Source organism: Fringilla coelebs (genome assembly GCF_963513975.1).
Source record: "Fringilla coelebs genome assembly, chromosome: 15".
In the NCBI taxonomy this organism is placed as follows: Eukaryota; Metazoa; Chordata; class Aves; order Passeriformes; family Fringillidae; genus Fringilla; species Fringilla coelebs.
The window spans coordinates 13,699,624-13,808,705 of NC_140041.1; the positions used below are offsets into that span (position 1 = coordinate 13,699,624).

The 109,082-nt window shown below is 45.2% G+C and overlaps 1 protein-coding gene across 1 annotated transcript; it reads left to right on the plus strand.

Moving 5' to 3' along the window:
• Nucleotides 1-25,529: 25,529 nt before the first annotated feature.
• Nucleotides 25,530-101,181, plus strand: GALNT10 (polypeptide N-acetylgalactosaminyltransferase 10; the record flags this gene model as incomplete). The annotated part of the gene is made up of 12 exons (XM_084215783.1): nucleotides 25,530-25,703; nucleotides 63,062-63,164; nucleotides 64,026-64,164; nucleotides 67,207-67,373; nucleotides 83,532-83,717; nucleotides 85,183-85,366; nucleotides 86,252-86,369; nucleotides 94,145-94,252; nucleotides 96,040-96,261; nucleotides 97,503-97,619; nucleotides 99,354-99,503; nucleotides 100,203-101,181. 12 exons carry the CDS (start codon nucleotides 25,530-25,532, stop codon nucleotides 100,368-100,370), a joined length of 1,836 nt encoding a protein of 611 aa, XP_084071909.1. The 3' UTR covers nucleotides 100,371-101,181.
• Nucleotides 101,182-109,082: the final 7,901 nt, after the last annotated feature.

The following is a 109,082-nucleotide window of genomic DNA, read 5'->3' on the forward strand; positions in this document are numbered from 1 at the left end:
CCAGCATTTCTCTCCTGGGAAGCTGAGAAGCCTCAGAGAAAAAGGAAAACAATAGTTATCTGATTTGCTTCTCCTGTGTTTGGCTGCTTTGGAATGTGGTTGGAGACTGTTTATCCAACATGTGAATTGTTTTAACTTAGTGGCAAATCACAGACAGCTGTGTCAAGGCTCTGGAGAGAGTCACGAGTTTTTCATTGGTATTTTCTGTCTGCATCCTTTCTCTATTCTTCAGCATAGTTTAGTACAGTATTCTTTAATATAATATAAGATCATAAAACAATAAATTAGCCTTCTAAGAACATGGAGTCAGATTCATAATTTCCTCCCTTCGACAGGGGACCCCGAAAATACCACAGGGAAGCAAAGAGCATCCTTCAGCTGAGAGCATGGTGAGAATCTGGGGGGCAGATCTGCAGGCTGAGTCTGGATCCAGCCCCGTCTCAGGAGCCTCAAACAGCCTCGTCTGCATTTTACTGGAACTGGGCTAATGAGATTCACCAGCCAGCCACAGCAGGAGGAGGAAGACCCAGCAAAAATCTCTACCCCCAGGGTTCTGTGGAGTTATCTCTTGAGCTTTGTGCTTTTATTCAGCTGCGGTCCCAGACTGGGCAGCCAAGGACAAAGGGATGCTGCTGCTGCAGCCTTGCTCCTTCAGCACCTCTCAGGAAGGACAGGGGCCACAGCTCCCTCTCCACACCCTCATTTCTCACAGCCTGCAGAGATGAGCACATTTCAGTGCTTTTGATTACACTTTGCAAATATTGCTCCACGTCTTTGGCCAAATACTGGATTTTTTTTCCCCAAAAATCCCAGTTGCAATGTGCTCTGTGACAGCGCTGAGACAGATGCAGAGTCTGGTGGTGTCCCTTACAGGGCTGCATTTCCTAAAGCTATTTGCTATCTCAGTGAGAAGAGATCATTGTCTTGCAAGTCCCTCCCTGGAAAAGAGCAGGGAGGAGTTCCTGGGTGTTTTGCAGGAGTGGCAGGGAGCCTGCAGGCAGGGCTGACCCTGCATGGGATGGGGCAGCTTTGCTCAACCTCCTCGTGGGCTTCCCCAAGATCTGCTCCCTCCAGTGCCACTTCTCTCATCAACTACCCCCTCCTTACCGCTAAAGAAATAAAATAAAATATAAAATAAGTAAAATAAAATATAAAAATAAAATATAAAATAAGTAAAATTAAATTTTTTAACAGGGGAGGCAATATTGACCAGCACTGGCACTGGGAGAGCTGGCCCTGCCCCAGAGCTGGGGGATGATCTCTGAGTCCCTTCCTATGAAATCTGCCTGTGGAAAATAAAAATAGTGACACCCACCTGAGATTCATGGGCAACACATAACCTACACCAGCCAGGTGTGACCAGCACTCTGCAAAGTCTCCCTCCCCAGAACTGCAACCAGCCAGGCCAGCAAGACATTATTCCTTTATATTTGGGAGCAAGATGAGAAATCTTGTATGGTTTCCCTGCAAGGGACAAAGCAAGTAGGGCTGGGTTGTTTTTTTTTTGGTTTGGTTTTTTTTTGTTTGTTTGTTTGTTTGGGTTTTTTTGTTTTGGTGGAGGGGTTGGGGGGTGAGTTTTTTTGATTTGGTGGGGGTTTTTGGGGGGTTTTCTGGTTTTGGGGGTTTTTGGAGGGGGGTGTTAGGTTGTTTTTTTGGTTTGGTTTTTTTTTTGAGGGTTTTTTTTCAGGCAGAGCCACAATAAATGCCAGAGGAGGAGGGGGCCAGCCCTTGCAGGCACTGGGCAGAGAGGTGGAGCAAGGGATGCTGAGGGAGCAGGGCTGAGGCCATCTCCTCCCCAAGCCAGGTGTCTGCAGGACACAGCTGCTGCAGCAGCAAAGCCAAGCTGGGCTGGTGCAGTGCCACTCAAAAATCACATCAGGAAAATAACACCTCCAGCTTTAGCAGAGATTTGAAGGGAAATCTCAAAGGGGTGCTTGCTATCAGCAGTCAAAAAAAAAAAAAGAGGGCAAGGATGTGGGATAGAAGCAGAGCTGTAGGTGCCCTGTAACTTCCTCTTGGTATTCTTCTTTCCCAAACTGTTGGAGGACTCAGTCTGGGCTGGGCATCTCTGCCCTTCATCCCACAGGAGAGTCACAGCAGCCCCAGCAGGAGCAGTGCCTGTCCTCAGCAGCTTGTGGTCAAAATAATAATTAAAAAAAAGAGGCAGAAAGCAATCAAATCTCAGGTGAGTGAGGTGAATTTCATATCAGGTAGGAATTTCCCATGGTTACAGCTTGCTGGCTCTAATGCCACTCTCATAAAAATGAACATTTCTTCCTTGGGAATATTTCAAGATTGATGAAAAAATATGAGTTTCCTCTGGGAGAAAGGGTGGGAGAGCCAGAGCCATTCTCCTAGTCCTATTTCTGCCTTCAGGGAGAAAACAAAATTAATGGGCACCGGTTGAGCAGTCACATGTTGAGCTGAGAAACCCCACTGAGCTCTCCTAAAGCTGCGCTGAATATCTCCTCCCATGGAAAATAAAAATCTGATATTGCATTTCACCCCAATTCAGGTACAAAAATCGCTTCAAAATCACATTTTTGAGTATTGGGAGGGGTTTCATTTCCCAGCTGGCAGCAGATGCCTTCTGTCAGCAAGACTCTGCTCTCTGCAGCATGCCCTGCCCAGCCTGCCCCAGTGTCACCAGTTTAATTAGCTGCTGTTCCCAGTGCCTGTGGCTCAGCTTAACTTCATGTGAACAAACCCTGCTGTGCTCCACAGGCTGCACTCCTGCTGGCACCAGGGAGAAATCAGTGCCTTTGTCTCTGGTTTTTCCCCTAGCCTGGCAGAAATTAAACCCAGAAACTGGGCCCAGTTGGATTCATATGCTTGGTCACTCAATCCTGTCTTTTATCTAAAGAGGAAAATAGATAAAAAAGGGACCTCAGGGAAATGAATCCTCCACTGAACCTTGATGTGCAGCTTTCCAGGTTGGTGGTGTGGGTCTGGGAGTGGGATTAATCCATCAGAGGGACTCGTGGAGGGAAGAGCACCCTCAGCAGATGCAGGAGGGGACAGAGAGGGACCAGGAGGGGACAGAGAGGGACCAGGAGGGCCCCATGGAAGGCTGACTGGCAAAACTGGGCTTCAGGCTCAGAAAGAGCAGGTTGTAACAAGGAGATAATGGGAAAAGTGGTGGCAGGAAAGGGAACTGCCTGTTTGTCATCCTCTGCTGGACAAGGAGGGATGGACTGAAGCACAGCAGGAGCCCTGGGGCTGGAGAGCAGGGAAACCCTTCCAGGACAGCAGCCAAACCTGGGGCAGGCACTGCCACTGTGGGCAGCAGCCCAGCTGTACCCTGCCTCTGGGCAGAGCAGGGGGAGCTGCTCCTGGCTGGACACACAGCTCTGCACCACACAAACTGCTGAGGTTTCAGTGGCTCCATTTCCCCCTGGGCCAGCCCTGCCTGACTCTCTTGGGGATACATTTACAGCTGCTTTTTGTCACTTTGCCACCTGGTTTCCCAAGTACCAGCAGCACCCATCCATGGGGTACCCAGCTGGGTTGGGCACCCAGGCACCCCTCCTGTGAAGGGAGCTGGATTTACTGAGCTGCAAGACAAACCTGTGCATCCCTGCCTGAGCCAAGGGGCTGGCAGTGTGCATGGCAGGGGGACAAGGACAACTGCCTGCAAATTTGTCATGGGCTCAGACAGCTGAGGGGATGGGAGAAGTACCTGGGAAAGGTTTGCTGCAGTGGGATTTTTCTTTCTTGGCTCCATGATCAGGAATCTCAGAACACTTAAGTGATCTCTTTCCCTTTGGATGCATGACCAGAGACTTCTCCAAAAAGGTAGAAATCAGGTGATATTCTTTTTCCAAAGAAGAAGTGCTGCACAAATGGGCTAGAGTGCCTCTACCAGACTGACCAGCATCTCCCTGCCTGCCCCAGCCATGTCCTGCTCCCTCCCCAGGGCTCAGCCAGCAGCCAAACCTGCCCCGAGCAGAGCCACCCCCCTCCCCATGGCAATGAGCAGGGACAGAGCTCCATCTCACTCTCAGGGTAGAGGAGGGGAGTGGGAGGGATGTGCAGGAGGGGGTAACCCTGCTGCTCCGGAGTTTACCAGCTTTTTATGGTGTCTGATTTTTGTCATCTGCAAAGCTATCTGCTGCAAACGTCAAATTAGTGCTGTTAGTCCACTGCACAGCTCTTATCTGCGTCTCTCAGGATGGAAGACACTTCAAGATGATTATTGTTCCCCACTGCTCCTGAAATGAAATTGGCCCTCCCAGAGTGCTAAAAGGGAACCGAGAAATTGTTTGCCTGAATTTGCATGAAAAGCCCTGGAGACGTAATGAGAGCGGGTGACAAGCCCAGTGTCACCTTCTGCCAGCCAAGTGACACAGGGAAAATCTCCTTTGTGTTTCTGCTTCGCCTCAGGGCCCTGATTCCCCCTCCTGCCCTCTCCCCTGGCCCGTCCCTGAGCCCCTGAGCCCCGTGACTGACTTGGGGCTGCCTGTTCTGGAGCCTGGAGGAGGTTCTGCCCCCGAGGGAGGATGGTCTGTCCTGGTCTGTCCTGCACGGAGATCTGGACCCTATTCCCAGCACAACAGCTGGGAACACAACAGCAGTGTCTGTGTGCCCAGAGCACAGCTCTCCCACCCTCACCCCAGGCACAAAGAGGGTCCCCCCCTGTTCTGGAACATCCCATCCTGCTGGAGCTTTTCCCCACTTTAGGAAGTCCTTGCATTGCAAAGGGTGACACAGCCTCAGTCCCATCCATATTTTCTTTTGATTCACCTCTTGGGCAGTGAGTGAGCAAAGTGACATGGTCCTAGGACAGACTGTGCTTCCAGAGCTCCTCCTGATTGCCACGGGACCATCAACCCAAACCTGCTGCACCCTGGATGGGGCAGGAGTTTTGTGATGGGGCTTTCTGGTAAAAACCCCACAGCATCGAGGGAGGCAGGGCTGGGAGGGGCTCCTGGCTGGGCTCAGGGCAGCATTTCAGCTGCCAGCTCCTGCAGTGCCCAGATGGGGCTCCAGATCCAAGGCTGGCCCAAGCAAGCTCATCCTTTTGTGTGTGTGCTTGCCCAGGCTGGGCAGACAGCTGGCTCAGGGAGAGCTGCAGCCAGCTTCCAGCAGGGAATTTGCTCACAAGTCACAGTTTGTGAAATTGCTAATTCCCACCAGCCTTGTGGTGTCTGCTGCCTTCTCCCTCCAGGGCTGGCTGTTCCTTGCCTTGTGGCTTTCCTTTGTACCAGAAGCAACTTTTGAGATTTCATACTCCAGGAGGAGGCCTGGAAATAATGATGCAAACAGGCATGAAAGCTCAGAAACCCAAAGGAGAATACTGAGATCACAGAAAATGTGAATAAATGTGGAAATTCATGGTGTGCTCAGTTTGGGTTTGCTTGTCAGGGCAGTGCTGAGCCATCTCCACCCTGAGGACTGTGGAAGCTTTCTGAGTCCAGCTTCACTGGCTCCTCTGCCCCCAAAACTCCATCCCACATGGCTTTTCCCTCTTGTGCCTTCAGCCAAAGGGCTGCTTGGGCACCAGCACAAGCATCTGCATGTGGAAATGCCTGGAGGTCCAGGGAAGAACTGAGCTGCAGAGACCTTAATCCACTTTGTTTCTCTTCTAATCCATACCCAAGGAAATGTCCTGGAGGCAGGACCAGCTTAGCTGGGACCTCCTCCTGAGTTTTCTTCCCCTCCCATCAGCAGGGGAAGGCAGACATAAGCCCCCGCTCAGCAGATGTGTGGAAACAACTCTTCAGAGATGGAGAGTCCAGCAGTGAACCCCAAAACTGGTCCCAGGGCAATGCTGGGACAGTCCCAGAGGAGCTGATACAGGGCTGCCACCACGGGGAGTGAGTGGGACACCAGCACATCCCTCACTGTCACACACCTGACAGCACCAGCAGCACCATCCCCAGCAGTCCCACGGGGGGTTTCCTCCAGGGCTCAGTCTGCTTTGACTCCCTGCAGCAGGTTCTGTACCTGCCTCCCTGCCCTGGGGGCTGGGGGTGCCTCACACAGGGGAACGCAGCCAGAGCCACACAAGGGTCCTCCTGCTGCTGCCTGGGGAGGCTCTGCTGGCACATTTTCCTTCTCCCTATGCTCCCACCTCCAGCAGTGGGAGTTTTCTCACTGCCTCACCTCCCACAGCAGAGTGAAGGTGGGTGTTGTGTAACAGGAGCCCTCGGGAGGGGAAACTGAGTCACAGCAGGGCAGGCTGGGGGACAAGAGAGGGCTGTGAGTGAGTCCAGCTCACCTGAGGAGCCCTCTTGGAATGGGGGCTCAGGCACAGCAGGAGCATCCCTGCATCCCTGCAGCAGAACTCGTTGCCATGGCGGGGAATAAACGTGCCCGGGGCGAGGCGGGAGGATCTGCAAACAGCCAGCACAGCCCTGTGCTCTGGCTGGCTGCGAGGGGGAAAAAATCAGATGGAAAAATACACAGCTGGGAATTAGGAGAGATCTTTCAGAGTCAACAAGGATGGTTACAGGGTCAGAGAAGGAAGCTTGTGCGTCGGTGGTGAAACCAAAGCAGCGATTATAATGGGAAAATGTACATGTGTATATACATGGCCAAGGAAAACCAAATAGGGGTTCTTATTTTATGGAAGATATGAGATGTTAAGAATTCAAAAAACAATGAAAATATCAGGGAAAAAGCATACCCAGAAGGGCTAAGGGCAATAAGAACAGAGTTTTTCAAATTGTATTTGTATTGTTACAGACAAATGCTTAATAGAGATGGCAAAATTGCTAATGATACATAACAGGCAGAAACAGGCAGCAAATATTTCTGTTTGGTACTTGGAAATGAGCAGGCAGCTATATTTGTCTCACGTCAAGCTGCTGAAGCACTTTCTAGTTCATTAATTATGTGGCCTTATTAAATATCATCTGCCAGGAATAAACACTGCAGAAGTGGCAGGCCAGGGTGCTCAGCTCCATGCCCTGCCTGAGCCAGATCCTGGAGTGAAGCCCAGAGCCAGGGATGCTGCAGGAGGAAAGGTGAGTTGGCTCCTGGAGAGAAAACAGGGGATGACCCAGATCGGTGCTGCCTGCTCAGCCTGGCTTTAATCCTGCGCAAGTAAAAGACAAGCTGATGTAAGATTCAATTAATAAAGAATTAAAGGATAGAAATCTAATTAATGCCAGTCCACATGGTTTATGGAAAACAATGTCTTGTCAAACAAAGCTGGCTCATTCTGTGGTGGGGTGCTGTTGGGTGAGCAGAGGTGACTGCACCAACCCACGGCTCCTGGGCTCTGGCTCTGAACTGGAGGGTGCCCCCATTTTTCTTTCTTTCTTTTTTTTTTCTTTTGATGATTCCCTTGTTGCTTTTCTTCTGTTTTCTTTCTTCCCCTTTGTTTTAATCAGGGATAATATTTTGGAGGCAAAATAGACCCACAAACAAGGCACGAGGAAGGAGACAGGCATCTGTGCCATGTCCAGCTGTGCCCTGCACATCTGGCACGCCCAGCCCAGTGCCAAGGCACACGGGGCTCTGGTGGGCACTGGGCAGGCATCCCCCACATGCCAGGACAGGGGTTTATCACTCCTATTTCCCCCATGCTGCACATCATCCTGAGGAGGAATTATCCTTACAAGAAATGCAAAGATGTCCTACCAAGGCAGGCAGTACCTGTCACCTCACCTCGAGGTGCAGCACCAGAGGGGGACCGCGAGAGCTGCCCGCAGGGAGGGCTTGAAAAATCCCTTTATCAATGGGAAGGAAACGGAGAGAACAGCTTCTGTTCCAGGCAGGTGAGCAGAGGGAAGAGGGAAACATCGCGGGCATCCCAGCCACGAGCTTGGCTGGCCATGCTCCGCAGCGAGGCCAGGTCCCCGTGCAGGTGTCCCCTCCCCGGGCACTGTCCCCAGGTGGGGAGCCCGGGGCTGCCTCTGCTCGGTTCTATCAGCGCTCCGAGGCTCAGCCTCATTGCGATTCCGTGTCCTCGCGGCGTCTCCTGACACTGGATCATTTACAATGCCCAGGAGGCAAATACAATGACTCATTATTATTAGTTAATGAAGCATCCAAGCACTAAACCCACAGTCTGCCGAACGGATAAAGAGCTCCGGCTGAATCCGATTCAGCACGGCCGCATCTCGGCGGCTCCTCCGGCAGTGCCGCAGCCCCCGGCCCCTTCCCAGCCTGGATGGGGCAGGAGCAGGGAACAAGGAACAGGGAACAGGGAGCAGGGAACAGGGAACAGGGAACTGGGAACAGGGAACAGGGAGCAGGGAACAGGGAACAGGGAGCAGGGAACAGGGAACAGGGAGCAGGGAACAGGGAGCAGGGAACAGGGAACAGGGAACAGGGAACAGGGAACAGGGAGCAGGGAGCAGGGATCAGCGAGCAGGGAACAGGGAACTGGGAACAGGGAACAGGGAGCAGGGATCAGCGAGCAGGGAACAGGGAACTGGGAACAGGGAGCAGGGAACAGGGAGCAGGAGCATCCATCCCCCTGCCGGAGCCCTGCTGGCTGCTCCCGCTCAGCAGAGACTGTTGCCGTGTGATTTCAGGGTCCCTCCCCTAAAGATTCCCTCCCAGGTGTGTCAATAAACTCTCCTTTCCCCTCCCTGAGCCCTACTGAGCACTGTGTGTCAGTCCTGGCATTCCAGAAGGGCGGGAGACAGGGGACCCCAGGGGACCCCAGGGGACCCAGGGGACCCCAGGGGACACCAGGGGACACCAGGGGCCAAGGGATGGTGCTCTGCATTTCAACCCTTCACTGAAGGGTCAGGGTGGGTGAGGGGGGGAGGCATGAAGGACATGACACGTCCTTGGCTGGCAGCACGGATAATGCACAATTTCTCAGGCTGCATCTCCCTTCCCAGAAGAATAAATATTTGATAACAAATTACTTTGAAGATAATCCACTTAATCCTTTGCCATGTCTCCAGGTTTCAATATAATTAAAGTGTGATTAATGTCCTAAAGAAAAGCTAAAACCCCCCCCATGCCTCTTCTTGCCCCCTCTGCCCAGGCTGCAGGGGATGGGCTCAGCTCATGACAGGGATGATGGGGTCACTGCTGGTGGCCAAGTAAAGTCCAAAACTGGACCTACACACATCCTGCATGGCTCAAACCACCAGGCTTGGAGCAAGGACAGGCAAGCCAGATGTGCTTCTGGCCCTGGGAAGGGCTGACACAGGCATGCACTCTCACACAGACGGATCCCTGGACTGGGAAGGGGCTTTTGACTCCCTATCAGCTTCCTTCCAATTCTCCACCAGCCTCTCACTTTCATTAGCCCTTGTCCCTCACTCTGGGGGGACTGCTGATGTCCCTCTGGTATCCCAATTTCAGGCTGTGGTCTGCAGAGCTGGAGGATGCTCTTCTGCATCTCCCAAGGGCTGATGCAGCTCCAAATTAGGGCTTTCAGATCCTCAGCCTCTTAACCCCACCTCCATCGAGGCAAAAATAAATTATAGTGGTATCTTGGCAGGGATACACACGTGACAGAGCAGAACTGTGTGGGCTGGGGAGCAGCACAGAGGGGAGATGTGTGGGCTGTGCCCTGCTGATGGAGTGGGATCACCTTTCCAGTCCTCAAGCACTGAAACCAGGGTTGAGTCAGTTGATTAAAAATAGAGAGTGAGGGGAGGTGTGAAAGCCATGGGGAAAAAAAAAGAAAAAAGGAGAAAAATAAAGAAAAGCCAACCAACCTAAGACAATCTGCATTCTTCTTCCCAAAGGTCCTGAAGCTGGGAGGGTGGGGGTCTGGCACTTGGGGTATTTCAGAACTGAGAGACCTCCAGGGAGCCATGGGGACTCCTCCCTGGTGCTCCCAGGTGTGGCAGCACTGTCCCCGTGGGGATGGTGGCAGCTCTGACTGGTCACACCTCACAGCACACAGCAAAGGATCCGAGGGGGGGTGGGGGATACTGGCAGCAGGTGACACCACTGGAGCTGGAGGACAGGACCCTCCCTCTGCTCTTCTCTTCCCAGCACAGCTATCAGGGACTCAGATGTACAGAAACACCACCAGGTGCATCCTTCATTCCCAGCAGAGTCCCTTGTCCTGGAGCTGTTTGCAGCAAACCCAGGCTGGATTTTCTGGATTTTGCTGATCAGTGTTGAATGAAGCTCCCTACAAACCATCACCACAGTGTGTCTGGGGCAGCACAGGCAGAGCTTGTCCCAGCCACATGTGTGTCCCCTACCATCAGGGAGGAGCAGAGGAGAGGAAAGAGCTGCTGACACTCACATTCCACTTCCCTTGGGGCAAAGCAGCTCTCCCAGCCAGCACTGGCAGGATGGATGTTGCTGCATGCAGCTCTGCTCTTGGTCCTGCATCACTGGTGCCACCACCTTGTCATCCCCAGGGGATTCCCTAGTTCTGAGCCAGCTCCTTTCAAGGCTGGGTGCCCTGAGGAGTTCCCAGCTCCAGCACAGGCTGAGGGGAGGCAGAGGAGCAGCCACAGTGGTAGAGCTGAACTGGGCTTCTTGTAGGAAGTGATCCTTCCTGAGGACATTGCAGCATACCAAGGGCATGGAGCTTTGGTGCCAGGCAAGCTGAGCTGCCCGTGCCAGCCCAGGGAATGTCACACTTTGCCTGCACCTAACGAGGACGTGGATCCTGGCAGGGCTTTCCCCATTGTGTGCCCTAGGATAGTTGTGTCTTTAGGCCAAGCCTGTTAAGAGAAGCTTTGGAGCTCAGGCCCATTCATTATGAAGTTAAAAACCCCCTTAGCTGAGGGAGCGTGGGAGAGCGGCACGGAGCTGCGCTTATCAGACGGCTCAGCCCAATCAATGTTGGCTCTGAGGACACTGGTAAAGCTGCAGTATTCAGAATATGAGCTCTAGCTATTGAATGTCAATAGCTGGCCAGTGCTTTTAACCATCAAGCACAGCGGGCATCTCGCTGCAAGTCAGGATGCTGCCCTGGAGCTGCTTCTGCAGCCGGCACGCGGCAGGGACGTGGAAATCTGCTGAGGAGAAGGAGCCAGCTGTCGAAGCCTGCCAAACTGTCAATGGGAAAAGAGTTACACTGCTGAAGGATCAGTTACTCAGCAGAGATGGCAGTTTCATTGCTGGGATGAATCACAGAGCTGTGGCAGCCGCGGTGGGCGAACTCTGCCCAGCAGAGGCTGTGCAGCCATCGGGGTCTGTGCTGCTGGAAGCTCTCGGTGTGATGCTGGGCACCAAGGGCAGGGTGGGTTTCCAACAAAATACCTGCAGTTTTTGCATCACAAGCTGCAGGGTTGACATTAAATGATAATGATAATCAAAAGGAATAAAACACAGCGTGTTTCAAATTTTTCTCTCGCAGGTGCTCAGCAGAGTGCAGCCTGCAAGGCAAGAGAGCTCTGCTCCGTGTACTTTGCTTTTGCTGCACCCCAGGGTAGCCCTGAGGAAGGGAAGAAACAATTGCTTTCACAAGGCTTCCTCCCTGCCTCTTTCCTCCTTCTGTTTTGAATGCAGACTCCCAAACAAAACTAGGCAAACAAACTCTCCTGGTGCTGTCTGACCAAGCTCTCTGCAGCAAGGAGAGGGATCTTAGGAGCACCCTGCTGGCCATTCTCTCTGCCCTTACAGGACCTGGACAGCCATAGTGCTGAGGACCAGTGGTACAGGGGTTGAAATCAGCCTCCACCAGCACCTCCAAAACCCCCCTGGCAGGAGCCCCAAAGTCCCTTCCCTGGCTGTCCCTCCCCGCTGTCCCCTGAGCCCTGGGATGCCCCTGAGGGCTGTGCCCACACTGGGGCACGTAAAGGTTCACCTGGGGCAATGCCAGCAGGCAAGTTTTGTATTTATCTCCCTTGAAAATATGTCCTTAACAGACAGTTAACATTATGCTTAAGTGACAACGAATTACACATTTCATTTAAGAGCAGGCACAAGGAACAGTGTAATTCCCTATAGACTAATGGTGCATTTCTCCTCACAGACAGTCAATTAAATATTTAATCAGCACAATAGCCAGTTAAGTATTGTATATGGCCATAAATACAACCCAATACATTTCCATGCCACATTAAGCTGAAGCTTGTAGACACTTGTCTCCCCAGCATCAGGCACGACAGCTCGGTCAATGCATCCTCCAAAAGCAGATTCTATTTATTTTCTGTCATATTAAGCAGGCATCATTTCTGTCCTGTCCCAGCCTAGTGTATTAAGTCCTCAGCAGCACCATGTGAATAATCTGCATCAAATTGTGGGCTAGGGGAAGACTCCTGCCTTCCTGCTCAGCAGCTGTTTGTGGGGTGACTGCAAATTTATTTGAATAATTTCTCTTCGGGTCACATCCCGGAGCTGCAGCAGTGGCTGGAGGGCCACTGCTCCCTGTGCTCCTCAGATGCTTTAGAAGAGATGAAAGATTCAGCAATTAAAAACACAAGCTACAAAAAGAAAGGGAAAGAAAAGAATTCTGCTTCTCCTCATTTAATAGAGAGGGCTGAGGTTGGAAAAGCAGTAAAATTTGGGTTTGCAGACACAGAGCATTGCCAAAAGGAGGGAGGGAGGGAGGGATGGGGCTTATGGAACCCTCCAAGGGCACAGCAGAGCACTGGGTGTGGGTTCTTGGTGGCAGCACAGCACAGGCTGTGTGTCCCCTATGGGCAAGTGGAGCTGGCCCCAAAGGAGAGCAGTGCTGGATCTGGGCTTGCAGGGCCATTCCAGGGCAGTGTCCAGAGAGAAAAACATTAATTCCCTTTCTCACCATCTGGGAGATGTGTTCTTTCACCAGTGTCTTCTTTCAGGCTTGATTTCTGCTCTGCTTGCTTTCAGTCCCCACTTCCCAAGCTCTCATCGTCTCAATTATAACCGTAAGAATAAATCTATTTATGGTGCCTTGTTGCAAAAGGAATCAATAAACCTGAAGCAAGCACAAGGCCAAATCCTCAACATCCTGAAAGGTTTTGTGGCAGCTGCAGCAGGGGCTGCCTCCCACATCCCCCCTGAGTCTCTCAGGGGTGCTGTTTGAAAGCACAGGGGTCATTCCTGGGACAGAAAGGCGAGCATATGGATTATTGACAGTTGATTTTCTTTTCTGGCTTCTGAGCAACTTCAGATACAACTCAAAATCCTCTTTTTAGTTTTGGCAGCGACAGTGATCAGTGCTGGTAAAGCAATGAGAGAAACATGAACCCCCTCTTGTGCTTGGAAAAGGGGTCTTTGCTTGGTTTCCAGATTTCAAGCACATATCAGGGGCACAGCACCTGAGTATGGAAGAGCTCCCAAAAATTTGGGACCATGTAACTGGAGGGCTGTGCCAGAGTAAATCCTATGAAATGCCACTGTAAATGGCTTTTCAAGGGCTGTGAGCCACCCTTTGGAGGGCTGGACACTGTGAAAAGGTGATGTGTTTGGAAAGGTCAAACTATGGGAGGGACACCAGATTTTGGTTCATTTTGCCTGTTTTGGAATAGTTTGTGGAGAAATCTGTTACATTACATAAAGGTTTGGGAAAGTAAAGACTGTAACTCACTGGAGCCAATGCACAGACAAGGCACCCCAGGCACTTTCCCACTGAGCTGTGGTGGCCAGCCAGGACTGAGACAAGTGGCTCCAAGACCTCCCAGAGCTTCATTCTGACACACAATTCCATCCTCAGCCCAGCTACCAGCATCTATTGCTGACTGCATCCTCAGTCAGGCTTTAAGCCACATGAATGCCCTCAGTTCTGTGGCCCTTGCCTGAATTACAGCCTGAATTTCATCAGGAGTCAGTTTGATCCTGGGCACGGGGAGAAACGGAGCTGGGAACCTGCCCACAGGTGCCCCCAGCCACCACCACGGGCTTCCTTCTAATAAATCCCCTTCCATTAGGGAACAACAGGCAAGCACCAGGGGTGGTTTACACTTTTCTGTCTCTGTTGCTCTTTGTTCAACCTCTGCAACAGCTGCCAGGAGCCATAAATCACCAAGCACAGTCCTGGAGCTGGGGATCACTGTCTTGTAAAACAAACATCTTCCAGATTTTGTAGCACCTGATGCTGGTTACAAACTGTTGGTTGTCAAATTCTGCCTCTACCATTTATTTCCCAGCCCCTCATCTCTGCTGCTCCTTGTCTGCTATATATCTTCTGTTTATTGTTATTTCTTTTCCCCCTTTGTTTTAATAACTCTTTTACTGTGGGTTCTTGTAAAAACAGCTGCTCTAGCCAGTAAAAGAAAAAAAAAATAATAATATCTGGAAACAGATGCCCTGGCATTGCTTCAGCTGTAATCTGTTAGATTTATAATTCCTCTTCAGTTCAATATTGATTCAGAATAAAGCAACTCAAAACACACTGGCAGCTCACATCTTTTTGTAGTCTTCTCCAGTCTTTCTTCTTCCCTGACACAACACTTCTTTTCTCTTCATCCACACAACTAAAATATGCAGAGGAACAATCCACTCCAAGGTGATGAGATATCCCCAGGTGCCTGCAGAGCAGAGGGTTTATGCCTGTGGAAGCTCAGAGGAATGATGTCAGCTCATTTTTTACTGTTTTAATTTCTTTCCTCTGGTCCAGCATTATCTCCCTGCACCCCATCAAGCCACTGCCCTGTATTTCAGGGACTCTGGGGGTCCCCAGAGCTGCCAGGGAGGCAGTGGCAGCCCTGAGCAGAGCACAGCACCTGCCAGAGGGCACAGCTGGGGCCGCTGCCCTGGGCTGTGGGTGCAGGAGCCCAGCGATGGCACGGAGGCTCCTGGCAGCCTGTCTGCCTCTGAGCAGCTGCACAGGGGTTACTGAGTCCCCTGGCACCACACTGGGAAGGAAACTCTAGAATTTCCCTTCCAGAAAGTGCCTTGAGAGCCCCCAGAGGACAGGAGGAAGCTGCTAGCACACCCTTCAGGTCTGTGGGGAAAAAAGCCCATTTAGGATGTGTTAGGCAGAAGGCAGCAGATGTCCCTGGAGCCTGGCTGTGAGAGGCTGGAGGGCCACACCTCCACCCACCAGCACACAGATTCCTTTTGACTGACCCCACACCAATGAGACTCTACCTGAGTGCTGAGTGTCTGCAGCCTAAAAGAGGAATCTGCTCTTTTGAGCGTTTTCCCACATTTTATTCAATGCCACCTGCCTCTTATATCTCAGTTTCTCTCAGGACTATCTGCTTTGAATGGTTGGGACTATTTGTAACTGGCCGAGCCCAAGGTTCCTTCCTCATTCCTGAGAAAGCTCTGCCAGTCCCACAAGCTGTGTCTTCCCAGTGGAGCTCTCCTTTGGGTACTGTAAATGTATTAATTTATTCTTTAGGAGAGGTGGCCTGAGCCCTCATTAGATTTTAAAACCTCAGATGGTTTGCAGTGTCACATCTCACCCAGATATGGTGCCAACCACATCCTCCCCTTGGAATTCTCCTCAGATTCTCCCCTGTGTTCTCTTCTCCTCTGGCTTTTTTTGGTTTTTTTTCCTTTTCCCTCTGAGGAAGTGAGCCCAGCTCAAGGGCAACACACAAAGCTCAGCAGCCACGTGTGTCTGCACTTGACTAAAGCCAGGCTCTAAGAGGCACAAATTTAGGCAGTATCAGCCCTATGATAAGGTGGAAAATGCCACTTCTAGCAAAGCCAAACTGCTGCAGGGAATTCAATTTGGGGAAACAACTCCCAGCCCTCCCAGCCCACAGCCAGGCTGTCTCAGCTGGGACAGGAGTTCACGGATTCCCCTGGCTCTGTCACATGTCAGCCCAGAGCTGAGAAACCCTTCAGCAGTCATTTGCATCCCTGTGCCTGGAATGGCAGAAATGCTTCTGGAAACGTTCCCAGAGGCTCCACATCAGCAGGAGAGCTGCTCTCCACACTGGAGTGTCCTGTTCTCCCCAGCACGGAGCCTCTGTCAGCCTGGCGGATTTCTCCAGGAGGGATGGGCAGGCACTTGTTTTTAGCAAGCTCAAAATCCATCTTCACCGTGTTGGCCCAACCTTAATCATGTGCTAGCCATGGAAAATGCCAGGCAGGAGCAGCTTTCTGTGCTGAGTCCCTGTGGTCCCAGCTAGATGTCAGGTACAGACAATGTCCCCTGCACTCTGCCCAGCCTGCATCCCAGCAGAGCACACAGACAGCTCTGGGAAGGCACCAGGGAATGGCAGCAGTGAAGTAACTGCGTGCTTCCAGCACAACAGCTTGGAATGATTGTGGCTGGTTGTGGGCCTGGGGGTGCACCAGGGAGTCAGCACATCCTGAGCAGGCTGGCAGGGTGACAGGCACCAGGAATGCCTCCCTGCCTCTGTGTTCAGCTCTCAACAGCAGTGGGGGGTTTGCAGCTTCAGTGTGTCACATTTTCTGCGCTGTGCCCTCCTTCCCATGGGAACAGCACCAGGACTGAGCCCTTCTGTGAGCTCTCAGGTCTGTCAGCTGGAGAGCTGGGGCTTGTGACCTGTCTGAGGTTTGTCACAGCATCCTTGAAGTCTGCTGGTCCAAAACAACTGGGATTTAACAATTTGGCAATCTCTGAGGGGAAAAAAACCCAATTGTTCTGTTGAAGCATTTCCCACCAGCTCTGTGGTCACTGTATTTTTCTTTCAGGAACTGATGCTTTGGCAGAGATGCACAACCCACACACAGTCCCCAGGGTGGCCTCTCCCTGCCTTGCACCTCCTGCCTCTCCATTTCCAGCACATTCCACTGCTGCCCACCACCACTGGTAGTTACTGTGCCTCTCAGCATTTCCAGGGATGTGCAAGTGCACAGCCTTTCCCAGTGGTACCCAGGCAGGGACAGGTCCTGCCCGAGCCCAGGAGGGACAGCAGGAAGGTGTGGGGACAGCTCACTTGCCCCGTGCCAGGAGCTGGCAGAGCCATCACCAGCCAGTCTGGGATTGTCCTAATTTCATTATTTGTTGGCTGCCTTCAGGGTGCTGGAGGACAATGCACACAGCCAGGACACGCCTGTGGGCTGGGATGGAGATTCATTAGGCTCATTGCATACCCCATTACACAGTCATGAGAGACTCTGTGCCTCTGACGCAGCTCTCTAGAAGATTTGCAGTCACATTGCTCTTCCCTGCTCTGTCTGCATTTATTTCAGGGAAGAAAGGGGGAGCTAGGCATGATGGTGGCTGGAGAAACAGTCCATGTGGAACTATTCCCATAGGACAGTCCACACTTCTGCAATCTCTGTGCAAGGAGCAGGGAAATGTGATTTTCCAGATGAGAGCTTCTCTTCTCCAGTGCTGGACACATTTACTGTGTTTTCCTTCCCTTCTCCCTTCTCAGACAGCCCAGCAGCAAAGCAAGATGTTGCTCTCTCAACTCTGCTTCACCCAGTTCATCCCTTGCTTGCTTTCCTGGGCAAATCTATGCGTCAGCTCCAGGCTGAAATCCAAGAGTCCCAGAACTGACTTTCTTGCTCAGTTTCCAACAAATTAAGCAAGCAAACATCAGAACTGTACAGGAGAGTTCTGGGGCACAGAAGAGCATGAGCCCCTTCCCTTTGTCTTTGCCCTGGTAATAGGGGAATCCCCAACACCACCCCTCTGACCCTCTGACCCCACAGCTCAGGCCAAGGGACTTTTCTGCCTGCAATTTCCCCTCTGTGATATGAACAGGGTTCACCCTGAGGTCTTCCTTGGCTGGGTGAGTTTTCCTGCCACCTCTGAAACTTTTTGATGTGTTTCCCAGGAGGGAAAGTCTGGGGGAATCCCGTGGGAAGTGCTTTGTCTTACAGTGCTGTGTACTGCAAGATGATGGCTATTAGCACGCTCAAAGCAGCTGTCAGTCATCTTCCATCCTGCTGTATCCCCCGGGAATGAGGCAGAAAGCTCTGCACAGGACTTTGCTCACCAGGCTCGAGTCTTTAAGAGAGGGCTGCTGAATTAACAACCCTCAGCAACAGCCACGGCAATGGGATGTGACAGCCCCAGCCTGGGATGTCTCTGGTGCCTCGTGTGCGCCCTGCAGACTCACCTGCCAAGCCACACGGGTGTGGACACGCAGGGTTTTGCTTCCCAGGCTTCCTCCAAAGGCAGCAGCATCCCTCCTCTGCTCCTGCTCCCAGCCCAGCCCAGCACTGCTCCTCCCATGGGGCTGTCCCTGCAGAAGGAGCACTCAGAGCCTGTCACAGTGAGTGCTCCTGATGGTCCAGGTCAATCACTGCCTCTCACACACACAGACACTTCAGGCTGTTGTTTGCTGCCCCAGGAGACTCATTACTGGCTGCCTCACAGGGCAGGAGAGGGAGGAGGAGGATGGGAGAACTGCAGACTACAGGGGGAGGAGAAGAAAGGACATTTGGGATCTTCAGGATGAAGGCAGCACTGAACTTCAGCTCTCCAAGTGCAAACATCTGGTCCAAGTCACTGTAGCATCTTCCCAGCCAAAGAAGGGGAAAATTCCTCCAAAGGAGAGGCTGCCTGTCAGAAATGCCTGTTGGGACAGGGCCTTCCAGGGAGAAAACTGCCTCTTCATTGACCTCTAGATAATCTCCATGTACTTCTGAATATCAGAGTTAAAATGTAACAGAATTTCAGTTGAATTACAAGATTCAGCTGATGGGAGCTGTACAATTCCTTCCACAAGGTCTTTGTGTGTCTCAGAGGCCAGAAGCTTTATCAGGCTCTGAAGAAATAGAAAGAACAAGAGCAACCCTGGGGATGTGAATAAGAAAACATGAGGTATCCAAACCTCTGATGTTAAGATATGAATTCATCTCTAAAAGATAAAAAACTGGCAAAATACACTGAGCAGCTGAGCAGCCGCATCCCTGGCTGATGTCTACCTGCAGCCACAGGGCAGCCTGGAGGAGTGAGGCTCCCTGAAGATGCAGAGGGCAGTGACTTGGAGACACAGCTGAAGGTCTGAGCTGACCCAGGAGGGCTCCAGCACTGAGCTCCTGGTGCCACAGAGCTGCTGGCTCTCCCTGTTCATCACCAGGGATCAGCACCACCACTCCAGGCAGCACCTGCCCTCTCAGTCTCATCCTCTCATCCCATCCCACACCACGTCTGTAGCCACATTTCTCTTCACAGAGAAAAGCAAGGCACAATTCTTCCCAAGAATATTTTTGGCTTTCACATTTTCTCAACCTCAGAAAAAAGAAAAACAATTCTTATCTTATTTGCTGTGCCTGTGTTGTGCCAAAGTAGAATGCAATATGGAGATTGTCTACCCAGAGTGATGGTGTTTTGTTTCCTTGGCCTCTTAGGGCCAGGTGTGTGTGTGTGTGTCAGGATTGTTGGCTGACAGTCACCAGATGCTGTGCAGTTGAGTGCTTGGCAGATTCAGTTTAGATTTAATGTAATATAGTGGGATATAATATAGAATAGTATAGTAAAATAAAGTGAATAATTAGCCTTCTGCTATCAGTGGAGTCCTCCTCATCATTTCTCCCTGCCACGGGGGGCAGCCTGTTCCGATACACGTCTGCCTTCCTTCTCTGCTTCTCAAACACAGCTTTTTCTGCCTTCTTTGTAGAGACAGAATATAAAGGACAGAGGTCCTGGTTTCTTTCTAGCTCTTGAACACAAGAGCCCTTGGAGAGGATCTATTTTAAGAGAGGAGAGCCTTCCCACTGCTGGCAAAGCGGCCCAGCAAGGTCAGGCTCAGTGCCGTGCCCTCCAGTCGGGCACTTGAGACACCTGCTAACAGCCTCTCCAGCTGCCAAATGCTCCTCCAGCACTGGCACAAATCAGAGCCTCACCACAAGCCCTGGCAGGACCCGTGGGGAAGAGGGGGGAAGGTGAAGCCCCCACTGCACACCTTCTGCACTGGCTCATGGCACGGGTGGCAGCAATGCCACATTTCCCTGGAGTGGGCAAAAGCACCAGCTGGGGGGCTCAGGACCCCCCCAAGGCTGAACATGTTGTGTTTTCAATCCAGAGGGCTGGAGAAGCAGGAAGCTCCCACGGGAAGAGCTACCCAGGCTCCCCTTGCTGAGGGCAATCATTTTTTCCTCAGTGTGAAAAATCCTGAAGCTGATTTTATATCAGATGCAGAAGGCAGGGCAAGATCCCACAGAAGCCACTTGGCACATTTTATTCTGTGCTTAGAGTCACAGAAGCATTTAGGTTGGAGGAGACCTTTAAGATGATGGAGTCCAACTGTTAACCCAGCACTGCCAAGTCCACCACTAAAGCAGCCCCAGGCTTGTGCTCCAGGGTCACATCTCATTTTGGAAAGCCCCAGTGTGCCCACTCCAGCCTTGCCTGGTAGGTAATTCCCTGCTTTTTTGATTCTTCACTTGGTAGGGTTCTTCTTGACATCTGTTCTGAATTTGATTCTCCTCTATTTAGGTTTTATAGCCCTTTTTCCTCTCCCCTTGGTAATTCAGATGATATTATCCGTATCACTTAAGTTTTTAATCACTTCACCTAAATTTTCTTATAATCAGCTTTATTTTTCCCTTTCCATATTTTTTTTAGTGGTGGGTTAAGCACCTTTATCCTGATTTTCCCTTTCTACATGGTTATTTTTTAGTGGTGTAAACAGAGTTTATCACACTTAGCAAATAATCTGTTAAAAGAGAGTTTGAGCCTATAGGCATTCTGATCCACTGCAGATCCACCCTAAAGAAGACTTTGGACCCCAGTGATGTTCCTGTAACCCCAGAATGCATCCAGCAAGCTGGAAGAAGAGCAGACCTATCCTCCAGGTTCAGCTCAGGGATGTAGAAATGAATCCTGCTCACAGTAAAGCTGCAAACCTCCACTGAAACCAGCCCTTTGTTGCTCTCACACATGCATTGGAGAGTGTCTTTATACTCCTCCTTGTCAAAACCATGCAAGCCCTTGGCATGCCCATTTTAAGAGCTGGTACCTGTTCCAAGCACTAATGCTGCTTCAGGGAACAGAAAAGCAAGGCTGAAGGCTACGATGTTCAAAGCTGCCTTAATTATTAGAGCGTGAGCTTCCAAATCCCTTGAGAAGCACAGGGAGTGTTGGCCTCAAAATTCACACAGTGCTCAGAGAAGCCAGGGATCCAGGGAGGTTTGGGGACGTCTTGACTGCAGTCTGTCTGCCTGGCTCCACCAGCCTTGGATTGAGTCCTATTCATTGCAGCAGCTCTGAATTCAGAGCAGAGGGAGCAGACAAGGCTCATTGCCTATTCCAGCCAGAGAGACTGCAACAACATTTGTGGTTTTGTTTTTTTTTTTTCTTTAAAATAAGGTTACTTGAGTAGACAGCCAGGAATAGACACTCTGTCTCCTCGTTCCTATACTGAGCCCCGCTGATAATTATGCACAAACTGTCAGGGCTGCTTTGGAAAAGCAGTTCTAGAACTGAAGCAGCCTGACATGCAAAGCTTTGCCTGGACAAGTGGTGTCCTCAATGGCCACCAAAGTCCAGCAGGGAGAGCTGGGACCACTCAGACCCTGCACAGTGCAGCAAGAACTTTTTCTCTTGGCCACCAGTGTTCCTGAAGTTGGGCAGCCCGGCCAAGAGGAGCATGGATTCATGTTACTCCTGAGGAAAAATATATTCCTGTGCAAAGGAAATCTCTGGATGTGTAGGATATGTATCTGTTTGCAATGTGGAATGTGTGAGGCTCCCTCCTTGCTTCATACTCTGCTCTGGCATTTATCCTCCCAGCAAGCCATCACTGCCTCATCTTCCAGGACTGTGCTTCAACTTAGATATCAGCAATTTCCCCTGCCACAGGCAATCAGTGAAATTACCTGATTTAAGGCCAGAGGAGTCAAAAATGTTACCTTTTGGAAAACTCTCTCCACAGCTTCATTGCTTTAGCACATCTCCAGGCTGCAGACAGACCCTTCTTCCATTTTGCACCAGGCTGGAGGAGTGACCACTGGTGATGGCACCACTTTCCAAGCAGGACCCTGAGCATCTTCCACCAGCATCCAGCTTCAGCCACCCTCTCGTGCCCTGCACTGCTGGGCTCTGTTTGTCCAAAGTAAATTCAGGCAGATTTCCCTGTTGACCATAGGGATTTTGCTTGCTCAGGTGGATCACCATTCTTATTTTATTTATTTTTCTACTAAAAGTCTGTTCTATGTGGATAAAACCCCAGGTCAGTCGCCACTAGGTAACTCCCAACCAGGGCACAAGGATTCATGGATGTTGGTGCTGTCTCTTCATTTCTTGGGAGGGATGGGGAGAGGCTTGGATGCTCTCCCGCAGTGACAAGGTTTGCAATTTCTTTTTAAAAGCCTGTAATCATCTCACTCCTGTGAGCTATTCAGGCATTTACATTGTTTTTCAGCATCTTGAGTGCTGGCTGGAAGCAGCTCCAGGGTTTGGGGGAGTGCAGCAGGATGGCAGTGGGGGGCTGTGCTGACAGGCACCCCCATACTGAGCAGAGGAGGGCTGTGCTCCTGCCCACAGGTGAGCAGGTTCCTCAGCATTGTCTTTTATCAGGAAAGAAAAAGGGGGGGGAAAAACCCCAACAAATCAATTCTGTTCACATGAAATATGACCTGAACTTCAACTAATAAACACTGAAGGATAAAGAAATGCCACGAAAACAAAAGTCCTGTTGTGACACAGCCGTGGCTGAGGTTCATTCATTTTTTAGAGATTGTTTTTCCTTTTCTCCTCCTGGCTAAAAAGGAGATTTTCAGAAAAGAGAAAGCATCACCAGCATACAAACACATATCAAAAAAGGAGCTGACTTTCCCTGTGGGTGCAGCCATCTGACACAGGACACAGTGTGGACACAGAGACCTGGATGGAGCTCCCTGACTCCATCCCCACAGCGACAATGTGTATCTGCAGCATCTGGAAACCCAAGGGAAAAACCTAACAGGCTCTTGGGTGATATTTCCCCATTTACCCTTTGCAGATAAGCCATCCCTCTGGCAGTGTTTTCTCCCCCTAACCCATGTTGTGAGGCTGACACAGAAGTGGGAGCATGGAAAGCCAGCTCTTGTCTCACTTATGACCACTTGGCAGGAGAGGGGGATCCCATAACCATTCACCTCGCTTGCAGGGATCCAAAGGACTCCCTGCTTTCCTTTAGCCACCCCTGCAGAAGTTCCAAGGTCGAAATGCAGCCCTTCACAAGAGTCAGCCCTTGCCCTGAGGAGCTGCATATGAGACCAGAAGGCAGGAGAACACTGATTCCCTCAGTCTGTGCCATCTCATCTCCATGCTGTCATGCCATCTGTGGGCTTTATCCCAGGAACTCCTGTCACATCCACTCCCATTAGCATTTCTCAGTGCTCTCCTGCCCTTTCCCAGCATCTGCTCACCAAGTCCCTCTGGTCAACCCTGCTCCTCGTCCTTCATCAAGGCTTTTAATTTTCATGATGCTGTTACCCACTTTTGCTGCACTCTGCCCTGCAGCAGCTCAGCACTCGAGCTGCAAACCAGGCAACCCAGCTTGCTAGCAAAGAGAGCTTCCAGAGGATTGAGCTGCTATTAATTTATCCTATATTTGTTTTGAAAAGATGCCTGGGGAAGGTACACCATTTCCCTTTCCAGTTAGAGGCTTAACAGCCACAGGCTTTCTCCTTTCTCAGAAATGTAAATCCGTGTTTATTTTGCATGTACTCCATCAATCCCCAAGGCATTGCATCCAACAGGCCAAAATCAGAGCTCTGTCTCTACCAAAACACTTCAGGAGAAAGAGGAGAGGGAGACATGCTCTACCTTTACTAGAAGAAACATCTATTTATTTGGGACCAAGGCAGCTGCACAGAGTATAAATTATTTTAATTGGTAAGCCCAACAGGACTCACTCCCTCTTAAAGCAGAAAGGGAAGACCTGGAACATCCATTTCCAGAGTGATCACTGAGGAGCAGCCAGACTTCAATTCCTAAGAGGCTCTTCAGAGGGTTTGATCATTCAGGATGCTCTCAGATATACAAAATACTAATCTACCTGCAGCACCAGCCATAATCTGCTCCCAGTTAAAACTTGTGCAACTCTGCTGAAGCCAATTTATGAAGCAAACATTTAATTTAGCGAGCAGGCTCACAATCCCAAATTTAAACATATGTCAAGCCAGCTAGTGGCTTTGTTTTAATTAACTCTCAAACTTTGTGGCTGTCATTTCTTTATATAAATGAGGATGTTCTGCCAAGGGCAGCCTGTGAGCCTGTGTGCATCCCTAGGAAACCTCCTGCTATTTCACAGCCACTTTTCAAAGAGCTCTTGCAGAGGTAAGGGGATGTGGATGTTATTATAAGGGTCCATATGGCAGTACACTGGCACTGCAGCATTAAATCAGAGGTATTGTAGCTTTCCAGCCTGGATTCTCACAGTACCAGGTAATGTATATGTAGCTTTATTGTTGTACAATTTTAGCGGCTATGCATTATTCAGGAGCAGCCCGAGTCTCTGCACTGCCGGAGGTGATTCAGCGATGATAAAGGGAATACGCTTTGCTCTAAAGCAGGAGTGAAGGGATTTCACGGGTCGCTATCTTCTCCACCCACGGAGAAACAATGGAAGCGTTAACACTTCTGGTAAAGAAATCAGCTGGCGACAAATTCTCATCGATAATTAAAATGAAAGTGCAAGCTGCCTTAACGTGTAGTTAGACTTAGGAACCCTAACCTGCTCTCTAAATTAAATGCTTTCCTTGATAATTTGCCTCTCGCAGCAGGCGCTGAAATCTGCTAGAAGATGCCATCTAGTGGGTTATGGAAGTTTATTTAAGTTTAAATCCACTTGCTGATGTGGGGTAGCAAGAGCAGCAAATGCTGGGGTGCATAATGGTTTCTTTTTGTTGTTGCTCCGGGAAATTCGGTATTTCTCTGCGGGGGTTTGCATTGGAAGAGAACTAATATTTATTTTCCCAGTGCCCAGCAGGGCAGCGGATTGTCAGAGCCTCGCTGTTGACACAGCCGAGCCTCACGGCTGTTTTGCTGGCAGAGCATCTTCCCGAGCGAGCGCCGGGGCTGCTGCTCCTCATTGAGGAGACGGATCCGCTCCCCATTCCTGGGAAAGCTGTGCCGCCATTGCCTTTTTCCCTAAAAACACCCTTTAAACACTATCCCGTGCCTCTAAATTATGCCGTTTCCATTAGAGTTAAAGCCACTTTATTGCTATCCGGCTAAACAGCGCAGTTTTTTAATGCGAACCAGGGATGGGGATGGATTTGGAGCGATGCTGCTGTCGGTGTGGCCGGCGATGGCATCTCCATCCCTGCTGGACACTGCCTCGTTGTCCCCGGTCACCGTGCGCCCGTGGGGCAAACTCCAGCCCTTTGGGGGCCACCCGGACCCTTTGGGGAGCACTTGCAGCCCTTACCCTTCAGACTGCCCCGCTTCTCCCAGCCCCGGTCCCCGCTCCCATCTAAGGGGTCCCCCCTCTCATTAAGGCGTTTTAAGCCAATTAACCGCTGTGACCCCCCCCCCCCCCTTCCCCACCGACGGCCGCTTCGAATCCCGCTCCGCCCAGACCCCCCGCCGTGCCGCGGCATCCTCGGAGCGCCGTTCTTAGAGAGTCATTAGCGGGGAGTCATTAGCAGGGATCATTAGCGGAGGGTCATTAGCGCAGGGTAATGAGCGGGGAGCGGGGCGGGGCCTCCCCGGGCGGTGGGCGGGGTCTTCGAGGCCCCGCCCCCGCGCGAGCGGAGCGGAAGTGCCGGAGTTGCCGCCCGGCGCCGCCGCCGAGCGCGGGCGAAAGTTGCGCTCCGGGAGCGCGGCGGGGGCGGCCGGACCGCGCTCCCTGCTCATCCCCCGGCTCCTCGGCCCCTGCCCGCCGCTCGGCCCGCTCCCGGCAGCCGCTCCGATGCGGCGGAAGCAGAAGCGGCTGCTGCAGGCGGTGGGGCTGGCGCTGGCCGCCCTCGTCTTCTTGCCCAACGTGGGGCTCTGGTCCCTGTACCGCGAGCGGCAGCTGGAGGGCGGCGGCGCGGCCGGCGGGGACGGGGCGGCCGCCGCGGGGGCAGCGGCCGGCGAGGCGCCGGTGAGTGGCGGGGCTGGGGGGGCTGAGCGGCCCCGGGTGTGCCGGAGGGGCGGTGGGAGCCGCGGGGCGAGGGTCGGGGGGCTCCGATGGGAGCCGCGGGGCGAGGGTCGGGGGGCTCCGTGGGAGCCGCTGTCGCACGGGGCGTGTGCGGGGCTGGGCACGACCCCTCCCATCACAGAGCGGAGAGAGAAGCGGCAGCCGCCCCCATAAGAGGAGGGGGCAAGGGAGGGAAGCCGGGGTGGGCTGCTGTGATCCCCGGGAAGGAGCTGGTTTAGGTGTCCTGTGCCTGCGGCGGATGAGGAGCGCGAGTACTTTCTTGGCAATTCACGGGAGGGTCTCCTTGCCTTTTTTCGGCTGAGCGTGGTTAGGGAATAAAGCAAGGTCTTTGCTCCTTGCGCCAAGGAGTGAAGCAGGGCAGCTAGTCCCAGCCGTGCACAGAAGAGAACGGCAATTCCGTTTCCCAAGGGTGTGCCTCCGTGCCATTTCTCTTTACCTGCCTTGGAAGGGTGTGGGAGGCAAACATCACCTGTTACGCTGCGTCCCCGCAGAGCTCAGGGCGAGGGCTCGCAGGGAGGACCAGGTGGAGCTTGCGGATTGTGTCAGTGGAGTGATGCTCCTTTGGGAAAAGCGGATAACCATTGCTGAGAGGCAGAGGATCCCCGCCGGATACGTGGCCTGAGGTTGTTGCAACACATGGCTGTGTTCCTTTCTTGTCCCACTGGTGTAGTAGGAAATTTAACAGCCAAACCTGTCTGTGCAGTGTGTGAGTCAGGAAGGCTGGATCACCCAAATTAGACGTTTGGAAGCACAGTTTAGCTGCACTTACTTTTGGCTGTGTAATAGCTTTGTCCCCTTCTGGGTTTAGCTTTGTGCCATTAAGAATGATTGGGACTTGAAAGCTTGAAATGTCATTGTGTAACTATCAGTTCAGCTGCCACTCTGAAAGGCTCCGCTTGTTCAAAACCACTTAAAACTCTTAGTCGTCTAAATCTTTCCCTCCTTGGAGACTTCCTGCTGTAACTGCTCCGTAAAGGTGGAGAAACCTGCTGTGACAATTTCTGCTCTGAGGGAGAGAAGGCTCTCAAAGAGCTGTACTCAAACTGGGACTGAGCTCTTCTTTCCCCCAAGAAACGCTTTTTCAAATTCAAGCTTTTTAGTGTAAGTCTGGATAAAACCCTGCTCATGTCCCATGCTGTTGGGGTAAGGGATCAGCTGTTGCCCGTCATAAAACATAAATTTGCAGCAGATCCTCAAGTCTGAACAGAAGTCCTTTTGACTTGATCACACAGTGATCGTTACATGCCTGGAGGTCCTGATGTTACTGCCTTATGCTTGTATTTCTGTGGGATGCAGGGAATCTGTTTTGCATGACTGGTAAAAACCAAGCCCTGCTCCATAGCTTCATGTGTTAGGATGAAATGAAGACCTTTGTAAAATTGTGTGTCCTCCAGAGGTAAGGAGGAGAAAGTTGGTAATTATTCTTAGGAGGCTTCAAAGTGGCAAGTTGGCTTTCATGATTTTGGTCTTCCAAAATTGTCCCTGTACTGTAGGCTTTGGGTAGGTGTAAGCCAGGCAGGATCTCTGCTGCTTTCTGTGTCCTTGCAGTGTTCTCAGTGTTCAGCTATCCTGAGCTGCCTGTGTTGTACACAATGCCTGCTCCATTTTTCTTTATGTCTCTGTAAAGTATGGCAGCTGTCAGTGATTTGAGATCTGCTTTTGTTTTGATGGTGTGTGGAGCTGGGCAGGAAACGCCTGTGCAGCTCGCAGGAAAATTTGCAGTAAAACCTCTCTGCACTTGTGTAAATCAGAGTTGCTGGGTTTTAGCTGAAGGCTTCATCTTCCAGTCTAATTAATGTGGAGTTATGGGCTGCAGGGGGTCTGTGAGTGAAGGTATATTTGTGTTATGGGCTTATTTTTGAATGATTTGGCCCTGCAATGATAGCTTCAGTTACATTGAGCAAGGGAAAACATAGCCTTAAGGACAACAAGCTGTCTTGGTAAAAATAATTTCAGATGAAGCAGGATAAAAACAACTCAAATGTGATTTTGTTTTTCTGTTTATTTGTGTGGGTTTGTTTTACTGTTGTCATAGAGGTATCTGCCAGCTGACTGCAGAGAGTTTTTTGGGCATCCTCACAATCAATGGTTCCAGCCTTCCTTCCTTGGTCCCGACAAGCATTCATGGGTTTTGTAGTTAATAATCAACTTCCAGCTTGTAAATGAATATGCTGTTTGTCTGCTTGTTCCTGAAGCCTTTCGAAAGAGCTGACTTCTTAATACAAAAACTCCAGATGATAGGAGAGAATATAATGAAAAAAGTATATTCAGAGCAGTCAGAAAAGATTTTCTTCTGTTTCTGGCTTTAATTTGCCTTTTTGTGCAGGCTAATCTTTGAATTGAGGACATTTCCTATGTACTTCAGAACTGAGCTTTTCAATGAAATCTCTGTCCAGGCTCATTCTTTCTCTTTAAATGGTGTCCGCTGTTTCAGTCAGTAGTTCTATCCCTCAGAGTAAAAGCAGAAGAGGGGAAAAGGTTTTAAGAAACAGCTGAATTAAAGCTATAAAACAATTCCTAGAACCTTTTCTTATTGCTAAAATTTTGAAGTTTGAAACAACCCAGGAGTTTTTGTTGTCTGTCTGTGCTGCATGTTACCTTCAGTAACATGGCAATATGCATCACTATAGGTGATTTGGCTTTATTTAATCTTTCTAGTGCCCGGCACAAATGTGTCAGAAAATTAAGCAATCAGAAACGATGTAAATATATTCTAGGGAAGATTATTCTAAACGGTTTCTGCGGAAGTGCCAAGGCAGCTAATTGCTTCTGTATTTACATGTTCAGGGGAAACATTATGGTGGCTGAAAATAGTGTCTTGCTTTATTAAGGAGGGTGAGGTATCTGCTCTTTCCTCTGCCTTTGGGTTTGTTCTTTTGCAGCTCTGTGGGTGTTTCTCCCTCCACAGAGGAGAGATGGAGAGAAGTCATCAAGGTCTTGGCCTCAAGGTCGTGCTGCAGATCTCCTTAGAAAAGCTGAAGCTCTGAGTTAGTCCTCGCTTCGCTGCTGTGTGCTCAGAAGTGGCCTCTGTCACTCTGTGCAGTGCTCAGCAGAGGAGATGATCTGGGAAGTCCTTTTTTCCTGGGGTGTGTAACAGGTCTGGCATTAAATGGGGCTCGTGGCATCGTGGTACTGAAGTGTTTCTGCTGACAGCTTAGAAGCTGCTTTGACTTCGTGACTGTGCTGTTTGCTCATCACTACGTGTGTCTCAGCGTGCTCATGGAATGCAGATTGACTTTTCTGTAGATTCATCTTTTTCTTTTTTTAACAACTATTCAATAAGTAAAAACATACGATCTGTGGGTGTGGGGGTAGGAAGAAGCAGAAGGAATGCAGCTATTCCTTTTGTCTCTTGGATCTCTGCTGTCTGCCTCAGAGGCTGCTGAGCATCCTCAGCCCAAATGTTTAATTGATGTGGATGTAGCTTTGCAGTGTGTAAACCCTGGATGAGTTAGGCTGTGGGCTGGTGGCTTATGTTTGGGCTAATGCAAGTGTTTATGTGGCTTTCAGTGCTCTGCAGAACTGCTGCTCTGCTCTTCTGTGGTCAGGCTGGAGATGCACTCTGTGTGAAACCCGCTGTTCTGGGAATGTGGCTTTTGAGCTCGGAGAGATACTAAGCTGGAAGGTTTTTCTTTGAATTGCTGGCTGAAAGCACTGTAGCAAATTAGCTGCCTTTCGTGGCAGTGCGTTTTTATCTGATATGATGAATGCTTTATGGAGTCGCCCTGTAGCTTGTTGTAGCAGTAATTTGTGCTCTATAAATTAACTCGGGAGCATGATGGAAGTGTATAAATCACATCGGTGATTGTGTGGTGCCCTCTGCTGCCGGCCGGCTGGAGTGATGTGGGGTACACCCTCCTGCTGCTTCCTTGGCAGTGAGAAACCAACTGCAAACTCGGGATTGGAAGATGCCTTGGGAGGGTGCTGCTGTTGGAAAGTTTGGGGTGATAAACTTTGGCTTTAGTGCCACTGAGCCTAAAGTTTCCAGCTGGCATGGCTGAAAATGCAGCCCTGGTAACGACTGAGTGGGGAGTGATGCTGCTCGTGTCCTCCTCATCTGAGGAAGAGGATGGGCTTTGCTGTTCTGACCTGGGGGCAGCTGTGAGCTTGTCAAGGTTTGTCAGCATTGTGGTGTGCTTGGCAAAAGCTAATAAGGAAGAGGGAGCACGTTAAACCTGGGGAGGAAGGAGAAGGGCTTGGGAGAAATTAGAGGAACACCTGTTCTGCTTTCTGCCAGCCTGAAGGGGTTTGGACAGCCAGCTTGCTGTGCTTCACAGGTTCCTCTGGCAGACAGACTGGTCATGTCCTAGACCTTGCTGCTGCTCCTGTTTGGGGCCTGGCTCCTCACAGAGCTCTTGGGCACTGCTGTGTTGGCAGCTGTGTTTGCCAGGCACTCATCAGCTGATGTAAAGGGGAACTTTGAAAAGCTTGTTTTTGTAAGTGTAGTGTAAAACAATTGGCATCTAAGGGCTGGAGTGCAAGTGCTACAGCTCAGCAAGCCTGTTTTAATTTAAGAGTGACTGATTGAATGTGGGCTGCTTTGAAGTTTATCACTTCAGTGAGTGCACTTGTGAAACGAGCAGGGTTTCCTGAGCTAGGTAAGTGTGTCCTGCACTTGGGATTGGCAGAGTGAGCTGAAGTGTCTAAACCATCTCACAGCTGTAAAGTGCAAAGTAAAATCTGAAAATATGTTTATAAAGAAACTGGAGCTTTCAGTGGCCTTCACTCAAGGTCTCATTGTGGTGATCTTTGTTGTAACGGCAGCACAGAGCTGAAAGAACAAATGGGCTGTATTGTAGGTCTCCTATGCTGTGTGAAAATAAATGGTTTATTATATTTTGTTCTTCATCATTGAGCAGGTCCTTCTGTTATTGGAAAAGTGGTTCTGTTTCACTGTTCAAACATGCTTCATATGCACTTAATTGCTGCAATGATGACTTTTCTTCGTGGTAGGAAGATTTCTACTGCAAAATTTTTTTGCTCCTGGCATCTGGACTGCGCTGTAGGTCGCTGGTGAAAACCATAATCGTGTGGTGTTCTCCAGAGCTGTGTGTTTTTGCTGAAAGAATATTAATCAAATTGCAAGAGACAACCGATTTAAGAGCGACCGCAGTTATAGATTTCCTGGCAGATAACTACCAGGTATTTGACTTAAGAGGACTGAAAAACGAACAGGAAGTTACTTATTACAGTGAGGAGGCTTGGTGGAATTAGGCAGAATAATGTTATCAACCAGACTTTGTTATACAGTGCCACCTTCCAGTCCCTGTTTGAATACAGGTACAGGTGTGACTAGAAAAAGATAAAGAGCTGCAGTTTCCCTTCCTGTCACTCTGTATTTGCTTCCTTGTGGAGCCAGCTGTAACCTTGCTTACACTGCATAGGAACAGACCCTGTCTAACTTGGAGGAAGTTGTATGCAGGTGTTAAAACAAATCTGCATGCTGCTCCTGTTTGCTTGCAGCCTTTTCCAGTGCCAGGTGAAGGCAGGCAGCCTTCAGCTTCCTTCTGGGAAGTACAGAGCTGCTGGGGTGCATTTGGAGTTGGTAGGAGGGATTCTGCTATGTGCTGGAAATATCAGGAGAAGAGAAATTGTGCTGCAGGAATTTGTTTTGATTGCCCGTGAAAGCAGCCATTTCAACCTGTGAGCTTGTTATTGGGTGGGTTTTAGTGGAGCTGTCAGTGGTAGGTTTATATGGAGTGCAGTGTGCTGAGCTCCCTGGTGCTGCAGCAGGGTGTAAATGGTGTAAATGCTCATGTAAACAAAGCTGCTGTGGTATTTGCCATCAGAGGACTCTCTTTCTCTAGTGTCCATCCTGCTTCATGCTTCCATCCTGTTCACTCTCTGGAGTAACCTGAGTTAAGGTGCTTCTGTTCAGTACCAGCATGAATAATGCACAATTCTGTGTACACTCAGGGAGAGAGGTGGCTGCAGTGACTTTGTGAACATGAAATTTTTTAATAGTTATACTTCCCCTCAGGTCAAGTGACCTGAGTGTGTGTGTGTAAATTTTTTTTTATTTTTCTGGATCACTGTATAGAAAACTGGAAAGGCTGAATGGATTAAAAACTGTCTGCTGTGATGGCAAGCAGACATTAATGATTATTTTAACAGTCATTCATTTAAATATTATTTAAATGTTGCTTCGATCAGACTGAGCTAGCTTGGGAATAGTTACTTTCTGTTAATTTAATTTGCTCTCTGTTCCTATTCTGAAGTCAAATCAGGAATAGCCTTTCTGCCTGACATTTGCACTTTGTCTTAGCCTGATCTCCTGTCCCTGGACAGAAGGATTTTGGTCAGTCCTACTGCAGTTTGGCCACTTGGATACACTTCTGGGTACAGCTTGGCCTGGGATTCCTGTGCTTCCAGAGTTGTATAAATGACATTCTGTCTTGCCTTGAGGCCCCAGATTGTTTGCAGAACCCAAAGCTGTCAGAGGGGATTTTTAGCAGTTCAGGGATAGTGTGAATCTGTTTATCATGTTTCACAGACTCCTGAACAAATTCTGGTGCCTGAGTCACTTCCAAGAGTGTAACAGTGTGATGCTTAATTTCCAAATCCAGGGATAATAGCCCCCACTTTCTAATTTTAAAAATTCATGTTCTGCTTTCAGACTGCCTTTTGTCTTGATGATGGTGAAAAAGCTTCATTATTCTCTGTTACCTCTTGAAGAGTGTGCTTGTGGTTTTCCCTTCAGGTCATGACTTCTTACAGCTCAGGGAGCCAGTAAGTGCTGCTGGTCCTGCTTTATTCCACATGAAGCCTGGCCTCTCAGTGGCAGTGGTATCTTTTCTATCAGTGTAACCAACACCCGTGGTGGTATTTCCTGCATTTGTGTTATCCTGCATGGGTGATGGATAGGCAACAAGGAATGGAGTGTTTATCTACACAGCTTTGTTAAGAATATAAGTAGTAGTGGATATCAAATTATGGCTGACTTGTCAGACTCTGCCTCTTTTGTTAGATTTACAGGGTCTGGCAAACGATTGGAGAAAGCTACAGATCAGTAAATCAATACCAGCACAAAGAGTTGCCAGGCAGTCCTCCTTTTCAAATGCCTGGGTAGAAGAGTAACTTCCACTGTGTCTGAGATCTGCTGGCAGCTCTGTACCCCCTAAAATACAAGAAATGAGTTGTTTGACATGTCTCCTTATTGTTCCTTGTATAAACTTGATAAGGCTTTAACTTGCAGCTTCAAAGAAGGGAGGTCTACCAGTTTTTGGTCCTTAAGTTTGCTTTTCTTTCTAAATAATTACCTCTCTTCCCTTTTGCTGTTCCTCCATTTTCTCTAATCTTAGCTCTGGGTTAGAAGAGAGCTCCCTAGAGTGTATATCTATAATTAAGGCTTTTAAACCACAATTACAGTGGAGCATCGGCGGTGCTCTGCTGCGACCAATATCCAAGGGAGAAACTTCCTTCAGTAGAAAAGTTGATTTTATTACAAACAAAATCTCTCCTGTCCCACTCACAGTTTCCTCTGATCCTGCTTCATGCCTTCCCACTTTGCTGAGTTATCTTCCTAAAGCTGATGACCATTAATGGCATGTCTTGTGTAGCTCACAAGAATAAAAAGGTTTTATTTAGTTCCCCTGTCATCTTCTGGAAACACAGGCTGCCAGCTCTACTGCAAATCATGTCCCTCATGAGTACGTTCAGAGAACCGGAGGGTTTAAAATGGAAAGCCTGTTTTAAGCAAACTCATGTAACTCATGTGGATATTTTGATTCTTTCTTTGGCCAGAAATAGAAAGCAAAGGAAGGGAAGGAGGATGGAGTCTGCGAAGGCTTGGCTGTGTTGTGCTGCCCAGCTTGGGGGAGAAGCTCACTCTTAATGTCACCAAATAAAATGACTGTGTCTTCCAGTCTCAACTTCTTATTAATTTCTCAGCTTTAATACCTTTTTCCTTTGCAATTAGCACAAGTAGCAGAAAGCAACTTCTAAAAACTGTCTTTGAAAACAGTGAATGCTGACATCCTTCCCTCTTAGATTGCAAATTGCTTCTGCCCAGAGGTAACTAATTTCTGATCAAAGCATCTCCCCTCACCACTAATGTGTATTTCTCATGTGTGTGCCAAGTGTAGCTGATCTAACAGTGACCTGACACCTTTCCCTGATGTAGCTTTCAAAGAGAGACCTTGTCCTGTTCTTTGTGGTTGCAGATCACAAGGAACTGCTGAAGTGGAACTTCCAAAAGGCATATCAGAATTTTTGTTTTTAATACACAAAAAATGCAGCTGTTTACTAAAGTAATGACCAGCAAAGGGGTTAAATTTCAAACAAAAAGAACTCCTGTCTTAAACTTGGATGCCTGTAAATGAGCCCTGTCTTCCTGCTGCAGACCTATTTGGTCATAAAAATAAAAGATTCACAGCATAACAGTAAATCAGTCTGTCTCCTGCAAGAATTTTAATTTTCTGGATGCATGGAATTTCTTGTTTGAATACTCTCCCTTTCAAAAAATCTGGTTAGATTGGCATTTTGTCTTTGTTAGTCAAGGTCTTGTGATGTTTTGGGACTTCACCAGATCTTATCTGTAAACACTGTCAGCTGTCCCTCCTCCACACAGAGCTGCCTTGCCTCAGCCCTCCTGAACAACTGGGGCTTTTTTACAAGCTTAAGTTGCTATGAAAAGTTCTGCTCTGCTTGATCCCTAAAGCCTGAAATCCTTTGCTTGCAGCTATGTGTGCAAGCTAAGGTGACTTTTCAAAGGAAAGTCATTTCTTTCTCTGTCTGCTTATGATTATTCAGAAGACCTAATATTTAAATCCCCCTAGTAGCCAGTCTTGTTTTTTTCTCAGTGGAGGATCACATAGGCTTGTTTTTCTGTAAGTTGACTTTATTTGTGTTCAGATTCATTTGGGAGGTTGCTTTTACCTAGTTGATCACAGTAGCAAGGAAACAATTTTTCTCCATGATGGCAAAGAACTAGGGTTTGGTTTTGGTTTTTTTTCTTGAGCTTCCCTAATGCTTCCCAGCCTTCAGATGGAGTCCAAAGAAGAAATGTTCATAGGCATTAGTAAGCATGATCTGTTTCTTAATAAATAAAACAGGTGAAACAGAGTTTGAGTGTTCTTAACACTTGGACCAAAGTTTTCAAAGATGTCTTAGAGTATGATGTTCCTTTGAAAAATAAGAGTCTTAGTGACTTTGATCTAGAGTATGGTATAAAAATAACCACAACCAGGACTGGCATCCCATAAGATTTCTTTTTGTTTGTTTTTTGGGGGTTTTTATAATATTTTTAAAAGAGTAAGCAGCTCCTTCACTTCTTCTCAGACTGACTTTAATCTTCACTCTTCTTCCTTGGAAGTGGCTCTCTTTAGAGACTGTAATTTCAGCTCAGATAAATACAAGCAAAATATATTCCATCACTGAAGAAAATCAGAACCCCAAAACCTAGATAAATAAGACATAATGATGTTGTAAAAGGCTTTCATTGGGCAAGGAGGTAATTTTCTGTAACATTACAGAAGGTCACTTAAATTTAGCCTGTCTGTCTATGTTAGCCATTGTGTAACAGGCTTGTTCAGGATCTCAAAAAAAAAGTGAACCCTGTGATTATCTTCTGTTTTCTCATTTATCTCCCTAGTGGCCTGTTGCCCGTGTTTTATATGTGATAGCCAAGTAAGAAGGAATAACTCCTTTTTTCCACTCCTGTGCTTGTTGGTTTTGCTGATCCACCAAATATGCTCTGGGCTGTCACTTCCCTTTGATTCTCAGGCTTGTCAGAAATATTTAAAACTCCTATGGATATCTTGCTGCTACATGCTGCCTAATTTTTTTTATGTGTGTGGCTGTTTTGGAAACTAATTCAAGGTACTAATTTAGCCTAGAAAAAAAATCTCCCTTCAGAAAACCAGCATCCGCTCACAGGTCTTATTTGCAGCAGTGAAGAAGTTATATTGGTACTGTTAAAGTGTTTGGAGTGAGATTTCTCAAGATTATTTTGCTTGCTTGGTACTGAGGGCATGGAAATAAACTGCAAAAATATCTGCAAAGTATTGGAAGACCTGGGATTTTTATAGAGAAACTGGCAGGATGGTGTCTGGTTCTGTGTATGGAGACCAGAGAACTATCCAGGTTATCACTGTTGTTGTTGCAGTTGATTTTTGGAAATGTGATTCTTGACCCCTTGTGCCCCAGATTGTTTCTGATCTTCAGATGTGAATTGTGTGCTCTGCTAATGGCAGATGGGAAAAGTCTTATCTGCAAGGTGTGAAGATTCTACTTGTCCTTGATTTTGACTGCTGCAGAGAATCTGTGTAAAATCTGTATAGAACATAAGTCCTCATTCATTGTACTGTCATATTTTCTGCAAATAGGAACTTGGGCCTGCTGATTACAGAAAAAGAGTCCTTGGCAAAGCAATTATAAACTAAAAAGAAAGTGTCTTGGATTTCAATTTGTGCCAACATCCTTTTCTGTGCATCTTGGCCAAAGCTGTTATCAGCATAAACTTACACTGGTCACCCTGGGTGAGAGGCCTGAGCTGTGGAAACAGCTGATGGTTTGTGGCTTTTCAAGTGCTGATATTTTTATAATAAGTGGCTGCTCCTGGTAGAAATGCATCTGAGAAGTTATGAATTGTCATGAATGCATGAGCAAAGAGCACTGGCATTGCTGATAAATTAGCTGGGAATTGTCAGTTGTGTAGTAGAACTCAAATATTGGCTTAACCTGAAAATGTGAAATTAAATAGAAAAGAACAGATTTTCTCTCTGGATACTTGAAAACAATAACAAGTCATGTGAAAACTTGTTTTAGAAATTATTTCTAGAGGGTATGAGTTTTCAAGCCTAATGCAGTAAAGTCTATTTTTATAGTCCTTGAAAACAAAACCTGACAGACCATATTTGCCAGCACTTATATTGCTCTGGTGACAGTGCTTCTTTTTAGAGCATGCCAGAGGAAATTCTCTGTGCTGGAGCATATGTCAGTGATTAGTGGGACCAGTGCTGCAGGATGAAGTGGAAGAAATATGGTTGTGTGAAGAAAAAGCTGAATGGACAGAACGTGAGAAATGTAGTGGTTTACGGGTCAGGTTTAGGGTAGGAATGGAAAAGAGTTATTTTTAGGGATGTCTGTATGTAGCTGACATGCTGTCTTCCAAATCACTGAGGTTTAGCTGAGAGGATGACTGCTGTCTTTCTTTGTGTGTTCCCCTTAATTTCTTTTTCGTGTAGAAAACTGTTTTCCTTTTGAATCAATCACTGTTTGCATTCTGCATGTGTTACATAATGCAGGTATTTGTATGCCCAGGGTGAACTGGAAACCTCAGGAAGTGAGAGACTTTGGCACCCACCCCTTTTTGTGAATTTGTGGATTTAAGGGCTGAGGCAGAGAATGATCCTCAGAAGCCAGCTGAGTCTCTCCAGACCTGGCAGCCTGGCTCCAGTCAAGCCCATGAGGTGTGTGCTCATCTTTGGGTTTGGGGTGGCATTTGTCAGCTCCTTCTCCCCCAGAGCCACCTTGTGAAGGATGCTGAGGTCAGAGCACAGCTCTCAGCCCCAGGTTCTGCACCAGCCATGTGGGGCTCTGGGTGTTGTGTTGCAGCTCCTGGGCTGGAGGGAAGAGGAGGAGGATGGAGCCCTGCTGCCCTTCTCCAGGATCACTGACAGCTTTCACTGCAGAACTGCAGTGCAGTAGCTACAGCCCTCAGTTGACTTCACCTCCCTGCTTTGACCATCCAGAATAACAAATATCTGTGTTCTTTGCAGGTACCAAAGCGTGCAAACAGCTACAGGTGATTTGTGTGCAGTACAGAGGCAGCACTGTACCTCAGTGTACACCTGGAGAAAGCAGGTGAAAAGCCTGTCCTACCCAGTTGTTTAATGGGGTCCTGAAAGTGCCCACAGACCCCACTGTGGGAAACACAAAGCTGGAAGTTGAGCTGCAAGATGCACAGCCTTGTGATTTTCAAGTTTCTTGTATATTTAGCCCTTGACATCATAGGTTAGTCATCAGTCAAGTGCTGTAAAAATGTTCTGCTGCCTCACCCTGTTTTTCATATCTTGTCACTTACGTTGGAGTGCTCCAAAATTTTTGCTATTCAACAGAAATGGGAAGAAAATGAAAATGCTCTGTTCCCTTTATCACAATTGATGCCTGTACTTGAACTTTGCCTGTATTTGTTTATGAAAACTGCTTGTTTTCTCCTCTGAAATGTTTTTGTCAGAGCAGCTCAATACAACTTGTATTAGGGGAAGTCAGAAGAGGTTAGAGAATCCCTGAAAACTGGAAAAAGGATAGATTAGATTGCTACATAGAATTACCTAACTGGTATCAAAATTAGGCTGCTGCTGCAAAGTAGACATTTGGCTATTAATATTTAAAGAAATAATGCAAGAAGTCAAGCAACATTCAATTAAATGCAAGTTATACAATAACTGTCTTCAGCTCACTACACTTGTGATTTACCTGATTTAGACTTTTTTTGGCAAAGTTTTCCCTCATATTTAAGTGTTTTTAAAGCTATTTGAGGTCTGGTTTTTCTAAAATACCTGTAAAGTTCTTGCTTTTGAATAACTCTTGAGATAACTGGAAGAACAGAATTAAATTATTTGGGCCCTTTAGGGAACAGTGAAGTCTTCATGAGATTTGATTTGTATTTCTGTAGCACACAGGAGGCCTAGTCAGAAGTCTGCAAGGAGAATATAAAGCACCCAAAGGCAGACTGTTTCCCATAAAGTAACCCAAACTGAAAGTATATATTTGTTTTCCTTCCCTAAATTTGCTCTGTAGAAAATATCTTAAAAATTTGATTGTTTGCTGGTACTTGTACCAAAAGAAAAAAGAAAAGGAGCTTCTCAGCAATGCAATAATTAGATTTTGTACTGTGTCACCAGTACTGTATGGATTTCTGAAAGGGTCATTTGGATTTTCGTTGGTGACTGAATCCAGTGTTTAAAGATCTTGGTGTTTTCAGTCTATATGTGGTGTCTCTAAGTTCTGTCATTGTTTCATACTTGAATCTGCTGGCTCAGGCAGGAGATATATGGATCCAGTTTCCTCTTCCTTAGTTTGTCAGAGCTGTGAAAGGAACTGACTTTGAAACCTTGATTATAGTTAATCCTTTTGCTTCCTTACAATTGTTAAAGGTCTAAACATTGAACCTCATCTGGGAGTCCCAGCTTCACAGAAACTTGGTTAACAGCAAGTAACAGTAACAGCAAAATGTTTCCAAGCTCCTGGAAGTTGGATCCATTTGAAATGGATTCACATTGTGTCTGCAGATACAGCCTGGGGGTTTTCTCCTCTGCTGGAGGGTGGTGAAAGCTGTGGCTCTTGGTGAAGTGTTGTGATGTTACTGTGTGTTTGCTCATCATCTGCAGTGATCTCTGCTCAGGAGGTGGAAGAGAATACCAAAGGAAATTTCCTTCCATCCTGCTTAGGAACTTTGTCAGCTTAACATGAATGAGTTTGGGCTTGTGCTCAGTGCTGCTGGATGATGCAGTTAGGATTCTCTTCTGCCTTCCTAAACAAGAGCAGCATGGAACACATCACCATTCAGTGTGTGTGCAACCTGCTTTGGCTCTGTGCAGTCAGCAAGAAGGGTCAGGATTTAAATAATGAGATCAGATCATGCACCTGGGTCTTGTTTGAAATCACAGGGTGAAAAGCTTCTAAAGCCTCTAAAACCTCTCAGCAGCTCCTCAGAAGAGGGGACTGGTTGGCAGACAAGACCCTGAAAACTGATGGGTTGTAGTGTACTCTTAAAATTTAATAAAATGTAATCCATGGTTTTAATTGCATGTCTGGGTTTGTGCATTTATAGTTGACTTTAGCAATTCTGCTCAGCACCTAATGAGGCTGAACTCTTTGTGTAACAGTGAACCTCCTCCAAAAGATCTTAAGAAATACTTGAAAAGGCAGGAAGGGAGAGACAGCAGTTACAAAGATATCACCTATTTTCCTGAAGCTCCTTGAGTTTTAAGTGTCCTTTGTGGTTCAAAGTAATCTTGGCTTCAGTTTGTTATGAAAATTTCCTCCTTGCTGGTTTGCAGAATGGCTTGGGCAACCCATGGCAAGTGTGTCAGAGGTTTCTGTGATCTGCAGCCAGAGCAGTGGAAGCATCAAACAGGCTCTGTAGCAAACATACTGCAGAACAGCTTTCCAGAGGGATTTAGAAACATCCATTTCTTCATCTGCTCCTCAGGCAGCATCCTAATCCCAAACCCAGCAGCCAGAGTGGGCTGTGATGGGCAAACACTTGGCACTAACTCCAGGAAAGCTGATGGGCTGTGTGCTAGAAGCTGCCATCCTGTGGATCTGACACTGCTTGGCATAACTCCTGATCTGCATTAATGGAATTGCCTGAGTGGCCTTTGGTTTCTCACTGTGGGGTCAGCAAGGGGAGTGTTTCCAGTCTGTGGGGTTGAATATTTGCTCCCAGGGCTCCCAGCCAGCTCCAGGGTGGGAACTGGGTTCTCAGCAGGTCAGGGTGCAGCTGATGCAGGAGGGGGCTGCACTAAAGCAGCACTCTGAGGTGATCATTGTGTGTCCTCTCTCTGGCTTTCATGTGTCAAAATAGCTCTGGTTTCTCTCCTGGTCTGCAGCTTGAAAGGAAATGTCTGTTGTGTAAACATTTTTGTGTATGTATAACAAACTGTAAACACTTGGTATCTTACAGTGTAAGGCACCATCCAGGAAAGTGGCATGGGTTGGATGGGCAGCTTTCAGAAAGAGAAAGGTGTCTCTGCTGTAACTTTGCTCCTCTGTCTATTTCTATCATCATTTTTATTGCTAGAAGGGGACTGGCTGTACTTTGGAAAGGTTAGATTTAAAAGAAGTTACAAAACAGCGTCCAGCAGGGTATAATCTCCTCTAAATAAGTACTTGATAAGGCATTTCAAGACATAAGCCTTCTTTAAAGAGTAAATGAAAGTTCATTGGTGTCCAGACAAAGACCCTTTGGCCATCTGGACTTGACTTACTGTTGTCTGCTCTTGCTGGTGGGTGAGGAAGTGCTGTCTGAGCTGTGGATATAAGGTGCTATGCAACACTTAAGCTCCCTTGACCTAATTCACTTGCTTTTTTGCTGGGGCATGGATTAGCAGTGGCTTGCTGGTGCAAAAGTAAGCAGCAGTTAATTCTTGTAAGTCAAGTCCTGTATGGCTGTGATTTGGGTAATGCCATCTTTGTGGAAAAAGCAGGGCAAATTCCTCAAATGAAGTGATAAAAGAGTGGCAGGGGTGATCCTGGAGGCAAATGCCAGCACAGCAGATGAGCTGTGTGTTCAGGTTTGGATGATGCTGCCTGCTTCTGACTGCTGCTTTCCCTTTCTAAGTCATGACTGATCTCAGCTCAGGCAGAACAGGCTTCCTTGGAGGCCTGAACACATTCCACAGGATTCCAGATTGTTCTGAAAATGCTTTCTAAACGCTCTGTTAATTAAAGATTTCTCTAAGTCAGAATTAAGTTATTAAAATGTTCCAGGCATTTTGTAGAAGTCTTTTGAAAGCTGACTGTACATTCCTTTCAAAGTTGATCTACTGCCTATTATGAGTTACAAAGTAATATTGTGCTGCTTGTGGGTTACAGATAAGTTCAAATAAACAAATGGTTAGGGTTTTTTGCAGTAGCTTGCCTTTTTGTGAACCTACGCTGCTATGGAGTCACTCTTTAGGATTTTGCAATTGTGTAGCTGTGGTTCTTCAGCAGTAATGGCAGCAAATGTTTCATGTGCCTAGGAGGGCACTTCTACAATCCCTGGGTATGGCAGAGCAGGTGGTCCTGCACAGGACAATGGACTAACAGCCATCTAAAATGCTTTTGTTTCGTTTGGCAGAACCTGCGTCTGCTTCTAAAAGACTGGGAGATCATATATGATAGATTTTGTATCCTACAGAAAAATTGCACTGTGTGGCAAGTTTGCTCACTCAGCTGTGGCTCTGCAGGTACTCAGTGTGCTGCTGAGGTGATCTGAAGGTGACAAGTGCCAAAGACAGAGAAGCTGTGCTGTCCTGGGTCTGTCCCTGCAAAGCTCTGTGGGAAGAGATGGTTCTCTGCCACCAAAATAGCAGTGAGAGCCTCAAAGTCCTGACTTTGGATGTATGTACTGACAGGGACTGAGTGCTGTTGTTCTGGGCTTGAATCAGGCTTTTAGTGTTTTAAAGGCACACTGCAACCAGAAATATTCTGTGTATCAAGCTGAAAAGGCTGTGTATTGGAGGGAAGTGGATTTCTGTAGCAGTAAAGGGAAGCTCTTAGCTTAAAATACATGTTTGTAAGAGAGCTCTGGTTCTGCTGCCTTTGCAAATCCAAGTTCTGCACAGATTATTTTGCAGGTATTTTGGAGGAGCTTCAGTGGAGTTGTCACCTTTTCCTGGCTAGTGTAGTTAGCTTCTGCAGGAAGATGATAATCAGTGTCCCCTTGACTCGGTGTTAGGAAACCTTGACTGCTGGTTCCAAGGTAAAGTCAGGGCACTGGTGCCTTCCTGAGCTTGCAGTTTGCTTTGGCATTTTGCTGCTCAGCTCTATGAAGTTACAAAAGGTTTTATAAAAAATTGAATGAGAACCTTGTCAGTTTATGTTGCTTTTGCCAGGACCCATGAGCAGCTGTGAAAGAGCTGATAAAGTTGATGTTCCACTTCTGGCTGGAATTTGGAAGAGCATTCCAGGTTAGAACTTGGCCTGAAAACAAATTTGTGCTTGTAGAGAGCCCCGTTGTCATGTGCATCATCCCAAAATCTTTTACAGTAAGTGAAATGTTAACTGTTTTCTGTTTGCTCTGCAATCTTCTGCTGTATCAAAAGCTGTGCAATTATCTTTGCTTATTAAAAGTTCAGCAGTGGGAATGGATGACTGTGTCCATGTTTGCTGTGCAATTACTGTTAAGTAATGGGAAAGCCTCTGAGGGGTCAGGCAGCAAAAGCATTACTGGGAAACTGCAGCTATGGAGCACGTGGGAGCAGAAGACAAATCTTTAAATGTCTTTTGTGTTCTGAAAGAAGGATGGGAGGCAGCTCTTACAAACTTTGCACTGAGATCAGAGTCTAAGCAGTGAAGGCAGTGAGTGCATTAATCCATGGCTCTGAGAAAATGTTTCTTTTCCTAAGATAACAAAGTTTGACAGGACTGTTTATCTCCCTTAAGTTTCACAAGAGGTATGAACTCCAAATACATTGTGCTCAGCCTCTTCTATCACTGTGCTAGATAATTCCTTTGTAAAACATCTTGCCCAGAGAGGTCAGGTTTTTAGCACAAGCCTTGCTCCTCTGTTCCTGCTCTGTTTTTCAGAGTGTTTTGCTGATGTGTCTGGTTTGTGAGAGGTGCTTTCTTCAGGGCAGCAGAGGTAAAATGAAGTTTAGAGCTGCTTGCATTTAAAAGACAAGGCAGCATCATGGCTGTCTGAACAGCTGCTGCTCTCTGACCCACAAAACAATTATTGGGAAGATGGAGTTTTTGGGGGAGGTTTCCAGAGTTTTTTAACCACTTTACTGCAGTCTGGAGCACAAGTTGTGTTTGTTTAGAGGATTTCCATTTGCAGTTCATCACTCTCCCAGTGCTCTTGGTCTGGATCTGGCTAGTGGAGTGTCTTTAGTGATGTTGAACTGTGCTCAGAGGCCACAAAATTGTGCTGAACGTTTGCTATTTAAATTGAACATTTTTGACTGCCTGTATTACAAGGTGTTTAAACTGGCTTTAGCCTTTTCATTCAGGAGTGCCTGTTCAGGGCCATAGGAGCAGCAGCTCAAGAACCATCACCTTGTTTGAATGGCTTTCATGCAGAGGGAATGGAAGACCTGGGTCAACACTGAGTTCCTGACTGATTTAAAATCCCTGCTCTCATGTACTGCTTTTGAAGGAGTAAGCCACTATTTATTTGAGATGAGGTTTAAATTTAAAACCCACAATGTAAATTGCTTGGGAAGGGATGTCATTTTGTGCACCCATAATGGTGATAAGCTGAATAAAACAATTGCAGGAAACTTATTTCTGGGGGAGAAGCCAAAGGAGGTATTTTAGCTATGGCACTTTTATGATAACTTCTGGAGCTTGCTCCCCTTACCAGAAAGATTGTGGATGTTTGACTGGTACAATCAAAACCAGCTGGATTTGGGGAATTTTAAGGGGTTGTTTTTTAAAGCATTTTTATAAAAACCCAAGAAGTCCAATTAGTAGAATTCAATTCATAGGAGTTTAAAAATTAATGGTAACTTACCTTATGAAATATGGATCACTTGAGACTAAACTAAGAGCAGACATATGGTTTTGATTTTTTTTTTTCCTTTTAAACATGGGCATGGTGCTGAGGCCAGACAACTTTATTTTCCTGATGCATTATAACCAGCTGCAGATGTTTTAGAAGTTATCGCTTCTAAATGGGCTCTGACAAATGTCTCCTGGAAGCCAGCAGCTCTACATATTACATACTCTGTATTCTGAGGAAATGTTGAAAATAAAGTTTTAGGAATTAAATGTTCAGTGTCTGAATCAAGAAAATTTACTTTCTGCCTCTCTCAGGGGAATTTGCTAGCTGAAAACATTATTTTGTGAGACAGGCACAGATGTTAGTCAAGACACACGTGGAGACTGGAACAAATATTGCCACAGATGGTCTTGCATGGTGTTATTTACTGGCCCTCTACTGCTAATACTGGAAGGTGGACACCTGAAAAGGTACCTTAACATATAACTAAATGCTGACCTGGAATTTGTAACAGGTGTACAGCATTAAGGCAAAAAATTGAGGTATTTATTAAAACAGATGGAAACGTTGTGTTTTGTGCATCAGTGAGCAGGGAATGGCCCTCTGCCACAGAAACTTTTGTGATATTTCACTTAGTCTGTTCAAAATTAAAGTAAATAGTTTTAACTGAAGATTTTTTTGTGCTTCTTGTCTTTTCTGCTTAGCTTTGAGTCACCTAGAAGGACATTTTCCCATATATACGGGATATAAAATGTTGCATGTGTATCAGATGTGTGGCTTTGTGGGGAGAGAGGGACCATATGAATATTGACATGGGAATTGCATCTGATGTCCTTGACTTGGAAAATTCAGACAGCTTGATTCATCACTGCATAAACCATTCACATTCATTTTTCCATACCCTGAGAGAGCGGGAAAATATCTGTGCCTTGCTGTAGACACCTCATTACCCTGTGATTCCATATGCAGCTCTCAGAGTTCTCAGGTCAACACAGGAAAGGAAGGAGGTGTCCTGAGGGGACAAGCTCAGTACTAAAGGCTGTAGGCTGAAAACTGGGTAGTAGAAATACCTCTTCAGGCAGGCATGTGCCAAACAGGCACTGCATCTGACGGGGCTTGTTCATATGTTAGCAGCTCACCACGTAATGGTGGTCCTTGAAACTTTGTTGGGAGTCTTGCCAAAAATCTTTATGGAGTTTTAAAGGAAAATGGAATTGCTGAAGTGTTATCATTAACTTTTTTTTTTTCTGTGTGTGAGAGCTGTTTTGGTAAAAAAATATTTCAGAGCATGGTATGTACTTATTATATGTATAAAAGGTTAATGATGCTTCTAGTTTGTACCACACAGGGTGACCAAAGGGAATCTCCTTGCCTGTCTGTGTTACCCCTAAAGAGCCTTGCTCCAGCTTTGGTCTGGTTTAAATATAAGCCAGCTTGTGCTCCCTGGAATCCCTGGAGTCTGCCTGGCACTGGGGAGCCATTCCAGGAGCAGATTAGGGCTGGAAGCATCAATGGGTGAGTGCTGGAGCAGGGACCTGCATGCTTTGCTGGGAGGGACGTGGCACAGTGCCCTGGGTGGGAGCAGAGCCCAGCAAATGCAGGTCTAATGATTTGGATTTTGCTATTTCACATTAGTGTTTAAAACTGCTTAGATATAATCCCCCCAGCAAATCTCTCCATGCTCTGGGATGGTGAACATTGGCTGCTGCATGCTGATTTTTAAGTATGAACTGGTTACACTGAATTCTTGTGCAGCTGAACAAAGGCTCTCTCTGGTGCCTGGCAAAGAGGAGAAGTTTTCATGTCTGATTCTGTTTGTACAGGAGCATAAAATGGGTCTTTGTATCAACATGCTATAACAAATGAAACATTCAGGCTGAGGTTTGGTTTGATGCTTGCCAGTTGTGTGGTGGCTCTGGAAAATCACAGAATGTATGTATAAAATCCTTGGTGAGGAGGAGAACTTGTACTGAGTTCGGAGTCCAGAGCTACTGGTTGCATGTGTTGAGTTGGACATTTTTCCTTGGCTTACAAATCATTACTAAGAACGTTTATCCATTGAAGGTTGATGTTTGTAATGTGAATCTTTTCTTAGTGGTTGCTCACCTGAGCTGCAAAGAAGTTTCTTCCTCCAGTCACCCAGGATATTTTCATCATCTGTTGAGCATGCTCTGGTGTCCTGCCACAACTCCATCAGAAAAAAAATCTCAAAGATAGTACATGCCCCTCAGCTGCAGCTGTCTCAACATAATTATGCTCAGAGGTCCTTTTTCTCTACTGTGTATGGAGCCTGAATCCCTCACATTCCAGATTAAAAGACAAGCCACAGTTCATTTTCTGAAACATCAGTCAAAAGCACACAGTATTTTTGTGCAGCTCTTAGAAGATTGATCTGAATACTCTGAAATCCATAGAAGCTATGAACTTTGGCTTGCATCTTCTTAAGGAAAAGAAAATGATCCTACCTTTGATGGAATCTAGCAGAAAGTTGGCTTCCATTTAACTTGAAGGAATTTGGGGTGGTTTCTCATCTCTGTGGTCTAAGTGGAATATCTTGGCTTGTTCGAAACAACTGCTGCTTTTTAAAAAATGCATTTAAAGGAATTTTGGAGGTTAAAGTATTTGATTTTCCCGTGTCACTCATCATGTACTGTAGTTTCTTCAGACTTTCCCCCTCTTGGAGGAAATGTTCAGCTTGCTGCAGTGAGAGCTGCTGTAAAAAGTGTTCCAGAGTCAGGAGAGTTCTTACAGAAAATAGAGGATTAAGTGATGAAAGCTTTTATAAGTAGACGAACATTGGGTTAGTTTGGGGGGTTTTGGGTTTGTTTTTTGTTTTTATTTTTTTATGCAAAGGTCTTTCTGAAGCTTACAAAGAAGATTAAATAGAACAGTGTTACTGTGGAGTTGTTGTTTTAATCGGGCTCTTCTTTGACTGTCACTGAGATTAAAAATGTTAGCACAGACTTGATGCAGTTCTAGAAACTAAAGCAAGTGCCTGTTGAAAGTTTCATATAGGGGAGGTGGGTTAAATTGCAGCGACTAATTAGATTCAACTGGAGAACTGGAGATGTTAAAATAGGTGTACTAAGCAGACAAAAATGTGTGGAATTTCTCACCTACTAATAATTATTTATTGATTCCTTTAAGGTTGGCACTGAAGTTTCCCTTTTCTTTTGACAGAAGTAACTTTTTGCTTGAAAAGGTTTTTAACCTCTTTGGTTTGATAAGCCTAAAAGTTAGGGGGAGGTGGAGATTTTTGTGCTCCTGTGTGGGGAAGTCTGAAAGACTTTGTTTTTTGGAGTGGTAGAGATGGAAGGAAGAATAGTAAATTATTGCCTGAATGTGCTCTGCTGCCTGAAGAATAAGGATGCAGTAACCAAGTCCTGTTAAGGAGGACTGTGGCAGGGGTTGTCTCAGTAACAGAGGCAGTTTGATCATCTTGCCCCATCTTCCAGTTTACTTTCCCCTCCACTGTGCTGGTACAGCCCTGGATGGGGACTTCCTGCAGCCAGATGGGTGAGAGAAGCTGGATTTGAGACAAGAAAAAGCTTTTAAACTGAGCTCTGCTTCCAAAGATGGTGAGTGTAGAACAGCAGTGTAATTCAGCAAACTGGTTTTGCTCAGCTCTGTAGAGTAAAAAGATTGCTGGTCTCACCCCTTCAAGGAATTTGCAAGGATTTACTTCAGACCATGGGCAAAAGTGTCAGGATTTATCAATCTAAGATTAGTTTTACTTGAAAGTACAGAGCAGCCTTGATTTTTGTTTTGTTATGCAAATTGGACACTAATTCCACTGAATTGCATGTACTAAGAATCTTTCTTTTTACTTTTTGGCAAGATTGACATCTCATCATTACAGTAAGTGTTATGGTCCTCCCTCCAGTAATGTAATTTGTGAAAATCCAGTCCTATGTAGGCTCTTCTGAGCAGCTGTCCTAAATGGGATTACTGAAACATAGACATTTATCTGAGCTTTTTGCTTTTATAATTCATAATAGTCAACTGCTCTGGCTTAGGCTTTTGGGGATGGTGAACTTGTCTTGCCTCTTTGCACAGTAGTAAATTTATGGAAATACATAAATATTTCCTAATCTGGGAACATCATGTGGACGCTTAAATCTTGAAGTCTTTTTGCTTACTTCAAGTTTCAGAAACTGTTCTTAGAAGTAAAAAAGACTAGTTCACTTTATGTGTGGCCTCTGGAGTGTTTTGTAACATGAGGCATTGGAAAGTAGGTCTGGTTGAAGTCATCTGTGAAGAAGTACTGAGACAGAAGTGGCACTTCTCTCTGAGGTGGATACTGAGGAAGGGTGAAAGTGTTTCCTCGCTCTGTCTGCGTGGTGAAGTGAATTTAGATGCATCTGAAAGACCACTCTGCTTGGCATCTTGCTGTGAAATGCCAAGGCTGACTTTTAGTATGTGTTAGATATGAATTATGAAGTGATCTGGGTCCATATTCAATGTGCATCTCTTAATAGTATAAAATTATTCAAAGTTGACTTGTTTCCATGCATTAAATGTCTGGAATATTTATGATTCTTTTGCCTTTCTAGGAAAGGTGGCAACTTCCACATCTAACATTTAGCTTGTGTTTTGGGAAGGCAGTTGCTTTTCTTTTTTTTCTTTTTTTTTTCATATTACCTTAAAATATGTAGCTTGTCTCCCAGTGGTTTTGCATGTGCTGACACCCAAAACTGGCACAGTATGTAATGGATTTGGGATTCAGACTAATGTTCTTGGGCAAAACACACTTGCCATATCAGGTTTCATGATCTCATGGGGAGAGACTGCTCACAGGATTAGGTGTGGCTGCCTGTGGTTTGGGCTAAATAATCTCCCTGCTTATTACTGCTAGTTTTGGTAACCAGTGTGGTGCTTTTTTCCCCTGAAGCTTGACAAGCACCCATCCAGTTGCAGTTCCACCTTTACCTACAGAGCCATCTTTCTTACCACAGCCTGTCTCATCCATGAATCCTTACCCTGAGAGCAGCACTGCAGAGGGGATGTTTTCCACAAGAGGTTAGTTGATTAAATGCTATGACAAATTATTACAGCTACTTGAAAGCAGTCGCTTCTGTCTTTAATTTTACAGTGTCAAGTTACTTTGTCTTACTTAAGTGCCAACACTCTCCAGCTGCCTTTTGTCAAGGTCATTGTACATGGACCACCTGTAAATATGTTCTCGTCTCTGGGAGGGGAGAACAGATGTTTCTGCCTCCAAAAGATGCTCCAGGCACTTGCTGCAGGAGATGGTCAGCAGGCTGTCAGAAGCAATCTTTATGGGCAGGCTGGTCTTTCACAAGGAGATGTGTTTACAGAGCATGAAATGAACATTTTTGCACAGAAGCAAATAATTGCTTACAACGGAGACTTTAGTAGCAGATTTGAAGCTTGAATGATCATTAGTAAGGTCAGCTGGAGCACACACAATGTCCATCTCCTGAGCAAAGTCATTCAGGACTTTTTAGCTGGTTTTTTGTGCTGAAAGGTTTTAAGACATTGTAATGTTCACGCCATGAGCTTGTCACTTTTGATAAAAACTTGTGACAGGCTGTGTTGCTACATGTGTATATGTAGTATAGTTTCTTCTAAACCATTCTTGAATGGAAAACTATTTTTTGACTTGCAGGAAGAGAGGAAGGAAGCCCATGCCCATTATCTCAGTCTTAAATTAATATTTAATAGTATTCCAGCATTGGCAGGGTTTTTAAGATTCTCTGCATGAAGTGTGTGTGAAGCAGGCTGTTGTCGCAGGCAGAAGGGATCTCTGTGAAAGCTTTCTGTGGTCAGGAGATGGGTCTGAAGGGCAGCAGCTCTCAGGCAGTGTTGGCTGCCCCAAAATGCTCTGGTTAATGCTCTCACTCCTCAGGTCAGAGCTCTTTCTTGGGCAGTAATGAAAAATGGTTTCCGAAGAATGGCTATTGGCAAAATTAACCAGATTGATTCTTCACTTATGACACAGATCAAGACTTGAACTTCAGTCTTCTATGGTAATAAGACCAGTTCATCATCAGTAATTGCATCTCTTTGTTCCCAGCAGCTTCTTCAGCCTCCTTACTCTCCTCCAAGGTCACTTCCTCACTCAACAGATGTGCAAGTCTGGCAGAGCATTTAAAAACCACAGTGCTTGAAGGAGATGAAGTTTTTGTTAAAGCAGTTCTGTTTGATTGCAGTTCACCACGTCACAGAATTGAGGAAGTCTGACTGATGTTAACTGTGAGTGCAGACAAACGTCAGAGCAGGGGGAGCCTCTCCTCTCTGCACACCACAGTTGGAAATGCTTAAGGCTTGGAGTGCTCCATTTTCAAAACATCTGTGCTGCTTCAGGGAGGGAAAAAATTGCCAGTGTCACTAAAGGCCGTTCTGAAAAGCTCTTTAAAATGCTACGTGTTACACCCATGATCTTCCCATTGCTTTTCTGTAGGACATCATTCTCCAGAGGACAGTGGCCCTTCTTCCTTCATTCACATTGTGCAGAACAGCATTAACCATAACCCCTTTCAGCAGAGTTATCCTTGTCTGTGCTGAAAGCCAATGAATGTGGCTCTTAAAAGGAACATCTGAGCATTGCCTGAATACCCGCAGAACAACTGCCCTTGAGTCCCGGGAACACACAAAATCCAGGATATGAGTTGTGTCTCACTCCCTGTCCCCATTAAAAGGAGGCTTTAAAATAGTTTATGCTGCTCTGTACAAGGCTGAACAGAGATTCACCTTCAGAATTCCTCCAAAGAGCTGAAGTGGAGCTCCCTGTGTGAGCTGAGCAGCCAGCATTGTTTTCCAGTGCTGTTTTTGCCATGAGGTGTTACACCATAAATTTTCAGAGGGCTCCAGAGACATGAACACACAATGAATTAGTCAGGCACTCTGTAACACGACCTGCTAATAGCCTGCCCTCTCTGAAACAGTCCCAGCAGTGGGAACTTAATTCTTTTTTCCTGTTTAATGAGACTTGGTAGAACAAACACCTAAGCAAATCTGAGGGGTTTGTAGCTGTCATTCTCTGCTGCATCTCATGTATAACCATGCGTTTTATTTCTTTATTGATTTTTTCCCCCCTTTTAGTCCATGCTTAAGCGGTGTTCTTTCAATATGGAGCAAGACTTGTAAAAATATCAGATATAACACATTCTAGTCAAATTGGGTGCTTCTTTATTCTGGTATGAGAAGCTACAAAAACTGTATTTCAGAGAATGTCCTGCTGTACAGCAATTTTTCTCAGTCCCATGGAGCTTCATTATAGCGAGGTCAGACTATGCCGTAGAGAAGAGAATTTATATTTTATCATAGGGCTAACTTCTACACTCTTGTAATGACCCTGAAGGACAGTAAATGCTCTAAATAATTCAGCTTCTTTGGAATTTAGTACTGCTGTGCTATTGGAGCTAGATTAGGTCTAGGAAAATAGAAAATATTGTGGTATATTTTAATGTGATGCCTGAAAGATGCTCATGAGGATGTTTGGCTGCTATAACTCTATCCAGGAAGTGGACATGTAAAATTTCAGGAATTCTGTGTATTCTCAAGGGAAAGACCTTCCTTAAGATCCTTGTGGTGAAATGGAACTCCTCAAAGTCTAATTACCTCTTGGACCAGGATGGAATATATTAATTTCTCACATAGTTTAAAAGCCTCTTCCATAATTCCATGTGTGGTACTTCTAATTTCATGCCTTGGCCGTTTCTTCTTTGCAGCAGTGTGGAGAAGTGTGAGGGCTATTTGTAATGCATGCCTTTCCTTTTCTGCCCAGTCATCTCTGCCCTCATCAGCATCCATTATTTTGCATTTTCCTGCGTGTGATGTTTTTGTAAATATCTCAGGATGAAATTAGCTTTTTTCAAACAGCAGGACAGAGTTCCATACAGTCATGATGATAGAACAGCTGCTGAACAGCTGCAGAAAAAATCATTGAAGTCTCACATTTGTGCAGCTAATGTCTTCTTTACCCTTTGAATTGTATCCTAAATTTTTGATGCTTTTTTCCTGTGGCCAGGACTGCTTTTGAATTTTAATCCTGTTCTCCAGTTAGCGACATCAGCAGATTTAACAAGCCTGTTTTCCATTCCAGTATTGAAATCGATAGATAATTTCACAGGGTCTAGAAAGATTCTGGCAAAGATTATTTCGACACATGACCTGAATATTTGCATCAGAATGTGTAAGTTTTGATTAGATTTGAGTGAATTCCAATCTGGATATTAACAATAACAAGACTCAGTGTGCTCAGTTTTACATCACTGTGACACCTCTCTTTTCTCTCCTGCCTGCCTGGTCTGCTTGTTTCTTCCCTTTTAATCCTGACACTGCTGTAGTTAGCAGCAGTTTGTCACTTTAAAGATGACATCCAAAAGTGATTTGTCACCTTTTAGACATATACAATGTTTTGGTGTCTGCATCCCCAGCCCTGCTCTTCCTCAATTCTCCAGAAGTGTTCAGCATCTTTCAGTTATTGGAAATACTATCTGCCTTCCACAGGCAGCCTAACACTGTCAACCAGCTTCTTCCCAGACCCAATTAATTTCTTTTTCCAGCCACTTATTTCCCCTATTGCACCCAAACCAGGCTCAGTGGTCACTGTTGAGGGCACCTCTAGAAGGGACTTGATCCTTTCCTGTCCTTGCTTCAGCCTCAGCTCACCCCAGGATGCAGGTGTGGACAGTTTAGCCTTGGGGTGGCATAAAGATGTGTGATATTCCCAATTTCATGCAGTGTTTGAAGGGGCTGGAGTGAAGCCTCGTGAGCAGCTTGCTTGGGAGAGGAGTATGAAACTTGGGAAGTGTGAGGAGATGATGCACACAGGGTGCCCAGGAACAGGAGTGCTGCAGGGAGCTCTGCCAGCTTTCCCTGGGGAAGGGGTGCCAGACACTCTCCCTTGCTGGGTGTGTGTGCTTGGCACCTCAGCTTGTAACTGCTGAGAGGCCTCTGAACATCACTGTAAATCCAAGTTATTTTTAGGGTGCTCAGCACTTGTCCATGGGATAACCTTCCCTGAGTGGTTCCTGCTGGGTTTTTTAGTCCATAATTTTGTGATATGTGTGTTCTCTGAATCACTTTTGCCCCCCAGCAGTGGTGACCTGGTCTCCTAGAACAGGTTGATGATTGAATTTGGGATTTTTGTGCTGTTACTCTGATTTTTGAGAATTTGGGAATTTTGTACATTTGCTGGGTGAGCAGCAGTTAAATGACTCCTTGGGAAGAAGAGCCCTGTTAAATGTTTCTTTTCAGTGCTGATGTTTTCAGTTCAACATTTAACATAACACTGTCAAGAAGCATCAAGTTTGCCAGGAAGGTGGTAAGGAATTCACTTTAAAATCTTTAAATACCTAAAAGGGAAATAGGAGTATTCTGTTGATGAAAGCCAGAAAATTGTGGTTTTTCTGCATTGCTGCTAAGATAAAGCTGTGCTGAGGGTGATGCTGTTGGTGGGAATCAGGCAGCAAATCTGTTTTGGAGCACCACCTGAAGTAATAGTAAAAGTTTATTGAAAACAATGATTTTTTTTTTCCTAAACTAAAGCTGTCAGAGTGATTGTTGATTTCCCAGTGTCTGCAAGGCAAGTGAGCAGTGTCAGCACTGAAGGTACTGCCTGAAGAGTGGAAAATCAAACAGAAAAATGCTTGTGTTTCTTTTTGCTTTATTGGAACTAGGAGGTAATATTTGGTTCAAGATGTGTGTCTTATGTAGGCAGGCTAATTGTTCCTGGTAGCAGGAGATAAATGGGGAGGAAGAGTGCACTCTGAAAATATCTGTAGGCCTCTTGATGGCTTAAATTCTCCCTAAAATCCTTTTGGCTGAGTATTTATTGTACAGCTGTCTGCATTTCCAGGGACAGTTTAGGGTTAAGCTGCAGTCATGCTCTGCTGAGCAAGGTGAGCTGGCAGAGCAGGTCTGGGGATCATTCCTGTGTTGGTGGATGCTGTTCATAGAGGTTCTGCCATCCTCTGGGTTTGGGTCTGACTCTTCCACAGATGACAGTCAGATTGTATCTCCTCTCAAGTATCTGGCTAGAGATACTTCATTAATTTTATTTGTAACTCCTAATGATGGGTCGAGGCTCAAGGAAAAAAACCTAAAATACAGATTTATTTTTTTTTCCTAGTAGCTTTCAAAATTCAGAGAAGAAACAGTTTCTAAGCGTGATATGCAGCTTGCTGTGGGAAGCACTGTGCTGATATAAAACACATTCTCGGTACCTGGCACACAACAAAGTGGCAGCTACAGTTCTTATTCCAGTTTTTGAGTCATATCTGTCACGTAGGTTTTGTATGGATGGAATATATTTTTCCATAGTGCTGAACATTGGGTCTCTTTTTTACCTTTCTGGAGATTTCAGAAGAGCATTAACCTTTCTGAAGCCAGTGTACTGTGCTTGCTGACAAATCTTTGCCCCTCACTAGGCATCAAACCTTCCATAATGTGCCCTTGAATTTTGTTTGTGTAAGTTTGGCAGCAGCCCAGTTTCCATGAGGAAAGGTAAATATCTGATCTACACTGTCAGCTGTTGCAGACTACAGCAGCTCTGTCAGGCTTATGGATGCCTTATGGTGCTCTGCCTGCTTTTTTGGGCAAAATCCTGAGCATTTCTGTTTACTATTATGAACTGTAACTGTTGGCAAGCTTTCAAACTGCCTCGCTCATCTTACCTCAGAAAACATGTTCTAGTGCAGTCTCACTTGTGCCTTTATCACAAAGTGCAGAGTGTCCTGGTAATATACTTTGCACATTGGTAAATCCCCAAAATCAACTGTTATTCTCTTGAAATGTCTGTCTCTGTGGAAAGTACTTAGCATTCTTCTTTTGCATGTCTAGCAGGTAGATTTTTTCCCTGTCCTTGCTTCAGTGATTATTGGAGCATTAGCAGCCTTAACTTTTTATTATAATTTGTTTTCTTTTTTCATGCCAGTTTATACCAGGACTTATACCAGGGTTTCCCAAGGACCCAATCAAGTGGATTCCACTGAGGGAAAGACAAAATTACCATGGTTTATCATTCAAAGAGTTAGAAATGCTGTACATTTTTTTCCTGTAAACTGAACAAGTCAAATTTGCAGTCACACATTTGCCAGGTCTGCCTACATGCAGCACCACCTGAGTTGTCATCTTGTATTGGTTGAGTGCTGGGAATTTCACCTCTGTGTAGTATTTCTGTCTTGAGGATATTCAGGATGCTCATTTTGATGTATTTTTAATGAGATTTCTGCTAATATTATACAGAGTGTGTTTCTGTGCTTGTGTGTAAAATATTTGGAAGTTGTGTTCATCTGAGCAGTCCTTGATTGGCTTAACATTCCTATAATCTGATCTGGAGTTTATGGATTGAGTATAGGGAATTCACCAAAATGATGGAATTAATAGGTTTTGTGTCCTGCATTTTTATTAAATCTTAATACAGATTATTTGCCCATTTTTGCATATGCAGCATAATCTGTAAGTCTTACTGGAAAGTCAGATTTCAGAAACAGTGCTTCAAAGTTTGCCCTTGTAGGAAAGCCACTAGTCCTTGTGGGCTGTTCAGCTGAGTTAAATGGAGTGTGGCTATCTGCAGACACGTGCCAGGTTCTGCTTCAAATGGTCACTTCTCAAACTGATCTCCACACCAGCTTGCTCCCTCCTTCCATGTGTAAGGCTGTATTTAAGACAGCTTCAGCTAGCTCTAGATTCTGTGGAAAACAAAATGCATCTCTCTGGATTTCATGCCCTTGGTTTGTGCCAGGAGTTCAGTGCAAAACCAGCTCTTGGACGTGTGATAAAACACTAAATGTGCCCTGGTTCCTTGGGAGAGCTCATCTAGTTTTATGTTTCCAGCAGAAAGGGAAGGTGGGAGGGGTGGGAAGTCTAATCTCATTTGGAATGGCAGTTGAGAGATGCAGACTTCTGTCTGCATCTTCATTTTGTATGTTTATTGTCCAAGCTCCCCCTGGCTGGTGTACCTCAGGAAAGGTGAGGAGGGGATTGTCTCCCAGAGGCTAGCCATGGTATGAGATACTGTTTGAGAATTTTATAGGGTGTTGCTGTATCTTAGAGCAAGGTCAAAGAAATGTTCCTATTGCTTGAGGGGAAAACAAGGGGGTTTACCCCAGCTAAATGCCTGCAGGAGCTTATTCCAGGGTGTTCAGCAGATTCCTGAGCCAGGCTCAGTGTGGGAGGTGGAGCAGTTCTGGAGATGGAAAGGGCTGTAAATGTTTTAGTGAGCAGAAAAGATGAGAAAGCTCTTGTGGGCAAATGAATTCTAAAACTAGGCCAGCTGGGGTTTTAACAGCTGAAAGGAAAGTCTGAGACTGAAACTGCTGTGCTATCACAAGATGTGCCTAAATTCAGGGAGGAGAATGCTGCTTGGTGCTCTGTGCTGACCTTGGAAGGTGCTGTGCCTCTGCAGCCCTGGGCTCAATTAGTCAAACAGTGAGTTCAGAACAGCAGACATCACAAACTACAATATTATATCTACAGGTAAGCAAAGAACAAAGTGAGAGGTGTTTGACAGAGATAGATGACTAAGCTGGATGTCATATCACTGTCCTCAGCTGATGTCTGCAGACTTTAATCCACTGATGATCCAGGACTCTTTGCAAGATGAATTTATTTTTTCGTGCTAAGGGATTTTCAGCAGTTGATGTTGAATAAAACTTGTTAACTGAAGGAATTTAAAGGGAAGGAGGGAGTTTCAGTTCAAACAAGTACTGTTCTAGCACTTGATCCAAAAAACTTCCTGCATTAAAAAGCAGAGTCACCTGAAAGCAGCAGGCTGTCCCATCCACTGAGTAGCTGGTGTTCTGCAAGGAACCTATTCTTTAATAACTCTACAGCTCCCAAATATCCCTGGGTGTTCTGCACAAAAGGCTCTGCTTTGTGCCTTTCTGCACTGATCCCTTCAGCTGGTTCTGGTCCAGCTGTGGTTTCATTCTCTGACATGGGGTGAGGAGTGATCCAGGAGTACCCACAGTTATCTGGGGCTCTGCTGCTGAAGGAATCAGGATATTGCCATGCTCCAAAGCTTGGCCTCCTCAAAAACAAAGCAGAAATCTGAATTTCAGTATTACTGGTGTTACAGGCAGGAAAGAAAATGATGGCCAAGGTATAGCATTCTGCAGGAAAAATTCAGGTCTGGTTCAAACCTGTTGCTTGGATGTGAGTCCCAACAAGCTGTGAAGATGAACTTGGCTTTTTTGTCTTTGAAAGCACTTAAAAATTCTGCATGATGGGGTACCATTTAGTCCTGCATGGCCTTATAATAGTTCCTGAAATGTTGAAGGTATGAATTATGTTAATGTACCTTTTAAATTTTTTATGGACTGAAATAGCTTCAAAAATTAACCTTTTGAAAACACTTGGGTAGATCACACAACAGGCTTTCAGCAGCCTTTTTTTCCAGTAGTGTGCTGCCTCCTGTTCCAGTAAATGAGGAGCTTTGATTGACTGAGGTTATGCTCAGCTTCCTGACCCAGGAGCAGCCTCCAGCTGATGCTGGTGATATTTTTATTTTTCATTAGCTCATCTGGAAGTCTCAGCTGTTTTCCTGCCAGTGAAAAGGATGGAGTCTGTTTGTGCTGCGTGAGTGCTGTACCAGTTTGTTGTTCAACACTTGCTGATAGAGCTCTGACAAACCAAAAAAAGAATTTAATTTCTTCATGGTACAATAACACTTGCTATCTGTTTATTTGTGAAAGGGTTGCTTCCATTTGGCCCCATGATCATTAAAACCTGAGTTTCCTGCAGTGAGAGGGAGGATTCCTCCTGTTTTCTGCTAGACCTGGCTTCCCTCACATTTTGCTTCCTGAAACACCTCAGGTGCTGCAGGTTTTGGAAGACTGGAAAGAATCTGCCTATGGATATTTTCTCTTTCTGCCTTGTCATGTCACAGAATGTGACAACTGGTTTGTTCCCAGGTGTGTGCTCTTGAGTGTTCCAGTGAGTTCACCTCATGTTGACAATTCCTTTAATAAATAGAGGAATGGTTCTTATTTCCCGCTTTCCCTTTCCCTGTTGTTTTTCTTGAATTATTTTGGCATCTTCAACATCTTGTTGCAGGATATAAGTGCAAGACAGCCTTGCTGAGGTGCTGGGATATATGAAGAGGTCTGGAGTGAAGCAGATGCCCTGTTTGATGCTGTCTCCAAAAATGATGGGTCTGATTATAGCTCCTTGGTTTGAAAGAAAATAATAAATCAGCAAAACAAATGTTTGAAGAGGGTTTGAGATCTGTACAGCATTATGGTTAACATAAATGCTTCAGCAAATCTTTTTTCCTCATGTGTAGAAAACTCTTGGCTTATGTCTCGATCTGCACTTCTTTTTTTTTTTTTTTATTTTGGCTGCAGCCAGGCACACTAAATAGTGATTAAACAAAAAATTAAAATTCTGGTTTTGTGCATTTGGCGTTTGAACGCTGATCAATTGCTTTGGCGGCGTGTTAAGTAACAGTGTGGTAGACAACAGAAGGGGCTTATTTACAGCAATCTGTCTAAATCCATTTTCAATGTATTGCTTAATATGCCTTTCTACTTTAGTTCATTTTCAGTTTTTAAAAAATGAAGGCTGGAAACAGGCAGGAGAACAGTTTAAGATAATGCTGGAGAAGTGATTACTCCTTAGTGGTAAACAACTTTCAGTTCTTAAGGGAAAGAAAATGTGCTTGAGCTGAAATAGAACTTATGGGCTTGTTGGAGGAGTTACTGGCTGGAATTCAATGGCTGGTCCACTTACATAGCCTGAGTAGATGATCATAATGAAACCTTCACGCTTTAAAATCTGCTTTTTACGTGTTGTTTACAATTGACCATTAAAAACAAACAGCAATATTTTTGCAAAATGGGAAGCTAACGCAGAGAAGAAGTGAAAATTGCTGACCTCTTTTATAGGGATAGAAATCCATGTCCATAATGTGAATTTACCCTAACCATGCAGAATTGACAGCTCCAGTTTTCAAACAATGGTCACTGCATTCCATAGATAAAATGCACATAAGGGGGGATGTGGTGGAGGGTTTGGACAAAAATGTTCTACCTCCTGCTATGCAGTTTGAATTCGTGAGAATGGATGAGAATGGAAATTGAGATGAAATACAACATTACATGTATGATATAACTCCCCATCAATGAGATGCTTGTTTAAGAGTTAAAGAAAAAGTCAGTCCTAGGAAACTTGCTGTGTTTTGCAGATTGCTCTGATATCACAGTCTAGAGCGTTTGTTGAAGGAGTATCATCGAGTTATGTAATTTGCATAATTGAGTCAAATCCATGCAGCATCCCTGAAGGAAACCACTAAAAAAGGCAACATTCTGGTCCCTGTATGCTGTGTCTGGATTTCTAGAGCCTCAGACATCTTTTACAAAGAGGGGGGTGGGGGCAGAGAAAGCAAGAAAGAAGAAGAGCTTCCAGAATCACATCAATGTCAGCACCCTGCCCATTTTCCCAGTGAGAGGGATTTTGAGGACATCCATGCACATCCTTCCTCTGCCCTGGTGGCACCGTGCCTGCAGCCTTACACAGCTCTGCTGATAGTGATGGCATGAGAGAACTGCAGTCAGGCAGGGGGAAGGCAAATGTTTTATAGTTCACACAGACTTGTTTTGGTGGTCTGAAATTAAGTTAGTGTTGAAAGTGTGGTTTTTAACCAGAAATACGATGCTGATCTGGCTGCTGCAGCTACACCTTCCCTCCAGGGCTGTGTGGATGGTGAGGGCTGGCAAGGTCACCGAGGCAAAGACACTGATATTCCTTTTCTAGCACTGCAAGTCACTTCAAAATTAATGTTTAGACACTGTTGACAGAACTCATCAGTGACTCACAGCAGACTTTTCAGTTATGGTGTTTTAACAGCGACCTGCAAAACCAGTGTAAGCATTGTATGTTTGCTTGCAAGGGATACAGTAAGAAATATTCTAACCTCTTAACATTTACCCAGGCTGAATCAAATGTAATGGAGGACTCCACTGTTGGATGAACTAAGGTAACTTCTCTGCCAAAGACCACAAAAAGCTCCAGAATGCAGCATGTCTGCCATGACCTGGAACTGTGTCTACCCTTCAGGATTCTAAAAGCCACTTGGAGGTTTCTGTTGATTCAGCAGAGGTTCATATTGTGCTTGTCCTGTGTGATTAGGACAGTTTGGTGTCAGCTGTACAGGGCAGAAGCACCGTGAGCAGTGCAGGCAGAGGAGCTGATAATGACTCACCCTGCACAGTCCTCGTTTCATTTTGTCAGTGCCAACATGAAGAAGTGGTGATCCTTGTTAGTCTTCAGACTGAGAGCAGTACAGAGCCTGTTCCCAGCACTTCAGGAGCAATAACTCTCACTCTGTGCACCTCTGAAGTCCCACACTGCAGTTCAGAGGGGTCTGAATAAGTGATGCATGTGCTTCATAGTTTCCCCTCTTGCTTAATTTAAAGTTTACAAATTACTGATATGTGTGGCCCTGACAGGCTTAGCTTAACCCAGCTCACCGATGCTTTTGTGTGTAAATTTATCTGGGACTGAGAGAAATACATCTGTGTGCTTGACTTTCTACTGTCCATCTGCCTGGCTGGTGCAGTGGGTAATGCAGTGGCAGTCTCTGTGTTTTGTTTTTTCTGGTTTTGTTTTCCTTTATTTTAGCAGCCCTGGAGGATGGTGTGCCTGCTTTCCCTCTATCTCAGGGTTTAAATTGCTTGCATTAGGTTGTTGCTTGCTCTAAGGATGTTTACATGCACATTGCTGACCCCTCTGAAGAATGGCTTGAAGCTGTGCAGAAAATTTACTTCCCTGTACACATTATCCTACACTGAGCACACAAACACAAGGATCAGTCCAGCCCAGAGCCTGGGGCTGCACACACTGAGCAGGGATGGCTGCAAGTGCTTTTTAATGGCTTTTAGGCTGCTGCTGTGGTGGGACAGCTGTGTGATGGTGAGACATGCCCCTCCTGCCCCAGCCCAGGGCTGTGACTTCCCTCAGAGGGATGTGGAGATGTTGGTGTGAATCCTTTGGGGTGTATTTCAAACTTCTCTCCTGTCTCTTGGGAGCTGTTGTGGAGGACAGCTCCAGATCCATCCCATGTGCATTTCAGTGTGTTTCTGAAGGAATGTGTCCTGGTTGTGTCCCAGCTGGCAGCTCACCCCCGCCGTGGGGTGGGGGTGAGAACTGGCAGAGTTAGAAGTGAGAAAACTCACGGGTTGAGAGAAAGAGTTTTAAAAGTAAAGCAAAAACCCTGCAAAGCAAAACAAACCAGGGAATCCATTCCCTGCTTACCACTGGCAGGCAGGCATTCAGCCTTCCCAGGAAAGCAGGGAAGGTAAATGTCATCACTCCAAAAACCCCTGCTTCCTCCTCCTCCCCCCAGCTTTATGTACAGAGGGCAGCAGCACATGGTCTGGGATGTCCCTGGGGACAGCTGTCCTGCTGTGTCCCCTCCCAGCTTCCCATGCACTGCCTCCTTCCTCTCTGAGGGCAATGCAAAAAGCCTTGACTCTGGCTAAACCCTGCCCAGCAGCAACAAAAACATCCCTGTTTTATCAACACTTCCCAGCACAAAGCCAAGTCACAGCCCCTTACCAGCTCCTGTGAGAAGATTAACTCCACCCCAGCCAAAAGCAGCACAGAGAGCAGTCCCCATGGGTACCTGCAGCAATGGACAGAGGGTGTTTTCAGAGGAAAGGGAGGTGCCTCTGCAATTCTAATTTTAAGTTACCCAAGTCCCAGAAAGAGATGAGATTTAAGTCCCTTTAGCAATGCTCTGTTAGATTGGATTTTGCTGTTTGCTGGTGGGTCTGAGTTTTCCTCTTTTTCTCTAGGTTGCCTGAATTCCCTGCTGGCTTTGTCTGGGTTTGATTTGGGGTGCTGGGCTCCCACAGTCACAGTGGATGTTGTGAGGTTCAGAGTTGCACTGTGTGTTTTTCCTTCTGGATCCAATCCCTGGACATTCTGGCCATGCTCTCCTCAGCAGTGGTGGATGGGGTTTCCACAGCAACTGCTTTTAAGGGATTTTCACATGTTTAATCCCAGGAAATGGCAGGAGGGACCGTGGCATTGTCAGTGATTCTCCTGGTGTGTGCATTCAGTACAGAACACTATAAACAAGAGACAAAAAAGTCCTTAGATACAGAGATTTCAGACCTGCCAGTTGTTCCTGAGCCCATTATGATACTTGTGCAGAAGGCTAGCGCTCAGAAAGTTGGCAAAAGTCTCCTGGCAAAGAGGTGCTCTGGTCTGTGAGAGCTTTCCAGGACTTTTCCTGGCAGAGGAGGAGACTGGTCAGTGAGCTGGCCTGGCAAAGAATTGTTCTTGCAAAACAGAGGCAAAAATTTCACAGGATGGCAGTGTGCTCTGGTGTGGGTTATTTAGTGGGAATGATTAGAAGGGGGGGCATTATCACCAGGCAGGAATTTGCAGGAGAACAGTGATGTTTAATGGGACAGCTGGAAAACCACAAAGCAGGTTAAGCAAATTAGTTTGATATTTATGTTTGTGAGTGCAGGTGAGCCCTTCCATGACAGGAGTGTGTGGTTTTTCACCAGCTCAGCTGCTCTGGGGCTGCATTTGCCTTCCCTGCATGATGTGAATCAATAAGGCTTTTGCAGTGCCTCTCATGACTCCCCTTCAGCAAGTGTGAGTCTCCATCCTGAGCAGTCAGAGGTGAGCTGGAGACATTGGATTTCTGGGCATCTTCATTTGCTGACTTGTTTTCAAAGCACCCATGGCTTGAATTTCAGGAGCAACATAATGAAATAGAATCTCTAATTGGGTTCAGCAGCAAGAGTCTTAATAGAGGACCTTTTAAATCTTATTTTGATTTTATTCAGGTGTGGTAGTGTCTCATTAATAACGATCCTGCAGTAGGTCTCCCAGTACATCCTATTTAATTAACAAAAAGGCTGTAAGATGTATTGGAGGTTTTCAAAATAATAATGGGAGATTTTAGTAGATTCTCTGATTAAGAAATAATGTTCTGCATATGTGATGGTGCCTAGAAAAATATCACTTAACAGACACAGATAAAGTTCTGAGACAAGCAAAACTCACTTCCTCCCTCACCCCTTTCAGGCTAAAAGCCACTTTGTTGTGATGATCTTACCTAAAGGGAGATGTTTAATTTCCTCTTACAGGAAAGGGAGGCTGCTGTGGAAAGGTTTCATTTGTTGTGTATTTATTATATATCCAATTTTTTGTTGAAAAGGCACCATATGTGAGGCAAAAGAAGGACCCTTATTTTGCTGATGGACAAAGGAAAAAGGACTGGCATAACAAAGAAGCCATAAGGAGGGACTCAGAGCGTGTAGGTATGTAAGATTGCTATAAAAGTGTTTTAATACAGATTGTAACTTTGATTTTATTTGGTAGGCTGAGGGTAGAACAATATGTTCAATTTTAGGGTCAAGGTGATGTTCTTGACATGATGCAGCATTAAAGCCAATTCATCTGTTAATCCTTTAAGTGTGTTGATCCCAGTTAAATTCCTTTTTCCTCAACTCCACAATGGCTATTTTGAGGTGCAAATTATCACTTAAATCTTGGTGTTTTTATGACAGGTGGAAAATTGTTTTTTAAAAAACTTACCCCCCTCCCTCAAAAAAGTGTGCATGTACCTCTCCCAAAAAATGGGAAATCCAGAAAGGGGGAATAAGAAAAACGTTCTGGACTGTAACAGTCATGCAAGTCCATTCCATAATTCTGGGGTTTGTCTTGCATTGCAAATAAGGCCCATTTTGAATGTCACAGCTTTACACTGATGTGTTTGCAAGGGCTCTTCCCTTCAGTGCAGGAGCACAAATCCATCTGTGCTGAGAATTCCAACAGTGCTGAGGTGTTCAAACCACATGGATTCTTCCCACTGTGAAACAAAAGGCATTCTGTAGATCTTCCAGAGCATTACCAAAACACCTTCATCTGTTTCTGGTGTTAGAAGGAAGATTTTTACCTTGGATTTGCACAGCTGAGTGGTTTGTAGCAAAACTGCTTATCAGATAAAATTGTTAAATTGACGTGGTTGACCCGGTGCTAAATGACACAGAGCACAAAACTCATAAAGTAATGTTCAAAGGACTCTAAGATGCTCTTTTTTCTGCTATATAGATTAGTTTCTGGCCCGTTAAGCCCTAATTAGCAGCAATGATCTGTATTTACTTTCTGTCTATCCACAGGAAATGGAGAACAGGGAAAACCTTACCCGATGACTGATGCAGAGCGAGTGGACCAGGCATACAGGGAAAATGGCTTTAATATCTTTGTGAGTGATAAAATCTCTCTGAATCGTTCCCTTCCAGACATCAGGCATCCAAAGTGAGTATACAGTTTGCATTCCTAGGAGTGAAGCTTTGCAAGCCCTAAATTACCACCTCTACAGGAATGTGTTCTTTTTTATTATGGGCTCTTGTACCTTTGTTCATAAAATCCCATCTTTGCACAGCTGGGTCCTGGTATTTCCTTAATAAAGGACGGTGTACAGTAATTTAAGTGGGAAATAGAAGAGATCAAATCTGGGGGAAAAATTGTTTTTTGATTTCAAAAGACTTAAAATTGCCACAAACTTGAAACCCTGCTCATAAGAAATCTTTAATGTAACCCTGAGGTTCCACTTATGCTGGCCACTAGCTGCAAATGACTGTGGAGTGCTCAGGAGCAGAAAAAGATGTGAGCAGCTCAGTTATGTATGAAGAATTTTACCAGGTTTATGGATTATTTTTGTGGACATCTTCCTCATAAAAGCAACCTCATCAGGGTTTACAAGTAGAAATGAGTTCCAATTGAATACTGACTTTAGGGTTCATCTGGTTTTGGACATTATGCTGTAGGATGGGGTTGAACTGGATTTTGGTCAAGCCAGAAGTTTTTCTCTTGCAAAAGTGCATCAGGTAAGACTTAGCCCTTGTTTATACAAAGCTGAGAGGTTTTTAAATACTGTTTGTGAGGTTCTTAATCTGAAAGCATTGTTAGACATTTGAATCTAAGATTCTTTTGTGTAAAGCTGTGTTTATCACAGTTTAGTAAATCTGAATTCAACATCTACTTTATTCACAAGGTACAAGTTCCAGAAGTCAGGTTTTATAATTTGTTAACTGCACAATTGAAATATTACCTCTTCAGCTGTCACACCAACTAATCAAATACACTGGCTTGATGCCCTTTCTCAATATAAACACATAAAAAAGTAGTGAGTGTAGCTCCATAAATATTTTAGGCATGCAGCTGAAATGTTTAAACATAGAGATAAATCAGGTAACTGAAGATATTTGTGGATCAGTCCATGCTCATGTCTTAGCAAATACAGTTTGAGTTTGCTAATCTAAATTCTACCTGGCCTCCATTTACAGGGTCTACCTTGGGCTCTGGGAAATGAAACATCAGATAATGCCAGTATTTTGTTATCTGAGGGTTAAATGTGTTACCTCACGTGCTCCAGTGTTTCCTGAAATTGCCAACTCAGCGTTGCTAATTCTGCTACTTAAACTTTTGTGAAATGTGAAACTTCTAACTCCAGCCCCAGCTAAAATTAATAAGTGAAGTGAAGGGACACCAACAACTTAAGCTGTGATTAATGGTGCTCTTGCAGTGGTTTGCTTGTTGCTTGACAAATCCTTTCCCCCAGCCCAGCAAACTGTAATTGTGGGGGCCTGGAGGAGTGGATAAACAGCAGGTGCCTGATGGGTGCTGGGATGAGCTGGGCAGGGAGCAGGGTTACCCATGGTGGGGATGTGCAGAGAAGGAATTCACAACTGGAAAGGTCTGCTGTGCATTCTCTGTGCCCATTAAAAAAGATATACATGAAATGGTATGGTTTGTGTTACTGGAGAGGTTGAGGAGGGCAGTTCATAACAAAGTTAGGCTGAGACCTAGCCATAAAGTTACAAGTCCATAAAGAGTATTGCAGAAAGGAGGGAGCTGTGTTTTAGAGCCTCTTACAGGCAGTGAGGACTGTCAGGAGGATGTGTGCTGGGGAAAAATGCATTGCCCTAAGCTTTGGGGCCACAGCTGGGCTTCTCCCCAACAGCTGCCCTGGCTGGGGAAGGGCAAAGAAGCAGCTGATGTGTGAGATGGTTTGTGGACTTTAAAATACCAAACTGTGTCTGCTTTCTGTTAATTGTGGGACTCAGGGAGCTGGGGCACAGCATGTACTGGATCTGCCTGGTGCACACATACAATTGTTTGTTTCAACAGTCATGTCTTCCCCTGATAACAGTTCCTTTAGGCTCCTCTAGGGTTTTTAATATTAAATACTAATTTTGCAGGTCTTGTAAAGCAATTGTAGATACAGTAGCTGGAGGGAAGCAATTTCTCTCCACGCTTAATGGTTAAACTTAATAACTAAAGTTTTCCACTTGTTAAAGTTAGTCAGGAAATGAGGATTCCAGTTTAAGAGTTAGAAACAATTCAAGGGCTCCTGGTTCATATTGGAGCAGAACTGTAGCTAGTAGCTGTTGGAAGAAGGTTAGGGTGGCAATGCCAAGGGCTGGATGAAAGCAGTCCCTGCAGCTTCAGTTTGCATCTTGCATCTGTGCGTTGCAGCCACAGCTTGCAGGCTCTTGGCAGCATCCCAGGACAATTCATTACACCCAGAATAAGTTACTGTCCTCTCACACAGGCACCAGAGTAACTTCCTGTAGGCACAGATGTATTGAGCTTGTATAACATAGGTACATCCTTCTCTGTGCCCTGGGAAAGGTACCAGGGAAAAGCTGCTGCTGCCAGAGCTGCTCTCATTCCTGCCTGCCCTTCCGGGGGCCAGGGCAAGGGATTGCTGCCTGTGTGCATGGGATTGTGCACAGAGTGACAGCCTGCACAGCAGCCTGGGGCTGTGCAAGGGACAGGGACCTCCCTGCCCTGCTCCTGGGCACAGGCAGCTGGTCCTGCTGGCACTGTCACGGTACCCTCCACACCCCTCCATTCACACAGCACACACTGGTTTGTTCTGGACACAGGGGGCTCCAGGGATGGAAGAGATTTTTGACCCCCACTGAAGAGCTACTGGGTGTTTTTTAACTATGTTGGGTCGCTGTGTGGCCTTAGAGGTTACCTGTTTAACCAGGTGTAAATCCACTTATGGCCACACCTGCAGGAAGGTAAACACTGCACTTCATACTGCAGAATTTTATTTGTGAAACTACCTTGAAACCAACCAACAAGGCAAGAGTTCATTACCCCTGTTTCAAAAGTAAGAAAATTAATGCACTCTGCATAATTTTGAGGAGTAAAGAAGTTTACTAAATTTACTTTACTAAGTTGCTTGCTGACAATTAATATGGAAGTGCTGGTGTGTTTTGGGTGTTTTTTGGTGTGTCTGGTGGTTTCTGGCAGCACCTTTTGACTTGCTCTGTGTGTGTCCAGCTGCAAGAACAAGCTGTACCTGGAGAAGCTGCCAAACACCAGTGTGATAATCCCCTTCCACAACGAGGGCTGGTCCTCCCTGCTGCGGACGGTGCACAGCGTCCTGAACCGCTCCCCGCCCGAGCTGGTGGCAGAGGTCGTGCTGGTGGATGACTTCAGTGACAGAGGTAGGATGGTTCTGTGTGACATCCCCACCAGCCTTCCCTACCCAAGGGACCAGTGCACTTGGAAATATGTGTGTAATGACCTGAGGGTTTTCACTTGCCAGCAGCAGAGCTCTGGGCAATCTTGCTCCGGTATATTTGAAAGCAGAAAATTCATGTTCCATATTCAGGGTGTGCTGGTTTAGCTGCTGCTGGCATGGACTGTCCTATGTCCTGCACAATGTCAAAAGCCAGAGAAGCTGGTTTCAATATTCAGTTAAGGGCCTGTGTAGCCCTTAATGTAAAATGTTAAATGTTGACTCCTGGAATAAGAAAAAAAAGCAAGAGATGGGAATAGCTCACTCCTTACATTCCCTTTCTTTCTTTCTTTCTTTCTTTCTTTCTTTCTTTCTTTCTCTCTTTCTCTCTTTCTCTCTTTCTCTCTTTCTCTCTTTCTCTCTTTCTCTCTTTCTCTCTTTCTCTCTTTCTCTCTTTCTCTCTTTCTCTCTTTCTCTCTTTCTCTCTCTCTCTTTCTCTCTCTCTCTCTTTCTCTCTCTCTCTCTTTCTCTCTCTCTCTCTCTTTCTCTCTCTCTCTCTTTCTCTCTCTCTCTCTTTCTCTCTCTCTTTCTCTCTCTCCCTCTTGCCTTGTGCTTTGTTAATTAAGCTGTGCTTTGCCTTGTGTTTTGCACTCTTGCTGTGGTGGAAAAGGCAAGTAAAGGAGGAGTCAATGCTCCTGTCATGTAGACATTGCATAAGGGGAGCAATCCCATGGAAACTCCTCTGACCAGTGTTGAAGAGGGCACAGTGACTTTGAGGGGTTATGGTCAGATCCAGTTACTCTGTTTTCTCCTTTACATTTACTATTTAGCTTTATGAGCTGCAGAGTTCAAGCCACTGATATTACTCAAGTGAGGCAAAAGAGATTTCTGCACACATCCTAAAGGATACATCTCCAAAAACCTGACATCTAGGAAGCTCCTAAATGAGCTTGGAAACAAGCTTGTGAATATTTAGTGCTCTGCCCTGTACTGGCTTCCAAATAGGCACTACCCAACAGCTGTAGTACTTGGCCTGAAGTTGTTCTCTCATTAGTTTGCAAGCAAGGCATGCTGCATTGAACAAATCAATGTTACATGAAATAAGGATTTCTTAAGAGAATTTTCAGGCTAAGGTGAGCAGAAGGAAAACCCACCTTCCTGACAGGGTCTTTTTATTGCTACTCAGTCTAGAAGCAAATTAGACAAGCTCATGCTGTAACCACAAGTGAATTGTACAAATGGGTTTCTTTTCAGAGAAGTGGAAGTAATGAAATCTGGTTTCCTGTGGGTCTGTTTTCCTTGTTCTTTAGATGTGCCCTGACCAGGTGAAAGAGCCATCCTCCTGGCTCCACCCCTGCTCCTCAGCCTCTACCTGTGCTGTTTGTCCAGCTCACTCTTCTCTGTGTCACCTGCCTCTGATAAGACAGAAACTCTCCTCCCTTGGTCATCCATCTTTCATACAAAGGTTGCAGGAAGTAGCTGGGATTAATTTGTGTGCAGCATCTATTTATAAATGGATATAAAAGACTCCAGGTGCTGGACAGAAGGCTAAATTGTGAAGGGAAGATAATAACACTCATGCAAAGAGAGTGTGTTAATAAAAACTGGTGTGGAGTTTCTCTTTGGGGTGGATTTTTCTTGTGGTTTTTTTTTTTTTTTTTAAATCACTATTTTCCTGCTAGCACAGTTGATTTCTGCACACTGGGACAATTGCTGGTTAGGATGAAGCATCTTTCCTTCAGTGCTGTCAGTTCTGTATCTGTACTTTTCTTCCTCAACCACACTGGGGTTGGCTGGCACATCCCTCAATGGGCTTAAATAGACCCTTAGTCTTGGGGGGCTCTTAAATCCTAATCACATGATCTTGACTTGAAAGGCTGGTGGTTATAAATTTCTGGTTGTAATTTATCCATTGTTAAGACAAAACAAAAAAAAACCCAAACAAACAAAACAAAAAAAACCCCAAAACCTAAACAACAAACACTTCAACCCAGTAACTGAGAATTGATAGTTTAATGCATCAAACTGAAATGCATGAAGGAGCAGAAGTTCCAGGAAAACTTTTATTTGTATCTTATATGTTTGAAAAGAGAACATTCTTGGATTTGGACTGTTAGGCAACTGCTCTGGTTATCTGTTTCTTATGATTAAATTGGGCAGATAATAAGAACTCCATGTCCAGGCTGATGATCATCACAGCTGTGCCACAGAACTGGAGAGCAGTAAAAAGAATGAGAAGAAATTTCTTGATTTTTTCTTTGCAAATCATAAATGATTGGTCCTCTGCATTGTCTGCAAAGTATTCTGTATTGTCCTCAAGAATCCTGTGCTTCTGTTTGAAATAATAGTCCCCGAAATTTGTAGCAGCATCTTTTAAAGTTACAGAATCACTGTTGGATGTAGTGGCAGAAGAGGCCAGGTCTGAGATCAGAGGAGCATAGTAGGAACAGTAAATGTCATCTTCTTCCCTGAAGAGATCAGTAAATAGTCACCATAAACTCCAGTGAAAAGCCAAGGATGGAAAGGATAATCACTCAATAAAAATCTATTATTAATTTTTTTATGGAGATGTTACTCTGACAGGATGAAACGTTGGCTCTCTCTGCTGTATCTCATGCTGGCCTTTCACTCAAGGGTTGTCTAAACAGACCTCCAGAACTTTAATAACTCTTTAAAGACTATTCTTCAATAGCTTGACCTTCCCTGGCAAGGAGACTCTGTCTCTCTCTCTCCTGCCAGCATTTCTTGGGTGCTGACCTGTGCTGGGTTAAATGTGCTGGGGTTTGCCAGCTGCCCTTGAGGTGCTGGAGTGCTTCTCTCTTGTTCTGCTGTTTCACTGCTTTCTGGGAATGGTGATGTTGGTGCTGATCCATCAGCCTCTTTCATCCCTGTGTCTCATGGAGAATCTTTGCTGCACATGAAGTAAAGAGGGCTTTGGTACTAAAAGAAATAGTAAGTGTGGAAACCTGGCTACTGCAAAGAGTGTTTTTCCTGACAGATGTTATTTTCATATGGTTTTCATCTGGTTTTAAGCTTGAGTGTAAGGAATTTTTGGTGTGTCTACGAAGAGGGCTGAGAAGTTGGCTGACAGAGTGACAGGAGAGTGAAGACAGATTTCTGGGTTAGTTGGTGGCTGCTGTGGTCTGCAGCAAACCTGAGGGGCAGCAGTGGCTGTGCATTATTGGAGCTCCTGGACAGATGAATCATCATCTGGACGTGTCAGCAGCCATTTATTTCTTAATTTGTTTGAAAGAGACAACTCTGTGACCTTTAGCAATAAACATTTTTCATCCAAAAAATGCTGTCCTGATGACAGCACATCTTAACAGGGAGCAGCAAAAGCTTTACAAGTCATGTTTTTTAAAATGTTTCCTTTGCTTTGTACTTGGAAAGTCAAAATGTCCTGGAACAACTTGCTGTCTGGAATGGTTTGGGTTTTTTTGTATGCCTGCAGTATAATGCAAATGGTCCAAATCTAAAAAAAGGTTAGAGCCTTACCTCACCCAAATTTTGTGCAGGATTCTGTGTCAGGCAGAGTGCTGTGGGAAAGGCTGCCTGTCTGTGGGGTCAGTGGCTGTGGTGGCTCCATCCCCTTTGCCTAGAGCTGCAGTTATTGTCACCTCCAGCAGTCCAGCAGCTCCTTCTGACACTTAAATCTTTCTCTGTGGGGATTCCCTTGGTGGGCTGGGTTGATTTAAAAGGAGCTGCTTTCCATCATGTGCCATTGGTCACAGCAGAGTCAATATTGCAGGGCTGGTTTTTACTTTCTCTACTGCTGTCAGTGCAGCATTGCATTAAGACTGCTATACTGTTTTTTTTCCCCACAAACATGATTGAGAGTGATGTAAGAACTTTCTCCCCTGTTCAGAACACTTGTAGGAATTTTCTGTGCAGAAGAAAATAGGTTTTATTGAAGAGGGAGACACCAATTCAGCAAACTCCTGTTGGAGAGTAAGAATTAACCTGCCCAGCACTGGCTGCTTCTTCCTGCATGGTACAGAGAACTGCCAGAGAGCCACAGGCTGACCTCCAGGGTTTGATGAACCTCAGCTCTTGCAGGGTGGTCCAAAATAATGCCTCCCCTTCTGGATAAGCAGAATTCTGAATGCAACATATGTGAATTACCACTCTACAATTCCTGATCATAAAAACTTCCAGCTGTGGCAGTCCTGTGTGGATTTGTGGCTTCACTTTTAATGTCTATAGCTATTCTTTCAGTCTAATAGGTTAAATTAAACCTTTCATATGCTGGCTTGCAGGATACTAATTGCATCCCTTCAAGCCTGTTGTTACCAGAATGGCCCTAAGTAAACTAAAATGTTTTTTCCATGTGTATCAGTTTTCTCCTGGGGACTGTCATGTGAAATTTGTTTCCTTTTGGAATATCTAATTACCATGCTGCTGGGTGGGAATTTGGTTCTATTCTATCATTAAAATGGGAGGAGGAGAACTGAAGTGGAATTGCAGGTCAGTTTGTAACACTGTGGGTTTTTCTATCAGCTCTGATGGCATTTTGTTATTGATAGCTGGCCCCAAGTCACAGTCAGGCAGTTCATGGTTCTTCAGGGTCTGCTTCAGTCCCTGGGCCTGCAGCAGAATTGCTGTGGTGAGAAATGGAGCTGTTCAGCTCTAGTGTCTGTCTTGTGCTAAATGAATTGTTGGTCTCCACCTAATTCTTGTAGCTTGTGAGCACCTCTGCTGTAAAAGCTGTCTCTGTGTCTGCATGAACAGATGTAAGGCTGTCCTCTGTCTCAGTAATGAATGATCAGCCCTGAGCTGGGGGAGCAGGGGATGGCACAGGGATGCAGGATGCTTGTCAGAATGTTCTTTGCTTTTCACCTGGTACATATTTGGTAGCCCAGCACAGCAGTGGAACATCAAACACTCCTGGTGAAAGGCAGAAGGCAAACTCCTTTGTTGTGGAGGAGGGGTCTCTTACAAGTGCAGAATCACAAACAGTTGAGTTTGGAAAGGAAATCTGGAGGTCATGTAACCCAGCCCCTCTGCTCAGCTACAGCAAGTTTCTCCAGATCTTATTATTCACTCAAATTTTGAAAATCTCCAAGGATGGAGGTGATGTCTCTTGGGAACCTGTTCTGCTGTTCAGTCACTCTGTCAGTGACCTAGTTTTAAAAAAAGTAATTAAAAAATACCTTATGCTTAACCAGCATTTCCTGTGCTTCACTTTGTGCCCAAGAACTCCCAGGTCCTTTTCTGCAGAGCTCCTATAACTTATCTAAGAAACACCTGTAAAAGAATACCTCGAAAACAAGCTAATTGTTTGCATTTATGTGCTTCTGGAGCAAGCTGATATCATGGATTTCTCAGCCTTTCCCCTAATGTCAGGCATGGTAGGATTTTTACCTTTTCACCCTTTGCAGCAATGGAAATTTAAAAATTATTCAAGACATTTGAAGTTTACTGTGTGCAGGAAGCTGTGACTTAATTGCTGAATGTCATTAAAAGAAACATCTTGTGGAGTACTTGGGGCTGGCTGTGTGCTCAGAGGAAAGGGTACACACCACACAGGGTTTATCTTATTTTATGGCTGAGCTTGACACAAATCAGTGATTGTGGCTAAGTGCTTGAATTTCCCATCAAACTCATGCTTCAGCATTCAGTTATTTGCATATTGAGTGACAGCCTGTTCTTACTTGTTTTTAAGATTACTTTGGTAAAAATGACAGTGTTTTAGAACAAATGTTGTCCCTTGTTGAAGAAGAGAACTGCAGCATCAGTCATCTCCAAAGCATGAGTTACATGCAAAGCACTGTGTTGGTACAATAATAAAGCTGGATGTGGCAGCACTGAAAATACTGCAGTCTCCAAACATCAGGATTGTTCTGGAAGTGTTAACCCAGCTGGGCCCTCTGCCCAGGGTGTTGCATGTCTGTACAGTGGCAAGATGGGAAATCTGAGCATCCTTCCCAGAGCAGCCGGGCAGAATCTGCACCTGGCACTGGGAGGCCACAAAGCTTTCAGCCAAGGCTTGGAATGTGTGTGACCCAGGATGACAATGACAAGCCCAAGGGTTGGAATGTGTGTGACCCAAGATGACAATGGCATTTGCAAAGTGAACCCTCTGGCCTTTACATTAAACACCCCCTGGTTTAGGGAGTGGCTGTCCAGGAGGCTCTGTAAATACATCCTTGGCTGCAGTGCATTTCAAGGAGACAATTTTGTTCTGAGGAATGTGTATGGGAACTCATTTTCCTTTGGGTGGTCATTATGGAGATTTTGGATTTCAGCTTCATCTTCCAAGACTACTCTGCTACCTTGAACCTCATCTTAATTTGTGAAAACTTTTTTTAGGAGTTTATTCTATTTATATGTTCAACCATTTTAATTTTTCTTTTAATTCCTTCCCTATCAGAGGGGAGACACAACCAAATCCTTCTTTTTCCCTTGACAGATAAATCCCTGTGACATTTTAAACCTCTCTTTATATTGCAGTACAGGTAATTCTGGAGGTATGGGATGATCTGAATGGAAAACCAACTGTGAGTGAGGTAACTTGGCTGAACCATGAGCAGCATAATTTGGTCTGGAGGGCAGAAGTCACTGAGTAATGTAGTGAGGGAGAAGGCCAGGGGTGATTAATGTGTCATTTGGTGCAGCAGCAGGTATATAACAAATACAGCTCTGTTCCATTAACCACATCTGCCAGGCCTTAATTGAAAGAAATCATGTTCTGAGTATCTGAAATAGAAAAAGGTTTAATACTTGAATTCTTTTTGATCTTTAAATGGAACAGTAACAGATTTATGCAGCTAAAGAGATTATCTTTTCATCTACAGGCACATGCACTGTAAAAGTAATTTTTTTTTTCCTCTTAAATGCACTGAAGTGCATCTGGTTAGTACATCTCAGAATATGGAGTGACTGTGCTTAGGACAAAGTGATGACAGCCTTTCTTGCTGAATTATCAATATTTTCATCTTAAAACTTCTTACCAGAAAACATGGAGAAAAGAAGAAAAAGCCAAGCTCTTTTGGGCCAACTATGCTTTTCCACAACCCTTAAGTGTTACTTTCAAGGTCTCACATAAAAGTTGTGCTAAATATTGTCCCCAAACAACTGATAGAAAGATTATTTTTGTAAATTAAGTTGCAGAATAAAGAGGATTTTTTTCCTCGTTAGAATTCATTGCAGACCACTTCAGATCTCTTTAGACTCATGAAAAACGTCTTTGAAGTAACAGCCAGTGAGACAGATCTCCCTTTGGGTGAGTGGGAGAAGGTTGGTTCTTCTTGGATGGAGAGATGTGAAATTTCTGTCCCAAGCTGCAGCATGAGTCCCAGGGAGCACAGCAGAGCAGGGACATGAGTGTAGGAGTGAATTGGTGAACTCACCAGCATCCTTTTCCATAGTGAGCACCAAAGGGAGCAATAAAATAAAAGCTGGTGCAGACATCCCATTTTTGTTTATGAGAAGAGAGTAATTTGTTATTCTCCATTTCTGGCAGTGTCCTGTGAGTGTGGGATACTTTAGATAACAGTGACAAAGTCTGCTTTGGATCAGAGTGAGATGTGGATGAAATTCAACTTTGTTTTCCCTTCTTTCAGTATCCATTTTTAATGTGTTTTTAATGTCTGTACTCGTGTATTCCCTTCATAAAGGGATGTCTAAAACCTGCACTGTTCATTTGGCAATGGCTGGGGAACATTCAAAGTTTATTCTCTGGTGTTTTAAGAAGTGCCTGTTGTAGTTGTTTACTGCAGTTTTGTTTGTGACAGCCTAAATTAAGCAGTTTACTTTTCATCATCTTGTATTTATTTCTCTAAGATCAGATGCTGTGGCTGAAAGATTCTTCTAGAAAGGAAATGAGGTGGCTCTAAAAGGTCGAGTGTACCGTGACCTCTTTCTCAGCTAATTATTGTGTAGTGAAGGATGTCTGGCAGTCTAAAGTTTAAAAAAATAAATAATTGAGGAGCAGAGTTTCCATTACAGCTCATTAAATAAATCTCAGTGCATTGCTTGCTACTAAGAAACCCTACACATGTAGCTTCTGTTAGAGGAGCTTTGCAGGAAAAGAGCTTTAATTTCATTCTCCTCACCTTGAAGTACATGTCCTCATCTGCTAGGAGTCAAAAATCTAGATATCTGCCAGCTGCAGTGCAAATCAGCATTTTAATGCTTTACAGCTGCTTCTCTATAGAAGTTAATTAGAAATGTGATTCAAACACCCTCTGCCCATGTATGATATCTATTACTGGTAATCATAGTTTCTGCTATTTAAACCTGCATTTGGAGTGGTATTAACAAAGCAGCTGTTCCACACAGGGACTTTGATAAAGGTGGAAACTTCTTCACTCTTCAAAAAGCATTTGGGCTTCTTCAAAATTGGAAGCTAAATGCTGCTTCAACTGAAAAATAAAAGTGGATAAAGCAAACCACGTTCCTTTTCTAGTTTTAATTGCAGTTTTGTTTTCTTAGTAAAGAAATGCCACACAATTCTCTCAGTGTAGCATCAGTTCCTGAGGAGCCCTGCTGCCTGTTCCCCACAACAGGGATGCACTGATAGAGCCCCGCAGTTTAACTCTGCTGGCCAGGGGGAACCCAAAGCTCCAGATTTAAAAGCAGGGACTGCAGCTATCAGTCCTGCCCTGTCCTCTGTCACCCAGATAAAAATAATGTGTTACTTGAGAATGGTGTTGCCCACAAGATGGCTTAGTTTTGGTATCAGTACAGCTGTAAACAGGCTGGATTTGTGCTTCAGGATTTAATAGATTTATTGACCTTTCTAGCAGATGTCACTGACTTACTGTGATAACTGCATTTCTTGTGAGTAAAGTAAACCAGAGTGTTGGGAACTGATGGTGAAGAGGTCTAGAAGAAGAGTAAAGTATGAGTTTGTAAATGATACTTCTGGCCGGCGGAGTTTGTTACTGCAAGTCACTTGTGTGTGTTCTCCCTGCAGCTGTATTGCTATTTTTTTTCATTTGCCAGATACATTGTTTTCTGTTCTCTGACACACAGACTACAGGACAGACCTCCTTCTGCTTTGTCATTCATGGTTGTTAATGTTCAAGCATCATTGTAGGACTGAAGGATTAGCAGTTAGTTTTCCAATACACCAAGTTGGCTGCAACCCCAGAGCAAAAACTTTGTAGTTCTCTGCTATTAATTTTAGGCTTCATAGTTGTTCTTCCTCACTTAGACACTGGAGATCAGAGCCTGTGGGACCCCAAGGGGTGCATTCCTACCAAATCAAAGCCACTTTCAAGTGAGTTACATCTCAGGCCTAATGGACTGTTCTCTAACAAGACAAAAGTCTGGAGCAGATTTCTCTGTCGATCCTTGTGCTCTTTCTGGAATATTTCCTTTTCTGATGATTTGCACAGAGCAAATACTTTCAGACCAAGAAGTTCTTTGCCTCTATCAGCACTATTCATGTACAAAGCCAACCCTCTGAGGACTGGCTTGTTTTGGCATCTTCTTTTCTTTTTCTCCCCAGCAAAACTCAGTGACTTTTAAGGCTTTAATCTCGCAACTTTGATATGTTCCAAAACGTTTCAGTAAGAACTGCCTTAACACTTCATCTGCCTGCATCTCTTCAAATGATGGCAAGTTTTGCCTTGCTGTTGGTCATGGGCTTTAGGCTGCTGTCACGATACGCCGTGCAGAACAGCACTGGCAGCAGTGGCTGTGTCCTGGCGCACTCCCTGGGCTCAGAGGAGGCTTTGGAACAAACTTCTGAGATGCTTTTGCACCCTCCTTGTCTCTCCAGTGCCAAGAAAGCAGCTGATGGTGTAGGTTCAAAGCAATTAAAGATTTTGAGAGTGCAGGCGTTCCTTTGGTTAAACAACTGGGTAGTCAAAGCTGTGGCTGATGTGGCCCTAAGATGAGTGCAGAGTTTGCTTGGGTTGAAGGCAGTAATTTGGGACAGTAATGCCCTTCCTTGCCAGTCACCATGGCTACATCAAACTTGAGCTGAATATTAAGTGTACTGCAAGGAATTCACCCCTGTTTTGTAGCTACAAAGGCTGTGTAGGCCAAAACCTGCATCTCTCCAGTGTGTGTGTGCCAGCACAGCAGCTCTGAGGTTAAAAGCAATCAACAGGAAATCACTGAGTCACAAAATACCCTCTTTAGATGAAATGTAGTCAACAGAAGAGGAAAAAAACTTAAGTGGGTGCTTTAATCTTGATACATATTTAATGAACTGGGAAGGGAGAAGAGTAGACTGATGAGAATGACTTGACTGTTTCCCCTGGGAGGGATGGGTTCTGGCAGAGGGGGGAAAACTGATCTTGTGTGTTGGCCAGGAGGTCAGTGTGCAGGAATTAAGAGGTGATGCATACACCACGGGTTGGCTGCACTGCTCCCAAGGAACAGGAGGTGTTTAGACCTTTACAGTACGAAGGAAAGATAAGTAAATGGATTTTTCTGGATTCCCTCAGAAAGCAGCGGTTGGAACAGACTCCTTTACAAATTAAACTTTCCTGAGAGATTGAGAGGTTTTGCTGTCACTGAGATGATTGCTCCCTGTGTATTTCCCTGCTTGGAAATGCAGACTACTAAACTTTCCTTGGGGTCTGGGTGTATTTATATACTGATGCCAGTGAGTGTGAATTTTCCCATTTTAAAATTGCACCTTTGTCTCTGCATTCAGTGCTAGTATCTCCTAAAGGGTTCCTGAGTAGGGTTGGGGTGTCTGCTGTAGGGTGGAGGAAGCACTTACAAAGTTCCCTTTGCAAACTGAAGGGTGAATTGATGGCACGGGCAGGACAGCAGAAGTTTATGAACCTGACTTTATCACAGCCCAGGCTCACACCAGTGGTCTTTTCCCCACTAACTCACAACCTGGCTTATTTCTTGGGCACCGTTCTTCCACTTCTGTGCACTTTATTGCACCTGAAACAGAAGCATGATTTGAAACATTTAGAAAGAGAACAAAACCAGTAAGGTTTTCAGCAAACCCTGTTAATCTTTGTTCAAGTCCAAACCATGCTATATTACCATGTGGGGTGGTACACATTCAGCTATTGTCCCATGCACAGAAACCCTTTCCCCCCTCCCAGATGATGTTTTTAAAGTTGTGCTGAGACCCAGCACTGATGCAGAATGGGCAGGGGAAACTGGACCCCCCCTCCCCTTTTGGAGTCCACCCCAGAACTGTAATCAGGGAAGCAACAAATATTAATTCTCTCCCTTCTCAAGCCTTTTCCTCTTTGTAAGAAGATTCAGCTTGGAAAGCTGTGATCAGCCTAATCAGTTTTCTATTACTGAGACTGGTGCTCATAGTACAATTTGTTAAATCAATTTATTATCCTCCCAGCCAGCTTCAGTGATCAGAGCGTGAAAACATTGAAAGAAAATTAAAACTAGTGGAAGTGCTGCCTGTTTGGATAACAGCACATTTTGCTGTTTCAAAGGATTACTCATCTGCACCAAAACAGGGAGAGAAGTTAATTTCAATGATTTAGAATCTTCTATTTCAGGGAGGCCTGGCTTGCACATTATGATGGATTCAGGAAGAAGTATAATTCGTTCTTAAATTGTTAAACAGCACGTTGGGGCCAAGTAGCCAAGTAAAAATGAATGGATTCATTTGTAATCTTCAACAAGCATGTCTGTGTGTGGGAGGGTGGGGATGGCAGGCTGGGGTAACCTGTAAACAAATGCCAGATGCATGCTGGCACTTCAGGCTTTGGTGTTGGAAAGCAGCCAAAATAACCTGCAGAGAAGGGAAATTATCCTTTGCTGCCTAAAATGGAATTCTGCAGATCCTCCAGTCCTGTCCTCCTGTGCCCTTGAGTGGGAGGGGGAGGTTCTCTGGTTTTTCAGAAGGCAGTGGCTCTCCCAAATTCACATCTTCAAGCTTCTGAGTGTAAACTACAGCAAAGCACCTCAGCAGGTCCTGTAGGGCAGAGGGACCTTTGGTGTTACAAATGGATCTGAGTAACATGGGAAGGTGTCTGGGAATGTCTGGGAATGTTTCCTTTTTCTGCAGTGCTGTTGTTCTGGACTGGGTTGATGATACACATCTGGAAAAGGCAGTGGAGCAGCAGATGTGCTGCACAGTGTAAATTCAGAAACCAAAACTGATGGTGTCATATGAACCATGAAATGTTGCACTGGCAGGACAGAAGTGTTTCACTCATAGTTCTTTCACAGGACATAAATCACTTTAATAGTTTCAGTCATGCCTGGTATTTTTATTCTATGGCAAATACTGGTACTCCCTTCCCTGCCAAATACTGCAGAGCTGTTACAAGGGACTATAAGCTATTTAAAAAAAACCAAAAACCAAACCTCCTTGGGCTCTTCTGTCTTGCCCCAGCTTCTGCATATGCTTGTTTTTGAATTTCTTAGATGCCTCTTCAGGTGGCAGAGTACAGTGTTGGAATGCAAAGTCAACTGGATGTGAGGAATCCCAGTCTTGGAAGGTCCTTGCCATGCTACAAATGGTCCCCAGACTGGAGGGATCTGAGGGCAGCTCAGCTTGATGAGGCCAGTGGGAAGAAGTACAGCAAGACCACCACAGAAATTTGACCTAGGGGAAAAAAATGCCTTCTTCTGCAAAATTTAGGGCTGCTTCTGTAAGGCTTGTTAAAGCTTCTCTGCTGTCTTCCCACAGCTTTATTTACAGCTCAAGGTAAAGCAAGCAGTGGTTCTTGACTGGTACTGTTAATGTATACACTGTACATCAACTTTATTGCAAAGTGCATTAGCAAACTACCAGAATAATTTTTAATCTGCAGATAATCTTACTCTCATTTATATTTTTGGGCTGTGTTACTTTGCCCAGCATAGGCACAGCCATTGGAATCCGTCCAGTTCACCTAACAACTTTCATTAAAGAAAATTGCCCTTGTAATAAAAATTACTCAGTGTGACAAGATTCCATAATATTTTTTTTTAAAGCTTCATTAAATTTTTGTAGTAGTTAACGACACTAGTTTGGGTTTTTTAAATTTTCTTTTAAAAGCAAAATTTGGCTTAAATGGGACAATATTTGAAATAGAATGAAATAACTGTTTTCTGTCTGGGTGCATGGAAGCCAGGCCGTGTGGCAGGAATAGCACAAGGATAAGCAAATAAAAAAATCTCTTTGAAAACCACATTTTACTGAGTTTTGTGTATTGTGAGGTTGCTCAGATGTCTATGACTCTTCAGTTAGGCAAAGCAGATGCAATAAGCTCTGCCCACTTGCAGTTCATGATAGAGAAGTCTTAATCTTATAAAATGCAGTGACCAATCATGGATTTTTCTGCAGCACTTGGGAGGAGCATCAGCTCTTACCTGAGCATCACCCTGCAGGAGAGCCCTCAGCAGGTGTGTGCCCTGCAGCAGTGTGAGTGCACAGGTGCTGCTGGAGCCCCTGCAGCTTTTCCTCATTCTCCCAACCATCAGGGATGTGATTCCTGATGTGTGAGGCACTTCAGCAGTGCAGCAAACAGCAGGCTCCTCTCTGCAAGCAAGGAATGCTTTGGTATTTTGTTACTCTGGCAGTGTAGTGCACAAGTGCTGAAGAACCAAACCCAGCTTTTGGGAATGCAGTGAGAAGTCAGTGGATTAGACCTTCTGCTGTCTCTTTCCGGAGTACTTGCCTGAGAAAACTCCATGGCTCCTATGCCTTCCTTTCCCCACTACACTATGAAAACAGGGAAATCTCCATTTTTAGCTGCTTGTTCATCAGTAGGTTCAAATGATCCTGTCCTCAGTCAGTGTAGCAGAGCAGCCATCATCATCCTCACAAGTGATGTGGCCAAGTCCAATGACTCTGTGTTCACCTTCTGGGGGGTGTCAGACCCATCCCAGGGCATTCTCAGGTTTGGTAGCAGGCTGAGCATGCTGTGCTTGTGCCCCTGGGGGAGTCACTTCAGCTGCCCCAGGTGTCACCACAGATGAAATTGCACCACAAACCAGAACAGTTCAGAAAGGCAGGTGATGCTAAAATGGAAATGATGAGCACACATGTGGTAGGCAAACCTCTGGAATATTTCATAGTCTTATTTTCTCATTTTAATCAAAATAAAGAGCTGAAGAAAGGCTCTTTATATTTTCCATTGGTTTGGAGCTGTGGATTTTTTAAGACTTTCCAGTGCTTTATAGATTTGGCTTGAATAATGTAAGTATTGTGTAGTCAGATCTGCCAAGTGTCTTCTGCTATTATCAATCTCTGGCTGTTGTTAGGGAAATCAGACTGAGAGTTGTCTGTGTGACAGTTCCCTCCTTTATTATAACGAGCACCAGCAGCCACTCTCGTGTTTATCTTGTCTTGGGTACATAAAGTAAAGTCTGCATCCTGGTTTGGGCTTAGCTGATTTGTGCTTGAAGTGAGGGTTGTTTGTTCTCTGTGATGAAACAATCTTTTGTGACAAACTAACAATGGCAAGGGATGAGCTCTGATGTTAAACAGTGGTAGCTTTTCTTTTCTTTTCCTTTTTTTTTTCCTCTTCTCGTTTTAAGTCTACCCACTGCCTCAGGAGGAAGGCAGCTGCACTAATAATATGTCTGCTCTCTGTGGAAGGCCCTTATTTGAAAAATCTGTAATTGAGTGGACAAAATTTCTGGTTGCTTGAGAGGGTCTATTCAGAAGAGACCTGAAAAGGATGAGGGAAAAGCACACTAGACATCAAGAAGTCCTAAGGGCTCTATTGAGAGGGAAACCCATGTAGATATTGTGAGACAATTACACTTGTCAGGCAAAACACTAAAGTGGATCTGTGAAATAAAATCCTGGGGAATGTTAAACAAAGCTTTGAACAGGGCAGAGAGCTTTCTGGGAATACCTCAAAAGCAAGGAGGTGTATTTGGGTGATGTTTGAAGGAAGGCACATGATGGCTGCTTCAAAGAGCAGGCACAGAGTGTGTGTTACCACAGGGCTCCTGACCATTCTCACAGCTGCCAGGTCAGCACAAGGGGGAGAGCTCATAACTAGGTTAAATTTATTTGCTCCTTTGCTCTTTTCAGTGAGCAGTTCCAATGCCCAGCCTCCCTGGTGCCCTGATCAGGGACACCTTCCTGCTGCTGGCCTTTCCAGCCCCTGCCTTTCATGCCTCCTTTGGAAGCTGAGGAAGATGTGCTGTACAGAGTAGAGAGGATATGTTCCTACAGAAGGCAAATGCCCTCACAGCCTTATTTGTAATTCAGTGATTGCCTCTAGTCAAGTTTTGTTGTGTGAGATTTTAAGAGTTACTTGCTTAGATGTAAGATGTGAAGTTTTCTCTGGTGAGGCTTCTTTCCTACATTGGTTGCTGACTGCAGTAGGTGGTGTGGGGCATTAATGAACAATCTCTGGCACCCTCTGAATGGGCTTTGCTGTCAAAACTTCAGATGCCTGAAAGATCAACCCATTAGTGATGAGGCCAGCGTCAGCTCGGCCTATTTTTAGATTTTTCTTTGCTGCTTCACTCCTTGATGTAAGGACAGCTGTGTTCCCCTCTCTCGTTATGCAGACCAAACTTTTTATCTCCACTTTGGAACAAGCTGTCTGCTGTTTTGATCACTCAGTGATCTTTCTCTGCAGCTCTCCTGTTTGAATTCTTGTTCATCATGGTGACTGCCACTGTGTTAATTCAGATGTGGCTCCAGTCCATGTTCAGTTGTGTAAATATTTCCATATTTAAATGCAAATCTCCTCTGATAAGCATTTAAGGAAGCCATCCCCATACACACTGTGGCCGTGCCTGCCTTGCAGCTTGGAGGAGTGTCTGACTAGGCTTTTTCCTGGTTTTTATTTATGCATGAGTAGATTGTGATGTTGTGTGTTTTGAAGAAACCACACAGAACTTAAATGCCCTGAGTGTGGTTTGCTTCTGAAAATGAATTCCCCTGCGTCTTTCCTAAATTACAGTGGTCTTCCACAAGTGTCCAAGAATCCTGGCTTAGGGTCTGCCAGCTGTCTTTTTATTCCTTTTCCTCTGCTTCCTTCTTTCTCATCCTATACTTTTTGTTCCTTTTTTTTTTTCTTTTTTTTTTTTTTCCCTCCTCTCTTTAATTGCTCCTAAAGTTTTGGAACATCTTCAAAAGTCTCACTTAGGCAGTTAAAAGCAGCAAGTTTAATTTCCTTTTTCTCGTTACTGCATTTGTTACCTATTGAGGCCACCCTTCCAAAAGACATCTCCCTCTGGTAAAGACAGCATTTTCAATGAACTGTTTGCAGCAGTGTGCCAATGTCTGCTTTGCCCCCAGAGCACCTGAAGAAGCGGCTGGAGGATTACATGGCGCAGTTCCCGAGCGTGCGCATCCTGCGCACCAAGAGGAGGGAGGGGCTGATCCGCACCCGCATGCTGGGGGCCTCGGTGGCCATCGGGGACGTCATCACCTTCCTGGACTCCCACTGCGAGGCCAATGTCAACTGGCTGCCACCTCTGCTAGGTGAGCGAGGGCCTGCTGAAATCATTCCCACCTGCTGCTTTCCCCTCCTGCTGGAAGTGGGTAAAACAGAGAGCAAACCAACCACAGGACTCAAGTGAATTGTTGGCAATTTGTAGTGTTTAGTACGAGGTTTTTTTCTGTTCTGGAGTCCTGCACTGTGCAGTAACCTTGTCATATGGTTTTGTTAATTAAAGAGCAGAAATCATATTCTTCTGTTTCCTCATTAAATGAAATAATTTGCATCTTGCTAGAAGAGTAAACTATCACATCAGCTTGCAGAGGGGAATGGCTTTATGATACAGAAAAGATCCTTACATACAGTTTTTCAGTAGCTTTTTAGGGTTTTATCTCCTATATAACTATATTTAACTTCATAGTCTGCAAGGCTGTGAAAAATACTTCTTGTGAATGAGAGCTGCTGGTGTGTATTTGTAGAACATGGGCACCCCTTTCCAAGGCAGCACTCCATCTTTGAGGAGGTGTCAGTTCCTTTCAAGGATGACTAATTGAAGGGACAGTGCCTTCTGTTTCTGGTACCTGTCTGCCTCCAGCCAGTACCAAACTCCTTCACAGCCCTGCTGCCAGTGACCTGTCAGAGCTCTCTGAGGTGTGACTTTCTCAAATAGGCTGTGGCAACAATAGTCAAGCTGAGGTTTAAGAAAGAGTCGGATTTTCCTGCAGGATTGATGGATGGTTATCCTGTTGCTTTCACTACAGTTTATATTTGGCAATAGTTTGAAACATTTGCAGCGTTATGAACCCCAAGGAGGGAGGACAGAATTAGCTCCAATGCCATTTAAATGAGAACACGAAGAGGATGCTGTGGTTTTTAAAGCACAGAAAGGATTTCTGTGAGATGTGTTTTGGAAGCTGAAACATCATTTTATCACCTCTGCTCTGAGAGCTAACTTCCAACAAGAGACCATCTCAGTAACAAAGTATTTAAGGAATTCCAGATGTTTATGCAGGAATTTATCCTGTGTTGTATTATTTGGTTGGAAGAAAAGGTTGAAGGGGAGGAGGTTAACACTTGCATTTCTTGAGCCTGCTGAGAGTACTTATGCCATTAGTCTGAAATGGCAATTAGGGCTGGGTGGTGCAGTGGGTTATTCCCTGGGTCTGGATCTCACAGAAAGGGTTCACATCCTGGTCACTTGTGGAAATGAGGATTGCTCACCAAGTACAAGAAGTCTGGTTTTAGCCTGGCAGTCAGTTCTCTGTGATAGTGTGGCTGTGTCTTCCCATTCTGCTTCTGGGTGATGGGTGCCTGGTGTTTTTCTCTCAGTGATTGCAGAAGTAACAGATAAATTGATCTAAATTGGAGCACCTGCTCACGAGAGAAGGAACAGGAAGAAAGCTGTGTCATTCTTGGACAACTTCATATTTTGATGCTCTTTTTTTTGCAATTTCATGGTGAAAGGCACCAGCTGCTGCAGGTTTTCTAACGTGTTTCTCCCACCTTCAGATCGCATTGCCCGAAACCGCAAGACCATCGTTTGCCCAATGATTGACGTTATTGATCACGACCACTTTGGATATGAGACCCAGGCTGGAGATGCAATGCGAGGGGCATTTGACTGGGAGATGTATTACAAGAGGATCCCTATTCCCCCTGAGTTACAGAAACCTGATCCCAGTGATCCCTTTGAGTAAGTTACTGAAACTGCTAAGAACCGGCTAATGAAATAACACCCTGCTGCAGGGTTGGTTTACACCTCAACATAGCAAAAGCCAGAAGCTGGTGTTAAGCTACTTGCTTTTTTGGCAGCTGTTTGCTTTGCTGGTTTTAAAGAAATGCATTGTGTAGGGGCTGTGAACACTCTCCTTTCCATTGCTGTTTTTTGCCACGTTAATTCCTGCAGAAGTTAACGTTTCATTGAAAACTCTAACGTGTAGCAATTAATGCGGTCATTTATTACTGAGATCTTTCAAACATAACTTAGTATCCCTACTGCTCTGCCAAAACCAACAAATCAATGGTGGGTTATGTGTCATTCCCAGGTGGGGGAAGAAGAAAACTTAGCAGAATAATTGCAGCAATTTTGATTATTACAGTGCACTGCAGAAGAAAATCTGTGATCAAGTTGTGCTCTGCTGTTGCTGTGCTTGCCAACATTGAGACAGTTCTGCTGTCCTTTATACTCTGCAGTGTTTAAAAAAAAAACCAAACCAACAAAACACTTTTTGAGGTCAAACTCAAAGACTCAATCCTACAACAGAAGCAGAGCTGTGTGGAGCATACAGGTCCCTTGGGCTGAGGTGCTGCCCTGGCACTTTAAGGTCAACTCCGTGCCTGCTTGGAGGAGAGGCATTGGCAGGTTCTGAAGGGAGCCTGGTGTAATCCTCCTCCTTTGCAAGTGGGAAATCAGTAGGTAACACCAAAACAACTGTTTGATGCACTGATGGGGCTGTCAAGGCACTGGGAACACTGGGTGGGGAATATTTGTCAAATCTTGCTTTGTTTTTTAAATGTTTAGCTAGAGATCTTTGTCTTTGTAATGTGTTTGTAATATGGAGTCTGGTTTTTCCTTAAGGTCTCCTGTAATGGCTGGAGGACTGTTTGCAGTCGATAGAAAGTGGTTCTGGGAGCTGGGAGGGTATGATGCAGGTCTGGAGATATGGGGAGGAGAGCAGTATGAAATATCCTTTAAGGTGAGCTATGTTCTCTGGAAATTACTTTTGTTTTGAAAAGTAAGAATTTGTTCTGAGGTGCAGAATGTGAATGATCTGTCTTGTCCTTACTATTGCATGTGACTAAAGGTGAAGGAGATGGGAGTAGTAAGACAGTACACAGAAAAATCAGCCCTGATGTGAGCAGTGGCTGTGAGGGTGAGTTTTGGAGCAGAATTAGCTGGGGTGTGCCCATTCTGTGGTCACAGCTCTGATGCAAGTACTCTTCCCAGCAAGGGTAAGTCAGCTGGTATGGATCCTCTGCCTCTGGGACTGCTTAGTGCTCACCCTGGCAAGATGGTGAAATACTCTTCTCCTTGAGGGAAGGAGGATTCCAGTTCCAGGAGGACCCAGTCTTCTCTTCAGTGGGGGGAATCCTTCCCATAGCCTGGACCAAACTGAGCAAAGATGTCTACATTAAACTCTGTTTGAGGTTTCTTTCAGAGGTTGAATATTTGATTTTGCAGGTGTCTGGACGCCGCTGATCTAAGCTAGCTGGCCTTAGCACGAGGCTGGAGGATAGCAGGGATGTGGTGCACAGTTTGGCTTCAGCAGCTAAAATTCTGCCTCTCTCCCCTGACAAGTCACAGCTGGTATCTTACAGAACAGATTTCTGTATCTCCATGCCTCTGTGCAGTTCAGGAGATATCAATCCTCAGCAGGCCACACTGCCATACACACACCCCATGTGCTACTGGGCAGCAAACTGTGGGAGAAAAGACCCTGATTTTGAGACAGCCTTTTGTTCCATCATTTCCCCACCAGAACCCATAAGTCACCTTGGATGTCCCTTGTCCTCTGTAACAGTGGCAGGAAGGGAGGGCTCAGGGCACCCTCCCAGTGTGGTTAGAGCCATTTCACCTTTGTGTTGCGTGTAATGAAATTGTGTAAGGCGCTCACTCATTCTCTGCAGGAGGGGCAGCATTCAGGCTCTTCCTCTCTGAAAATGCTGGTTTCCAAGAGTGATGACAGTGGCTAGGCAAGCCCTTTGTCTCCAGTGCCACAGCAGACAGTCACACTGCTTGATCTGCAGGAAATAAGACTGCTTCATTCATCTGTTTGCTTATCCCCTCTGAAACATGCTGTGTTTTATTTCAGTCCAGAGATGGTAATTTATGGAGGGATAAATTTGCTTTAATTAATCTCTGCAAAGACCCCCTTTTTTCCATCATTGTGCAACAGAAAAATGAAGTTTTCACTGAAAGAGGCTCAGTGTATTTTCAGAAATTAAGATAAATTGATACATTCATCTGTGGCTGATAGATTTAATAATTCTGCTGGAATTGCAAGAATAGAAGGTTTGTTCATAGAATTTATTAAGCTATGACATTTCCTGGTGAGCTTAGAGCTACGTTTTTACCTTTAGAAGCAGACTCAGATTTTGTAGTTAAAGGTGCATAGTCAAATAATTTAAAGCTCTGGCTTTAGGTGTGGGGTACCTGCTTTCACATTATTTATTATCTCATGGGAATTCAGATCCTAAGCATGCCAGATTTACAGCCCAGCTTTAACAAAGAATCTGTTCCTGGGTGTTGTGGGTGCAGGTACTCTTCTGTACAGCTGGCCTGTGATCCATTGCATTGGATCTGGCCTTCTTGAGCCTCACCAGGAATACAGGACTTCTGGGATTGTTTGGTCTTGGGTTTTTTTGTGGTTTTGATTTTTTTTTTCCTTAAGCATATTCTTTTTTTGGCCATTCATGGACTGTGCTTTGCTGGTTTTGCCTTTATTTTAAAATACAGGGCTCTGTTGCTGAGAAACTGGAAATAAACAAGTTTATTTAGGAACCTCTTGCCTTTCTTTTTGGAAATCATGCGTATTTCTGTTATCAGCTGGCTCTGCTTCCTTCTGAGCAGAAATTTTAAAGCAAGCAAACAGAGAAAGCATCAGTGTTTAACACCTCAGAAAATATTTAGCTAGAGGGTAGATCAAACTCTAGAAGCCTTGCACTTTGTATGAAACATGTGCATCAGACGTCATTAGAAAACATTGCATGTAGGAGGGACAAAAATTTGAGGTGAACTTTCTAACCTTAACTGCTGGTTTTCTGCTTTCTGGGTCTTAGCAATCTCTTAAAACAGAAGTTTCTAGTTCAGAAAGGAAGGAGTTGATCTATCCATTCCATATTCAAGCAGAAAGTGGGCACTGCTTCCTTCTCTTGCCCTGTGTGCATCTGGAGCAGCCCAGAGTCTGTGAGCCAGCGCTGCTGCAGGTCAGTGGTTCCGGCTCAGGTCACCAGACACAGCAGGCAGATCACAGTCTGCACTGGTAGTTACAGGGGAATTCCCAGGTGCTGACCTTGAAGTGTGTGTTCTTGTATTTTGGAAAGAGGGTAAACAGGCATTCCCAGCTGTCTCAGTGGGGCGTTTGTCACCTTTCCCTTTCTGCTGCCTCCTGGTTCCTCTCTTCAGCAGGCTTCATTCAGGGGGGGTTCTTTGCTTTTTTGGAGTCACTCCTCACCTCTCCTCTCTTGCAGTTTTTCCTGGTCTTTTTTTTTTTTTAACCTTCCTGATTGTGGAAGCAAAACTCATTCTTTACCCAAAGTTATAATGGAGCTTTCCTCCTCTAAACACAATTTAACAGCTGCCTACATAATCACTTTGGTTTTTTTTTTTACCTAAGTGCATTTAATTTGGAGCAGTATGTGTGAAGCATTTAAACTGTTCCCTTCTGCAAGTGCTACTTTGTACAGCACTTATCTATGCTCAGTTTTATTTGAGATGGTGTTGCCTATTTTCCCGTATTTTTGTGGCTTCTATTCTGTTTGGCTTACATAAATCTTCAATAAACTGCTTCACGCCTCTCTTCCATAAATACATAGTCTCTGATTTTTTTTTTTGGTTATGGGGAAACAGAAGAATAAAAAGGGATATGTCTGACTTGTGTAGGCATAAATAGAGATGTACTTTGTATCTCAGATCTGAGTTGTGTGGTTCTCAGTCCTTTAATTGCGTGCTGTACTTGAAGAGTAAAGAAAGAATCCAGAATGTCCCTCTAGGTGATAAATCATTTCAGTTTTAGAAACGTTTGTCTTGTAATTTGGAGATTGTAAAGCCTTCATAAAATGCAAAGTGCTCGGTTCAAACAAGCCAAATTGACAGTTTCCCTGAAAAGAACAATTAAAAGGGAGACAAAAGAGCTGGTTAGTACTTGTGGTCTTCAATTCTTGCTTCAGCAATAGGAAAAGAGCCATTGCACTTATTCTGGTCATTGTAGGTCATTGCATTTTTCCAGATCCTTTTCCCAAGCCATCAACATGAATTGCTTCTGATTCCACAGCTTAAAACATGTTACATATTTTCCAACAAATCCAAGTACTGCACAGCTTCTGTTCACATGTCTAATGCCTGCCTCTGCTGTGCTCCATGCCAGCAGCACGTTTCTGATTCCCATTTTGCCCCTGGGCTCTGGCAGGTGTGTAGTTTGGGTGCAGCTGCCAAGGGATCCCTTCTGACAGCATTTCTACTTGTGTTGCTGAAGTTAGTGCTGATTGTGAGCCTGCACTGCTTATTCCAGGCACATCCTCACCCCACTATCTAGCAGCTCACGTTTGCCCACACTGGAACAGGCCAGGCATTCTGCTGCTTTTTTTGTGGTGGTTATTTTTTTGGTTGTTTTTTTTTTTTTTATTTTAGCCAGCACATGCTGCTTAATTCTAAGGCTCTCAGCTGCAGTACAGGGTGGCTTCTCTCTCCCTTCCTATCTGGTGATGCACAGATCAGATTCAGACCATTGCCTTGAATTTTTTGCCTCTGTGCACCCTCTTCTTGGTTCAGGTTCCTGAGCAGCCTCCTGCCAAGCAGCAGCAGGGAAGTGCTCCCCTCCACTCCCTGAAATGTGATTATTAGAAAGTGCTGTCATTACTCTCAAATGCTGCAGATGGTGGTGAGGGGCTGTACTGGTGTGTGGTGTGTGAGAAGGTGCTGTGCAAACAGATTCCAGTGCCTCATGGGCTGCCTTAATCTCTCAGAGAGCACCAAGTTCCAGCAGCAGGAGCAGCTGATGCTTCCAGTATAGAGGATTACCATTTCCCTGAGTTATTGCCCTTGCTTTCATCCTCTCACCTACTTTGTTATAAAGAGAACCCCCTTGACTTATCCTCTGTGCCCTTTTCTTCCCACCTTTCAGTGTGTGCTCACACAACCAGCCAGCTGCTCTCTGTTGGTCCATCCCATGGTCTTCATTTCTGTTGTCTCCTGCAGAAGCAGCTTTATTTTCGAGGCTTAACTATCCTTTGTGTTTTTCCCCTCTCTTGGGAAGCATTGTCTCATCATGGTGCAGTCTTTGGAAACCATAAACCTTGTATACCCAGATAATTTGTGTTCACACACCAACTGCAGCATTGTATTGTGTGTTTGAGAGGAGAGGTTCAGCTGTCTTACCTGACATTGTTTTCTGAAATTGCAGAAAGGGAATTGGATCAGCATAACATTCCCATGTAGAGAATAGGTGGCATATTATCTGCTGCTTTCACAGCATACTGACTGAATCAAAGGCTCTGGAGTCACTTTATGAATATGGAGTTACAGCTCTCCAGGCTGCTGGGAAGATGGAAGCAATATCACCAGTGCTAGTTTATTTCCCTTGTGTGGTTTTTATTATTAGGGTGAGATTGTGGCCTTAGCTAAATCTGCTCTGTGTGCCCATTGACCTCCGCGTAGCCAGGTTTTCTCTTAATTCTAGCAGATCTGTCAGCTGCTGGATTCCAAGCCCAAAATGAAGATTGGCAAAATTGTGCCTGAGGAGGAAGAGAAATTTCCTGTCCTCTCTTGATGAGATCTGATTAGATTATTGTAAGAAGCACTGTCTGCCTGACCAGCTTTAATTCTTGTTCTTGCGGCGTAAATGGCTGTTTGAAATCGGGTGCAAGTTCAGGCTCTGACGTTTTCTGTCATGTCAGCTGAGGAGTGAGGCAAGATGTGTAAAACACCTAGAAGAAACAGGCCTAGAGAAGGCAGTAAGTGACAGTCAGTGTTGTGGGGAAGGCATGAGGTGCTGCCCCACAGCCCAGCACCATTTCAGCTCTCTGACAGCACGGTATTTTTAGCAGTGTACATTCTGGTGTGTCATGCCTGGGAACTGTACTCTTGTTTAAAAACCACCAAATATCAGTAACTGAGTGGAAGCATTCCCTCACCAGCACACAGCTATTTTGGGTTTGCTTCTCTTGCATTTACTCTTTGACAGACCCCTAGATGCAATTCTTTGACCTTTAGCTCTGGCTTTCTAATGCTTTTGTTAGCTGTGTTTTACCAATGCATATCACGCTCTTTCCCTCTCCCCTTTCTTCCAGTTGTATAGATAAGGACTGGTAATTGTCTTTATGGAGGTTGTAATGAGTTCTGTCACCACACAAAGCAGCTCACTAATAAAATAAATCAAAGCAGCAACGAATGAATGGAAAGCATGCCTTTAAAATTAGATTTGTACTGCAGGTGCCATACTGTCACTTGCAGTGTGAGGCAACGTTAAAAAGGCACAGAGGTGGCAAAGTACCTTGAAAGGGTCACTGAGCTCTGCTGGTAGGGATTAGGAAGCTTTCCATTGCCTCCACTGCAGCATTGTTTGCAATATTTTAAAGCATGAGCAAGACAAAAGTCAAACTGATGTTAGGTTTTACTTATTAAGCAAGTCAGTTAAGTAGCTTTTCTGATCACATTGCATGTATTCATGTGATGTTGTCATCTATGCCTGGAGTCTTGTACCAGCTTGGAGCTCCTGGCCCATCAGTTCTGTCCAGCTTCCCACTCCTGCTGCCTCTCCAGCTCTGCAGCACAAGGACAGCTCTCTCCTCTCCAGCTGTACCAACTGCAGGGCTCTGCTGCTCAGCTTACACAGGGACATCATGTTCCAGAGAACTGGATTTGTGGTGGCCTGGCTGAAAGCTTTCCTTAGAGACAGGGCAGGTGAGAAATCCTTTGGGCAGACAGCAAGGAGAGCAGGCTGGCGTTTGCAGCCAGGCGTGTGTTACACCAAATGCAGCTGCTGTGAACCCCTCAGGAATCGTGCTGCAGGGTGCAGTGCAGGGTGTTGAGGAGTGCGTGTGTCTGTGCAACTGAGCTCTGGGCTTCTGCCGCTGCTCCTGAAGGTTTTTATGGTTCCCAGGGCTGTTGCAGCTCTTACAGCCTTGCACAAACCATTTCTGTCCTAGAAACACAAACCATGTCCAAATTCTTGGTTTCTCAGCCTGTTAATTTCCCAGCAGTGAAATCACACTCTGGCCCTTTGCAGCCAAAAGCACAGTCACTGCAGAATAAAAAGCATTTCTAATTCCATAAGAAGCTTCACAGAAGCTGAGTGCTAGTTTCTTTTTCATCTCTTCTGCACTAGCCTCTCAGGACACAGCAGGGACAAAAGGAATGAAATTCTGTAGGAGTGATTGTCAACTTTCTTCTTGTCTCTCTCACCATAACGACATGTAATTAAGTACCTTGAACTTTAGAAGTTGCTTGTGAAAAATATTTCTCTAACTGAGAGCAACCAACCTCCATTAGGTTATATGCAGTCAGCAAATGACTGTAATTATTAGGGCCAGCAGACAGAGCTGAAACTCCAGAGGACTTTAGTGTCAGAGCTAATAATTATGCTGCAGCCTTGGCCAAATATTTCTCTTCCGAGCTAAGTATTTAATATTGTCGCTGTAGAATATTAATGGAATTGCCTGCTATGTGTGAAGCTGTTGACTAAGCTCATTGTACAGTGAACTGTGCTGGCTCAAATTAGCCCCAGTGAACAGGGAAACCAAGAGCACTGCACCAGCCTGCCCAAAACCCATGGCCTTTGGGGTACTCCCATGGGATCTGGGGACAAAGAGAAGGGCAAAGGCAATGCCTCCCTTCAGGAATTCAGAAAGTCATTTCTTTGGCATTTTAAAGGGTATTTTTTATTTAAGTATTGATTGGATTTTTCTGAGAAACACAGAAATAGTTCTTAAATCTAATGAGGTAGATTGGCTGGTTTAGAAAACGTCTCCTTTTGTTTCACTTGGACAAAATTACTACATCCACACTATAAATAAAGAATAAAAGAAAGTTGTTGCAGAGTGCTGGCACAAAGTGAAATCTTCCCAGATGTGGAAGGAAGCTTTTGGGCCCACTCTAGACATTAACCAAGCATCAAGGTAGTCATCTCCAACTAACAGTGTGTTCTAGTGACTTCCTGAGGTCTTTTTTAAAGCTATTTATGTGTTCACCAGGCAGAGATTTCCACTTAATTGTAAGCCTGCAAAAGCAATGAATGAATGTCAGCAATGAAACCATAAAAGAGCAGTGATAACCACAGGAAAAAGTAGCAGTTTCTTCTGATTTCTGGCGCTTGAAGAGGCTCATGAATTCCCTGGAAGCCTTTTGCATAACACATGACCACCTGTACTAGGGAGATGGCCTCCCTTTTACAGCCTCGTTACACAACCCACACCCAGGGATTTTTATGGCAGCCCAGTTTAACTATTGTGGTTACTATTGCTGTAGTAACATATATCAGTTTAAAGCGAGGTGTGTGCTGTTTTCTCATTGCTTGAATTTTTTTCCCTGTTCTTTTCTGTATAGAAGGCTTGAGAGCTCTTTTGCTAAATCAAAGCTTGCTGAATGGCTCTAAGCAGGTTGTTATAGGATTTGGGACTAAGGCAGGGAGGGGAGGGGATTTGGGGAGAGTGTACTTTAATGTAAAAATCTGGGTTAAGTTTTTTTATTACTTGAAAGTCTCTTCATTTTCCTCCACAAAGCCAAGACTGAATGTGTTTCTCTGCTGTTCCACAGGTATGGATGTGTGGAGGTCGCATGGAGGACATCCCTTGCTCTAGAGTTGGTCATATCTATAGGAAATATGTTCCATACAAGGTTCCCACAGGAGTCAGCCTGGCAAGAGTAAGTGGCAGTGGCATTCCCCACAGCAGGAGTCTGACAGCAGCGTGACTGTGCTGCTCTCTATTCTCACCCCACAATGGGAGGCAAATGTCGGGGTTTTTGTCTGTAATTTGCACTTGTACAGTGCAAGCTGAGCAGTTTTGCAGTGGTGGATGTGTAGCACAAAGGGAAGAGAGCCCAGGGAGCTGCAGATGTGTGTGTGAACAGCTGCCATGCTCCAGACATCAGCCACTGCTGGGTGCTGGGCAGGGACTTTGTGATCAGGCGCTGCCTATAAAAACAAGATATGGCTTTATTTGTATAATAACTTCAGTCATTTTATAGCCGTGCTCTCTAAGAGCAGCAGGCTTCAGCCTGGTGATTGGTTTTGGTGATTGAAAGACCTCTCAACTTCAAGCAACACAGACCACTGAATGGGCAAGCTGTAATTTTCCACAGTGGAATGTTCCGTGCCATCTTATTTCTTAATCTAGTGTAGCCCAAAGAAGAAAGAGCTTTCTTCTATCCTGCACTGGGTTTCTCTAGCTAATTTTCAAATTGAGGAGGGATTGCATTGCCCTCTGGTGGGAGAAAAACATCCTAGGAGCAGGAAGGCTGCAAAACTAAAAACCTCAGAGAGGTGCCCTGCTGTTCTGAAATCTTAAGGCTTGCACAGTGTTACAATGCTTTAATGGCATCACCCCAGTTATAGATCTGGATTTATTCCTCAGCCCAGCAATGACCTGTCAGAGCTACAGAGCACTCTCCTGTCTGTGCCATCTCTTCAGGAGGGAGCTGTACTTCTTTTGATTCATAGTATTTTGATTTCAAGTATTTGGCTTTTGTGTACTCCCACAGTGCTGGAAGGAGGCAGCAGAGAGGTAGGAAAGGCTGTTTCTTGGCATCTTAACAGACACCTTGAGGTAAACACCTGTTCCTGTTGTGTGCAGGTTGCACTTGGGGCAGGATCAGCATATTGCTCTCTCTTAGCTTCCTAACTTTTTTGGTAGTAAATGATCACTGCTGGACTGAGCAGCTTCAGGTGAGAAGTCACAACTGCACACAGAACATTACCAAAGGGCACCAAGAATGTGCCTGATGTTGCCAGAGAGCATCCCAAGCTCCAGCACTCTCAAGGGCACTGTGACAAGCAGGTTGTCTTGAGTGGGTGGTGTTTGTTGCTGTCTTGGAGGTGCAGAGGGGATTAAGCTTTACAGTAATACATGAAATGTGCTGCTGCCACAAGGTAAAACCCTTTGCTTCTGTTCTGAAGGGTCATCACCTGAAAGCTCTGTATTCCTGAGGTATCTCAAGAGTTTTACCCAAGAAAATGGAAAAATAGTGCTAAGAAAGAGTATTGTGAACTAGAGCTTTTCAGAAGGGAGTACTTCAAATCCCATTCCAAGATGGATATAAAAGATGCAATAAGAAGGATTTAAGAAAGCAGCTTTTTGTCAGAGACCTTTGAATGTCCTGTGGTATTTACCAGCATCATGCTCTGACTAGTTTCCTTACAGAAAAAAAGGAAAAAAAAAAAACTTTTGATTAATGTTGTTTTTCTTAGCCACAAGGAACTAGATATAATGGCCAAGTGCCAGGATTCTGTTTTGACCTCAACTGAAAATATCTTTCTAAAAGTCCCTTGGAACTACAGAGTAATAAAAATAATCTTTGTCCTGAAGCTGGAGAGAAAGAGTGGATGTGAATGAAAATCCTTTCTGAGCAAAAACATGCGAGCTGCTCTGAATGCTAATGGTGGCTTGTGCAGCACTCTCAGGTGGTTTCCCCTCTCACTCTCCCCCCCCCAGAACCTGAAGAGGGTGGCTGAGGTGTGGATGGATGAATATGCAGAGTACATTTACCAGCGCAGACCCGAGTACCGGCACCTCTCTGCGGGCGACGTCGCCGCGCAGAAGGAGCTTCGCAACAACCTCAACTGCAAAAGCTTCAAGTGGTTCATGAACGAGGTCGCCTGGGACTTGCCAAAGTTCTACCCACCAGTGGAGCCTCCAGCAGCTGCCTGGGGAGAGGCAAGTTTGTGCTCTGACATCTGCAGTTTGGTTTTTTAAGGCTGCCCATGTGCCTCAGTTGCTGTGAGTAAGGTGCGAGCGAGTGTTTAAAGATCTGCTTGATGTTTCAAAACCCCAAACTCCTCTACCATTGCACTGGCCTGATCAAAGCAGGCAGTTGGGCAGGCAGCTGCTTCTATTAGTGCACAGCTCCAACGAGAATAGAGACTTGGCTTGTTCTGCATGTTGTGTATTTAGTAGAAAGCAGAATATGCCAGAGGGAGGATTAGGGAGAGGCGGCAGCTGAGCAATAGTGAAATCTTGTATTTCCAAAGGGCTTCACAACTGTGTTGAGCTACTCTTGTCCTTAGCTTTCCCATGTGAACGGCAGGAAAACCATCCATATTTTTGAAAGTCAGCTGTGTTCTGGGAGTAGAACCACCACAGGAGCCAGGCTGTGTTACACACGACTCTCATGGCTGAGTGTTTTGGGTTGCTTAAAGAATCACTGGCAAAGATGTTGGCAAAAACAGGTGTAATATAAAAGTGAAAGCATGACAAAATTTATTGGTAAGGTTCATTCTACTACTTTACAAAGGGTTAAAGCACTAGGAGAAAAAGCAAACTAAAATCTAAAATCAATTAATCTAAAATTGAAATCAACCTGTGTGAAGACTGGGGATGGAAAAGGGTAAGGATAAAAAAGAATAAGGGAGATCCTCCCATGGAATCAAAAGGTTCAGAGTGGACCCCCTTACTAAACTTAGCTCTGAATTCAACCAACAGTTTAAGCCTAACAGTTAACCAGCACTTAAACTTAACAGCATTTAATCTATAGCTTAAGTTAAACAATTCAACAAAAGCTTTATGTAGAATTTACTGTAGCACAAGAGTAACTCACAAATCTAAAGTACTTAAGAATCCAGAAGAGCAACATTCATTGTACATTTGCTACAGCATATTCACACTGGCACAGACTTAAGGGAGGATGTACAAGGTACAGACCTGTGAAAAATAGCACAACTGAGCCCATAGTGGGCTCTCTAGTCCTGTCACTGCTAGGTTTTGCTCTGTGCTGGGGGTACAGCAGGTCCCATTTGGAGTTCTGTGCTTTCTTCCAGCTGTTGCTGTCCAGCTCAGACTCATAGTTAAGAGAGGAATCTTAAAAACTATCTTCATACAAATACTGCTGCAATTTGAGACTATTTGAGCTTTCTTTGCTGGTAGGAGTCGGAGATTCAGTGATTAATTCACTATTTCAGATCCGCAATGTGGGAACTGGACTGTGTGTGGATACTAAGCATGGAGCCCTGGGATCCCCCCTGAGGCTGGAAAACTGTGTGAAGGACAGAGGAGAGGCAGCATGGAACAACGTGCAGGTAACAACCTGAGAAATCATCAGCCCCTGAATCTGGGCAGGGACAGGTTCCAAGGACCAGTGCTGAAGGAAGGCCATTCAGAGCTGTCAGGTGCACCCCAAGGCTCTCATGCTGATTGTGCTTTGGGACAGGATGTGGCTTGTGCTTGTGGTACATGGGGGTCTGGAGCCTGGCAGACTGTGCAGAGCTTTTACCTCTGCTTTGAAGTTCTCAGAGTGAACAAAAGAAATGACAAGAAAACAGTGTGCCAAAACAATAAACCAGTAACAAGGCAGCTGTAATATGTAACAAAGTGAATATTAACTTCAAAGGTTGTGCTGAAAGAAGTGATAGAGGAGCATCATGCATATTAATGAACCTGCAGGAGCATTCAATAACTGTTCACTATCATCCTCCTGACAGGAGGCAAATGCATTATAAACACCCAACCATTGCAGGAGAGATGAAACCAGCCAGGTTATAGATTCACCCTCTCAACATATGAGGTGCCAGAAACGACAGCTTTATTGTAACAGAAGGGAGGAAAATATTAGTTTGTCTAAACTGTAGCAGCTGAGCTGAGAAAGAATCAAGAAAACAATGCCTCTATTACAGAGCCATGCATAACTCTTCAGGGAATGGCTTCAGTAGTAGGAGACAGAGGGTTGTTGCATATCAATTTGATGCGTGAAAAATAGAAACAAAACCAATTTACTCAGGCACGGTCCAAAACTAAGCCTCTGTTGTGTCAGGAGGATCTTGAAAATTAGTTTTGGCTTATGTTTAGGAAGAGAATGCGGTTTGAACTTCTGAGTAGCGTTGAGCCTAAATGATTGTGGTAATTTCTGTCTCAAGAGGGATTTAAAAGACAACCAAGAACACAGTAGTTTCTTTGTGCAAAAGTTTTTGGCCACACTGCTTCAAATAGCAGCACCCTGATCATTGCTTGTCTTTCTGAGTGCCCCATGAGAGATCTCTGATGAGAACTATTCCTCCAGCTGACTCCAAAGGAGCCTCCAGAACAGCCTTTTCCTTAGGGACTGGAAGGGAGGCGTGCTGGCTGGCAGCCCTGCAGAAGCACATGGGCCAGTGCTGCCCTTTCATCAGGGCACTGCATTGCCAGGCATGGATGTGCTCAGTTACTGGAGTTAAAACTCTTCCTCTGCTCTCTAGAGTCCCTCCTTCATTCCTTCATTTCACCTGAGAGTGCTGAGACTTCATTGCAGGGTCAGTAGAAGGGAGCATCAGGAAGCAACGCCCAAGTGTTTGCCCTTCCTGCACTCCTGTGGGTGGGGTGGGAAGCTGTGGCTCCTGGTCTCTTGTCCCAGGAGTGTGGGACAATTTCTCAAGGTGACTGCAGGCTGCCTGTGCAGACTCTGGGGTTCACTGCCAGCGTTAACTCTGAGCTGCTGGAGCTCTCTGACTTTTTTGCTGGCTGGGAAGGGCTGTACTTGGTCAGCTGCTCACTTAATCCTTGATGTATGTCTGCATTGCAGAGACATCCAGGGCTGCTCTAGTACCCAGGCTGACCAGCATGGCTGGCTGCCGCAGCACAATCTCTTTTCACATGCTGTATGACAGCTGGTACAGAGTCCCCTGGTCAGCAGTCCCTGTCCCCAGAGGCAGGAGGAGTTTTTCCTCTAGAAGATACTGTCCTTTCCTTGAAGCCATCCCCACCCCACTTTCACAGCATTCTGCCAGTGAAAGTATTATACCCAGTACCAGCCATTGTGAGGGTCCTGTTTGTCCTGACAGGTATTCACCTTCAGCTGGAGAGAGGACATCCGTCCAGGGGATCCTCAGCACACCAAGAAGTTTTGTTTTGATGCCATTTCCCACAGCAGCCCTGTGACCCTCTATGACTGTCATGGAATGAAGGGGAACCAGCTCTGGAGATACAGAAAAGTGAGTCTGTGCGTGTGGGCGTATTCTCATCTAAGGTGTCAAATTGCCTGAGGCGCTTACGTTTCCTGAAAATGTCACCACAATGTTTTATTCCTTCTCTTCATGTAGCTGTAATAAGAGAATCTGCAGACAGCCTGTTGTCATTGTACCATGGGTTAAAAAGAGGTGACTCCCCTGTTTCACTCTTTAGAAAGGTGAGGACCCCAGGGCTCCTGAGCAGGGGACAATCTCTATGCAGTGTCCCCACAGCTGACAGTGAGGTGGTGCAATGCCCTTGAGTTTGCAAAAAGGTGTTCTGAGATTTGGTTTGTTCTGTGCACTGCAATGTCTTGCCAAAAGTAGATAAGGATTTATTCATCCTCCTACTAAACAATGCAGTTCTAGGCCACAGGTAAGTAAATTCTTGTCTAAGTGCCCTGTCCTAGTCCTTGCAATCTGCTGGCATGGTGCCCAAGAGGGATGCAGCAGGATTCCATTGAAAGCCCCTGGGGAGCTTTAGAGAGTCCCAGTACAGGTGAGGGATTGGGCTGCATTCTCTTGGAAGGGGTGGGAATGAACCCAGACACTTGTTAACCAGTTAAGTGTGGAACAACTTCATATACTCCCAAGTGACATAATTGCTTTTTAAGACTTCTTTCTGTTGGTTTTAAAACAACTTTTCTTCTCCACTCAAGCTCACATCAAATTTCTCTCCTCCAGGACAAGACCCTCTACCACCCAGTCAGCAGCAGCTGTATGGACTGCAGTGAGAGTGATCGAAAGATCTTTATGAATAGCTGCAATCCTTCATCTCCAACACAGCAGTGGATATTTGAACACACAAACTCAACTATCTTGGAAAAATTTAACAGAAACCTTGATCTTTAAAAGACTGAGAGAAAATATATATATTTTACAATTATAGTTTTTACTGGGGAGGGTTACAAAAAAAATTTTTAATACTTTTTTTTAAACACTTAGTGAAGGTAAAAGGGAGAATCTCAGGAGAAGGTTAACTAGCAGGCCAGTCTTTATTGTGAAGATGCTGCATCCTTCTCTTCTGGGAATGGTGGAATTTTAAAGGCTTTGCCAGAGCCACTTCTGTGCTGAGACTGAACAGAAACTCTGTTTTTAGAGGAGTCTGAATGTGTTTCAAATGGCGCTTTTTATTTTTTACCTTTTTTGTTTTATTTCCCACTGGGGTCTGGTGTTAAATGATTTTGTTATCCAGGACCCTGCAGGACTGTTTGTAGCTGCTATACCACCCACTGAAGCATTCCCACATAGGTGCTTTATCTTCCAAACTCCATATAAGTAAAATATTGAAGACAAGATTTAAGCGTCCGATCAAAAAAAAAAAAAAAATGCCCATTATTGTAAAATGAAATGTGCATTTTTTTGCCCAGAACCAAATATATTTCAAACAGGTTGAGTATTATTACTTTCCAAATCATAGCTCTGATGAAGGAATGAGCTCTAGTGGAAGTGCAGCCAAGTGTTGGGAATATGGCTGTTGTTATTAGCCATGAGGAATCTGGGTTTCTGGTCCATTCACTTTGCAGTCAGTTTGTCACTCACTGTTGAATCTTCAAGGTGAAAGATTAGCAGAGGGTTTTTAAATAATCGCAGTTCTTACAGGTAAAGACTTTATGCTAAGAGCATTTGGATATCTGGTTCCAAATTTGCCTCTTATAACCTTTTTAGCACAGACATCTCTAGGATTTCTGAGTTAAATCTACTATGTGAAGACAATTTTCATTCTTCCTTTAAAGGCTTGAAGGCTAAGTTAATTTACAGTTGGTGTGAGCAGATTATTTCAGGATAATAAAGTCAGGGCTGAGATTAGCCATTGGTCTTTATCCATTTGTTCATCAGTCTGTAGTTTCTTGAGTCCTGTGGTCAGTGGTGTTCGAGCCTTGTGGAAACGTGCTAATAATCTCTCCTCATTTCCCAGGACCCACAGCACTGTACAGTTTACTGTGACTGCAAATCTGTGTGCTTCAGCAGAGATGTGGGACTGATGGACCCATTTTTCTGGTACCCTCTCCCTTGTGCAGTGAGTGAGCAGTGCAAGGTGTTACCCCTTCTGGTTTGGCCGTGGGATCTGCCAAACAGTGAACCAGGATTGTCTCATCCCAGGAGCTGGAGTGTACTGACACTAAAGAATGAATGGAGGACCATTGGTTCAAGTCTATCTGAAGCAAGTATTTTTTAAAAATCTGGCTTAAAATTAAATTGTTGCAAAAGCACATTTACTAGTTCCCCTGACTTAGTCTTGTACTGAAGGGAGCAGTGGCATTTTCTGGTAAAAGCTGGGAATGATGATGCAGTGAACAGATGCTGTGTAAGTTAGTGAACAGGATTCCTTTGCCAGGAATTGCCCAGCTCCTTGGTTTGTCTAGCTGCCCATGCAGGCGTGTTGCAAGAGTAGGTAGCATGCAGCCAGTTCTGGGGTGATGAGGAGGGGACCTCTGTGGTATGCTTGATGAGCATGGTTAGTACATTGCCCCTCCTCAGAGGCACAGGGAAGCTCTGCTCTAGGATGTCTCTCATGTGAAGGCAAGGAGATGCTTCTCTGGTGTCCCAAAACAAGCAGGGTAGCTCCCTCTGCAGAGCTCCAAAAGCAAAAGCCCTTTTGTTGCCAATTGTAGGGTTGTGTCCCATGTTTCAGATGTGTTGGAGGCCATGTGGTGCTGTGCCTGGCAGCTGGGAGCAAACAAGGACACAGCTGTCTGTCCCCAAACTCTCCAGTCTGGTGTATTGTGTAGGAGGCTCAGAATTGTTTCCACCTCTCTCATCCACACAGCTGAGGCCATGTCTGACCTTTCCTACCAACTTAGCTGGTCCCTGCAGTCATGGAGAAACAGGAAACGTGGCCACTGCATTGCAGCAGGAACCAGGCTTTGCAAATTTTGGTGTCTAAGATTTTGGAAGTGAAGAAAAAAAGAAACAGCCCTAGACTTCCCTTGTGACAGTTCTGCAGCAGTATTGGATGGAAGTGAGACCAGCTTCAAGCAGAGCTGACATCTTATGTTCTCTGTTACTGCAGTATGTCTGTCATTACATCCCTTGCATTTCTGTGGGAGCCAGAGTCACCTTCCAGCAGTTTGTGTCTGACTGCTGCTTTCCCTAAGTTATAAATGCTCTCATTAGCAGAGTAGTGCTGACTGTGGAGCCACTAGATGGCCTGACTGGATGTCTTTATGAATGTTTTAATGCCTGTGGAACAAGAAGCTGTTTGTCCATGAACAGTGCTAGTTTTTTATAACTGGGACACAATCAGCATATTCTATAAATGGACTGTAGGTTGTTCTGCTTGCAGGTTGCAGCTTTGTGTGTCTTAGTTTTCTAATGAGAGGATTAGCTTCTGTTTCTAAACTGCATGGCTTGCTTTGTACTTGGGCTCACCTTGTGAAGGGAGCCCTCGCTTGGCTCACTGGATTCTTGCTTCAGAGAAAGCTGCAGCAATGAACAGGTCTTTTACCACTTGGTAATCTTAATTTGGAGACAAAGGTCAGCTCTTAGCAGCTTGCACCAACAGATTAGGCAATAGTTGAGGCAATTCCTGTTTGACAACCATCACCAGTACAAAGAAATCAGATTTAGTGTCAGTGCTTGTACCAGGTCCATCTCAGTGTGGTTGATCTCTTTTCTGAAGGTTTGGGATTTGAGTGTGGCAAGAGCCTCACAAATTCTGTATGCTTCTGACTAGCTCACTGGGCTTTGAGCTATTAATTATTTGCATCAGTTACACTTTTCCGTACCCTAGAGGCTTTGTTGACTAATGCAAAGACTTAATATTAGCCAACCATCCACTGATTGAGAAATATAAGCTGTATTTTATCATCTGCATCTTTAACTGAGCCTTTGCAGGGCAATCTCGTTAATTATTCCAATTACTTTTGGTTATTTGTAAGCAAAATCACTAAAGCATGAGTACATAATCAAATCTTCACATCTGCATGCAAGTCAAGACTGGAGATTAAATACTGGTGATTATCTAATGCCAAATACATGTTTGCATATTCCCCCCCCCCCAAAGGTATTGAAATACCCCTCTCTTTGTGACTGCATAAGTTTTGCTGCTTTTAAGTATCAGAATCCCAGACAACAGGGTGTGTGTTATGTTGCATAAAAATACTTTGATTTGCTCTTGAAGCTGTTGTTGATCTATACTGGTGCTAATCTCTAAGGTCTACAGACAGTAAATAGGTTTGGGGCTCTCATGTGTGCAAGGTGTCTTTTCTCATACCTAGGAAATAATTACCTTTTTCAAACCACAATAGAAGAAAGTGTGAGCCTTCCTGAAAGGGGAATACAGCATCATTAAAATAAAGATGTGCCTTTTTAAATGTAAATGTACAGCAAATGCTTAAACTTGAACCATTTCCTAGTGCCTTGCTGGACAAGAGAGGAGAGGGGAAGGGACTGGGGGATAAAGGATGTAAGAGAAGGCTTGACTCCTGCAGGGTTTGTGTGTGGGATTTTTTTTTAAATGTCTGATCTTCAGTGCAAAATTTGTATGAACGACAGTAATTCAGAAGCTCCTGGGTTCCCTCTGTTAAATCGATATGGTTAATGACTCTGGGGAGGTTTGTCACTCCTAATAGGAAGACTTGGAAAGGTTGGCAGCTTCCTCTGGGTGTGCTGTAACAGCTGAAGCTGTACTGGAAGATGTCTTGGTGAGCTGCTGGATGTTTCACCTCATGGTGATGGCTCATGATTTCCCTGGCATGCAGAATCCTGCATTTTATTTTCTGAGTATGCAAATCACAAATAGTCCCAAAAGCATATAAAATCTGTAGCAGAAGTGTCTTTCAGAAGAAGCTGATGCCTTCCATCACTGGGAAACTTTTTCAAGAGTGTAATAAAATCTCTAATACAGAAGTAGCAAGAAAGCAATTTCCCAGCCTAACTTTCCTCGTGGTTGGTTTTACAGCCGACTGTGCACAGGGCTTTGCTTTCCTTTACAGCTGGAGTGTTCCAGTCAGCAAACTTTCCTTCTCCCTGAGAGTCAAACAGGCACCAACAGCATTGCAGGAGCACAGTGCTCTGGGGCTGCTGCAGGGCTGTGATAGCAGCTCTGCTGGCTCACATCACCCAGGGGAGGCATCTCCTGACAGTCAGACTGGGCAATCATGGAACTTCCAGGTGAAAAGGGAGAAGATTTTATTCTGAATTGTCTTTCAGGATACAGACAGGGACTTAGAATTGATTGGAGAGAACAGCCAGCCTCTGGCAGTCAGTCTGTCATGCTTGCAGTCAAAAGGGCCCTGGTAAAGCCACGTGTGAAACAGCCCAAGTGATGCAGGTGTACCTTGCATCCCACAGCCACTTCCAGCTGCTGGGGCTCCTGGATTCTGGGTGGTTTCACAAGTTACACAGCAAAGGGGAGCTGGCTTGTGAGTCAGGAGCACTGGGTGCTGCTCCAAACTGCCATGGCCTGTTACTTAAGCAAGGAAAGTGTGCGTGTTGCAATTTCCCAGCTTGTGTAGGATTCACCTTGAAGTGCTTTATTTTCTCACCTAATGAGTGTTAAGTCCAGATTTTAAAACAAGCTGGAAATCCTCACCTGGTTGAAGTGGAGGGAGATGCGGTGGGTGGAGAATGGGAAATGAGATCTGAAATTGGCATCAGCATTCAACACAGACGCATCAATTCATTTCACATTCCTCATTAACCAGTCAGATTGATTTATTCACATTATAAATTTGAAGTGTAACCAAAATAAGCTCACCTCCTACACTGATTTCTACTTTGTAGTGCCACGCTTTAGCTTGGAGAATCTGTATGGAACTAGGCAATGATAGATCATGGAAACCCTAATAAAAAGCCTGTGTCTGTTTTTGACTCTGCCTCTGCTAGCTGAGTACACTCCTTAATTGACTGCATTTGAGCTTTCTTGATGCTTCTGTATGACCCAAAAGGCTTCAATGATTCCAGCAGTTGTGAGTGATTTGGGAGTTTTATATAAAGCCATTGGATCAATGTGATTTTAAATATACTAGTTCCACTCATGGAGAAAAGTCTTAATCCCTGGTAGTGAGCAAACAAATGTGAACTTCAGCCACAAAACAAGATAAAAACTGATCAAGCTAACAGCCTGAAACCTTAGCCCTTACGATAACAGCAACAAATAGCTTTAGCCTCTAGGGTGGAGAAGGGAATTGGTTTCAGAATGCATTCTCTAGGATCTCGGTGATTAGGTCTAAGTTTGTCTGTACCTTGTACTGCATGCATTTTCTCTGTAAAACTGGATGGTGCCTCTTGAATCAGTGTGTATTTATTTTGTGCGTATTAGGACCAACAGCCTAATATCTGGGGGTGGTAAAGGACTTGTAGCACTTTAATGTAGTAGCTTTCATAAATTGGGAATCATTGATAGAATGCCTAGTGTTTTTAAAGTTGAATGGACTTCCTTTTATAATATATTTAAAATAAATTTTTAATGTGTTTTCTGAAAACTGTGTATGCAGACATGACTGTCCCCGCCTGTTTTGCCCCAGTGATTGATTTCTCTCCTACTTGTGAGAATAAACTCAGCTGCCCTGGTGTGGTGTTTCCCCAGCACAGGTTTCCTGTCACTCCATGTCCAGTGGTGCAATCCTGAAGGAACCATGGCTGTAGTGGACAACTTGTGCCCAGGTAGGACCCCCCTGGGGTGGACTGGCCTTGGTCTAGAGCACACTGGGGAGCACAGAGGAACACAGAAAAACCAGCTGTGACTCTTCTTTCTCTGCCTGTTTGCCTTGGGAATGACTGCTGGGAGATCCATCCCCATCCCTTGGTTTGCAGGGGAGGGCTTTAACAGCTCATGGCCTTGTTTGTGTTCTGATCTCCACCTGGGGAGAGCAGGCTCAGCCCAAGACAGGAGAAGTGTATCACCATTGCTCATGTTCCCTCTAGGACCCTCGGTGCTTCCTACTGTCACCACTTCATTTCTTCAGTGGCCTTCTCAATACTCCTTTTTACTCAGCTCCATTGGGTGAAAAACATTGGGGGAAAAATGGATGGGAGACAAACAATGAAATGTGTGAAAATCTGTGTGTGGGAAAAGGAGCCTTTCTGGGGGGACCAGCAAGGCATGATCCCTAGGGATGACTGTGCTGTGATTCTTGGGCACGGGAACATTGCCCAGGGTAAGTATGTGCCAAAAGCTGTGACAGTTTAAGCATTTTAGCAGGTTCAATATGTGCAACCCTAGAAAAGTGCTGAGGAGAGTGGGAGTCTGGGGGAAGGTGCCAGAGCAGTGTTTTCATTGGCCTCCCCAAGGTACTGTGGAAGGAAATGGTCTGATTTCTGATGATGAAAAGTTTAAAAAAACCTTCTTCCCAGGACATCTGAAGCAGCACAGACCACTGGGAGAGAAGTATTTCTGTCCTGAGCCCCCTGAATGGCTCCATTAAAATACTAAGTTCCAGATGACAGCTACACCACCGACTTCTCTTTAGAGGGTAGTGCTGCTCCAGGTGAGATTTACAGGCCTGCACAGGCTCCTCTAATTTGATTAGAGGCTGACTGGGATGGCCAGGCTATTACTGCTTCAGAGGTACTAAAGCTGCCTGGGTACTGATGGGTTTATGAAACATTGTTTCTCACTTCATTGCAGCTCCCACAAAGAATTATTGGATCAGGTTAGTGATAGATACCTAATAAAGAATGTCTCGATGAGACAGTTTATTTTGCAGAAAGCTTGTTCCAGACTAGCAGACTGTGAAATCTGGAGGTTCCCATGAGGATAAATAGGCTGAAATAAACTGCAATTATAAAAACACCTCCATGCTTTTTTTTTATTTGTAAGACTGAAAAAAAGGTGTCATCGTGTTAGCCTGAGCAGGAGGTAATTAGCATCGAATTAGCAAACAGACAGTGACAAAAGCTGGGGCTTTTTCCTTCTAGGGAGCATTGCAAAAGGACTTAAAACCTTTTTATCTGCAGGGATGAGAGGTTGCAGCCCAAGATTAAATACAATCTGATGGTCAGTACCAGCCTGTTCTGACGCTTACGGTGCCTGTTTCTTCCCAAAATATAGTCAGGGAGCACCTGCGCAATCTCCTCCTCAAGGGGACAGGAAGAAGTTCTGCTTGTTCCCCTTTATCTCCTTGCTTGCTGTTATTATCATCTGTCCCTACAGTCTGTAGGGTTTGGCTTCCTGAGTGTCAAGATAATCCTTCTGCAAGATTTCCTCAGCCAGCCATTTGATTTTTATTGGTAATGTTAAGATAAAGCCAGAAGGCTTGTTATCAGCAGCTCTGAGATCTCTGTCAGCCTCTTGGTGTTTTTCCTTTCCCCCAAACAAGGGAATATCTGTATGGCTTTGCCAGGAGGATATTACTTCAGGCAGGCAGATTCCAATCAGTTTGGTCTGGGGCTTTTATAAGCCCTAGTGTTTTACTGTTTTAGATCTCTTTGCTAACTGCTTGTTTGATCTGTGGGTAAAGCCATTTGTTTCCACCAGCTTCCCGTGAGAACGGCCGGCTCCGAGGGAGCGTGTCCCCAGGAGGGTGCACTGTGGTTCTCTGCTGGTCACATGCACAAACAGAAATTACTAATTGCCCGAGGGCACCCGCAGTAAAAGCAAGACAAGAGGCGGGACTGTTGAGGAGTATGAAGTCTCTGCCCTCAGATCTATTCTGAGGCTTGTTTGGTATTCTAAGGAGTACTTGGAAAATACAGATTTTGGCTTTTCTCAGTTGTCTTGTGCAGAGCATGCGGAACTGGTTGCCAGTGTTGCTGTGTGGAGCAGCCTGAGCTGATGACCGAGGGCTTTAAGGAGTCTCTTCTTGCGAAGGTATTTCGTGTGATTCAGCACAGCTCACCCAGTGCTCGCTTCACATTGTTCCATGTGCAGGATTTCAGGCTTTGAAGTCATTTTAGTCTGTAGAACCTTTCTTCTGTCTGAGCAGAAAGTCCTTTCTTCAGGAAGATGAAATTCTTTTCCTTTTAGAGCTGCTCAGGTACCTCTGGCAACAGCATTTGCTGTCTGGTATTTCAGAAGTTACAGCATTTCCAGAAGTTACATCTTCTCTTCATAAATCAGCAGGAATTTCATTCTTTCCCTCCCACCCCCCACTTTGCCTCCTTTTTTCTCCCCTTTTTTATTTTTGGGGAGATTTGGGGGTTGGGATGGGATTTTTTGGGTTTCTTTTCAGATTGTTTTTTTTTTTTTGGGGGGGGGGGGTTATTTTTTTTCTGAAGATGAAAAAAGATACGAAGTTTATAGTCACATTGCTTGGAGAAACACTTCTCCAGGTCCCATCTTTTCCCTATTCCTGCCTTGTGACCGGGGGGGGAGAAAAAGAAGAAGAAAAAAAATTGTATTTCTTATAACATTTCAGCCAGGAACTCCAGCCTCGAACAAACATTTGTGGCTTTGCCGACCCGAGTTTCGTACGCGGGCCGGGTGGGAGCCGCAGCTCCAGGCCTGTTACGGGTTCGGGTCTGTCACAGGAGCGGTGCCGGTGCAGCGGCGGGCGGCTGCAGGAGCCCGCGGTCCCGCGGCTGTGTGCGGGCGTCCCGTGCGCCTCTTGGCAGCAGAGGAAGCCCGAAGGCCGGCGGGGCCGGAACGCCTCCCGCCTCCTCCGGACGGTACCAGCCCGG